Source organism: Lacerta agilis, chromosome 16 (assembly GCF_009819535.1).
Source record: "Lacerta agilis isolate rLacAgi1 chromosome 16, rLacAgi1.pri, whole genome shotgun sequence".
In the NCBI taxonomy this organism is placed as follows: Eukaryota; Metazoa; Chordata; class Lepidosauria; order Squamata; family Lacertidae; genus Lacerta; species Lacerta agilis.
Window position 1 is genome coordinate 36,183,159 of NC_046327.1, and position 104,857 is coordinate 36,288,015.

At 44.3% G+C, this 104,857-nt stretch overlaps 1 protein-coding gene across 13 annotated transcripts; it reads left to right on the forward strand.

Moving 5' to 3' along the window:
• The first annotated feature begins 2,109 nt into the window (after positions 1 to 2,109).
• On the forward strand, positions 2,110 to 97,527 carry HUWE1 (HECT, UBA and WWE domain containing E3 ubiquitin protein ligase 1). Of its 13 annotated transcripts, none has more exons than XM_033173649.1 (84): positions 2,110 to 2,131; positions 4,858 to 5,001; positions 20,468 to 20,541; positions 21,932 to 22,030; positions 22,482 to 22,688; positions 23,172 to 23,324; positions 25,210 to 25,272; positions 26,666 to 26,743; positions 27,715 to 27,762; positions 27,851 to 27,919; positions 28,622 to 28,721; positions 30,512 to 30,654; positions 30,886 to 31,036; positions 31,119 to 31,246; positions 33,257 to 33,397; positions 33,578 to 33,689; positions 34,427 to 34,579; positions 34,673 to 34,774; positions 36,035 to 36,115; positions 36,332 to 36,438; positions 37,462 to 37,639; positions 40,144 to 40,235; positions 40,439 to 40,650; positions 45,659 to 45,716; positions 46,732 to 46,944; positions 50,704 to 50,949; positions 51,061 to 51,194; positions 51,843 to 51,943; positions 53,289 to 53,483; positions 56,663 to 56,879; positions 57,054 to 57,176; positions 57,526 to 57,760; positions 58,217 to 58,447; positions 58,588 to 58,710; positions 58,983 to 59,078; positions 59,373 to 59,642; positions 60,967 to 61,119; positions 62,117 to 62,244; positions 62,625 to 62,706; positions 62,957 to 63,133; positions 63,229 to 63,388; positions 63,479 to 63,837; positions 64,063 to 64,258; positions 64,515 to 64,691; positions 65,033 to 65,178; positions 65,558 to 65,624; positions 65,948 to 66,162; positions 66,374 to 66,585; positions 67,295 to 67,477; positions 67,800 to 67,972; positions 68,189 to 68,337; positions 68,742 to 68,817; positions 69,334 to 69,432; positions 69,742 to 69,875; positions 70,234 to 70,405; positions 70,855 to 71,083; positions 71,286 to 71,464; positions 71,986 to 72,075; positions 72,165 to 72,316; positions 74,889 to 74,934; positions 75,724 to 76,002; positions 77,611 to 77,869; positions 77,960 to 78,093; positions 78,193 to 78,416; positions 79,159 to 79,447; positions 79,545 to 79,647; positions 80,641 to 81,181; positions 83,673 to 84,243; positions 85,816 to 85,934; positions 86,041 to 86,197; positions 87,245 to 87,377; positions 87,464 to 87,666; positions 87,916 to 88,043; positions 90,641 to 90,737; positions 90,893 to 91,048; positions 91,132 to 91,377; positions 91,639 to 91,756; positions 92,536 to 92,676; positions 92,910 to 93,197; positions 93,309 to 93,414; positions 94,117 to 94,234; positions 95,416 to 95,597; positions 96,052 to 96,242; positions 96,999 to 97,527. In XM_033173649.1, the coding sequence occupies exons 3-84, from the start codon at positions 20,497 to 20,499 to the stop codon at positions 97,099 to 97,101; spliced, it is 13,344 nt and encodes a 4,447-aa protein (XP_033029540.1). In that variant the 5' UTR covers positions 2,110 to 2,131; positions 4,858 to 5,001; positions 20,468 to 20,496; the 3' UTR covers positions 97,102 to 97,527. The 13 variants fall into 13 exon arrangements, with proteins under 13 accessions (XP_033029540.1, XP_033029538.1, XP_033029545.1 ...); XM_033173647.1 differs by lacking the exon at positions 2,110 to 2,131 and adding an exon at positions 2,602 to 2,765; XM_033173654.1 differs by lacking the exon at positions 2,110 to 2,131 and adding an exon at positions 2,602 to 2,765 and having other exon boundaries at positions 87,916 to 87,998.
• Positions 97,528 to 104,857: the final 7,330 nt, after the last annotated feature.

Consider the following 104,857-nt stretch of genomic DNA (forward strand, 5'->3'; position numbering starts at 1 on the left):
ATTTCAGCAGATGTAGCTTTTTTGTCGAAAATAGGTTGTGAGCCTGCAGATACAACCTGTCTTATCTTTTAACCTCTTTACAGTTCTTTGAACATTTTAGGTGCTTCTATTATGTTGCGCATGAGGCTGCAACCTTACGTGCACTTAATTGCAAGGAAGTGGAACTTACAATTATAATAAATGAAAGGAATTAAACATTGTGCTAAGTTGATTGCCCTCATGAACTTGAATTTCAGCTTGCCGGACAGAATGGAGGATGTGGGAATGCAAGGGGGGAATCCCTCTTCTGAGGAAGTGAAAATAATTGAATACCTTCTGCTGACAGGCCTCATCAGGTGAATCATGCCCTATATTCCACATTTCAGGATATAAAAATACTGAGGCTCACACTGAAAACAAAGAAGCCAAAGGAAAACACACACACTTGTGGCAGATACATTTCTGGATCAAGTCATTAAGCAACAGTATGAAGTGCATCCAAAGAATAATGATAATTAGATATTTATTTATTTATACCCTGCCCTTTTCCCTAATAAGCACTACAACTAAAAGAGGAACAACTAAAAGCATAGGAGGGGGTGATAATCAAAAGCAATTAAACACTATTAGAATTAAAACTATATATAAATATAAAAGATCTATTAAACCACAAAAGGAGTGAGGCCTTGTCAGAATGTAACATCTGTGCTCAGAGATCTGCTCCGGTTGCTGATTTGCTGCTGGGCCAAGTTCAAAGTGTTACTGTTAACATAAAGGTAAAGGTAAAGGGACCCCTGACCGTTAAGTCCTGGCACAGATTACTCTGGGGTTGTGGTGCTCATCTCACTTTACTGGCCGAGGGAGCCAACATTTGTCTGCAGTTTTTCCGGATCATGTGACAGCATGACTAAGCCGCTTCTGGCGAAAACAGAGCAGCCCACGGAAACACCGTTTACCTACCCACTGGAGCAGTACCTATTTATCTACTTGCACTCTGGCGTGCTTTCAAACTGCTAGGTTGGCAGGAGCTGTGACTGAGCAACAGGAGCTCGGGGATTCAAACCGCCAATCTTCTGATCAGCAATCCCTAGGCTCAGTGGTTTAGACCACAGCGCCACCCGCGTCCCTGTTGTTATATATGTTAGCATAGAAAGCCCTTAACAACTTGGAACGTACCCATGAGATCGTCTAACACCACATGCCCACTTTGACTGGCAGTATAGCCAGGTACACTTGCCCCAGGCCTTGGGAGGGCTAAGCTGGTTTGATTAGAGTTTGTAACATTTTTTTCTAACAAGACTCCCACCGTGGGCCTCAGAAGAGCTCTGCATGGGCTGGACTGCATTTGCCACACAACCCTGTTCCGCATTTGTATAAGAACACAGCCCTTTAGTGTGGCACCACCTACACTTCGGAACTCCCCGCCTATTTACATCAAGCAGGCACCTTCACTGTCCTCTTCTCGGTGCCTGCTAAAAACACATTCCTGCTTAGACAAGGCCACCCAAAGGCTTAGAAAGCTGAGATAATTTTAATCGGATTTTAATCTGTTTTATCATTTTAACTTTTGTACCTTGAGTTGCGTTTTTCGATTTTACTGTTTTATCTTTTTTAAGCCGCTTTGAGGGTTCTTTCTCATAATCAAGCGGTGTGTAAATTTTAAGAAACAGAAAAAATAAATATAGAACGAAAACAGCACGTAAAGGGCAAACCACCCACCTCCCCTACACTAACAACACTCGCAAAAACTTCCTTTCGCTGCAGCTTCAATAAGCAGAAGCAAACAGCGTAGAAGGCTCTCGCGAGAGTTCAGCACACTTCCCGCGTGATTACGCGAGCGGAAGAGACCCCGTCGCTCTTCCCTCGTGCGCAGAATTGCTGAACAATCTGTCACGTTCTTTTAGCTCCCTGTTCCCGCGAGATTTCGTGGCTGGAGCTGCGCGCGCCACTCAGCCACTTCCGCGGACTTCCGCGTGACGTCATTCTCGCATATCGTGATATTTCCCCTCAGCTGTCCCCATACGCTGAAGCTGGTAGGCAGATCTCGTGACCAGATCTGCGAGCTCTCGCGGGAGTTTCCGCGAGATGCCAGTCCCCTTCCCCAACTCCATATCCCTTTATGGCTCCACATCTCAACCATAACCGAAGACATGTATGTATCTTAGGAAATTCGTCATTAGAAGCAAAGGACGGCTACCCGCGTGATTTTATTCTCCAAACCTCGTGAGGTTTCCAATAAGCAAAAGTAGGAGGAGACATAGTCCGTCAGGAGAATTGCTCGAACTCTCGCGTGTCCGGTTTGTTCTCGCGTGGAATATTTTGCCTCAGTTCTTACGGCAAGTATCGCGATAAACGCTCTTGTTAACTAGCTCCTTTCCGACGTCATGGACCTGCGGCAGAATAGGAAAACAACTGTACTCTGTTTCCCGCCGTCTCATCCCTAGAAGTAACATCCTCCACCAGAGGGGGAACGTCACCGAAATCTCGCGTGATTTCAACTTCCTCTTTCGAGTTTCACGTCTCGCAGGAAGCTCCCTTCTCAGTCATTGTATCGCGAGATTGTACTTTCCGCCATAACTTGCTTCGCCCTCCTCCTGCTCCCGCAGTTCTCGTGGGCTCTTGTGTTTTCTCAGATATCGCGTCTCTTCCTTCCTCCCTCCCTACCCGGTGGCGAGTTCTCGCGCGACCTGGCTAGGGCTGAGGCTCAGGGGCTGCTGTTAAGATGGCGGCGGCGGGAGGCAACGGGGTACGGCATTGACACCCCCTCCATTTCTGTCCCGGAGCAGGTACCCGTGTTCTTGGGCGGGGAACGGGAGAGCGGCAGCTGCGGAGGAGGGGACCCGTTGGGGGAAAGGCCCGAGGCGGGAGACGCTCTAGCGTTACGGGAAGAGCGGTGTGCGCTGAGGCGGGACAATGGGGCCTGGCTTTTCCCCGTGGGTAAAGGGCGGCGGTGGTTGAAGTCAGGAGGGAGGCTGGGGGGGGGGGGCGGTTCTGCCTTGGCCTTTCCGTCAACTGGGACTTCGGTTCCAAGAAGGGAAGGAGTACATCTCTCTTCCTACTAGGAGGCACTTCTCAAATCTCAACACCCCCCCAACCCCCGCAGAAGCAGCTCTGTGAGCCCAAGAGAGTGGAGTGGGCCTTACCACCCTTCACGTCCTTCCTACTCGCCTCAAGTAGGGCTTCATCTCCTCCGCTCCTGGGTAGACATTTAATCTATAGTCGCATCTCGTGAGACAAGCCGGTATTTTCCGGTTTGAGACAGGGAGCTTCGTCGTTTATGCAAGAAAACAAGTCTGGTAAACATCCCGTTGAATTCATTAGGAAACATTGCAGAGGATGCTCATAATTGCAGCCTTGACCTGCAGCCTCCTTGGTTTCCTTTGGGTCTAATTTAATAACCTAAGGATAGATCCACACCATTGATTGAAAGCACATGACTTTTCCCAAAGAACTCTGGGTACAGTAGTTTCTCCCTCACAGAAATAGAATTCCCAGAACCATTAACGAAACCTTAGTTCCCAGGACTCTGGGGAAAGTCATGTGTTTTTAATGTACAATATGGTGTGGATCTGGCCTAACTGGCAGGTAATTTCTCTTGTTTCTTCTCTCCTCAAAGGTGTAGGGCTGCTTACACCTTTTGTCCTGGTACAGAGTGAGCTTTTGGCACCTATTCCATCTGTTCCTGTAAACTTCTTATGATAAAATCGCCCTTCCATTTTCTGGTGTAGGACAGTACTCAAAAATCTCTCTTTTGCCTGGGCTAGCTCATGTGGTATATTAGTTTATACTTGTAAGAAGTCTGGTAAAGATTGGGGTTCTTCCTTGCCTCTTTACCTGGTAGTTCCAAGCATCTTTGGAGTACCATTTATATGTGCTACATCAGTCTCCATTCCTATTTTCCTGAATAGGAAAATTATTGGGATATAAGAAAGATGTGTTCACACAGATGAGAAAAACTATTATCTGAGTCAGCACAAATGATCCAAATTGAATAGCACATTTTATTTGCATTAAGTAAGCCTTTTATTTTAACTGTATAGACTATGGTAGTTCTTATACCAGAGAGCCTAAAAATGCAAGCACAGATTTAACTCTTGCCCAGGCATTAGCTTATGTTGCTCCTAGCCTCTGAGGAGTATCAGTATAGTTCTAAGTTCTTTTTAAATATATTTTCCTATGATTCAGATGACTTAATCCATGACACTATGGTCCCATTATGGTTTCATAGGTGGAGTTTACTCATTTTTCAGTAGGAATAGATATTGCTGGCAAGCAGTTGGGCACCTTATGGCAGGATAAGAAAATCCATGTTCAGTTTCACAAATTGATTAATTTTAGTAGATATATTTGATATGGCCATATTTGTCTGTGAAAACTTGCTTCCTAAGGATGCACAAGCTGACCATTTAATCTGAAAAAAAGAAAAGAAAAGAAGCCTTTGGGGAAATAGTACACTATGTAGAGCAAAAGCTGGTCATTTTAAAATAATTTAAAACTGTTACTTTACCACAGTAGAAGTAAACACCCTGAAAGCTTGTTTCTGCTATTTAGGCCATCACTGTATGGAAAGATTGCTAGATGCACAAAATGACAAAGTAATGTGCTGAGTTTACAGCATTTCTTAGTTCTGCTTGGCCAGTTCACTTTGGTGTGATTAGGATGTCAAAATGTTCTTCCTGTCAGTGAACTGTGCACCTCCTTGCTTGTATTCTAAGTTGTTCTGCATTTAAGACAAATATCCTAGCCAAGGGGAGCTAGATTAGCAAAGTCCAAAGCTATCCAGAGCTACCAGCCTGAATGTCTTTTTAGAAAATACCTGCAATACTTTGAGCTCTGCCTGCTTGAAGCCCAGTACTAACTTGTGTGGTTTTGTTGCAGACCCTAAAATAGTCTGACATAAGTGGATTAGAGTGACTGTGAAACCAGAAGGTGTTACCCTTGGCTGACTAGGGTGAGGCAAAGGTGCCAGAACAGTGACTTGGATAGTAGACCAGGCCAAGTATGGATTGGCTGTGATTCCAGGTTAGTATTGAACTTTCTTTGTTTAATCCTGCTTCTCTTCAAATGGTAGCGATTCCCTGAAATTTCCTTTTTCCTAAAAGGTACCCTCTGATCTCAGAACAACTCTTGTTTAAGAAAGGCTTCAGCATCTAACCTTGGTTTGTATGGGGTTATGGCTGGTTGTTTATGTGAAGTGAATGTAATTCTTTAGTGGAGTGGTCACGCCCCTTCTTTTATCTTGTCCGAATGCAAATGGTAGCCTTATTTGCTGCATTAGAACTATTACTGTGTGCCAGTTATTCTTTCATTTAAATACTGTGGCAGAAACCCACAACCACATATGGTACAATTCTGCATCTGTTGTTGCTACTTAAGAGTGTAATCTGAGGCTGAAGAGGCAACTTGTCCCAAGCCATCAACAAATTGTTTGTTTGCATACCAAAATCCAAATTTGGGGATGGGAGTTGATATTGCTTTCTCTATTCTTTCTGTGTAGAGGGCTGCAAAACTAGGGCTTCAAAAAACTACTGATTTTTCAAAGCTTATTGAAAGGAGTGCTCAGTTGGTAGAGCATGAGACTCTTAATCTCAGATCCATGGGTTCAAGTCCTATGTTGGGCAAAATATTCCTGCATTGCAGTGGGTTGGACTAGACCCTTACGGTCTCTTTCAACTCTACAACTCTGTGATTCAACTAAGTAGGAGTGGTTAAACTTTTAAAGTTTGCTTTAGCTTCCTCTTGTTGCTTTATTTTTATGATCTTACTCATTACTTATGTCTACAAATATTTGACACTTTAGTGTAATTATTACAGCTTGACTTCCAAATCTCATATTTTCACTAACATTCTCATCAGTTTTAGATCTTAGTTCAATGTGGTTTTGTCAGAGGCCTGTGGAAACTTGCAAGCATTGTACAAAAGTGAGGACAATGTCTTATTTATCTCAACCTCCGTTGTTGGAATGTATATTGCTTCTATGTTGAGGTTCTGTTTAGCTGTTGTGGCAAATAATTTTCTTCCTTGACGCATCCTTTATTGATGTAATACAGAGATTACTTTCTCCCATTGCTGGATGATTTTCTAAATATTTCTATGTTGCAGTAATATGCATTTGTTACTGTGTAGCTGTGTGCATAGTTGATGATAAGCATTTGTACAAGGCTCTTGAGCGTTCAGAGCATTTCACATACTGATATCCTTGAAATAGGTAGATGTTTTTATCCCTTTATTGCTTGAGGCTGAGAATTCATAGCTTGCCTAAAGGTTCATTGGCAGAGGTGAGATTCTAAGCAGGGACTTAGGTCTGTCACTGAATGGCTGTACTTTGTTAATAAAATTTTTTTTTTGGTAAAGTGGATATTTGGTAGCATTTCTGTCCCCCACTGTGATTGTTGTATTGATTTTAAAGTAAGAAAGGCAAAATAGATTGGTTCTGCATGGCAGTTCACACAACTTGTGATCTCCAGTGGCATTTATAACATCTAATCTAACAGGTGCAAGGAAAGTTTAATTAAATGAGTACAAGTTAGGGTTATTGAGTGATGTATTTCATGCAGGAGAATATCCTAAAGTCCTTGGCTATCCCTAAGGAGTGTGAATAATAATAAATACATTAAGCCATAATTATCCTGCTGCATTGTGTGTGTATCTTCTGGAACATTTGATCCTTGTTTCTTTTTGTAGACAACGAACTAGGTTAGATATTTCATAATCACGCATGGTGTATTCTGCACTTGGGAATGTGAGTTTTTGTTTAATAGATTTCTTTGGGTCTTTGAAAGGCATTATGATTTGACACCTGGAGATCTAGTGTCCAACTTACCTTGGGCTATCTATCAAATCATTTAATTTTCTGTGTTTGTCAAATTCATCCTGAAACAATTCAACTGGATCTAGTGCCTCTAGACAGCACTTGGTGTTTACATATTACTCATTCATAAGCATGAGGGCAGACCAGTTTTTTTTCTTTCTGCAAGGTCCAGTAGTCCTGCTTTGATTCATCATATGTTGACAGACTGGATATATGACCTGAACGCTTTGTTTAAGGTTCTGGAAGGTAGATGTATGTCAGTTATCAGCTAGAAATAAGGTATTTGGAGATGTGTCCCAGGTGTTTTTGAGCATAATAAAATGTGCTATATTTATATATTATCCAGTGCTGTCTTGGGACTTAGGACTGATAATGTATTATAGCTATAAAAAGTTTCCTTTCCTGTATGTACACAGCATAAATTGCAGAACTAGTTGCTCCATTTGTTGATCAGATGGTTATCTCAAACGTAGAAATAAGTCCACAGATCTTTGCATCTTAAGATTTAACCATCCCGTCTCTAGCTGATACTTGCTTCTCAATGTAGTCCATTAGAGAAGGACCAAAGTATACATGTTGACCTTGCTGTTACCATGACTGAGGAAACTGACTTGAAGTTTTTTTTGTACCTGTATTAGTAATGGTTATTTTGTGCATGTTAGCTACTTTTATTCTGAGTTCTTGCATACTGTATAAATGGCTTCTTGGCTTAATAGCTACAATATCACTGTCAGAGCCGGTTTTGCCCTCTGTCTCAGAGACTCTTAATTTGATGTGTCATAATAGCAGAGTTGCTAAAACCTGATATACTTGTTGACCAGCTTAACACATCTGGCTGTTGGAGTGACTTGCAAACTTGCAAACAAATGTTCACAGTGAGGACATTAGCTCTGGCTTCTTTTTTGAAGTTCCCTCCTATTAAATCCCTCAGTTTCCATTGTTACTACATTATTCCAAGATTACCATTGGCCAAAATGCTCAAGATATGTGTGATTGTAGCAGGATAGAGGATGTGGTAAAGAGCATTAGCTTCTTAGTTTACTGCATGTAGAGAATGTCAAAAAGTGCCACTATGCTAAACTGTACAGCCATGTGAAACAGCTTAAAATATTTATTTCAGGCATCATTGTTTGCCCAGATCGGTGTGAATAGAGTGCAATTGTGAGGAAATAGACATTCTCTTAGATGGGCATGTCTATTTACTCTTTTTCTTTTTTGGTGATCACTCATAGCCGAGTAAGATTTCTATTATTGATACCTTTGTATACAGCACCCTGAAAAATGCTTTTGAAGGGCAATACATAAATTCCACATAGGGTTGCAACCATTGTCTCCTAAGAGAGACGTATGCCAACAACATGTATCCAGCATCACCTGTGCTCAAGCGGGACAGGCTTCCACTTGTGCAGTAGGACTTCCTCTTCCTCTCTTTGTCAGTCCTATAGATGGTTTTGCTGAATTGTATTGGATTTTAGAACTTCTGTCAAGGTTTTGTTAATATGCTGAAATACCGAAAATCATTGTATATTGTTAGTTATGGCTATGGTGGGATGTAAGATGGATTGTGGTGGCACTTTTCCATTCAAACTGTAGTGTAAACCTTTATTTCCTTAGCTGTGCCACTTACTGAATGTTTGGCCTTGGTTGAATTGTTCTGCCATGTATCAGCTCCATCTCCTGTCTTGTTTATACTACCGTACACAGTTCCAAAGTGAAGTGATTTGTTGACCTTCCCTCTAAAACGTAGTAGGGATGCAGAATTCTAAAACATATAAAGGCTTGATCAGGAGTGACAGATTTGTTTAATTGAAGAAACTAAGCTAGGAAGAAATCTCATTAAGAACCTAGTGAGGTGAACTTTTGGAGTACATGAAATCCAGAATACGGTCCTAAATTCACTAACAGAAAAAAAAGAATTGCAAGAGATGTTAATCTGAAAGTGATAATGAATGAATGAATGAATGAGTCTTTATTTGCATCGGCCTTAGCAATAAAACAACAATACAATATACAAAGAATAGATTTTAATCGAGTGGTAGAGACATGGAACCCTGTCTTTCTTTCACTTGATATTGGGCAGATTTGCTAACACTGGTAGTCATGGGTAGTTATACATTTTGAATCTGAAAGAAATCACTTCACACAACAGAGCATAGAAACTTCCTTTGTATCATCTGCAGAGGTTGAACCAGATAAGTGAATTATGCTCTTTAAAAAGAATTCTTACCTTTTCTCAAGAGACAAGTTTGCAGAGCAGTTCCACTTGTTATAAAACTTTGAATAAGAAAAGACCATGGACCATGTGTTTACTAAATACAGCACTTGTACTGCAGAGCAGCTATTTTCACCCACCCCCAATGTTTTGGGGAACCCTGTGCTTTCAGTTGGAGCTTATCAAGGATTAATGAGAAGATCACAATGTGCAGCCATAGTCTGGTGGTAAGTGTGTGTGCGTTCTAAGTCTTCTACTGTGCACTGAATTTCTATGATTGATGTTCAGGAGTTCCAATAAGGTTAGAACACTTTTGAAAACAGCAAGACTTCTTAATTCTTCGGATGAGGTTTTTTGAACTTCAGCAACTACAACTTGTACCACTGAGACTTGCTTGGTCTTTGAGTAAAATTTAATAAGCCAACCAAAAGCTTTTGACTGTTAGAAAAATCTATAACTTGAATCAGAAATGTCAATTGATTTGAAGAAATGTCTGTTTCAGCAGTCTTTTTGAAGGAACACATTGCATAAAGAGGAATTAACATGGAAGCTTATATCTTTGAAACTGCATCAAGTTTTCACTCCCACACAGCAGTCCAGTTGAGGGACATGCACTGTTTGATGTTAGCCTTCATTCTGATACTCTAATCCAGAGGTTTTCAACCTTTTTGAGTCCATGACTCTTGACCAACTGAATTCTTTCTGTGGCACCTCTGAGGCTCAGGAGCCCAGTTACATCACCCCTTGCCTGCAGAGCTGGCAACCCCTCACCCCTTTTTGAACACCCTCCCTTGTGGAGTGTTCCCTCAGCCTGCTCTCTTCTCCCTTCTCCTTGGGAGTCCTTTTGGGCAGCCGCTGCTGCTGTCCCTGGTCTCTGAGCTGCCCGCCCCCCCCCCGCCCAAAAGAGAGGTGCCTCCTCACACTGCCTCACGGGCCTGGGAAGAGGATGCCCCCAGCCTTAGTGGCCCAACAGAGACTGGCCAGAGTTGAATGTGAGGCCAGCACCTTACCTTGGGAGGCAGCAGCAAGCGCTGCCAGGCCTGCATGGCGGAAAGGCACTCAGCACCAGGCACTCAGCTTCCTGGCAGGCCTTGCACACAGCAAGCACAAGAAAGGCCAGCACACTGCCTGCCTCCCTGCCCAGCCTCCCACTTGTCTGTCCATTCCCAACAGCAAGGGCTGGTGGACTGGCTAGCCGGGCTCCCTAGTCTGCTTGCTTCCTTACTCCAAGGCCACCTCAGCTCCTGGCAACCAGCACCCTTTGGCCAGCCCCAGAGCCACCATTCACCTGGGGAGCTTATAGCCAGGACCGCTGCAACAAACAGCTGTGCAAGCCTTTGGGAGGCAGATACGTGAGGGCATCAGAGGAGAGGGAGGGAAGGAGGCCAGTGTTGCCTGTGGCACCCTTGACCATCATTCAAGGCACCCAAGGTGCCATGGCATACTGGTTGAAAACCACTGTTCTAATCTAACAATCCAACGCTTTCTGTGCTGGTTTGTTTTAAATGTCACTTACTGGGTTTTGGTTATCACCTGCAAGGTGATGGTGTTGAACCTTTACAGATCAGGTAGTTCCTGAAGCCATTTCAAGAAGAGTTAACAGTGCCTGGCTTCTGCTTATGTGGGGTTGCAGCACAGGATGTGTAAACTTAGCGTCTCCTTTGTAGCATGGTCCTGTCAGACCTCTATGTATGCTGTTGTTGCTTCAGTAGCTGAGGGCACAATGAGTCACAACAGACAAGATGCTTTTGGTGATGTGTTATGTTTCATAAATTAAACTTAAACTCTTAGGTTGTTGCAATGACTAAGCATGTGTATTACAGGTCTCATAGGAGTCTAAGAGGAAATCTGGCAAGACATGCTAATCTTTTGGGATTTTCAGAGTGTTTGCTGTAGTTGGCCTCTAGGGTTTCTCATCATTCTTATCCGAGTAATTTTGACCCTTCAAAGGCAAGTACATGGATCTAATTCTGTCTTCATCTAGACTGTGTTTTTTTTGAAGGCTGAAGATTTGAGGCAACAGCGAACAGAGAACTTGTGGTACTTTCTTTTTGGAACCGTATTGCTGCAAGCTGCAGGGCATCCATATCAGAATGATTCCATGGTCGCTCTATAATTACATATTTATACTTAGACCCCACCCTTCACCAAATGGTCCCAGGGTAGTAAGTACAATTGCAGTATAATAATAAAAGAAAACCACAGATTCAGCCACTATCAGAATAACAAGACAGCAGCATAGAACAGCACTGTGCAGCGGTATAAAAGGAAGGAATGCATCCACAATCAAAAACCTGGGTAAAGAGGTACATCTTTGCTCAGATCTTGCACATGGAAAGATAATGCATTGGGAAGAGAGAATGTCTTAGCCTAATGTTTCGTCTACAGTGAACTTTTGATATGGGAGAGCATTCAAAATCTCAAGCTTACATTCCCAGCTAGAATGTACCTCTCGCTTTTTCTTCTCCTTAGGCGGCCTTCATATAAACTCTGTAACAGGTTACAAGCTCATGGATGGATTATATATTTTATCCAGGAAATATAGTGGCTGCTTCAGTGTTCAGATAAGTCCTTTTTTTTAAACCACGAATCCTGTGGAAATGATAGCGTTGTTTCTGTTTTGTAAACTGTGGTTTGCTTGCAGAGAGTCCCTTGTTCAATCATCACCCAGGACAGCCTCTTAGACTTGAGAATCACCTACCTTACCAAGATGTCTGAACATTGTTAACAAGTTAAAATCCCTAAAATGGCAGTGGGGCAGGGAGAGAAGAAAAATGTTAATTGTGTGCTTCACAATAGAAGTAATTAACATTGCTACCTAAAGTTGAGGATCTAAAATTCCCTAAGTGTATCACTAACTGGAGCTCCAGCCACACAGCACAGAGTGAATCCACATGCCTCTGCTGCCTCCACTAGCTCCAGAGCTAGAGAAGGACAACAGAGGAGCTTCTGTTGGGTCCTGATCTTGTGCTAATGTTTACAGATGGATAAAGTTGAGGGCAAGATCCTGTCCTTTAAGGGAAAGTGCATGTCCTGGTGAATACAGTTTTTTAGCTGACTATCATTGCTGTCCAAAATTTGTTGACCATTATTTATCTCAATATTTATCGCAAATTCTTCATCAGTGCTATGCATTCCAATTTATTTCCTTTTAGCAGACAGGTTCATTTCCTCTCAGTTGCAGTGGACACTGGTTTCTCAAACTTGAACACTCCTTTAAACTAGGGTTTCTGTAGATAGAAAGTCTGGCATGGATAGAGGACAGTAAAATGTTCTTCAGTTATGACTTCCACAAAGAGCATGCCATATCTGACATGTGTAGCCTGCTTTTTCAAATTGTTACTTTTTAGGGCAGAAGGGAAAATGTTGCGCATGATTTATTCCTGTTAGTTTGAAAAAGCTAGTGAAAAGCGCTGTAGCTAGCAGATGTTGGTGTTTTCATCTGTGCTGAATTTCTCTTGTATCATGAAGAGAGATTGGGAGCCAACAGAAACCTTCATTAAGTTATATTGATGTGTGACAAAGTGCATTGGGTTATGGCTATGTTTTGTGTCTGGTCAGTATGCTTCAAGCATGAATGATATGTCTGGTCATGTAGATTTCTTAGCTGGGAATGCAGATGGAATGGAGAGGAGAGAAACAGGCAGTAGGCTGTTTCTAATGGCTGCTCTTGAAGTAGCAGAGTTCCCAATAATTCTATTTGCAAGATGATTTGTGGAAACAGCTTTTGTGTTTTTGTTGCTCTTTAGTGTTGAGCACACTTGATTAGAAATGTAGAAAGATTCTGGAACCTCTGTTTCTGCAAGAGTATGAAGTTCAATATTAGATGGATTGAGTGATACCCTTGATTCCCCAGAGAGGGTGCCATGTTTTTACTGCAAGAGACTAACAGTTTTGTGGCACCTTAAAGGCTAACAAATTTATGAAAGTTTACACTTCCATAGACACATGAAGAGTAACTTTTCTTCTGTATCCAGTGAATTGGATTGTAGTTTGCAAAGCTTATGCCGTAAGTTTGTTAACATTTAAAGTACTGTACCACAATATTTTGTTTCCCCTTCATTCTGGTATTCCTTCATTGCAGGGAGTTGGACTAGATGACTCACATGGTCTCTTACAACTCTGTGATTCTATGATTCTAAGACTAACCACTGAAATGACTTCATGAGTTCCATCTATTCAGTTTGGAGTATGTTTGGGTGTTTATGCAGCCCCATTCTTCCTACTTCAGACTGTAGCAAATTGTTTTGGTGCCAAGAATTGTTAGCATGCTGGCCCTATGTAGGCATAATTTCTAATTACTGTACTTCTGAATACACATGCCATGGTTAAGTTAAAACATGGGGTTGTATTCTTGTTAATCCTACTTAGAGTAGACTTACTGAAATCAAAAAGTGTGTCCAACTAAAGCAGTATGGTGTAATGATTAGAGTTTCAGACATCACCACTTGGCCATGAAACTCACTGGTTGACCTTTGGCAAGAAACTGCGTCTCAGTCTATGGGAGGACAGTCTATGTAGTAGCAGTGAAATAGCAGGTAGAACATAATAACAAAGTCCTGTTGTTAAAAGTAAGCCCTGTCACCTGTTATGCTCAATATAGTTTCCTTCCTTTGTGAGAAGAGCACTTGCCTTTTGTTTTGGAGTTTGCAGTGGCTCACTAATTAATGCAAGATTCAGGTAGGTAGCCGCGTTGGTCTGACTCAAGTCGAAATAAAAAAATAAAAAATTGTCCAGTAGCACCTTAGAGACCAACTAAGTTTGTTCTGGGTATAAACTTTTGTGTGCATGCACACAAAAGCTTATAACTAGAACAAACTTAGTTGGTCTGTAAGGTGCTACTGGACAATTTTTTAATTTTTAATTAATGCAAGTAACTATAACTGGACATACCTTTTCTCCATGCCTTCTTGATGTTCTAACTGTATAAACCTATCTGTGTTTGAACAGCAGTTCTGTTTGGAATAGGGAATATTGTTGAAGTGCACATCTATTGAAAGTGCTGTATGTTTGAGAGTACGTATTATAAACTGATCCTCACAACAGTTTTAGATATCTAGATATTGACTCTTGAAGGTGCTGTGTTCTGGACAATATCAGAACACAGCTGAAAGCTTTTTTGTTGGGACCAGTGAAGGGATCACATGATGCAGCATTTTTTCATTTACCATTTTTGGTCCATTTCAAACCTGCCAATCACAGATGGAATCTAAAGTTCTCCTTGAATGCGCCTACCACCATGCTGAGACAGGTGATGACTGGCTAGAGGACCATCGATTGTGGTACCATTATTTTTTATTTATGATCCACCTTTTTTCTTGACAGGGATTCAAGGCTGTTTACAGATAAAATAAAAGCAGCTTAAAATATGGGAGGGACTCATTAAAAAAGAAGTAAAGCATTAATATAAATAAATAATATTAGAATATTACAATAAAAATGTGTTGTTTTTTAAAAAGTATTTCTCTCCCTAAGGAAGCTTGCCTGATGTGTATACTGTCTTTTTGTCACCAGGCTTTTAATTTTTAATCTGTGATGAGACTTTGTAGCCAGTTCTGCTTTGTGAATGTAAGTTGCCTTGAGTATTTGTATTGAAGGGTGGTATGCATATTTAATAAATATTGACTCCCCAGTAAGTATGAAATCACCAGTGAGGATTTACATAATGAGTTAATGTCACCAAACCTAAAATCTTCCAGGATTTAATTATTCTTTTTGAGAGATGTTACCAGAATATGTGCGTTAAAGAAATAAATCTGCTTAGCGTTTTATGCATACTGTAAGTCTTCTCCATCAGAAGCTTAGCTGGCAACTTTTAATGAATATGCAATTATTCACCCTTATATCTTCACTTCCTATTCCTTTTATCAGTTTTCTTTCCCCTCATCCCTCTCGACAACACTCTTTCTTAAGACTGGGGTAGCTCAGTTGGGAGAGCATGAGACTTAATCCCAGGGTCATGGGTTTGAGCCCTATGTTGGGTGAAATATTCCTGCATTGCAGGGGATTGAACTAGAAGACCCTCATGGTCCCTTCCAACTCTACAATTCTATAATTCTGCTCTCCTTGGCCTGCTGCAGCCTTATGGATTAGCCCTGTGTCTGTCATGATGAAGCAAAACCAGAGAGATATAGAATTGGGAATCTTTGTTTCTCCAATAGCATTTTATTTCATTTTCATGTGTCTGAATAGCTTTCCCCTCATCTTAAAGCAAGGCTATTGCTTGCCCTCCTTGAAGAACATGGATTTCGGACATCAGGTACATGCACACAATCAAGCTCTATGATTTAGTAAATGCAGCTAACTCATGTACTTATTTCAGCCAAATAAATGGAGCTTTGCAGAATCACTCACTGTTGTAATGGGCAGGAGTTCTACTGTATTTCAGCTAGTAGATTTAAAATAGTAACTAATTTGATCTTGGGAGTGTTAAGTCTTTCAGCGTTTTTAGTTGAGGGTGGGGAAGTGAAATCTTTTAAGTAGTGCTTGAAAATTGTTTATTTTCTAACCATCACTTGGTTTTTGTGGCCTTTCTTTCTTTATTTCTTTCACACATTCATTGTTGAGGGGAGTAGCTGCCATATTCTGATCAGATGGCTTCAGAGCCAAGTGTCAATCTTAACTAGGTTGCATTCTGGGATTTGCAGTTCACTCTGCCTGCTAGGGCAGTGCCAAAGAATGCTCCAACTACCGCACAATTGCACTCATTTCACACGCTAGCAAGGTTATGCTTAAAATTCTACAAGGCAGGCTTAAGCAGTATGTGGACCGAGAACTCCCAGAAGTGCAAGCTGGATTTCGAAGGGGCAGAGGAACCAGAGACCAAATTGCAAACATGCGCTGGATTATGGAGAAAGCCAGAGAGTTCCAGAAAAACATCTACTTCTGCTTCATTGATTATGCAAAAGCATTTGACTGTGTCGACCACAGCAAACTATGGCAAGTTCTTAAAGAAATGGGAGTGCCGGATCACCTCATTTGCCTCCTGAGAAATCTCTATGTGGGACAAGAAGCTACAGTTAGAACTGGATATGGAACAACTGATTGGTTCAAAATTGGGAAAGGAGTACGACAAGGCTGTATATTGTCTCCCTGCTTATTTAACTTATATGCAGAATACATCATGCGAAAGGCTGGACTGGATGAATCCCCAACCGGAATTAAGATTGCCGGAAAAAATATCAACAACCTCAGATATGCTGATGATACTACCTTGATGGCAGAAAGTGAGGAAGAATTGAAGAACCTTTTAATGAGGGTGAAAGAAGAGAGCGCAAAATATGGTCTGAAGCTCAACATCAAAAAAACTAAGATCATGGCCACTGGTCCCATCACCTCCTGGCAAATAGAAGGGGAAGAAATGGAGGCAGTGAGAGATTTCACTTTCTTGGGTTCCATGATCACTGCAGATGGTGACAGCAGTCACGAAATCAGAAGACGCCTGCTTCTTGGGAGAAAAGCAATGACAAACCTAGACAGCATCTTAAAAAGCAAAGACATCACCTTGCCGACAAAAGTCCGTATAGTTAAAGCTATGGTTTTCCCAGTAGTAATGTACGGAAGTGAGAGCTGGACCATAAAGAAGGCTGATCGCCGTAGAATTGATGCTTTTGAATTATGGTGCTGGAGGAGACTCTTGAGAGTCCCGTGGACTGCAAGAAGATCAAACCTATCCATTCTCAAAGAAATCAGCCCTGAGTACTCACTAGAAGGACAGATCCTGAAGTTGAGGCTCCAGTACTTTGGCCACCTCATGAGAAGAGAAGAATCCCTAGAAAAGACCCTGATGTTGGGAAAGATGGAGGGCACAAGGAGAAGGGGACGACAGAGGATGAGATGGTTGGACAGTGTTCTTGAAGCTACTAACATGAGTTTGGCCAAACTGCGAGAGGCAGTGAAGGATAGGCGTGCCTGGCGTACTCTGGTCCATGGGGTCACGAAGAGTCGGACACGACTGAACGACTGAACAACAACAACAACAACTGCCTGCTAGTGTCTGTACTAGTGTCTGTCTAAAGGCAGACATTTATCCAGAGAAAGCTGTGCTTAAATTTTGACCCAGATGTATTAAGATAAAAACAGAAAACTGGAATGAAGCGCTACTAGGTTAGCAGATGGAACAAATTGTGATTTATGGACAAATACAGTCACTATTAAATGCTGTGGTAACTAATTTTATAGCTGATCTTTCCACAAGTTTGACTTGGCATGTGAATAAAAAATGCTCATCATCTATCTGGCTCACCGAATTAAGCAGTTGACTGTGTGAAGGGTCAATACATTGTGGAGATTTGCTGAGTCTGTGCCAAGGAAGTATAGGAGCCAACGCCTAGGGGTCGTGGGGGCTTCGACCCTGACAATAAAATATTGTCTAGTGTGTAGTGTCTGTAGTTCTACAAAGAAGAGTTAATGCTGTGGCAGCAGGGACACTAAGATCACAGTCCTTTGCACACTTAATAGATAGGAAGGCTCATTGAACACAATGAATTTTCCTTCCAAGTAAGCATGCATAGTAACAGTGCAGTCTTTTGCATGCAAGTCACACTGTTCAATAGGAATTACTCTCCAGTAAGTGTGCAGAGTATTGCAGCTTACATTCCTTTTAGCCAAAGAGAAGTAAGCACTGAGGATTCCTTCTTGTTAAAGAACTGCAGTATATAATTTTACCACTTGATGGTGCCATACTGCTGACAGTTGTGCAAAGCATGGAAGGAACTGGGAATATGTAAATGCTTCTTAAGACTACATATGGTGTGATGACAAGGACTAGTGTAAACTTGTACTCAAGCACCACTACGCTTCTCACACCAAGACAGGCAGCGTACTTGCCTGTTTTCCTTCTGGCATTTCAAGCATCTGTCTCTTCTCATTCTGCTGGTTGCTAATATGAAACAAGTGTAGAGCTTTTCTGCCTGCTACTTTACTATTTCTGGAAATGGGGACAGGCTGCTGTCTCCCAGGTGAAAGGAGGCTCCTGTTGGTCTGGAGCTACTCAGAGCAACAAATAGGAAAGCTAGAAAGATAGCAGGAAGTGATATTTCCAAGGATTGGACAGATAGTTGCATCAAAAGATGGCTAAGAGAACAGGGCACTGGGCAAGATAATGAATGGGGCAAAGTGTTGAGCCCCCTGTGTAGCTATGGCCACACATTGAGCCCCTCCTATGAATCCTCCTATGGTCTGCCTTTCTCCCTTCTGCAGTGGCAGGTCAGCTGGCATCCTACATCAGCTGGGGCAATAACTGAATTAGGACTGGTATAGTCAAGGAAGTATGACAGTCTTTTTTGACCTTTTCGTGTTGTGTGTAATTTTGCCAACTTGTTTGAGAGGTAGACTAGTATGTGACTGCTGTCAGCTAAATGAAGATCCAGAAATCAGCCTATAATACTAAAAGACACATGCACAACAACAAAATAGACCTTCCAATATAAGGATATAGTACCTTGAGAAGGGGAGCACATCAACCATGAAGTTGTTGGTTCAGAACTAGCAGATGTGAAGCTAAGTAGAAGCTGAAAAGTTGGTCTGTTAGACTCCAATATAGTCATTGGGGGGGGGATCCACGCACTTGGGTGTGTAGGTTTCTGTAGTTTTGATGTAGGTCATAAATGTTTCTATTGTTGCAGCATTTTTTATAAATATGCTATGTATCTAACAAATATCATAGTGGCAGGTTTCTATCACCAGGACCTTCCAGTTTTAAAAACAAAAGCTTTTGACTGTATGACAACCCAACCAGAAGTAAAATGTAGCCAGAAATGACAGGGTTGCATAGCCAATCCCAACACCAATTTGCTACCCATAATGTGGAGAGACTGGGTTGCTTGAGAGGTTGAATGGTGTGGAAAATGTATTTTTATTTTTATTTTATTTATATATATATTTCTCAGCTCTAGGTAACCTGACAGCGTTCAGTGTTTTAGTGGGGTCTGGCTGTTTCACAGAGAAGATTTCTATGCATGAGTTATTTGGTGCCAGAGAAATTCCTCCCAGGCCAGGGAGAGAGTAGAGCTAAAAGTTGTCTCCTGAACAATAGTCTTACAGTTCTAGAGAAAGTAAAAGAGAGGCATCTAATAAACAGTGCTAGTGGAGAATGCAGCACCCCCCTGTATTCTTTGGCCAGGCTAGAAGGAACATGCAACACACCTTTTAAGCTGTACTGATTGGTCAGTTTTTGGTCTTGCTGCATCACTTCCGGGCATGTTCTGCTGAGGCCGAAGCCTGTGGTAGTGAGTTCCTTAATATTTTCACCTGTTGATTTGCTATTGTTTTTAGACCATTGAACACAGTCTCTTATAAGCTTTGGGATTTTTTGTGGTAACTGAACTGATTCTCCACCAGAAGGTCTTTTAAAAAAATTATTAAAGTTTTAAATAAAATACAAAAGAATGTGCAACATCTGTCTTTATGTTCATATTATAAGTCTTTTGGTTATGTTCAGTGTAAGACAATATGGTCTCGAGAGGGGAGAGGGTGGGTGATAAACTTGCACACTATTATTTCATTTTTCCAGCTTGGTATATGTGTGAGGTTTTTATGTCAGCATCATTTGAGTAGGTTCTCTTTCTATATATTTGTCAGCGAGGTCTTTCTTAATTTGATCTGGCTTGCCAGTGAAATGAGAATGTATTCATATTTTTGTGGCATAGGTACTCTATATACTATTAAATACAGTTAGATATGTTTTTCAGCATTTCTTTCTCTTTTTGGCAGTTTAAGATATTAATGCTGACACCTAAATAAATTCCAATGGAATCAAACTGAGCAGGCTCTGATTAGTCCCTACTTGAACTTGTGCATAACCCTTGGGGTCCCTTCCAATTTTACAATGCTATGGTTCTTTGTTCAACCCTGTGCCTTACTGTCCTTCTCTATTGGAATAGATTTTCCTCTGCAACAACCTTTCGATTTTTTGTTTCTTGGTAGCTTTTCTGGTTTCCCTCAATTTGTGTCTTACTGCTGTCCCACAACCGGTATGCAATATTTAGGGTAACTGGGGACAGTGTCTTGGTCTAAGGATTAATTGTGTTAAGAGAATAGAAGCCTTTTCCTTTTGGGGTGTGTGGAAAGTAAATGTCAGTAGTCCGCAGCTCTTATCCTAATTTCCAAAATGTGGCTACAAACCTGTTTGTATGATTCCAGCATGAATCTGTAGTAGTAGCAAATGTGTATAACAAAGAATAGGTGCCTAGAATGAAATCAGAATAAAGCAGGAAGTCTTTTGGTATCCTTGTGGGCTAATGAAGTGTTCATGTGAGCAGTGGAAGCTTAGTACAGTATGGAGATCTTTGGTGTACATGCAACATCAGAAATTGCTTTTGATTCCTTATGTTTATCTAAGACTGCCCCATTCTATGTAGTTTGAGCTTTTTAGGCCACCTTTGTTCTTTTGCAGTGTCACTTGTTTGTTAACTGATTAAAATATGTCCTGTTGACAGTCAACTCTGTTATTTTGTTTTACCAAGCAGGACCAGGAAGCGGAAAACTAATAAAAATGAAAGTGGACCGAACTAAGCTGAAGAAAACACCTACAGAGGCTGTAAGTATCACCTCTTGTTACCTTGAGCTTGTCATAGGAACAGTGTGAGAATATACTGCAATGGGATCAAGGAGATTACAGATTTGACTGTATCTACAGCAGTGCATTTCTGACATTTCTGTTTTGAATATATTTTGGGTTGTGTGATAGTTTATTGCTGGGATAGTCAATCCGTTGTAGGTTGCATTCCCTCAAGGGTAAACTTTTGGGAAGGGGTGCATGCTTTTAGTGGGCAGAGCCATACACAATGATGGGCAAAGAAAGGAAAAACCTGCGTTGCATTAACTAAACTGAAATAAAGACTGCCCTGCCTGGTTCAATTTTTACATGGCCACCTCACATGAGAATTCCTAATCCTATGCAAATCTACTCATAAGTAAGCATCACTACCTTTGGTGAGGTTACTCTCAGATAAGGATTCAAGAGTTTTATTTCCAATACAACAGATCAATATAGCTACTGTTCTGGAAAGCAAATAAAGTAAAAGCAGTTCCTTTCTGCCTTTTTGTGCTATGGACACACATACTCCAGAAACCTACCACTTTGTTTTCAGACAGTTCGGGAGAAACTTATTTTCTGTAAGCCATACAAAAAGTTGTTTTAAACAATCAATTTGTTTTTATCAAATAAAACACCACCCAATGGTTCTGAAACTACATAGAGGAAAAGAGGGAAGGGGAGTTTAAAGCCCGGAAAAATTAGGAAGTAAACAGGATTCTCGGATTTCAAGAGTGAGGTAGCTTTTGGAAGCATGAGTGTGTGTGCATAAAATGAGCTTGGGTGCTGCATGCCTCTTCCAAACAGCAAGTTCCCCATCTGTGTTTTACTGAGTGCATGTTCCTTAGCAGCAAACTTGGAGATAAATGGGAGAAACTGGGAGATCACTGTGTGCTAGAAATAAACTGACATTCCACTTGGTAGGTTATGATTGCCAGTAACTCAGAAGCTATAGAAATTGGTTTCTAATATAGATCATTACTCCTACAAAAATGGATTCCAAAAGAAATGGAATGAAGGCTGCTTTCTTTGATCAGTATCCTGTAGTAGATTGCAACTCAGCGTACCCCTTAATTGAGTTTAGTAATTCATTTAGTGCGGACAGTGAAGTCCTTTTTCTGATATTACATATCTGACTGTTTAAGTGTCACACAGTGGGAAAAGGTAGAAATTTGGTGGCATTTTGTTTTCTATAAATATAAACACAGAGACACCCAGGTTGTTGTTGGTAGGATCACATGTCTGTTTGTGCACATTAGGGTGAGGAGAGAAGTAAATGATTTTTTAAATTTAAAACAACACAACTCATTGCTTACCAGCATTTTCTTTTATGAAGAAGCATCCGTCGATGTGTAGCAATTAGTGTTCCTTATGCAGTTTCTTCACCTTTCAGCCTGCAGATTGCAGAGCCTTGATTGACAAACTCAAGGTTTGCAATGATGAGCAGCTGCTGCTGGAACTTCAACAGATCAAAACATGGAATATTGGGAAGGTATGTGGTAGCAGCAGATCATGTAGTAAAAAAGCAACTTGAGAAAATGCAATGCCTCTTGTCTTTTAATTTATATTCATTTTGATCTTGAGCTTTGTTCAGTATCTTTTCATCATTTAAGATCTTTTCATTCATTCTCATATTTATTTTCCTGTTGCCCCTTAATTCTAACATGATGGAGTTGTAAAAGTTATAGCTTTATCCTATTCGGGCTTACTTGTTGTGCCAGCCGGACTTCCAAATAAGCATGCATGGGGGTTGGAGCTAATGTTTTACTCTCCAGTTACTTAGTCAGCTCTTGAGTCCACTGTATTTGGCTGATGAATATGGGGACAGCTTGGTTTCCTCCCCCGCCCCCCCGGGAGGTATAGCAAACCCTTTCCCAAGAAGTCCAGTTATATCTCCTTGTCACTGTCATTCTTTGCTGAATGTGCTTTTCCCCTTCTTTAAGTGCGAACTTTACCACTGGGTGGACCTGCTAGACAGATTCGATGGGATCCTAGCAGATGCTGGGCAGACAGTGGAGAACATGTTATGGATGCTGGTTTGCGACAGGCCGGAGAGGGAACAGCTGAAATCCTTACTGCTGTCAGTGTTGAACTTCACTGCCCTGCTAATAGAATACAGTTTTTCTCGCCACCTGTACAGCTCTATCGAGGTAAAGAACTCTAAAGTAGCAGGGTTGGGATTTAGATGGGCTGAAGAGCCTCTCATCTGAAACATGTTTTAGAAGCAGATGATGGCTTTAATAGTGTGAAGCTGCTTTTCTGTTGGGACAAGAATGACAGCACCACTATATTGTTGATTGTGGGAGGCAGATGGACTCAAATATTTAATACTTAAATACTTAGCAATTTTATATAATGCTTTAAAGCATTCAAGCATTACATAGCATCCATTTAATCTTTAAATTTTAAAGCCAGTAGGCAGGCTAGTATTCCGCTCCCCATATTGTAGGTTGAGGATTATAGCTGCCCTAAGGCTGCATATGGAGTACATAGCAAAAGCAAAGTTTGAATTATGGACTTCTGGCAAGGAAGACCAGAGTATTTATTTTCTGTAACAGAAAAACATTAATCTCTTTGGAAATTAAGATTGTGGTAGTTTCAGGAATGTTTCAAATACTTTGCTCTTCATTTAGCACTTGACAACATTGTTGGCATCCTCGGATATGCAAGTGGTGCTTGCAGTGCTCAACCTCCTGTATGTGTTTAGCAAACGCTCCAATTACATCACGCGCCTGGGCTCTGACAAGAGGATGCCTCTTCTGTCCCGGCTACAGCATTTGGCAGAGGTAAGCAGCTGTAAAGAGACCTGCAAGAAAGTTGAAGTTCATTGTCTTAATGGCTTCTTTAGATAATGCACCTTTAGAAGCCATATTGATGGATCAAAATGTAATGTCTCTACTAAAGAATTATTCTAATCTGTTTGTCTCACATGTGACACACTTGGAGCATTGACAGTCATAGTATAAATGGATTTGCTCAAAGCAATAGAAAATGGAAGATCTCTGACACATTTTCTACCTAAATTTAAGGCTTTAGGCCTAACATCTTAAATCTAAGGCTTTAGGCCTAATATCTTAAATCTAGTTTGTCCTTTTGGGCTGTTTGCATTAGCCCATCTTACTTAGTGTTTTAATATGTACTCAGGTTTCCAGACAGTTATGTAGTTATTTGTAATATTCCCGTTGTCAGAGTATTAAGACTTAAAGGCCTGAATTGTCTAATTTTATTTGCTTTGGGGTCTCCTTCATATAGCCAGTTTTTTACTCGTTGTGGGAGCAGTTCCTTTTGAAAGGTTGTGTATTGTTAAACAGACTTTTGAGCCTAATGATGAAGCTAATTATCCAGAAGATCATTGTGCTACAGTTTAGCCTGCTCTTGTGGCCTTCTGTCACATTGCAGGTGTGGTGCAATCTTAGAGAGAGAGAGAGCAGGCATCAGATTCCTTGAGCGCTGCCTTTTCACCTGCTATGTGATAAAAGCAGCATGCAGCCATGTCTGTGACTAGCTTCAGAGGTGCTATATTTTTGGCCGATCAGACCTCTAAGCATGCTGAGAGGTACAGTCCTGTAACTGATTGTGTGATGGACTGTTTCACATGATGTGTTTTCCCACCAATCCTTCTGCACAGTACAGTGTAAAAATGTATGGTACAAAAGGTCTGAAGGCAGATGAAGAAAAATCGAGAGGTTAAAAAAGTGGGTGGTGGGGACAGACACACAGCTAAAACAAAGCACTTTGAGAGAATTGTGTACTTTCAGGGGGGAAACAGGAATGGCTCTGTAAAACTTTGCTTTGAAAACAATATTTAAATACTATTTTTGTTCTCTGTCTACTCTATTTTATGTTCTTGATTTATTTTCTGTATTTTATTGGTGGTATTTCTGCTTTGTTTATAACTGGAAATTATAATAAAGTAAAATATAAGCCAATGCATAGGTGGCTCCACTCATCTTTCTCTGGATCCAACCTACTAAGTTTTAATCTGTTTGTGGCTTGATTACACATCCAGATTACAAAACAAAGGTGACCCTATTCCTTCTCTCATTTTCAAAGCAGTTGAAATTTACTCTCTGGTGTCATTTGTAATGACAGTTATCACAGGAAGCAATGATGTACATGGCACTGCAGTGTGCAGCTGGTTGCTTTCTTAAAAGGTCCAGTTTAGGTGTGCCTGTGGCAAAGACTACTATCATCACAGGTACAAACTATGATTCAGTGAGTCATTTCAAGCAGCTCTGAAGGCAGCTGAGCACTGGCACTCTTTATCATAGCCTGTGACAGTTACTTAACTCTCAAGCTTCTGTTTTACCAGTCAACATTGTTGTATTGGGTCATGTTGGATGGTATCTTGGCAGTTTCTCAGTGGTATGTTGGCTTTCATTTTGGGTAGCCTTCATTTCCACAAAGCAGAACTTGTCAATTGCTTTTGGAAATAATCATGAAGACTGTTTATATAAAAGTAGGATTTTGGAGTCATGGGGTAAAGGGGGAGGCACTTAGTGAGATTTTAAATGCAGCTGTGAATAGAACATGCATGCCAGAACTTCACATAGCCAATTTTCTATTGATCAAGTCCAACTGAAGTGTACAGTTGAGTTTTCCTTCTGGATTGTTTTTTGTAGGGTTTTGGGGTTCATTCATCCTTTATGTTCTCCTCCTTCTGTCCTGCAGAGTTGGGGTGGCAAGGAGAATGGCTTTGGTCTGGCAGAATGTTGTAGAGATTTGCACATGCTGGTAAGTATTCCATTTTGAATCTTAACTTTTCTGCTACTTTGCGGTTGTAGCTTGACTCATGGTGTATAGAACTAATTCCCAGTTGCTTTTCTGATTTACATGAATACATTGATAGTCCTTTCCCAAGTGTATCTTTTATAGTGCCTCTCACACTGTTCGTATTTAATAGCAAATTGGCAAATAGTTGGTACTCTGCTCTTGTAGGAAGAAATTTTGGTCTTCCTAATGGGCAAAAGTCCATTAAAACACAGTAGGATTCTGCAATATATTTGAAATAAAAGCCACTATGCATTGCCTGGCATAGGCTTTGGAAAAGTTTGACTTCAAACAATGTTTTAGGGTTAGGGATTCTGACACCAAGATTTGGACACTGAAACTGTCATATTTTGCTGGTATATATAATCTTCATTCTTGAGGGTAAGCACTGTGTGATTTGGAAGAATATTGGGTATTGGGGGGTGGGAGTTCTTGGGTGCCCTTTCCTTGCTCACTTTCCAGTGCCTGCTTTGCTGATTTTTGCTATGTTTTGAAATGGCTACACTCTGGAGAGAAGCAGCATCATTGTGGGCAGGATCATACATAGGGTATTTTCAAGATGTATTGTTTTTGAGAATGATCAGAGTAACAGTCATCTACAACATACACATTCTGGGTGTTGATCCTGGTGGAGATCACTTTTTTGCCCCAGTTGGGTTAGCATGATCAGCACAGATGGTACAGCTGCTATCATACCAAAACAGTGGCAGTTACTGTAAACTTCTGGAAATAGGAAGCAAATCATTTTTAAGGTGCTTCCTGGTTTGCCGCTACCGTCACTGCTGACAGCGATGTCAGGAAGTGCACCAACTGTAGGGCTCATATGAGTTGTGAGGCCCATAATGTCTGATGGCATGTTCTGAAATACTGTCCTTGACCTGGGGCCAGTGAAATTCTCCCCCTCGGCTGCTTCAACTTTTACATTAAGCTTGCATGACCTGAGTGATGCAAGGCTGAGTAGTCTTATATGCATTGCTACTGTGGGGCTGCTGGAGGCACAGGTCTAGGCCATTGTTCCATGTCTGTGCATCTTCTTGGATATTGCTATTGTGTTCCTAGATATCAGCAGGGCTCCCTCTGCATCACCATGTCTTCATACCTAATCCTAACTTCTTACATCTTAACTCTCCTCCTCCCCCCACATGCACAAAAAGATGTAAGGAGAGTTGGGGTGGTGGTTATACTCACTCTTCTGCAAGTGGGTGCTCTTAGCACCAGGGTGCATTGTCCTTTGTTACGCTAACGCCCCTCCCTTAACCTCCCCCTAGTCCAGGGTGAGAGTGGTTTGATTTTTTTTTTTGGGAGGGAGTGTTTGCCATCTGGTTTGTTCTGATTCCATACTGTGATCTGTACACAGAAATACCCTCCCAGTGCAACTACACTACACTTTGAATTCTATGCAGAGCCAGGGGCCGAGGTCAAAGTGGACAAAAGGGTGAGTCTCCTACAGACTTGTTCTTGTAGGGTTCTGAGGGAAGTGGGTGGGAGCAAGATTTGGCAAATAAGCCCACATTGGATTGAAAAAGGCTATAGCACGTTGCTCCCTATTCAGTTTCTAAGAGAAGTGGGGTTCTCTACTCCCAGTGAGTGAATACTAAGATGGAGGAAGTTACTTTAGGTATGAGAAGATGCTGGCAGCCAGTCTTCCTATTCTCAGATGCTTTCAGTAGCTTGATCAACTCATTTTGGAGGTTGTCATGGTCCACCCAGTGTCCTACCTCTGCTGTAGCTGCTGTGCCCTGCAATCAAATATGCTGCTTTTAACTCTTGGAGGTGGTGGTGATGGTGGTAGGGATTCAGTGGTGTTGAAGGCCCACTTTGTTGCCCTCATATCTCAGGGAGAGCTTGTTTTCCTATGTCTTGAGAAACACTCTATGAAAGGTCTCTTGTCAGGTGCAAACAGTTCAAACTTTGTCCTCCCCAAATTCCACCCTAGGGCCCTGTGAGGACCCTTACATAGTATCTCCAGTTCCCTGAGTATTTGGGTGTAAAGTAGATGGCACACCTTGACCGTGTTCCCAAATTAAATGGGGACACTTCAGTGCCAGGTACATGCACCATTGACACTTCCAAGGTAACACCTCTGTCCACCTGAGAAGAGACTTCTCCATTTTGCTTCTCTAAATGCTTGTTTTTTCTAGGTATGGATTTATGGGGCAGATGTGGATTTATGGGGCAGCAGCTCTTTTTCAAATAGGGGTTGCCAGCACAGTAATCCATATTGGGATATGATTAAAACACCCCACGAAAGCCAGGTCTGATTGTTGGCCAAAGGCACAACTCATTGTTGAGCTGTAGCTCTTGGTGGCTGCCCTTAAGCAGTTCTGTGGCACAGTTGTGACTTTGCCATGGCTTCCGAATGAGAGATCGGAAATGAATTCAAGAACCTTTTTGTTTCCTTTTCAGACTACCAGCAACACACTACATTATATTCACATAGAACAACTTGACAAGGTAAGCTAACTCCCTCTGCTTAATTGAATGATATTTTTAATTTTGCCTTCGCATTGGCTTCTAAGCCTCTCTTATTTACCCAATGCAGATTTCAGAAAGTCCCTCTGAAATTATGGAATCCCTCACCAAAATGTACAGCATCCCAAAGGATAAACAGGTACATTGACAGGAAAGACCAATGTGGTGTTCTGGGTGCATTACAGAATGAGGCTTCTGGTTTAGTTTCAAGGAAAACAAATTTGCTGTGCTTCGGAGATTTTCAGTAGCTAAACTGAGTTAAGAATAATGAATCTTCTTGGTACTTGAAATTGATTTTTTTCCGGGCTTGGTGGGGCGCTTAATGAGCTGAGAGCTCTAGTTTCCAATATTGCTAACTTTGGTGTGGTTTCCATATTGTGTTCTCAAAATGGGGAGAGTGTGATGAGATAGAGAAATGGAAACCCATTGAGAATGACATGGTTACACAAGGTAGCAGCAGATACTGCCCTGGATTGCATCAGGTTGAGTGTATTAGGGCCACCTTTACACAGATGGCTAAACGAGATAATAGAATAAATTGTATCATCTGGGACTTCAGAATAGGAATTGCATTTTGAATGTGTGCTCTGTAGACAAAACTAGGGCATTGGGGAGACTGGTTCATGCCCAGCCCTTGTTCTAGATTTCTGCTTGCAATATTTACACATCTGACTGTGTCATACACATATGACTGAAGTGATAAAATTTGTTGCATCTCATTCTGCTGCATATGTAGATCCTGCCAGGTGACTGGTGTCAGTTACAACCCTGTGAGAGATGCATTGTCACGGTGGGTGCTTGGGCCTTTATTGCAACACTGCTAACTGTTTTCTTCTTGCAGATGCTGCTGTTTACACACATTCGCCTGGCCCATGGCTTTTCCAATCATAAAAAGCGGTTGCAAGCTGTTCAGGCCAGACTGCATGCCATTTCTATATTAGGTGAGCATGGTGGCAGATGGATTATTATCTGTGGCACTGCCACAGTAAGGGGAAGAATATGAGTTTATACAAGTGGACATTGGGATAGCTTTAAAGTGATACTTTTTTATTTTGTTGCATGTGACTGTATTTTCGTGTAAATAAATAAATTGGCCCTCTCCCTCCATGGCCAGCTGCCCGCCAGTGCATGCACTGGCTCACCTCGGGCAGGCAGGCTCAGGACAGGACAGGCAGTGGCCCCAAGCAATTTCCAGGCTGAGAGTCTGTCTCTGTCTGTGTCTCTCTCTCCTCATGTGCCCTCCCTGTTAAAGTGGAGAGCTCTTCACTTAATTTCACATACGTGTGCGGGGTCCTGGAACGTAAGCCCTGTGTAAAGGTGGGGGAATGTCTGTATTATGCCTTTCTGGGGACTCTTGAGTCACATACTTTACTTAAGTGTTCAAGCTGCTTTTTAGCTGATAGATGTAGTGGCTCACAACAAAAGAAGTGGGTCATACCAGGAACAAACTCAGTTGGTCTCTAAGGTGCTACTGGAAAGAATTTTCGATTTTGTTTCAAAAGAAGTGAGCAAGTCTGTGTATCAAGGAAATCCTGCAGTGTAGCTACCATTGCTGAAAAAAGACTTGGCCCTGGCAAATGTCAGCCTGTCCTCTCTATCAGAATTTAGACCCAGATGAGTTAGTGCTATCAAGTCTTGACTTATTTCCCAGAGACTAACTGGTAACCAGCTGAGATCTTTTGGTACCAAGGAGATGATTCCAATAGTCCAGGCATAGGCAAACTTGGCCCTCCAGATGTTTTGGGACTACAACTCCCATCATCCCTGACAACTGGTCCTGCTAGCTAGGGATGATGGGAGTTGTAGTCCCAAAACATCTGGAGGGTTGAGTTTGCCTATGCCTGCAATAGTCAGTCCCAGCCAATAGCTTGGCTGCTGCACTAACTGAAGTTTATAAACAGCTTTCAAGGGTAGCCCCAAACTGAATATATTACAGTAATATAATACGGAAATTACCGTAGCGCAGATCTCTGCTGCTCCTACAGAGAAGGTATAACTGGTTGTACCTGGTAAAAAGGTACTATTTTCCATAGTGCCACCTTTATATATAAAAGCAGCAGTATCTTAAGATGCAGTCCTAATCTGTGATCTCTCCCCACCCCCAAATCTAGATAAGATCTATTCCCAGTTCCCAAGATTAATAGCATTAATTGTTGCCCATATATTGATGATACCACTATTCAAATTCTGTGATGACATCTCCCAACAGTTTCATAAACACATTAAAAACATAGAAGAGAAGCTCAAGCCGAGATGGTTTTTAAGTAGTCTGAGAAAAATAAAGAACTTTACACTAAATTGCCATGTTTCAAAGCTGTAGTCTGTTCCTGCCCTGCCCCCATATTTTTTAACAGGCCAGGGAACAAATGTGGTTGTGCTTATTTGTGATGTTGCTTCATAGAGGCCTGGTTGACTTAAATGCTTGTTCCTTCATGGCCAGTTGGTGGGGTTGTGGTTATGTTCATAGCAATGAGAATTTTAGGTTGTGGACTAACAAATGCAGGGACCAGAAGGAAGCCAAACCAAGCCATATAGAACCATGTTTGCTTTCTTCCTCTGATCTGGAGCACCTGGACATAGCTTGTACTGTAGAAACTTGTGCTTCTGGATCAGAGACCATATTTGTATTAACCAGTTATGTGTCACTTGAAATAATAGATAGTTTTGGCCCCCCCCCCCATGTCTGTCACCTGCCGGAAATTCTTAACAAAGCCTCTTTTTCTTTCCACAGTGTATTCAAATGCCTTGCAGGAATCCGCCAACAGCATACTATACAATGGGTTGATAGAGGAGCTAGTGGATGTACTGCAGATAACAGATAAACAGTTAATGGTACGTCATCTATCGACCTGCTTCTCCTGCCCAGACTTGTTGGTAAGGAAAGCTAGCTCACTGCTGCTCACCTTAGTTCCTTCCCAAGGTATTGGCATTGGGTTGGGCTGTAAAGATTCTGGAGTTTTTTTTCTGCCATGTTTCCTGGAGCTTGTCACTAGCCTATTCAGCTTCCTTTGATACTGACTGAATATGTGGATATTTATAAATCATAATATAGCACACGATTCTCCTCATAGCTAAATCCCTAATCTCCCCATTTCTCTTTAACAGGACATCAAAGCCGCCTCACTGAGGACGTTAACTTCCATTGTGCACTTGGAGAGGACTCCAAAACTCAGTAGTATTATTGATTGCACTGGAACTGCCTCCTACCATGGATTTTTGCCAGTCCTAGTCCGGAATTGTATACAGGCCATGATCGGCAAGTATTTGTAGATCTCACATGTACTTCGGTTGTATTCTGCTTGTTTGTATTCTAATGCTGCTTCCTTCCCTCTTCCCAGATCCCTCCATGGAGCCATATCCACATCAGTTTGCCACAGCACTCTTCTCCTTCTTGTATCACCTGGCAAGCTATGATGCAGGAGGTGAAGCTCTAGTCTCCTGTGGCATGATGGAGGCCTTACTGAAGGTAATGTATGCTCAGAAGAATGATTAAGGCAGCCCGTTCCAAAAAATTAGAGAACCGTTTGCTGGACTCCTGTCAGACAAAAATTGGGCATGCAGTTCTTTTGACTGTTGTCCAGAAAACAGAGATACCCTTCTTTGTCCTCGCCTCCACATCTTGCTGCTGCTGTTCCTGTTAGACTACAGATGTTTGCCAATTTGTTTCTATTGAATTGAAACTGGTAAATCTTGAATGCCAGCCATAGGGAAGCCCTGTTTCTGGGTTGGTGAGGCCGAGAAACTAAGAGTAGAAAAGATTGGCTCATAAGTATTGGACCCTAAAGCATGCATGCATATGTGCACCTGGTTTGTCTCAACTAAAATGGCTGTTCTGTCAAGCCAAGCTCTGATTTAATAGCATTCGAGATTAGGCATAGTAGCTGCCCTTTGAGAAATCTAACTGCTTGGTGGCATTCCAGAGCATATAACCATAGCCTAACTTTGCTGTTGTGACTTTTAGTTGTTGTGTCCTGGTCCTCAGACCTTAAGAAGGGCCTTACAGAACTAGAAAAGGGCAGTCAAAATTATCAGGAGGCACTGGAGACACCCCTCCCCTTTCAGGAAAAGTTACAACCTTGGGGTCTTTATTTTGAGGGGGCAAGGGGGAATATTATTGATTGAAAGATATAAAATTAAGTATGGTGCAGAGCAGGGATGTCCAACCAGTCAACCGCGATCGACAGGTTGATCCCTGAGTGATAGTGGTAGATCGCGTGCTCATTTTCCTCCGCGGGGGAAAAACAGCACCCACGCTTTGCCACCGCCACCACCCTGCCACACAGGTGTTTTGGAAGCCACTGCCAGCAGGCTGCGGCAAGTTAACTCTGGCAGGATTGCGGATCCCAGCCGTGCCCTGGTCTACCCATGCGATCGGGCTGCTGTAGACTGTTCCTGGCACTCGTCCACTGCTTTCCCACAACGGCACAACTGGAGGGGAGCGGTTATGGGGACGAAGGCCTGCCTAAGTGCCGTGTCGGAGGAGAGGGGACAGCGGTGTAGTGCTTAATGGTTTTTAAGCGATTTATGACGTGCCCCCCCAAAAGCAGCAGAAGTGTTGTGCCCCCTAAAATAAAAAGCTCAACAAATTTGGCTTGGCCCCCCTAAAAAAGCTCAACAACTTGGTCCCCCCCCCCCCGGTCACTGCCAGTTTTTTATTCCGAGAGTAGATCACAGTCTCTTGGGAGTTGGATGTCCCTGGTGTAGAGAAAGTAGATAAGTCTGTAATCCAGGGTCACTGAACAAATCTGAATAATGGGAGACTGAGGATAGGCAAAAAAGGTACTTCTTACAGTGCATACCGTAGTTAAACTGTAGAATTCACCCCAGAAGATGCATTGATCGCAACCATGATCACAGCCAACTTGAATAATTTTAAAAGGGGATTGAACCCATTCATAGTTGAAAAGGCTGTTAATGGTTACTTAGGGTTACCATATTTCAAGAAGTGGAAATCTGGACACAAAAGTTGTTGAGCTCCCTCCCCCCCCCGCCCCCCCAAACACTTCTGATATGGGCTGCCATACACCTGGGTTTTCATTGACATCTTAACCAACTTTTGAAAATTGCGCCTGGACGCCCTTTTCAACGGATGAATCCCGGCTTTGTCTGGGAAATTCCAGACGTATGGCAGCCCTGTGGTTACTAGTCAAGATGGCCATATGTTAACCTCCAGTATGGAGGCAGCATGCCTCTGAATACCAGTTGTTAGGGAACCTGAGAGGGGAATAGTTATATTGTGCCTCAGTCCTGCTTGTGTGCTTCACATTGAGGCATCTGGTTGGCCACTGTAAGAACTGAATGCTGGACTAGATGAACCATTTATCTGATGCAACAGACTTCTTAGGTGTTTTCTTTCGAAATTCTGGATTCTCCCCAGTGTCAGTTGAAAATGGTGGGTTATTGTACCCATGGGTTTATAACTTTTGTGGCTCCCGCATTCACACATTCTTGTCTGCTTTTACATCTTTCTTCCCAGGTGATCAAGTTCTTAGGAGATGAACAGGACCAGATCACTTTTGTGACCAGAGCAGTCCGTGTGGTGGATTTAATCACAAACCTAGACATGGCAGCTTTCCAGTCTCATAGCGGCCTCTCTATCTTCATCTATAGACTAGAGGTAGATGTGCTTTATTCTTGTGTCAACTGCTATTCATTGCATACTCTTCATGTAGGCCTGACTTCCCAGCCATTGTTTATTTTTATTGCAGAGTTCGCAATCATTGATACCAGTAATTCAGTTAACTCTGCTCAAGTTGTTTTAAAGCTCTTTTTACATATAGGTTCCTTTGTGTTTTAGCATGAGGCAGACCTGTGCCGGAGGGAGTGTCCCTTTGTAATAAAGCCAAAGATCCAGAGACCTGCTACTACCACTACACAGGAGGGTGAAGAGATGGAGACAGACATAGAAGGTATCTCATAAGAGCTATTGGTCACTTTTACAGAAATGTTTATAGCTTACTCAACTAATGAACGTAGAGAGGAAAATCTACAGAAACTGTATCTGTTGATAGTATTGAATTTTATTTTAATTGCAGCGATGTATTTCTGTTAGCTTTTATTACATTTTAAAGGGATTTAATAATCCTTTGTTTTATAGAGCTATAGCTAAAATGTTACATGTTAGATACAGTTGGTATGCTTCTGCAGCCTTTCAAGAACAGGATTTTGAAATAAAATGAATTAAGTAGAATTGTGAGATGAAAGGTAAACTTCATGCTTTCTCCATAGATTTGACATGCTTAGCCAGTCTTGCTGGGGTGTGTGGTTTGGCAGAGTTGTCTCAGCATTTTTTGAGTGTTGGGGGATCCTCTGGGATTTTTACTTAGAAAATGGGTGAGGTAGGGTGAGGCAAGATAGAATTATACATGGTGTAGAGAGAATAATATTAGTCTGTTGCTCTGGGGCAGGTTAAGTTGTTGAGTTTTGAAAAATGATATTAAGTCATGCCTACTGTCATCTTGTGTCGGCAAAGAGAAAATACAGCTTCTAAATGAAAAATAGGGTATTCCAACAGCTATAGCTTTGCAGACATAGGGTGGAACTTGTGACGGGCCTCTGCTAATTTTTCTTATGCTGAGTATATCTCCCCCTCCCCCGCATAATTGAGTCCAATTATTTCCTGTAAAATATCTTTCCATGTCTTTAGTTTCTGATGTAGCCATGGAGAGCAGCCCTGGGCCTTCCACCTCTGGAGAACATCGACAAGAAGTTGTGGTTGAAACAAGGGCCCCAAGTGCCATCACTCCTAGCAGTAGCAGCAGCAGCAGCAGCACAAACATGGTAGTCTCACCCCGAAGTGGTATGTATTGACTTCTGTAAAAGAGCTTTGGTTGTACCACTGGAGTGTTTGCCATTGTCTGATTTCATTTTCTGGATTCCTTCTTTATTCCAGGAGTTCAGTGTATCCCTCAGCGAGCAGCACTTCTCAAGTCCATGTTGAACTTCTTGAAAAAGGCCATCCAGGACCCAGCTTTTTCAGATGGCATACGGCATGGTGAGAGACTGCCTTAGCATTTGGGCTAAGCCTGCAGTTTTTGAACCAGCTTTCCATTGACCAACTTGTCATAACGACAAGCTGCTTATCTCTTTGTGGTGTATAGTAGCCTGTAAATGCTGGTGGCTACATAACTAAAGGCAGGAGTCTCTTGGGATGCTTCCATCCTCCTCCAGTTTGGTTCTACTTGGGCAACAGATCTCTATGAATTCATTAGCTTTCTTTTCCTTTTTTTGTAAATATTTTTTATTAAATTTTAGATCTCAGGTGGTGAACATTATGTTTGAATGGAAATCTGAGAATTCATTAGCTTTCTTTGGTGACTTTTGTATTTCTATCCTACACAGATGTAAAAGTGTGAAATGTCACACTAGACCTCTTTTTGGAAGTTGCTCTTGTTCTGGGGAATGAACTTCCCAGCAATAGTCACCAGTGTCTTAATCTTGTGCAAAGCAAATCACAAAATGTGGAACTGGGGGTGGAATGTGACTTCCTTAGAATCCCAGTTTCATTGTTTAAACCCAGAGAAATTTGCTAGCCCATTATTGTAAAGATATGATTGGAACCATGCAGAGAATAGTTACTGACATCCTTGGAAGCCAAATGAGTTGCTGAATAATAGTTCTGGTGGTTTGGGGGTAGGGATTTAATTGCCTTATGGAGCTCCTTGTCCTTCACCATTACTAGTAAAACCAGAATAAATTATACAGAGTGACAAAATATTTTGTACATGTCTGCATATTGTATAGGTCAGTGTTTTTCAATGTTTTTGGGCAAAGGCACACTTGTTTCATGAAAAAAATCACGAGGCACACCACCATTAGAAAATGTTAAAAAATTTAACTCTGTGCCTATATTGACTATATATAAAGTAATTCTCTTGAATTTTTCAATTTTTCCCACGGCACACCAGGCAACATCTCGCGGCACACTAGTGCAGTGTTTTTCAACCTTTTTTGGGCAAAGGCACACTTGTTTCATGAAAAAAATCACGAGGCACACCACCATTAGAAAATGTTAAAAAAATTAACTCTGTGCCTATATTGACTATATATAAAGTAATTTTTCAATTTTTCCCACGGCACACCAGGCAACATCTCGCGGCACACTAGTGTGCCGCGGAACAGTGGTTGAAAAACACTGGTATAGGTGATAAAGTAAAATTTAATGGTGCAGCATTTTTAGTGGGAACTTTAGAGAAAGTGCTTTATGTAGTTACCACATTATCCGTGCCTTATTCATTATGTCTCCTCCTTGCAGTGATGGATGGCTCTCTGCCTACCTCTCTGAAGCACATCATCAGCAATGCAGAATACTATGGGCCATCACTCTTCTTGCTTGGTAAGTGTGTCTTTCATGCATAATAAATAATACGTTTCTTAGCTGGTTTCCCTGGACCACATCCCTCTTGATTTGTTTCCCAGGAGTGACAGCATACTCTGGGAATGGGCCATTGTAATGGGAGGTGTCATCTCTCGGCCTAGCTGTGAAGTTGTCCTGCCTAGGAAGACCTGTGCTGATCAGTGACTCACTTCATTCTCTCTTCTCTTCTGACAGCCACTGAGGTGGTAACGGTCTTTGTATTCCAAGAGCCTTCGCTGCTATCCTCGCTACAGGACAATGGCCTAACTGATGTCATGCTGCATGCTCTCCTTATAAAAGACGTGAGTTTTATTATTTTTGTTACCTGTGTTCCTATAACAGCCTCACGTTGGTTATTTTTTATCTGGGAGCTGAAAGAGTCTTAGTAATTTTTACACTTCCCATTTTGCATTCCAGCAGTTGCTAATTTCTGGCACTGCAATCTAAATCATTTTGTAAATGAATATACTTGATAAAAGCATTTCATATAGTTCATGTTAAGTCTACTGTGCTGGCCCATTTAGGGGTTCATGGCACAGTTGGAATTGTACTTGCACTACTTTTTCAACATATCTCCTCAGCTACTCTTTTATTCTGCTCAAACGGAGGATGAATGCGATGACGTGGAAATATGTGGATTTACTTCCCATTTTGTCTTTCCACTTTATTTGCAATCCCGCTCAGTCAGTTCACTCTACCATTTCTTTCCAATTTCCACCTTTGAATCTCTGCCTTCATGTTTATATTATTTTCTCTCAACATAGTCCCTTGAAGCTACTATTTTTCTTTCAAGTCATTCATCTCAGTTAAGAGAGTTCTCTGGCTCCTATACATAAGAACGGGTTCCCCATTCCACATAAAAATTCCTCTTTTCCCACATTGCTTTTATGCCATATCTCACTACATTTTGTAACGTTAGGCCAAAGGTGAGCAGAAGGTTGATCAGGATCTGCTGGCAGATTTGTGTGATAGGAAGCAGATTGGAAAAAGGGTTCTGACTCCCACTTCATTAACAATAGCAGCAACAAATTGTCTTTTCCATGTAAATCAGGTACTGGGGAAAAATTCCTAGGCTCAGAATGTGCTTGAAGGCAAACTTCTTTTCAGAATTTCAAGATCTTCCATGGAGTAGCCAGGTGCAAAGGACATGTAGCTAGAATTAAGAAAGCAAAGTAGATCTGACAAGCCTGAAGTCTAACCACCCTTGTGTTAGGTTGTTAGGCCTCATTTGCATCAAATAAACGTTTATAAAGAAATGTTACTTTTATAGCTCAGGTGCAACTTTGTGACCCTTTTGGCCTTGCGGTGCACGTCTCTCCTGACAGGTCCCAGCCACACGGGAAGTTCTGGGCTCCCTTCCTAATGTCTTCAGTGCCCTGTGCCTGAATGCTCGGGGCCTCCAATCCTTTGTTCAGTGTCAGCCTTTTGAACGCCTCTTCAAAGTGTTGCTCTCACCAGACTACCTCCCAGCAATGAGGAGGCGTCGCAGCTCAGACCCACTTGGTGAGTACATTCTGGGGTCCATTTGTGTTGGGCATTTCTCCCTACTTGTCACCACCCTGTGGTCCAGACATTAGATAGCCATCTTTAAATATATTAAGGGGTGTCACATGGAAGAGGGAAAAGTTGGTTTTATCCTGCTCCCTGGAGACAACTGGAGCCCCCCCCCCTTAACTTTTGGAAATCATTTTGAATTTGACTATTACCCAATCTAATTTACAAAGTAATCCTAGTGTTTTCTGGCTCATATATAGGCTCTGTTCCTAGGTGAAATTCTTATGAAGTGGAATCTTAACCTGTGATGAGGAATTTCCCTTTTGAAAACAAGCTTCTGTTGCTTACCATTTCTAATGATTAAGTTGAATGGAAGTGCGGTTTTTCTGCCTCAGAATTCTACTTTCCTGATGACTTAACACAGCACCCAGTGTTGTGCAGCTTGTGGTGTTTTAACATGTGAATGTGCAGCTTTCCACCTGGTATCTTTGTCTTCACAATGGGTGATCTTGTAATCACAGCCAAAAATTGTACTGATGGTAAACAAAATGAGATGGCTATGAATCTGAAAGGTTTCATTCCATCATTGACGGTGCTTAGAAATGTAACTTATTTGGCATGCTTTTATCAGTTGCATACAGCAAGAGTTGCCAATCCTTACTATTATTATTATTTTTTGGAATAAAATTTTATTAGTTTTCAATTAAAGTCCAATAATAGCCTTGTTATAGCAATGCCAATTTATAATACAATTATTAATACCAATCATTCAAGTACAGTCATACCTCGGGTTACAAACATTGCGGGTTGCGCGTTTTCGGGTTGTGGACCGCGCCGAACCCGGAAGTACTGGAATGGGTTACTTCTGGGTTTCGGTGCATGCACAGAAGCGCAAAATGACATCATGTGCTGAATCGCGTCACGCGTGTGCATAGACGTGGCACTTCAGACTTCGAATGCTCCGGGTTGTGAACGTGCCTCCCGCACAAATCGCGTTCGCAACCCGAGGTATGACTGTACTGAATTATATAATTTAGTTAAAGTGGCCCCCTGCATGCTTGATTTGATGATTTTCTTTAATTATGCGTTCCAAAATCTTATTAGTGTCAATTGCATTCCGGTCATAATAATAATCCCCTATACAACATCTGCAATGTTAATAACTTCTAATCGTGTTGACACATTAAATGATTTATAAAATTTCAAGTGAGGAAAGCCAACCATATCCTTGTTCTTCTTGTGTGTGGCAATGTTCTGTCCATGGTGTTTCTTCCTGTCCTTTGTAAAATGTTACATCTTTCTTTCCCCCTATTGTTGCTGTTATCCATTGTGCTTGGGGCGGAGGTAATATCCCATTGTTGTTCCAGAAATTTCTCCATTGCTCCATCCTGTGCTTCGTTGTTTTGCACCGTGAACTTTAACAACAGCTGCAAAAGTCACTCTGTCCCAGTTGTCACCATTTCCCCCCTCGTCCTGGGAAGAAGAGCAGTCTGTTGAACTGCAGATGAGTTCCTTGGCAGCTCACAGACTCCTTTCATCCTTCCTTCCAGCTGATTATTCTTCCAATTAAATTAAATTCCTAGTCCTCTTAGCGTTATTCAGTTCACTTCGTAGATAATAAAGGATGGGGAAGAGCCAGCTCTAAGTTTCCATCTTAAACGTTTTGCAAAATAGAGCTTCCCCCTCCCCCCCTTTGCACACACAGTTCCGTTTGTTTGGGCAACTTGTTTACTCACATTCAGTTCATCCCAGACCTTAGACAGCAGTTAGGAACCTTAGTTAACTCACTGAAAGCAGATGAAAAGGAGAGATAGCATTGAGTGTCCAAAATCTTCAGCCAAAATCTCCAGACAGTTTTGTGTAGATTGAACCTTGTGGCATTCTACGTGTGAAAGGCCTTTGGATGGAACAGTAACTCCAGGTGCCACCTTTGTAGACCCAACTTGCAAGAAGGAGAGACCACAGCATGGCTCTTCTTTGCTCCAAACACAAGAGGCAATCCAGAAGAATATCATGGGATCTTGGAGAATAAACAAGATCTTATTCTCACTTTCCATCTCCTATCTATGCTCACCCACAGTTTATAATAAAGATATTTGTGCCTGAAGATTAAACACCCACGTAGACATTGGTATTCTTGAAAATATCATGCTAGCTTTTTACGAAAGCAAGGTCCTGGCTTATGGATTTGGAGATTAATAGGTGGAAAACTCACACAGTGTCTGCAAGAGACTCGTGCCTAGAAATTAGCTGTTACTCCCATCTGGTCTTCTGTTATTTTCTCTTATACCTTGTTTCCCTTATCTTTCATGCAACACTGAACATTTTTTTTTAAAAAAAGTTTCATTAGAATATTGAGTTATGTAAATTAAGAGGACAAAAATAAATTGTTACTTACTTGACTGGGCTGGTTTATGCCAAGTACCACAGTCCTTTATAGCTTATATCTAATTTCCTCTCCTTTGCCTATAGCTTATATCTAATTTACTCCCCTTTCCCGGTGTTCATTCTAGGGGACACTGCTTCCAATCTTGGAAGTGCTGTGGATGAGCTCATGAGGCACCAGCCCACACTCAAGACAGATGCTACTACAGCCATAATTAAGGTAGGGAGCAGAACAAAATGGTCCCTATGTTGTTTGTATCTCTTATCTTGCCAACCTCCCACGTTGTGCACCTAGATGTTGTCTCTTTTACACTGTTTTTTCCTGAATGCAGTCTTATTTGGAGAATAACATCCCAGACTGGTATTCTGGAAGTCCTAACAAGAACCTGTTCCATGCCAACATGCTTGTTCACTGTTCTGCAGTTACTAGAAGAAATCTGCAATCTGGGCCGAGACCCTAAATACATCTGCCAGAAGCCCTCCATTCAAAAGGCTGATGGAACAGCTACTGCTCCGCCACCTCGCTCAACTCATGCAGCAGAGGAGGCCTCCAGTGAGGATGAAGAAGAAGAAGAGGTGCAAGCTATGCAGAGTTTCAATGCCACGCAGCAGAGTGAGGCAGAATCCAGCCAGCAGTGAGTAGCCGAGGCTAAAAATAACATACAGCAATCCTGTGAATGGTGGGTTGCTGCAAAGTCTAGCCTGCACTTGCTTTCTGATCAGTTTTTAAAGCTGCTTGAAAACATCCTGTATTTGAGGGCAGGGTGGGTGGGTGGGTGGGGGGCTTGGCAAAACAACTGGGCTACCCTTCATGTTTAGGAAGAGCATGGTGATGGTTCAAAGAACCCATGAAGTTAATTCCATGAATCCAATGGGGTCTTGTTTTTCTTCAGTGGCAATCCAACATGCCACATGGCAATTAGTTTTGAAATGGAGAGTTTCAGAGCAGCTGGTGCTAGCACAGGGTGTGTTGAGACGGGTAAACTATACAAAAGTTACATCCCACTGGATTAGCAGAGGCTTTCTGAGTAAGCCTAAGCAACTCTCTGGATCCTGGTCAACGTGCTTCACATAACTCAAGGTTGCTGCATATAGCATAAAATGTACTTGGGCAGCTGTTAACCCATGTTGACTAGCAAGTACATTGTACACAGCAGAAAATGCATTTGCATAGCTCTTCGTGTGTTAGCAAAGCATGGATTTTCCTGTGTGGCGCTGTGGTCTAAACCACTGAGCCTAGGGCTTGCCGATCAGAAGGTCGGCGGTTCGAATCCCCACGACGGGGTGAGCTCCCGTTGTTCAGTTCCAGCTTCTGCCCACCTAGCAGTTTGAAAGCACGTCAAAGTGCAAGTAGATAAATAGGTACCGCTCCGGCGGGAAGGTAAACGGCATTTCCATGTGCCGCTCTGGTTCGCCAGAAGCGGCTTAGTCATGCTGGCCACATGACCCGGAAGCTGTACACCGGCTTCCTCGGCCAGTAAAGCGAGATGAGCGCCGCAACCCCAGAGTCGTCCGCGACTGGACCTAATGGTCAGGGGTCCCTTTACCTTTACCTGTACTGTTGCAAAAAAGAAAAAAAGCCCTTCATAAGAGTAAAGTTTGATTCCTTTGAACCATTTTTGGTAGAGACTTGTTTGAGAAATGGTGCATTTGTTTGAGTGTATGTTGATTTGTCTTGTTATTCATGCTTGCCTCGTGGTTTTGAATCAAGACAGGATAAGACCATGGTCATTTCACTGTTTAGCATTATTGTGATATTGACCCTTCAATACAAGGTTGCTGACATTTAATACCAGTTTGGTATTGAAGCAGGCCACAGATTCACAAATAACTCCTTAGATTCATGGTTTGCATTTGTTTATTTACCCTGTTTCTCCTAAAATAAGACACAGCCATAAAATAAGCCATAGCAGGATTTCTATGCATTTGCGAAATATAAGCCGTTCCCCAAAAATAAGCCATACCCCGAAAATAAGCCATAGTGACATGGTACCTCCCATTAAAACAGCCTGGAGAGGCGTGGCTATGCAGCGTACCGATGCGACACGATTAAAATAAGACATCCCCTGAAAATAAGCCATACTGTGTTTTGTTGGGCGAAAAAAAATATAAGACGGTGTCTTATTTTAGGAGAAACACGGTAGTAGGTTTACAATGCCACACAATGAACAGAGTATCTAGGGAGTGAACATAATACAGCCAGTGATGGGTAGAGTGGGCTCTGCTGGATTTATAGCCCTGAGTTGTGATTGAAGTGATATATTATACAAAGAGGGTGGTTGAAGCTGTTATAAAGATCACTTGGACCACAGCAGAACCCAGAGGTGGGTTTCAGTCAAAGTGGTACTGTTGGCTTTTCTTTCTTGTTTCTGCAAGCTGATTCTTCACTTACCTATTTTCTGACTTGCATACATTTTACTCGGAAGTAAGCACCACTGGCTTTCAGAGGAATTCACTTGCAAGTGAGAGTGGGTGGGAATATTTAATTTCCTCCTCTCAGTTCCATTCTATGCTGTGCATGTGTAATCTTACTGCTCTCCTGGCAGGCTTAATTTTTCTCTGGGGAATGTGCTCATTATTCTATTGGCTTGTGACTAGGAGAAATTGGCTTTTGTGAGCTTATGGGTAGGGTTGGCATGCCAGTCAATTGACAGATCAGACATTATAAATTTGCTATCTGTTATCATTTGACCATAATCACATACCTCATGAAGCCACAATGGTTGAACTTATTTGCTATCTAATTTCGCACAACTGCATTTAAAACCTACTTTTTAGTTGGCTGCTGTTGCTGTACTTTATTTGGGGTTTTATTTCATTATGTAGCCATAGACTGGCCCTGGTGTTTGGGATAAAAGCTAGAGAACAGTTCATTGAATTCACATTTCAAATGATGGAAATGTTATAATTCACTACAGTTCTTTTTGTTTTAAATATGGTAGTAACTTTATTATTTCATTAACAGATAATTTTGTTTTTGTAATTAGTATAAATATCAAACATGTTTATCTTTCTGTTTTTGTTCTAATTAAAGTTAATACTTTTAAAGTTAACCACTATTTGGTCAGCTGACCAAATCTTTTTTTGATTGGTCAGATGCCCAAACTTAGCTGCAAGTGCTTTCTAAAAAATGCATCAAAACAAGAGTACTCATTGCTTTGGAGAAACTCCCAAATTATAACTTACCAAGGATGACGTGGCTGGATCTTTTCAAACCTTGATAAACCTGCTCAATCCCACCACTGGGCTTTCAGATTGGCCATGTTCTCATGTAAGACTAAAACATGACAGGAAGGAGCTGCCGTGAGCCTTGGGCTTGTGTTCCTCCTCACACCTCAGAGGACACCTACAGGGTTTAGTTTCACTTCCGCAAAACCTGACTTATTACATATAAATCAGAGATTGTGATTTTAAAAAACCTGTTCTGTGTAAACCAGCCAACCTCAAACCATGGACTATGAAACTGGCTTATTTACCTAGCTCAGGGGGTGGGAAACCTGTGGCCCTCCAGATGTTGCTGGACTCTGTCAACCTCAGCTAGCATGGCCCAGTGGTCAGGTATGATAGGGGTTGGAGTGCAGCAACATGTAGAGAGCCACAGGTTCCTCATTCCTGTTTTAAACCATGATACCTGGTTCGTAGGACATGATAAGCCAGGTTTTGTGGAAAGTGAAACTAAATTCTCCCAGCCATGTGGTAGGTGGTGTGAATTGTGTTTACCCTTGTAAGTGTGGCAGAACCCTAGAAACATGATGCATCCAGGTAGCTTCTGTTTTTACTTGAGTTTTATGTTTGATTGTTTTACTGAGAAGAGACTTGGGCTGTGGTCTTTTGCAGACTTAAAAGGGAGTGAGAACAATTTTACTCAGTAGGACATACTCTATAAGTAAACATTCATAGGATCAGGCTGCTTTCTTTAGCTCTGCCTCATGATTGTATAGATGCTGGGGAATAATTTTTATCACTAAAATGTGTTTCTGGAGACCAGTATTCTGTACTTAATGTGCTTTGTTGTGAGTATGACATAGATTGAGGCAAGTCTGTAGCTGAGCTTGTGAAATCTAGTCTGCTTACTGTTTACAGGTAGAATGCTGAGATCTTGGCAAAACCGGTTATAGAGAAGGTCCCTGCACCAATACATATTTAATCGAACTGGTTTTGAGCAATGATTGCAGTAGTTCTTGGGACAAGGAGCCCCTATTGCACTAGCAAAGGGCAAGATTACATTTGGGGTGGATGGAGGGTCGCTGTGAGCATTTTTGGCATAGTTTTGCTTGCTCCCTGGCACCCTGATCCCAGCTGCGCTGAAGGCCTTGCTCAGAGACTCTCTTGGCTCTGCATTGCTTTGGCAAGCTTTGCAGCAGCTTCTGAGTGCCTGCCAGCTGTTTCTTTGTAAACTTCTGAACTCTGAAGTTTCCTGTCTATGGGGTTTCTTAACCCCATAAACTCCTGGCTATGTGGTACTTTGTATGTGTGCCATATGCTGGATAATGCCGAGGGGGAAATGAGAGAGGAGTAGTTGCTGTCCTGCATTGAGAGCCCGCTGGCCCCGAGATGGCATGATGCTTTGCAGAGTGGGTGGGTGGAGGAGGAATGTTCGGGCACTGGGGAAAAGTTTGCCCTGGCAGTTCTGGTTTATAGGCAGTTTTCTGACCTGAGGAGCTCTGGATCCAGTTGTTTGTTGGCTTGAGGACCCTTGTTTAGAGTAGACTGTTTTGAATTAAGCATTTGTTTCTTTGTATTGCCTTAGTTGAGAACAGACCTGTGTGCGTGGGGGTTTAGAAACAGTTAAACTTCCTTCTAGTTTCAGGGAGGCAGCCATGTTTCTTCTGGCCAAACTTGCAGGGCCGGATTTCCTTTTGGCTTGCTTGCTGCCATGTGGCAGGTGCCTGGTGCAGACTGGAGAGGTCCCAGTATCCTCCACTTTTCTTTCCCCCGCCCATCCACCCCAAGCATTTTGCCTGGCCCCTCCTTGCCTGTGTCAGACTTCTCTTTCTTCTCCGACCAAACCTTGCACCGAGCATGCTCTTTACGTCATTGCCCAACTGTTCCCTTCCCCTCCTCCTTCTCCTCCCCAGCTCCATTTTGCTGCAGAACTCCATGGCGCCTGGCAGTCGACCATTCATGGCCCCTGCCACATTCCCATCTTTAATCCAATTTGAGGCCAGCAGCCAAGATGGGCAGCACAGTTTCCCCCCTCCTTTTGCCTTTCTCTGGTGTCTCCTCAATGCTGGTATCTTTTGTCACCATGATGCATTCTGGACTGCTTCAGGCGCGGTTTTGCCGCAGTCCTGGCGCAGGGCTGCCCTCTGGAATTTTTGTTGTTGTTGGAAGAGAACGATGGTACTTCTATTCTCCCAGTTTATCTTTTTGGGAAACCTTAATAGGAAACAGCTTTGCATAAAACCTGGGATGTGGGAGCTGGATATTGCGTGTCTAAGACTAACAAAGGTGAGCAAAGATTTTGATAGTGTCTTTCATGTGGTTGCCCTCTGATAAATTTGACTGGGAGCTGGGGGAGAATACTGTAAAGTGACCACCATCTGAGCAGCTAGCTCACATATCTACAATCCAAAATCGAGTGTCTGGAGGCCTGTATTGAACAATATGGTTGCGGTAATGGGCTTTTTCCCTCCCCTCTAGGGTGGTCGGGACAGAAGAACGGATACCAATCCCACTCATGGACTACATCCTTAATGTGGTAAGTTCTCTATTAGTGGGTGGTCCTTGAGGGATACCTTGGCAGGATTGGCTTCAGTGTGTCTAGGGCAGGGGTCAGCAAGGTTTATCTTGCCTGGGCCAGATAAGTCCTGCGGAGGTCCCTCCGTGGGCCAGATTGCTCGCCTGAGTGAGCGCCCCCCCCCCATGATTTTCAGCGTCTGCATCTACTCATGTGCAGACACGATTTTCAGTGCCACGGAAGCGAGTCGTCGCACCGCGCCGGTTTAGCGCAGCGTGTGAGTGGGCAGCTCAGTTCAGGGGCAGCTCGTGGGCCGGTCAAATGACCTCTGTGGGCCACTTCTGGCTCATTGGCCTTAGGTTGCTGATCCCTGGTCTAGGGAGATATTCAGGCATCCCCAGCTCTTTTGGCTGACACCCTTTTCCTCTCCAGCCTCCCATGCCATCATGTTAGGATGAATTTGTATGGCTCTTGTAGCCACAGTCTTATCACTCAGTAATGCTTCCTGAACTTGCTTGTTGTTGGTCTTATTTATAGCCATAAATACATGTTCAAAAGCAGCAATGTTTTATTGTTTTTTCCAGCTATAGAATTATTTTAAGAGGTGGGAGTTCGAGTGTGTAATAATCACTTTCTTAACATATCAGTTAAATAAAAAAAGATATTGCAGGTTTGCTGATTATCTGCAGAGAGAGTGTGGTGTCCTTTTAATTAAACCTGGAATGTCAAGGTAAACTTTGCTTTACTGGTTGCTTTTTTTGGAGCAGCTAGCCTTGGAACCCATCTGTCATAGGGTTGTGAGGATATTACACCAAGAAAACACTCCTTCTTTGGCTTTACTGTAGTTGCCTCTTGAAAGATGGATGAATTTGGATTTAGGGAGTGTGTCATAGAATCTAAGAAACTATGGAGTTGAGAGCTCTCCATGCTTCACTCTCCATTTGGGCTTGGTCTGGGTGTAGGCTACCCAACCTTTTGTTTTTGTATGAAGTATTGATTATTTTCTTCCCTACCCTCATTCTTCTGTCTCTCCCAGATGAAATTTGTGGAGTCCATCCTCAGCAACAATACAACAGATGACCATTGTCAAGAGTTTGTGAATCAGAAGGGCCTGCTGCCCCTAGTCACCATCTTGGGCCTGCCCAACCTGCCTATAGACTTCCCCACCTCAGCAGCCTGCCAAGCTGTGGCTGGAGTCTGCAAATCCATATTGGTAAGGAGGAGAATACAACATTTCCCTTTCCAGAAGGTAATTATCACTGCCATCAAGTTGGAAGTACACACAAGCTTCTGGAAATCCTACTTTTTAACTCCTACTCCCACCCCAAAATGCATCTGCTAGATGTTTCTGTTGACTGTGTCTTTACAGCTAACAGGTCTTATTTTTGAAGGGCTAAGAAGCCCTTTAATTGGAGATAGAGCTTTTTGAGAAATGTAGTTTGGCAGAGGACCTCTGCACCTCTCCCAGCATTTGTTGTGGTCATGTGCATAATTTTAGTGTATTGCCAGAGAAGGGCCAGTGTCTCCAGACTCTGTCACCTGGGTAGAGTTGCAGAACTATATGACTTTTAATAAATCCAAAGTAAAAAAGTAAGAAGCAATAAATCATATCTATAGAACAGGCATACTATCATAGTTCATGTTGGGACTATCACTCTATAGCATGATTGCCACTTGCTGCAATTTTGTGGGAGCATGGGAAACCTGCAGAATACGGTACCAGCTGAAGAATTCTGTTTCCTAAGAATCTCAGCTTTTTATTTGATTTCACTGACTGGGGTGGAGTTGGGAGAGCAGCAACAATTTTATGGTTTAAAGATACGTTTTGAGGGTAAAACCTCAAGTCAGAAGGGATAGGATAAGATTTCTGGGGAACAGAGCTTTAATATTCTGTTTTAGCTCTTGGCTATTCCATACGATTTTCAGAAGCACAGAAGCAGAATAATTTATGCTTCAACAGTTTAAACTGCATGATTATGCAAAACAAACCCTGCTGATTTGCTTGGGTTCCAGAATTTATACCAATTGCAAAGTTCAGCTTTTGGGGTTGTGGAACTTGGGCTATGTTGTTACAGAATGTTTAGTTTCTTTTTAGGACAGAGGCCACTCGGCCTTAACTGGTTTTTCTGATGAAACATTTTACTTTAGTTAAAAAGAGCAGGCTGTTCTCTGGAAGAAGCCGGGAATTAGTTGAAGCAATCAAAAGATGTCAGACGTTGACAGTGGTTCCATGTGGTGACAGCTCCACATTTTGGCATGTGCAGTAGTATTCATAAACTGGTCATCATGTGGATCTCAATTGCATGAAGTCTCTGTCGGGGCTTAATTTGTGCCAGAGCTCACTAAGCTGCAGCCTCATTGTCTGTTGGTTTAGAGTTCATTTCCTTCAGACACTGCACACATCAAGAATATAAGGAAGTGGCCCTAGATCAGAAATGACTGGAAACAGACTTGAGGCCTAGCATTTCCCCTTAGAAATTAAGACTGGTCTTTTATGCAGCTCCTGCTCTGGTTAAGCTGATCAAGGAATCATAAACTTTAGGTCAGTGTTTTTCAACCACTGTTCCGCGGCACACTAGTGTGCCGCGAGATGTTGCCTGGTGTGCCGTGGGGAAAAGTTGTTTATTTGATTCCTATTCAAGAGAATTACTTTATATATAGTCAATATAGGCACAAAGTTAAATTTTTTAACATTTTCTAATGGTGGTGTGCCTCGTGATTTTTTTCATGAAACAAGTGTGCCTTTGCCCAAAAAAGGTTGAAAAACACTGCTTTAGGTGACCAGAACCACTACTTGATCAAAAGCAATTTTAGAGCCCCTTTGCTGAAATTGCTCCTCAGGCAAATGCCCTAATGTTGCATCACCACACAATATAGATGCAATGATCAAGGAAGTAAAAAATTAACAAACCAGTTACTGTAGTTTATGTAGCAGTGCCAAAAATCTTCTTAATCCTCAAAGCAATACAAACCAAAGACAGTTTCTCCTAGATAAGCACTGTCAAATTGGTTCCATATATAGACTTCTTACTTTCAGCAAAATAACCAACATTTTTTCATTTTCCAGCTTTGCATATAGAAGCGTAAAATAACAAAAAGCATTGAGTGAATGTTCTTGGCTGATGCTGATTAGCTGTTAATTCAAGTTCATTCTTTTATAGCGTCTCTCCAGGTGACATAGTCTGTCTGTCAAGGCTTCCCTGTTTAACTCTGAGCAATGATGCAGGGCCACCACATATAAAAGTTCAGTAGTAATATACACATGCTGGCAAGACTCTGCCTATTCCCTCCTATCAAACAATGTTTGGTGAAGGTTGCAGGGAAATCAAACAGCACCCTTACCATCCTATTTGTTTGCTGTGATCTATTGCTTACAAGTCTTTGTAGTCTCAAATAGGCTGTGGACCCCACTGCATTGAAACCCAGTTCTTCACTTTAACATTCAACATTTGCTTGCAGTGGCTGTCGATACATTCATAAGTGTTGCTTGTCTCCAAAAGACCTGGCAAGTGACATGGTACTTGATTACTGGATCTCAAGCCATATTAGAACATAAGAGAAATCCTTGTGGCCCAGAGTCCAGCACTCTGTTCTCACAGTGGCCAACCAGATGCCATCCAGTTTGGGTTAGTTGTAGAGCATGTGTCACTGCATGAAACCAAGGTGTATTCTTGGATGTGTGCTGGAGAAAGGGGCTTTGTGCATTCATAGAAACAAGACAAAGCTAAATCAATCAGTACTTTAAATGCTGACTGGTGAATAAGCTGTGGCAGCACCTTATACAGCCTTCTGGTGTTCAGCTATCCATGGTTGCAACACTTCCTTGAAGCTCTGGGTATAATGTCATGCTCGGCTTCTGAATGTTGGAAGGCCTTTTTATGCAGAAGGTGTGCATTTATAATAGCGCTTACTGACATGCAGTTGTGTCGGGTCATTCTCAGCACTTGCTGTTTTGTTCTGGGAATATGGGTGCCCATTTGTATACCCTTATCATTCCACATGCCCACAATCTCCCACCATCCTTGCTTGATTCAGTGTGCCATATTACAGGCTTTCTTAGCTTTGCAACCTGTTTCTAGATCCATGATTAGCCCAATCATCACATTCATTTCCCTTCAGGAAGGCCAGTTTAACTTTGACAGTTGAGGAGTGGTAATAATTAAACTTGGAAATCCACAGAGTTTACTTGGAGCAGTGAATTTTAGGGGTTTTGTTTTTCTCATTCAGTGTACCTGACTTGCTATAACTTTTTGTAGACACCTGAAGGCAGTCCTGTTTGGGGAAGCGTTTAATGTTTGGTGTTTTGTTGTGCTCCTTTATATTTTGCTGGAAGCCGCCCAGCGTGGTTGGGGCAACCCAGTCAGATGGGTATAAGAAATAAGTTAACGTTGTTGTTGTTGTCATTGTTGTTGTTATTATCCACGTAGCACCACTTTTCTTACCAGTTCCACTCCTGCCAATCTAAGCAATACCTAAACAGATATCAAGGGACTGAAAAGGTCATGTATCAAGGATGGACTAAACCACATAATCTTGACTACCATGTTCTTTGCAAGAGCTCAACATCTCTTATTAGTTTGAGCAGGCATTGGGGAAACCACATCCGAACTGTAATATGATCAGCCGCTGCTCTTCTAATTCTGTCATGGTAGCTTAGCGGGTGGGTTTGGAGTGCGAGTCTGCGCACTAGTTGCTTAGCCTTCTTGTGTGGGCTAGTGAGTAAGCTGATGATACTAGCTTGATTAGTGGGGAAACATTATCTATATTTAGCCTTAAGTCACTAAATGTTAACAATGTGGCCTTAACAGCTAGAAAAGCTTCCAATATTTCCCTGAGAGAAAGTGATGGATACCTTCTGAGTGCTGCTAGGTATTCAGTAATCCACAGGCCACTATTGTAAAATGAACATCCTGAACCAGAGATTGGTATAGTGGGTGGTTTTGAGGCAGAGATCTGCACTTACTGAGCCTTGTTTAATGGATGTCACTATTTATCTTTTCTACCTTAGACGCTATCTCATGAACCGAAGGTCCTGCAGGAAGGCCTGCTCCAGCTGGACTCCATCCTGTCTTCCCTGGAGCCTCTACACCGGCCCATTGAGGCGCCTGGTGGCTCGGTCCTGCTGCGGGAGTTGGCATGTGCTGGCAATGTAGCTGATGCCACCCTCTCAGCCCAGGCCACACCCTTACTTCATGCCCTGACAGCTGCCCATGCTTACATCATGATGTTCGTACATACCTGCCGGGTAGGACAGGTAAGAGCAACCCCCACAACCTTGTTAATGACCCACCTGGTCTGGCTGCTGGTTTCAGTTGGCAGAATGTAAGTCCAGGCACTTAGCAGCATGCAACCTCTTCTATTACAGAGTGAGATCAGAGCCATCTCGGTAAACCAGTGGGGTTCCCAGTTGGGCCTGAGTGTGCTGAGCAAGTTGAGCCAACTCTACTGTTCCCTGGTATGGGAAAGCACGGTGCTGCTGTCACTATGTACACCAAACAGGTATGGAGCATTTGGTGGTTGAGAGGCTTGGGCTTGGCAGTGGTGGACAGTTTTATCATTTACTCCCAGAATTTGAAATCAGTAGCAGCCAGGTTAATGTCTTAGACTTGTTCAATTGCATGTCCTCCTTGGGTCCCTTAAGGAGTTTATGTGTAACATAATATGGTAAAGTAGAAGTCATTAGTACATGCTCCCATGGCAAGCAAAGGCTACAAGGAGTTTTCTCTTGTCCATCATACCTAGCGTAAGTTTCTTGGGGGAAACTCATCTGTAGATTAAGTGACCTTTGACCCATTTACTGATTCCATTTAGCAGCTTTGAAGCACACTCAGCAGTTTCAGTTCTTATTTAGCTAGACTTGTTCAATCATTCTGAAAGCTGATGTGGCTAAAATGATCAAAAGCATGGGAGGATAAGGCAAGAGTTCAGATGGAAATGTGGAGAGGGCTTCATCTAGCCCAAGGAGCATAAACAGCTCAGCACTGACTAGAGTGATGTCTATGATCCTTCATTTCTGTGCCCCGTGCTTGAAGAGTAGTGCACCCCCTTGCTCCATATTGCTGAATGTTTTTCTACGGTGCTGTAGGCTAACGTGCCCTGCCAGATGAGTGCCACCTGTAGCTGTGTCTTACCTTTCCATGCTTGCAGTTTGCCTTCAGGTTGCGAATTTGGCCAGGCTGATATGCAGAAGCTGGTGCCGAAGGAAGAGAAAGCAGCCCCCAATTCCACCCAGGGAGCCAAAAAAGCAGGTACGGGTGGGAAGCAGGTGTTCTGCATCTTCCAGATGGATCCTTATCCTGGACATATTGAATACTGTGGCATCTCTAGAGGAATTTTGATTTCATGGTACCTATGCAGTGCAACATGAGCATGGTTGTAGAAGATACGTTTTGTAGTCCAGTCCATACTGCATGTCAAAATATAAACATCCTCTAAGGCATACTCTGTGTGGTCATAAAACGCCTATGACATTTTACACATTATGGAACCATATTCAGGGCTACAAAACAGATGTCTTTAGCGGGGTGAGCAAAATTGACCGAACGAAGGGTATTGCATGCTGTAGCATCAGCATACTACTAATATTTCTGTGATTTCAAACTTCACTGTCTGAGGTGCAGTCAAAACTTTGGTGTATCAATTCAGGTTGCCCTGAAGGTTTTTGGTGGAAAACTACTAATTCAGGTGGCACCAGGGGGCTTTTAAGTTGTGTATGGGGTATGTGTGTGGGTAAATAAATAATAAAACTAGTGTGGCCCCTGGGGGAGTATGACCCTAACAACCCATTTAAGTTTGACAACCCTGCCCTTCCATGTGCCCTTCGTGGTCCAGTCCAGTTCCTGATTCTCTTGGCTCTAAAATACTTCACTTGGAATGACAATGTTGTAAGATGGGGGTTGCTGCCCTTTTTGAACCAGTGGGCACATTTGGAATTTGGAGGGTGCTGTGGATGCCAGTCACAAGATAGTTGCCATGGGTGTACGGTATAACACAAAATGTTTGCCACATCTGAAGGAGTAGGAGGGAAATATATAGATAAAAAAGACAGGACCACAGAATGACGTGAGCATGCCCCTCTCCAGTCAGTGTGGGAGGGAAGGCATCTAGATCCATCATTGGTGTCCTCGGTCACAGAAGCTCTTTGCATCTTTCCTCTGGTATCCAGTGACATGCACATGCTTAAGGGGGCATGTTCAGTGTTGGAGAGGCTGAATCAGTCACGGCAAACAGCCGCTCATAAGGAAGAGCAAGCCGTGTCTCGTGCATCGTGAATGTTTAAGGATTATTTACTGAGACCTTTTGTGGGTACCATAGGAGGTACCAGTGGACACACTGACATCTGCTGGCACCACATTGGTGGCCCCAATGTAAAAAAATAAATCCCTTTCCAAACTCCTAAACTTGACTAATAGAGCTACATTCTTCAGTGATTGCTTTACCCAGGACCTTTTGTCTGCACATTTGAATTTATGGACTCTCGGTACCTCCTAAGTTGAATTGTGGAAAATAGGCCGGCAGAACCAGGTTTCCAAGTGATCTTGACTTAGAACTGGAAGAATACAAGACTAGTAATTTAACATATTCTTCTTGCAGATGGTGAATCGGAAGCAGTGGCAGCTGGGAGCATGGAAGCCTCTGCTCAAGGCCTGCTAGAAGGAATTGGCCTGGATGGTGACACACTGGCACCAATGGAAACAGATGAGCCCAGTTCCTCTGATCCCAAGGGGAAGTCAAAGATCACTCCAGCCATGGCAGCTAGGATCAAACAGATCAAGCCCCTCTTGTCAGGTGAGAGCAGGAGAATATTGGGGGTGGTTAAGAAAAGAGACAAGAGCTTAAGCAGAATATAGCAGCTGGGAGTCAAAAATTCTTTGTACAGTGGTACCTCAGATTACATACATGATCCGTTCCGGGGTGCCATTTGCACCCCGAAAAGTCCATAACCCAAGTGTCCATTTTGCACATGCGCAGAAGCATGATATCACGCTTCTGCGCATGCGCGAACTGCACAGAATACTTCTGCGCATGCGCAGACCGCACGGACATGTGCAGCAGCGTCCACACAGTGAAATTCACTTCCGGGTTTGCAGGGTTCGTAACCCAAAAAAACACAACCTGAAGTGGACGTAACCCGAGGTACCACTGTATGCTATTTTGGTCCTTGTTTTCCTTTTCATACTGAATTACAAAGAGAAGCACCAGAATATGACATGTCCCTTCCCGTACTGAAGTTATAAGATGTGTTAGGTTTTGGGTACCCTTTTTAAGAAATAAATAAAAGTATGTCTCTGGAGCTACAAAATTGATTTCATGCTCTCACTGTGGACACTGATTCTCAGCCAGAGGAGCAAGAACAACTGTCGCAGACCTCCACACTGAGGTGGCAGTGGAAGCTACAGTGTACAAAACGATTCATGCTGCTCCTCAGAGAAGGAAGAGTGGGGTGGCGGTGATGGGGGACAGAGGCAGCAGTGTGCAGAAGAATGACTCAAGGCTTCAGTTGCCTCTACATGAATGCAGTTGTCTCTGGGAAACGAGAAATAAGAACTTGAGCTCTTAATGCAGGATAGCAAACATGACCTGACAGGCATTACTGAAACCTGGTGGGATGAGTCTCATGACTGAAATGTAGAAATTGAGGGGTACAACCTGCTCAAAAACAATAGATCAAACCGGATGTGGGGAGAGGCAGCATTATATGTAAGGGATGTGTACACTTGTGAAGAAATTCAGGACTTGGAGCATGGAAGGCAGGTTGAGAGTACATGGGTAAAAATTGTAGGGGAGGAAAACAACAGTGACCTTACTATGGGTGTCTTCTATAGACCTCTAAGCCGGACTGAGGACTTGGATAATGCATTCCTTGAGCAGGTTACCAAACATTCATAAAGGAGAGATACAGGGTACTTTGGAAGGAAGTGATCGTGTCCTCTTGGGTTTTATTATACACAGGCAAGGGAAAGCTGAGTGTAGTCAGACATGCACTCTGGACTTTAAGAAGGCTGATTTCAAAAAGCTTAAGGAACTACTGGGTGTCCAAGAGAAGGGAGTCCAAGATGGATGGCAGTTTTTTAAAGGTGAAATATTGAAGGCACAAAAGTATACAATTCCGGCAAGAAAGAAAAGTGGGAGGCACTTGAAGAAACCAGTGTGACTGCATAAGGAGTTTACAGATGAGCTGAGATGTAAGAATTAAACGTAAAAGTAATCAAAGAAAGGAGAAATCACAAAGGAGACGTATACACGAGTTGCTTGTAAAAGAGGTTAAAAATAATAGATTTCATTGGCTGTGTTTGAAGCAAGAGGAAGAACAAGCAAGTAGTATGTCTCTTGCGTGGAGAAGATGGAGAAATGCTATTGGATGACAGAGAGAAGGTGGAACTGTTCAACACCTACTGTGCCTCTGCACTCAAAAGGAAAGTAGTGCCCAACCAGGTGATAACAGAAGAAACAATGCAAGGAGGGAGCTGAAGCGCAAGATAGGAAAAAAAGGTAGTAAGGGAACACCTTGCTACCTTAAATGAATTCAGTTCTCCAGGACCTGATGAGCTGCACCCATCTTGTTGCCCTCCAGCTGTTGCTGGACTCCAGCTGCTATCACCCCTGACTATGCAAATGAGCTTGGAGGTGTACTCTCAGAGCTTTTGTCTATAATCTTTGAGAATTCTTGGACAACAGGTGAGGTCCCTGTGGACTGGTGGTGGGCAAATGTTCCCATCTTCTAAAAGCAGAAAAAAGAATACCCAAGTATCTACCGACAACTGAGCTTGATATTAGTAGCAGGAGAAGTCCTAGAACATGTGATTAAATAGTTGGTCTGTGAGCTCTTAAGAAAAGGATGCTGTGATTACTAAGACCCAGCATGGGTTTCTCAAAAACAAGTCCTGCCAGACGAATCTCAGAGAGAGTGAGAGAGAATGTTACAAGGTTGGTTGGTGGATCAGGGGAATGCGCAGGACATAGTGTATCTTGATTTCAGTGAGGCTTTTGATGTTTGCCATGGTATTCTTGCAGAAAAGCTGGTAAAATGTGGGCTGGATGAGGTAACTCTTAGGTGGGTTTGTAGCTGGTAACAGCTCCTCACCATCCTGGAAAAAAGCGGCATGCCACAGGGTTCTGTTTTGGGCCTGTGCTTCAACATCTTTATAAACAACTTGAATGAAGGAATTGGGGGGCTGCTCATCCAATTTGCAGATGACACCAAACTGAGAGGGGTAGCTAATGCTACGGAAGATAGAATCAGGATTCAAGATGATTAAGGGAAGTAATAGTCCTGCTCAATTCTGGCTTGGTCAGACCACACCTGGAATACTCTGTCCAGTTCTGGGCATCAAAATTTAATAAGGATATTGACAAGTTGAAACGTGTGCAGAGGAGGACAACCAGGAGATGATCAAGGGTCTGGAAACAAAGCCTTATGAGGAACGGTTGAGGGAGTTATGTATGTTTAGCTTAGAAAAGAGGAGATTGAGAGAAGATATAATAGCCATCTTCAAGTATCTAAAGGGCTGTCACATGAAAGATGGAGCAAGCTTGTTTTCTCCTGCTCTGGAGGGTGCAACCTAAACCAATGGCTCTCAGTTACAATAAATGAGATTCCTACTAAACATCAGGAAGAACTTTCTGACAGTAAGAGCTGTTCAACAGTGGAACAAACTCCTACAAGAGGTGGTGGACTGTTCTTCCTTTGAGGTTTTTAAGCAGAGGTTGGATACTCATCTCATTTATGATCTAGCTGAGATTCCTGCATTGTAGGGGGCTGGACTAGTTGAACCTCAGCATCCCATCCAGCTCTCCAGTTCTATGTTTTTATGACTTTATGGTTATCAGTAAAGCAGGAAATTGGAGATTATGCCAACACCAGGTGGAAAGTCCTCCGGTTCTAACACTACTTGCCGCTTCTTTATTTTGTTCTTTACCAAGTTCCTGCAAGAAAATTAGTTCTTCATTCTCTCTCTGTATCTCAGCTTCATCTAGGTTAGGCCGTGCCTTGGCTGAACTGTTTGGGTTGCTGGTCAAGCTGTGTGTGGGTTCTCCAGTAAGACAGCGCCGGAGCCACCATGCTGCTAGCACCACTACTGCTCCCACACCTGCTGCTCGCTCGACAGCATCAGCACTGACCAAACTACTCACAAAGGGGCTTTCCTGGCAGCCCCCACCATACACGCCCACCCCCCGCTTCCGGTGAGTCCTGTCTAATATAAGTTGATCTCAGGCTCCACAGTGTTTGCAGGAAGGAAGGAAATTTCAGTCTTGGATGCTTGTAGATACTCTTCCCGAGGTGCTGGGACTCAAAGAATACAGTATTTAATCTTACAGAATCATCAGCCTAACTATCTAAATCTATTTTTCTTCTAGGTTGACTTTTTTCATCTGTTCTGTGGGTTTCACCTCGCCAATGTTGTTTGATGAGCGGAAGTATCCCTACCACCTAATGCTGCAGAAATTTTTGTGCTCAGGGGGCCACAACGCACTCTTTGAGTAAGCATTTATCTACTGCACACCACTTTGTCTAGTGTAGAAGACTGAAAATTGGGTTTGAAAGTTTTGTAGTTTTATGTGCTGTAGTCAAAAAATGAGATTGAAAAACCTCTGTCATCCATTGTTTGCTCAATTACTTAACATAACATACATTGCTAATGACACTAATTGTGTGGCTGATGGAGGTGGTACAAGGAATATGTGAAAAGTAGTTTTCAAGTCAGTGGGAAGATCAATAAATGAGGCCCAAATGCTGGTGCATAACTTTGTGGGATCCTGTAGGAGAAACATTCAGGTCCAAATCCTTAGAGGTTGTGACACTATTTGTGTTCATCCCTTTTTCCTTTAGAACATTCAACTGGGCCCTTTCCATGGGTGGCAAAGTTCCTGTCGCTGAGGGCCTGGAACACCCAGACCTACCTGATGGCACAGGAGAGTTTCTGGATGCCTGGCTTATGCTGGTGGAGAAAATGGTGAATCCCACCACAGTGCTGGAATCTCCCCATTCATTGCCTGCCAAGCTGCCAGGTGGGCAGAACTACCTGCAGTTCAGTGCCCTGCGCTTCCTCGTGGTAACACAGAAGGTGAGCAGCCTCTCCAATCTAACTTATACTATTAGGTCTATAGGCACCATTATACCAGTATCTTGTGCAATGTGACTTGACTGTGGCAAGGACTCTCAAATCATTTATTTCATTTTATTGTTACAGTCTAATAAAGCTGACCTGTGTGGTGCTCTCGGTAGTCCTTACAGCAAACCTGTTCATCAAACGCTTTATAGAGTTCAAAATGCTATATAAATGCTAAATTATAAACATTTAATTCTGTTAAAACCCCTAGCCAGGGTTTTGTGTTGCACAATTCGCTGCAAACACAGAATTTGCTACTTAGTGCAGAATGCACCATACTGAAAAATCTCTTGCTCTTTTCTTTTTAAATGATTGCCCCCCTCCACACAGACACATATTTTGCCACCTTCTGCTCCAATAAATGTAACCTAAGCAGGACTAAGTTTTGCTATTTCTTTCTCCGTGGTGCAGGCAGCCTTCACTTGCATCAAGAACTTATGGAACCGGAAGCCACTGAAGGTGTATGGAGGACGCATGGCAGAGTCCATGTTGGCCATCCTGTGCCACATTCTGCGTGGAGAGCCTGTCATCCGTGAGCGCCTTGGGAAGGAGAAAGAAGGAGCACGCAGTGAGGAGGAGGCAGGGCAAGAGGAAGGTGGTGCCCGAAGGGAGCCCCAGGTCAACCAACAGCAGCTGCAGCAGGTAGAAGTTAACTTATTATTCCAACTTTCCACAAAATAGCACCCTCCCATCCAGAGATACTCCATCCAAACTGTGTCTTCCAAGACCGTCTCTTCAGTCTGCATTTCTGATCTTTTAAAAACCTGTGTCTCTCTCTTCAGTTGATGGATATGGGCTTTACACGGGAGCATGCCATGGAAGCTCTGCTGAATACCAGCACCATGGAACAAGCTACAGAGTATCTGCTGACCCATCCTCCTCCACTTATGGGTGGTGTTGTTAGGGTAAGGCCACTTAGCAGCTAAGACTAAGTAGCAGGGGAAGGGCATATTCCTGGGCTGCCACTCCCTCCAGCTTGATACTTCTGAAGGAAAATGTGTACTGCAAGCTAATTTAATGTAGTTGTGGTGGCCTTAGCCAGGAGGATTGTGTAAGCAGTGTACCCAAAGGGTAGGTCTCTTCCTAATTGAATTCTGTAATTTAGGCCTTGTAGACTGTTTGGAGAACTCTTTAGTTTCCCTTGCATTCATGGGGTTATTTCTGTGTTGTATGACAGGATCTGAGTATGTCTGAAGAAGATCAAATGATGAGGGCCATTGCTATGTCACTGGGACAAGACATCCCCATGGACCAAAGAGCTGAATCACCAGAGGTAAAGGCATCATAAGGGGATTCCATAAAGTGCTGGGGTGAAGGAATACTGGTGAAGTTCTTGGAAAGAAGTTGGGAGTGGGCTGGCATATGCATCCTGGAATTCAAAGGTTGCAGAAATGTGGTGAGAACCTGTGGTCGTGACAATGTAAATATCACAGACTCAGTTTTCTTTGATAATAATAGGACAGCTGCAAATAGCAGAGGAACCGTGCCTTATCCTTGAGGGAGGGAGGCAGGTGAGTCTGTGGTACTGTGAAAGCAATATTTATAACCAGCCGTTACTGCTTTCTAGGAAGCTGCTTGCCGAAAAGAGGAGGAAGAACGTAAGGCTAGGGAGAAGCAAGAGGAGGAGGAGGCAAAGTGTCTAGAGAAGTTCCAGGATGCCGAACCTCTGGAGCAAGAAGAGCTGCACAGCTTTACAGACACCATGCTTCCTGGCTGCTTCCACCTGTTGGATGAGCTGCCAGACACGGTGTACCGTGTCTGCGACCTCATCATGACTGCCATCAAACGCAATGGGGCTGACTACAGAGACATGATCCTCAAGCAAGTGGTGAATCAGGTGAGCGTATCTACCAAGACCACACAATCTCTTTACATTGGGAGGCATTCTTAACAATCCCCAGTCCATTTTATGCTATTCTTGCCCTGAACAAGACTGCATTATCCCAGTGCTCTGTTAGCCTAGGTGATTATCCAAGATCCTCTAGAACAGGAAAAGGCTTCTATAGGTACTTAAGTTCACCTGGATTCCAGGGACAATCTGGAAGACAGGCTGCAGGCATTGAGTTCAGTTAGACTAGAGCTTGGATTTGAGATCCTGGAAGATAATGATATCTGAATTGGGCCGCACGATGTGTGCTGGATGACAGGACTCCCAAGGACTGCTTAATGTATGATACACTAGGAAAAATTAAGAACCCAATTGAAAACTGCATGTTTTCCTCTTTGTGTACAAAGCAGGAAGCTCAGTTGGCCACAGAGGCTTTGAGGCAGATGTGTACACACATGTGTAACTCAGGTGTAATGGTACAGGCGACTCCCCATTTATGTAGCGGTTACGTTCCGAATCCCTGCACGTGTCACTGAAATTGCATAAAATGGGGAGTTGCCTGTCAGCTCAACAAAGCCCCGCTGATGTGTGTGGAAGAAGCTTCTTCCCTGTGCGTCAGCTGAGCATGTCAAGAAAACCCGCTGCCACTTTGGCTCATGTGAGCCAGAGGCACAGCGGGGCTTTCTGCCTGATGCTCAGGAAGGCACAGCAGCAGCCGCTTTCCCACACGTCATCTGTTAGCCAGGAGCCTCAGCAAAGCCCTGTTGCGCCTCTGGCTCACAAAGAGATCACCCCCAGAGTCCAAAAGACGTCCCCTTTGGGGAGGGTCTCCTCATGAGCTAGAGGCGCAGCAGGGCTTTGCTGAGGTTCATTAGGTATCTACCCCCACTTCCAGGTTTCTGGAGCCATGCATATGCACAGTCGCAAGTGAATTAAACACACGTAAATTGGGGGGGGGGGGGGAGAGATACCTGAATATACATGCTATACATCTTGAAACATAAGCATTTATCTCAGTGTGGAAAACTCTGTTTAAAGTGGCTGGGGGGGGCAGCGGGGAGATAATGTGGAACCCAAGGTATAACAAATTAACAAGAGCATGTCTCCAGGTAGAATTCATAGAGGTCAGTGTTTGATATGCTTAGGTCTAAATTTTAGAACAGTTAACTTCCTGTTGCCACCAGATGCCTGTAGGGCCTAGCATCATAGCATCTGAGCAAATACCTTAGTGCCATTGTGTTCTGGATGTTCTGTAATGGATTAAGACTACTGTCCAAGAAAGGCTATATTGCTGATAATCCACTCCATTCATAACATGCCCTTTCTTTGGCAGGTGTGGGAAGCCGCTGATGTCCTCATAAAAGCAGCTCTGCCCCTTACCACTAGCGACACCAAGACTGTCTCGGAGTGGATCAGCCAGATGGCTACTCTGCCACAGGCCTCCAACCTGGCCACACGCATCCTGCTGTTAACTTTACTCTTTGAGGTGAGTCCAAGGAAAGGGGAAGGAGATGTACCCACCCCCCACCAGTTACCCCATGTCTTTGTTCAACTGTTACCTGGGATGGGGTTGGAGGGTCAGGACTGGATTTTCAAGCCTTTGAGGTGATGGTTATCATGTTTTCCTATAGAATTTGGATTGCTCTTTACATATAACATTTATCTCATAGACCTCTCTTGCTGTTTCATTGCTTTAATCACTAGATGTTTCTCACTTCCCAAAGTCCAGGATATAGAGCATAAGGAATGTAATTATTTGATAGAGAGAGTGGACCTGATCACTCTAGTTCATGATACTTTGTCATTTAGGGTTTTCCATTGTAACTGCTTAGACATCTATATGTTAAGCAGTGTCTGTATGTGTTATATAACATTAACATTTATAAATTCATATTATTTCGTATTTGACGCTGAAATACTCCTTTTTTCAAGGATACAGAACTCTTTATATATATATATTTTAAAAAACAGCAACCACAAAATGCTCAACTTCAAATAACTTTGGTGAACACAGCTACAGATTGCATTCTACTAGGCCAGCCTTCCCCAACCTGATGCCTTCCAAATTCTCGCTGGTACTGATGGGAGCTGTTGCTAACATCTGGAGGGCACTTGGTTGAGGAATGCTGTATTACAGCATACAGTTGTGTGGGGTGGGGTAAATTTTACAGGACAATTGTGCTTTTCATTCATCATCATCATCAACTATTACTACTACTACCCTGCCCATCTGGCTGGGGTTCCCCAGCCACTGGGCGGCTTACAGTATATAAAAAAACAGTTTATTAAACTTTGGATAAAGAGGTTGATGTATGCTGTTAGATGTGAACTACGCTGAGGGCCTGTACACTTGAAAAGAAAATGCCTCACACTCCCCCTTCACTTGGCTCTAAAGTGAACTTTGAATGTAATGGTCAGTTTGTGCTCTGATCAGTCCCATCTGCTGCATGGTTGCCAACCTCTTTACCTTTGTATCCCTGCAGGAGCTTAAGTTGCCATGTGCTCGTGTTGTAGAATCTAGTGGCATCCTCAACGTTCTGATCAAACTGCTAGAAGTGGTGCAGCCCTGCCTGCAAGCTGCCAAGGAGCAAAAGGAAGTGCAGACACCAAAGTAAGCAACAAAACAGGATATAGGGTGGAGCTGGAAAGCCCCAAGCCAGGCTTCCCCACACTTTGATATACAGCACCTGGGTTTTGCTTCTGGACTTACTTGTCGGGAGAAGCTACCAGTTTTGTATTTGTACCTAATGAAATACATAATGGTTTAATAATGCTGGATGCAGTTATTAACCTGGAAAGAAATTGGGTATGCCTCGCTCGTTGAGTACAATGTGTTTTTTAAAGCTAGCTTTCCTGGTGGCCAGAAGGTCTTGCTACTGTTTTCTTGGCAGGGTTTTAGTCCTGAAAATGGCTGCAGTATCTTGGCTTAGGAACCCATGCAATATATTTTGTTGGATGCCTTAGCTGATGTAATTAACTTGCCTCCTGCAGGTGGATCACCCCAGTGCTGTTGCTGATTGACTTCTATGAGAAGACAGCTATCTCCTCCAAGAGGAGGGCCCAGATGAACAAGGTATGAGCTCAGGGTGGTGGTGTGGGAAATGCAAGCTATTATGAAGGGAACTGGAAGAAAGGATCCTGGCCACTGTGGAATTGTGAGTGTGCAAGGCAAATAAGCTGTGGCATTTGCAATACACACTGATACAGCCAGGCTGCAGTCTTTTATTAGAACTGGGAGCAAGTTCCATTGAACTTTATGGATCTCACTTCTGAATAGACATGGAGGTCTGCAAATGCTAAGAATCTGTATTCTTTCTCTCCAGTACCTCCAAGCCAATGGCAACAACTGGCGCTGGTTTGACGATCGCTCAGGCCGTTGGTGTAGCTATAGTGCAAGCAACAACAGCACCATCGACACAGCGTGGAAAGCAGGAGAGACTAGTGTTCGTTTCACTGCTGGCCGTCGACGCTATACTGTGCAATTCACTACAATGGTGCAGGTATAGGCGTTGGGAATGTCGTCATGGGTGTTCCCTGAGGTCATTGGGCACATGGGGTATGGTGGTCTTAACCTCCCTCTTGTTTCCTTAATCAGGTGAATGAGGAAACTGGGAACAGGCGTCCAGTAATGTTGACTTTGCTCAGGGTGCCCCGGCTCAGTAAGAGTATGAAAGAAGGCAATGGACAAGAGCTGGAGAGAACCTTGGAGGAAGGCAAGGAGGTCGAAAGCAAGCCAAAGGAGGAGAAAGCAAATGGTACTGAATAAGTAGTCTCATCCCTGGGTTACCTATAGAGTAGGAGACTGGAACTTGTAACCTCAGACCTATTTTATCTTCCCTCATCAGATAGCCCTGCTTCTACTGAGAGTCTCACCCTGGAGAAGGAAGCACCTTCAGAAGAGGCTAAACCATCAGAGATCCTCATCCAGGGCCTGACAGAGGAAATGGTTACTGTGTTGATCCGTGCCTGTGTCAGCATGTTGGGTGTTCCTGTGGAACCGGACACACTACACGCCACGTTGCGCCTCTGTCTGCGCCTCACCCGCCACCACAAATACGCCATGATGTTTGCAGAGCTCAAGAGTACACGCATGATCCTGGGTCTCACGCAGAGCTCTGGCTTCAACGGCTTCACGCCTCTTGTCACCCTTCTTTTCCGACACATAATCGAGGATCCCTGCACACTCCATCACACCATGGAGAAGGTATGGCTTGCTTCTGCTGACTTCACCATAGAGAAGGTAGAGCCTTAGAAGCTTTCTTCTGTATAGGTCTTGCACACTAAAGAGGAGCATATGCACACAGCACATGGAGAGTGTTGCTGCTTCAGTAATTGCTTGGGCTTCCTGAAATCTCCATTGACTTGTCCAGTAGAACTGGCTTTTTCAATTGCCGGTATGAATACACATTTATGTTTTTGTCCGTTTCAGGTTGTGCGCTCAGCAGCCACCAGTGGAGCAGGCAGCACAACTTCAGGTGTCGTGTCAGGCAGTTTGGGCTCTCGGGAGATCAACTACATTTTGCGAGTGCTGGGCCCAGCTGCTTGCCGCAATCCAGAGATCTTCACTGAGGTGGCCAATGGCTGCATTCGCATTGCCCTACCTGCTCCCCGTGGCTCTGGAACTGGTAAGTAATTCAGACCCCTGCTGGTTTTCCTACAGTGTCTGCGCTAATGCTTTGTGCCCATTTGCACAAGGATCTTCATCATAATTTGAGGTAGGAGGAGGTCTGGGTCAGGGATAGAAGAGAAGTATGAATCGTATAGTAATCTTGTGCCAAAATAAAAAGCAGCTGTAAAAATTGCAAAGCCCCTTCCCTCCTTAAGTTCCGGGTTCCTTTACCAGTGTTGGCTGCTCTAGTTTTTTTATTATTTCTCCTTTTGCTCCCCAAGCCTCTGATGACGAATTCGAGAACCTGCGGATCAAGGGCCCCAACGCTGTGCAGCTGGTAAAAACCACTCCAGTAAAGCCCTCACCGCTGCCTGTCATACCCGACACTATCAAGGACGTGATCTATGACATGCTGAATGCTCTGGCTGCCTACCATGCCCCTGACGAAGGTACATGACAGCCTGGGACAGGATGGATGGGAATTCTATGCATGGGGCAACCAAGGGCCTCTTTCTATTGAGGAGGACTTTATGTTGCCTGACGGAGCTCCCTTCTGATCAGTCCTTTTTATTAAAGCTGGAACCCAGTATTAACCATTTCACTTCCCATCCCCAAAAGAATAAAGAAATGCTTTTCTTTCAGCAAGTCTTCAGATCATGGAATTGGGTATAAGATAAACACCACACTAGCTTCTTGAAATAAACACTTTGAATGTGCCATGTATATATGTATAATAGTTCTCCGAAGAGACAGTGCCAATGGTGGTCATGGTTTCATTTTCCCTCTCCAGCAGACAAATCTGAACCCAAAGCAAGCAGTACTAACCAGGAGATGAGCCAGATCCTGCAAGAAATTGGAGATGATATGTACCAGCAGTATCGCTCTCTAACCCGTCAGGGCAGTGACTTTGACTCTCAGACCGGCTTTGGCATCAATGTGAGTCTGCCAGAAGCAAAAACCCAAACTCCACAGTAACATCAATTAACTGTCAAAATCATTGAGCCATTTTTTCTGCAGCAGTATCATAAATCCCATAGTATCTCATTTTGGGCTTTTTTTTTTTTTTTTTTGCTTTTGCTTTTTGAGGTTTTCAGTTGTTGGGGGTTGTGGACTTGTATCTGAAGAATTGTTTAGATGTTGACTGCTTCTCTGGTTTCTTATGGTTTGAGACCTCTGTGTATTCCACCTCTCTGTTGCTCCAAAGTTGCAAATGGCAGTGAAAACTGTAGTGCCTTGTCATGTGTGGAACTCTGTTGGTGGATTTTAGGCCATTCAGCACCATTTTGTTCATTGCCTTTGTTCTTCTCCTCTCTAGGCTCAGGTTTTTGCTGCTGATAGTGCAGCTGCTGAGACTCCCCAGTCTGGAACTCCCCAAGGAGATGGTAAGTCTCATCTTTGTTGATTAGACACAACAGTGTCTTAATGCCTCTCCGGGGGATCTCCCCTGAAGCTGTCCTGCGATTGGAAATACTAGTCTCTGATTAAAACAGACCCAAAATGACATTCCCCTGCTCAATCACTTCAAGTGTTGGGACGCCAGTCTCATTTCTCTTAGTTGTAAAGATGGGGCCCCTCAGTCTTTTTCCTGAAAGTGAGATCAAACCCCATCTGCCATACTGGAACCATGTGTCTCCTGAAACTTTGTTGGGGGGAGAGGCAGGGAGCAGTTATTTCACTGGTTCTCCTTTTCCCTTGTGTCCTACAGCCTCCACTCCTGAAGAATCAAGAGAAAACAAGAAGGATAAGGAGGGTGATAAAGCAGCAGAGGAGAACAAGCAGAAGGCTAAGGGAAGCAAGCCACTTATGCCTACATCCACCATCTTGAGGCTGCTGGCAGAGCTTGTGCGCTCATATGTTGGCATTGCCACCTTAATTGCCAACTACAACTATACTGTGGGCCAGTCTGAGCTGATAAAGGAGGTGAGAAGCCCTGGAAGAACAAAACAAACCTAAGGAACTGTGGATTAGGAGTGGGGTAAATGCAGAATAAGACTTGCGGCCAGCACTGATAGGTTCCAGAGAAGAGGAGTGAGTTTGGGTAGACTGCTTGGGAGGAGGGGTTGCTGATGAAAGAAGATGACTAGGCCATCCTGGCCTGCTCTCGCTACTATCTTTCATTTTGTCTTTTCAGGAATGTAGCGTGTTGGCCTTTGTGCTGGACCATTTGCTCCCTCACACCCAGAATGCAGAAGACAAAGATACACCAGCCTTGGCGCGCCTCTTCCTAGCCAGCTTGGCTGCAGCAGGTAGTGGCACAGATGCCCAGGTGGCCCTGGTGAATGAGGTGAAGGCAGCCCTGGGTCGGGCACTGGCCATGACAGAGAGTACTGAAAAGCATGCCAGGTGAGCTGGAAGATGTTGGGGATTGATTAGCACTTGAGAAGAGGATGTTGTATTACAACTCTCCTGCAATAGGTTCTTGTAGCTTTTCAGCCCAGGTGTTCGTGGTTTTCAGTAGGTCCCCAGCAAAGGTCTTGACTAAACCATGTTTCTTTTTAGTAGTACAGTCGTACCTTGGAAGTTGAACGGAATCCATTCTGGAAGTCCGTTCGACTTCCAAAATGTTTGGAAACCAAAGCACAGCTTCTGATTGACTGCAGGAAGCTCCTGCAGCCAATTAGAAGCCCCGTTGGGTGTTCGGGTTCCAAAGAAGGCTCGCAAACCGGAACACTCACTTCCGGGTTTATGGTGTTCGGGAACCAAAACTTCTGAGTACCAAGGAGTTTGGGATCCAAGGTACAACTCTATAAAATTTTCAGGTGCAGTATTTCGTAAATCAGGAATGGGGAACTTCTGGCCTGCCAGAAGTTGTTGGACACTAGCTCCCATCAGTCCCAGCCAGCATCACTAATGGCAGGGAAGATGGGAGCTATAGGCCAAGAATATCTGGAGGGTCACAGGTTCTCCGTCACTTTACTAAATTAGAATACTTGCTGCAGGAAAACAGATTCTTCCTGTTACAGGGATTGGGGGGCAGGGTATTGCAGGATTTGCTAACCATGACACTGTTCTGGAAGTAAAAAATTTCACTTTCCGCTTTGACACTCTCTAGGCTGCAAGCTGTCATGTGCATCATCAGCACCATTATGGAATCATGCCCATCCACCTCTAGCTTCTACAGCAATGCCACAGCAAAGACCCAGCATAATGGCATGAACAACATCATCCGCCTCTTCCTCAAGAAGGGGTTGGTCAATGACCTGGCCAGGGTGCCTCACAGTCTTGATCTGTCCAGGTATGTGGCTTACTTAACCGCAAGGAGATGGAGCGGAGCCTCCTTCATGATCAGGGATGATGTTGAACAGTTGGTGTAGGGGACAAGTACAAGACCAAATGTAGAAGACAGATACAATCCCTTCCACTAAGATTTGGCCTTAGAAAGTTTTTTTCCCTATCTCTAGAACATAATTGAATTGCCATATTGAGAGAGCAGGCAGAATCATGACATCTTCCTACTAGAGGTTTCTCTTCGTTCTACCCCAGCTAAGGTTAGCTTTGCTATTAAGACCTTTGTTCACAGTCTGGGAACTCATATTGGCACGTGTTTTTCCTCCAAGTCCCAACATGGCCAACACAGTAAATGCAGCCCTGAAACCCTTGGAAACCTTATCACGAATTGTCAATCAGCCTAGCAGTCTCTTCGGTAGCAAAAGTGCCTCGAGCAAGAGCAAGGCGGAGCAGGATGCTCAGGGAGCAGCACAAGATGCCAACAGTGGCCAACAAGATGCAGGTATGCCATCCTCAGCATCCATTGTTTATGGGTCACGTACCTCTTCTCTGTGATTTTTCATCAACCTGTTCCACAATAAGATCCACATCTGCCATCCCCTCCTTTCCTTGGCCTGGAATTTTTCTGGCTTCCATTATGAGTCTCCATTAGTCTGGCTGCCACTTAAGCTAATTCAAGGATGACTTGAGAGGGTAATATTGAGACCTTGACTTACAGGGGAGAGCGGGGAAGCAGAGGCCCCGGAGGAGGACCATGATGTTGCCCAAGCAGAAGTGGCAGATGGTGACATCATGGATGGTGAAACGGAGAGCGATGCTGTGGTGATTGCTGGACAGCCTGAGGTGCTGAGTACACAGGAGATGCAGGTATTGATGCTGGCTTGTGGGGACCCTGCCTGTATTGCATGCAGGAAGTGGCCACAGGTTTTAAGGCATGGGATGTTGGTGACATATAGCTGCTTGTGTTGCTTAAAGTTACAATTTATTTAGGGCTGTATGCAGAGGAATGTGCAAATGAAGACTTTTGTTGACCACAGCTTTGCTCTGAGATTACAGTCTGGATAGCTGCACAAACTGAAATGACCCTTTGCTTGCTTAATTTAGATTGTGATAACGAGGCTGGGGTGCCTGTCATATATAGCATTTGACTTGGGTAGAGCACAAATCAGACCTGTTTCAGAAGTCAGGGTGATGCAGCTTGTTTTACGGTTTTGAGACTTGATTGTAAAGAACTGGAGATCACCAGTGTGTTTGTCTGTACCATCTTCTAGGTGGAAAATGAGCTTGAGGACCTGATTGATGAGCTTTTAGAGCAGGATGGTGGCTCAGGGAATAGTACAATAATAGGTGAGTACAAAGCCCCAACACTTTGCCTCAGAACTTTCCTTCAGGATCTCTGAAATCTCTGCCTTTCCCCCCTCCTTGTGGCTCTGAGGGAACCAAACACATTTTTTTTGCTTTGCTGTAGAGAATCCTACCTCATATGAAGTGACCACTCCAGGTAGAGATCATCTACTGTTCTCTGTTCCTCCTCCCTGCAGCTCTTCTTTACCACACAGCATGAGTGCTGTATCAGACATATGCCCGTGTTGCTTTTTCTCCCATTAGAGAGATAATCTATTCCTATACAATTCTTGGTGGGTGGGGTGACTTCTGAGAGGCAAGAGGCTTGTCATGGTAGCTTCATAACTGCCAAGAAAATCGCCATCTGTATGTGGAAAGCAGCATCACATCAGGACCATAACGGGCACTCAAAGATAAATGGCCATCAAGTTTAGGGACTGCCCAGAAGGTCCTCTAAAGGGAGAGGGTTGTTTGCTCATAACTTTGCTAAGCCCTATACACCTCCTTTATGTCCTTCAGTGGGCCGAAGTGGAGAGGATGAGTCTCAGGAGGATGTGTTGATGGATGAGGCACCTTCCAATCTCAGCCAGGCTTCCACATTACAGGCCAACAGGGAAGGTGAGGCATTGCCTAAGATGTTACATGGAGTCAGTAGAAGTGCCTATAGTCCCTGGAGGGGGAGGGGGAGGGGGAGGGTAAGTGCAAGAGAAGGGTGAACTAGCATGATGCAGAAGGATTGTTATAGGCTTGTGCTCTCGTAAAGAGAAGCGGGAGGAGGGGGAGGTTTCCGAGACCTGGCTTTGTGAGGTTTTGCCTGTCTGGCAAGAGGCGTTTGAAGATAGAACTTGCCAGAAAGGTAACTGGGAGAATCTTCGCTTAACCTGCAGGGGCCAACTCACCATAGCTACACTCTCTAACCTTCTCTAGATTCTATGAATATTCTGGATCCTGAAGATGAAGAGGAGCACACACAGGAGGAAGACAGCAGTGGCAGCAATGAGGATGAAGATGATAGTCAGGATGAAGAGGAAGAAGAGGAGGAGGAAGATGAAGATGACCAGGTAAGGGCATTGAAGGAAAGGCAATGCAGAAGTCTTCTCAGTGGGTGCTTTATGATCTTAACATAGGAGGCTGTGGGGCAGATGTCAAAAATAACAGGGAAAGGGTGGTCACAATTGAGGACAGCATGTGATAGGTTTTTATTGGGGAGCTAATGGGAGCTATGCACCAAGATGTTTGAGTTTTAGATCTAGAATAATTTGTAGCACGAGAGTCAAAATTTTCCTTGACTCAGTCTGTGGTTCTAGGTAAAGAGAGTGACCAAAGTTTGAGTGAGGAGGTATGAAGACTGGTTTTCAGGATGCCATATTCTAGGCGGCATTTGCTTAGCCTTGTGTTTGGTGATAACTTTCCCTCCAGGATGATGAAGAAGGTGAGGAAGGTGAAGAGGAGGAAGATGACGATGATGGCTCCGAGATGGAGTTAGATGAAGACTACCCTGATATGAATGCCTCCCCACTGGTGCGTTTTGAGCGCTTTGACCGTGAAGATGACCTCATCATTGAGTTTGACAACATGTTCTCCAGCGCCAGTAAGAACTCTAAAAACTGGAAAGCCACAGGACATGGCTGATTCTGGGGGGGCTGGGAGCCAGGATACTAAACTTTCCCCCACATCCTATGAACTTGGGAGCTGGGGTTTTATTTGAAATGGAATAGCATTCTCTGTCCGGTGGGACGGAAACATCCACATAATGGTTGTCTCCTTCCCACTGCCCAAAACAGGCAGGATCAGGCAACCAGGCTTTGGCCACATTCAGCTTCATCTCAGTTCCTTTTCCTGCCTTAGCCATGATCAGTGCTGTGTTCTAGCACATGATCTGTTTTCTAGCTCCAAAATGTTCCTCTGAAATTTGGGAGGCTTTGTAATTATGGCTTTGTTGACCCTATTTCAGGCTAGTTCTTGTCTCCAGAGAAATTATATTTGTATGCCTTCAAAGCCCCATCTTGGCTTGCTAACTTTGCCTGTTTCTATTCCCAGCGGATATTCCTCCGTCACCTGGCAATATTCCTGCCACTCATCCACTCATGGTACGGCATGCAGACCATAGCTCCTTGACTTTGGGTAGTGGCTCCTCCACTACGCGATTGGCACAAGGCATTGGCCGCAGCCAGAGGACCCTTCGGCAGCTGACAGCAAACACTGGCCATACCATCCATGTTCATTACCCTGGCACCCGCCAGCCCAACCCACCTCTGATCCTGCAGAGGTGAGACTTGAGGGAGTGGAGGAGTATCACATTTTGCCAAAAGCTGTAAAATACAGAACAGTGAATTGTTCTGGCAACATCCCAACCCAGTTTGGTTTGCCCCAGTGTTCCCCATAATCTTGTTCTTAGAACTGGGGCACTCTTTTAGAAGTCACTGCATCTCTGTGTAGGAAAACAAGTGTTCCCTTTATGTCTTCCTTAGGTTGTTGGGCCCTTCAGCAGCTGCAGATATTCTTCAACTAAGCAGTAGCCTCCCGCTCCAAAGCAGAGGTCGAGCTCGCCTTCTAGTAGGCAACGACGATGTGCACATAATCGCTCGCTCAGATGATGAGTTGTTGGATGACTTCTTCCATGACCAGAGCACAGCCACCAGCCAGGCAGGCAAGTCCTTAAGACTGCTTACTAGATTTTTAGGTAAAATCAAAAGGACCAATCCAATGGATTGAAACTCTACAGTGGGGATGGCTCACCTTTTGGGGGCCACATCAACCCCATGGTCAGCCCTCAGGGAGCCAAAGTGTAAATATGGGTGCAGTGAGAACTGCAGTTCTCAAGGCTACCTTCCAAAGCAGGACTTTTTGGGAGTGGTTGGTCAGTAACATTTTTTGCAATTTCAATTTTTCATTAAAAAAAATATAAATGGAAAATTTTGAGGGATGCTTAGGAGACTGCAAAAGAACATTTTGTGAATTAGCAGTCAGGTGCCTACAACATTTTGATACCACGGTGCATCAATTCAAACATCTTTATCAATGGAGTCAGTTCACATTTTCAGCTGTCAGGCAGATGTGGAGAAATGCAGAATGGCTGGCCAACGGCACAGCTGTGGGTCTTGAGAGTGTTGCTGAGCTGTTGTATGGATTGGCTTATCAGTAATATATCCTCCACTTTTCTTTCTATAGGAACCTTGTCAAGCATCCCTACTGCCCTGACACGCTGGACAGAAGAATGCAAAGTTCTAGATGCAGAAAGCATGCATGACTGTGTGTCAGGTGAGCTAACAAGTAACTTTCCTTGCTTCAGCCAATGCAGGCCCTTCTCTGTTTGGCGCTATTTAATCTGGTGCTTTTTCTCCATCCAGTGGTCAAAGTTCCCATTATCAACCACCTGGAGGCATTGAGAGATGAGGAACTAGAGGAGCGTAGAGAGAAGAGGCGCAAACAGCTGGCTGAGGAGGAGGCCAAAGTTGCAGACAAGGCCAAGGAGGCAGAAGACAAAGAGCAAAATGCCCAGGTTAGAAGCCCAACTTGAGAATCTGTGACCTTTTTTAAAAGCTTGTTAAATGGCAAACTTTCAGCAGGGCTGATTTCATCTGGTATGGTTTTCATTATGGAAGCTGCATTGTGACAGGGGTGTGGGGACAGGACTAAGAGTTGTATTCATTGTAGCACTAAGGCAATTGTTAAATTAGCACAAGGCTTTCTGCTTGCACAATGGAACACTCTCCTCCTGTGCATCCCTAAATCTGTTCTAGGGGTGTTTTCCCAAATCCTCCGGAGAAGTTTCAGGGAGGGCATGGGCTGCAAGCAGGGAACGTGGTAATGCTTCCACTAGTAGCACGAATCAGTTGACTATCACCTTGAATATATGCAGCTGGGTTGTAAATGAGAGAAGCATAGTACCTATAATTTGGAATGAAAATGCCAGCAGACGTATTTAGGTCTTGGTAGCTTGGTAAGACAGCAAATCTGTTTTGCTCCAGAGCAAGAATGTGATTTTTTTTTTGTAAACTTTAAATTATGGCAAGTGGGCCACCTTAAAAAAAAGTTGGGGGTGTTCATTCACTTAACTCCCGCTGTCATTTCAGTATGTAATTCCACATGTCTGTGTGCTCTTTTGCACATGGCAGACAGAGATGAAATCAGAGAATAAACCTCTGTTCCTTTCTTTCCTATCAGGAAGGCAAGCAGAAATTCAGACAGACTGAGAGCTGATCTTTCTTAGTAATTCTTTGTAAGAAGGAAAGTCACCACATTCCTTTCCCAGAGCCAGGTCTTACACCTGTTCTTTTTAAAAACACCCCACCCACACATTGTTACAGGAACAAAAGAAACTGTGTTATCAAGAATAGAGAAACCAGCAGTAAGTGGAATATGGTAACAGTCATACCTATAATAGTTAGCAGAGACAGGGATGGACACACTTTAATGTGTTAAAAATTGTAAACAACTTCATTTGTGTTTTACTAATTAAGTGGTTTCTTCATATCTCTACCTATCAAATGAGTGCTATGAGGACATTGTCATGAAGTTTACTCATTGATGTAATTGTATTGGATTGATATCTTTAGCCATTGTTCCAAACATTTGCAGAAGAGAAAGTGGTCATTCTCTTACTCTTTCAATAAAGAATTTAGCTGTTAAATCTCAAATAAGGTGAAGGAAATCGAAGACAGTTTAGCACACGGGTGTCAAACACAAGGCCCGTGGGCCGAATCCGGCCCGCCAGACCTCGTCATGTGGCCCGTGTAGCCGCCACCGGCCGCAGGGGCGGAGAGAGGCTCCGCGCCGCCTGGGGCGGCAGCGCGGAGGAGGCACCCCCTGGGGGCGGGGCACCGTGACGTTGCGTCATGATGTCACGACGCAACGTCAGGACTGAGTGCGCACGTGCAAAATGTTGCACATGCGCACTCTGTCGCTGGGCTCCCGCTTCTGCAGCGACTTTGCGAGCCCTCTGAGTGAAAAAGTGGCTGGGGGGGGGGGCTGCCGCGCGTGATCAGCAGCTGCCCCCAAGCCGCCTTTTCATCCGGCGGGCTCGCAGCATCGCTGCTGATAGCGGCAGCAGCGGCGGAGTGCGCACATGTGAGATGTCGCGTGTGCGCACTCCGTCGCTGGGCTCCCGCCGCTGCTGTCGCTCTGCTGCCGCTATCAGCGGCGATGCTGCGAGCCCGCTGGATGAAAAGGCGGCTTGGCGGCAGCTGCCGATCACGCGCGGCAGCCCCCCCAAGCTGCATTTTCACTCAGAGGGCTCGCAAAGTCGTTGCGGAAACGGCAGCAGCAGCGGGAGCCCAGCGATGGAGTGCGCACGCGCGACATTATTACTTACATTATTACAAAAAACAGTAATAATTGAATGCAGTGACAATAATTTATGATAATAAAGAGTGGACACATAGTCCTACAGATACAACCGGCCCTTTGAGGGTGACCAAACTGCTGATGTGGCCCCCGATGAATTTGAGTTTGACACCCCTTTAGCAAGATTGTTTTTTGATCTGAGGGAATAGAATATCTTGACATTTTTCTGTATATAATCTATACATGCCGGATATCTTTGTCAACCAGTTACAGAAAGGAAAACTTAACGACGCATTTTCCAGCAGTATTTAGAATGCTTGCTTCTCTGTAGAAGAGAACATTTTGATAGATGTGCCTCACTGGACTAGATGAAAATCGGGCAGAGCTGTTGTAGCAAAAGGCATACAGTGGAACCTCGGGTTACGTACTGTCCTCCTTACGAACACTTCGGGTAACGAGCTCCGCTAACCCAGAAGTAGGTCCCCTGGTAGCAAACTTTGCCCTGGGATGTGAGCAGAAGTCGCATGGCAGTGGTGCAGCAGCAGTGGAAGGCCCCATTAGCAAAAACGTGCCTCAGGTTGAAAACTGTTTTGGGTTAAGAATAGACCTCTGGAATGAATTAAGTTCATAACCAGAGGTACCACTGTAGAGGGAAGGTACAGCTGTGACCTGAGGCTTCTGCCTCCTTTCCTTGTCCTAGGTTTCAGAAGCTACATAGGCAGTTTCCTGCCCAGATGAGTTTTAATCAGATGAATCTTCACTTACTTTTTTTCCCTTCCCCTCTGCAGGGAGCCTTACCTCAGTCAAACAGCTCTGCTGAGCAGAACCTTCCAGGTAATTTGTTCCCTTACTCTGTGTCTGTATGGTGTCTTCTCCCCTCAGCTCAGCTGAAGCAGATGCTATTCCTGGGCCCCCTGGGATGAGGTAGTAGATTGTATAGTTTTAGGGTCACACCCGGTCTTGGAGATAACTATACAATCTACTGTCTTTCCTATGAGGACTCGCAACTCGCCGTGCCAGCATTGAAGAAGAGAGAAGCCACTGAGAAACCACGCCTAGCTCAGGAGGAAAGAACATGGGCTTAAGAATGAAATTTGGAATCAAAAGCCCCTGAGTTCCTTGGTTCCATCCCTAGATGTGGAAACAAATTTGGGGGTGGGGGTTATAGTGGGATAGTGTGTCATTAGATCTTGTAGGCTGGATTCCCTGGATCTTGCTGTGGCTTGAGGAGAGGATCATCTGCATGAGTGTTCTCAAATCTATGTGAAAGGATTTTGCAGGATTTTTTTTTTTTTAACTGGCTGTTCAGATAGCGGAAGAACCAGTTGCCTGACACTGAGGCTCTGTGACAGTGCTCTTGCTGGGGTGAGGTAGTAAGTTGTATTGTTGTGGGGTAGGGATTTGTGCCCCAAATCAGAGATAACTATACAACTTACTACTTTCCCTGGGAGGAGTGAAATACCCAGGACTGGGGTGGGTGTTTGATGTGCCCAGCTTTTGAACTAACCTTGAGGCTACAGTTCTACTTTGCTGAAAGAGTGATGCCAAGTCCCTGCTTGAAATCCTTCTGCTGCTCAGTGGTGTGGGTTTTAAGACAGCCTCCCTCCCTCTCTTGGCTCCCAGATGGTGCTGCCCATCCTGATGGCTATCCCGCAGTCCCAGCTGCAGCTGAAGACACCTCTGCTGGCCCCAAGCAGACTCTGGTCACGCTGGAAAGCCCCCAACAGCAACAGCAGCAGGTGACAGGGGCAGGCGAGCTTCCTTCAGAGCTGGCGGGGCAGTCCAATGCCCAGGGTTCTGGGCAGTTGCTGATGCCGGTGGAACAGGAGGACTCAGGCCCTGGGAGGCCAAACACTGATGCTGAGGCCACACAGATGGAGCTTTCACCTGCTCCCACCATCAGTAAGTGGCCCCAGGCTTCACCCTGCAGCAGGTGTTACCCCCTCTCTGGCTGTGTGTCACTTGTATGTGCATAAACATACTCTGATTCCTCCTACCATCTTCCACACGTTCAGGAGAAGGCAGCATATATTTTCATCAGCCACCTACACAGCAGCCAGGAGCATCATAACTAGACACTGGAGGGAACATGAACCAGTGATACCAAACCATATGGGAAACAGCCCAACTCGAGAAGCTAGCCAACAGACTGAAACTGACAGAGGGGCAAATAAAAGAGGACACCTTCACCCCAGTGTGGCTCCCCTTTGTTACATACACAGCCCAACAAGACAAGAACCCACCAGCAGCATACAAATCAATATGGCTAACTTGACCCTAACAACTCCTCCGCCTCATACACACAAACAAAACTCACTGCAGCCAACTGAAGGCAACCAACCATGCTCTGCCCCCAACCTCTCTCGCCACCAATGAAAACTAATAAATGAATAGAAAGAGAACCTGCCCACGTGACTGACACAAAAAGCTTGCACATATGCTCTCCCCACTTCTCTTCTCCCCCATTCTTATACTGTCTATAACATAAGTGTCTCACATCGAGTATAACTGATCTGTAGAAAGGGTCCTGTGAACGGAAAGCAGAAATGCTGTATGTACTTTTGTAACCCAAGAAAATCTTTAATAAAAACAATTTTTTAAAAGTGCATATATTGGCATATTAACTAAAATTTGTGAAGTGAAACAAAAAGCCTACCCACCCACCTAATGATTTGATCCTAGCTATCAAAATTTGTTTGTTTGTTTGTTTGTTTTATAAGTAGCTTTTTATTGAGGTTTTAGCTCAAACTTTGAATCTCTCTCATTTCTAAAAAATAAAAATGCCATGCTGGATCAGACCTGTCAATTCAGCTCAGTATTCTGCCTTGACAGTCTTCACATGCAATTTCTAAAGCCTGTTACTCTATAGTAGGTGGTAAAGGTAAAGGGACCCCTGACCATTAGGTCCAGTCGCAGACGACTCTGGGGTTGTGGCGCTCATCTCACTTTACTGGCCAAGGGAGCCGGCGTACAGCTTCCGGGTCCTGTGGCCAGCATGACTAAGCCGCTTCTGGCAAACCAGAGCAGCACACGGAAACGCCATTTACCTTCCTGCCGGAGTGGTACCTATTTATCTACTTGCACTTTGATGTGTTTTTGAACTGCTAGGTGGGCAGGAGCTGGGACCGAGCAACGGGAGCTCACCCCGTTGTGGGGATTCGAACCACTGACCTTCTGATCGGCAAGCCCTAGGCTCAGTGGTTTAACCCACAGCGCCACCCGCGTCCCTATAGTAGGTGGTAGTGAAGGGTATATCACAGTCAAAACAAGAAGTTTCCTTGCTGAACCAGAGCCCAGCTGTAATGGGCAGCAGAATTTGAATCCAGTGTGTCAGGTTTTCAGGCAGTTTTCTATCAATGCTTCTTAGGAAGGGTGTCTAAAAACCAGAAGGAGGTCAATGGGTAGGTCTCTGTCCTTTCCATGTTCTGGGCTGAATCTGATGAAAAGAGTTCAGGTTTGACAGACGTTTGTCAGATTTCTCTCTCAGTCTTTTATTTCCTTTCCCACCAGCTTCACTTTCTCCAGAGAGGGCTGAAGACTCTGATGCCTTGACAGCAGTCAGCAGCCAGCTGGAGGGCTCACCCATGGATACCAGCAGCCTGGCCTCTTGCAACCTTGAAGAAGGAGTTGGAGAGGCTGGTGGCCCTAGCAATGTGGACCAGGCAGGGGGAGCCACTGTTGTAGCAACGGCAGACACAGCCCAGCAGAGCTCCAATGCACAGGCCCTCAGGGAGGGCCAGCCAGATCCCAGCCAGCAGGTGGATGATGGGTAAGGAGCAGTGATGAGGTGCAATGGGGTGATATGTCAATTTTAGCATTAGCACTGCACTTGCTGATACTGTCATTTACTGCTCTTCAGCTCCCCACCTGCCTCATCCTCTGAGAGCTCCTCCACCAGAGATTCGGCGGTGGCCATTTCCGGTGCTGATTCTCGGGGCATCTTGGAAGAACCCCTTCCTTCTACCAGCAGTGAGGAGGAAGACCCCTTGGCAGGTAAATGCTAGAAGAGGACATAAAAAGAGGGAGTTCTGCTAAGTCGGTGCCATTTTTCTTTGTAGGGATAGCAGCTACCTCTAACATGCTTTTTCATAGGGATAAATCTTCCGGAAGGTGTAGACCCATCTTTTCTGGCCGCTCTGCCTGATGACATCCGGCGTGAAGTGCTACAGAACCAGTTGGGTATCCGGCCTCCTGCCCGTACTGCCCCGACCACCACAACTGCTGCTACCCCAGCACCGCCCGTGGTGGGAAACCCTAGTGTGACAGAAGTCAGTCCAGAGTTCCTGGCTGCACTGCCTCCAGCAATCCAAGAGGAGGTAAGGTGGCACTTTTAAAGATTATGAGGCAATACACAGTTTAGGAAAATATAATAGAACTGTGAAATCTGAAGGAAACTCATGTAGCCTGTGACCCTGCACTGTACAAAACAAAACTTTCTGAATTTAGGATTCCTGACCTCTTAGTTAAAATTTTTTTGAATTTTTCCATTGCTTGAATTGTATTGTTTAAAACACGTAACATACAAACAAAACATAAAAAGGGAAGTCAAAATAGGAAAGTAGGTGTAAATACAAATCTTCTGGACTGCCAACTACAAGTCACAAGAAAATCTGGGCAGTTGCATTTCTCTTCTTTGCGCTTAAGTTATAAATTGCAGACCATATAAGGACAAGAGATGCAAGCTGTTTATATGGATGTGTTTGTCTCACCTTATTGCTTGTGTGATCCATAGTTCATTTCCTTGTGGTAAATTCCACATAAGGGGGATGTAATTCAGTGAAATATGTATTTCTTTGAAATATAGTGAAATTTCCAGGACTAAATTAATAATTACCAAGACTTCACACCCTAAAAGGGGCTTCCAGCTGTGGAGTTCCACCCATCATGTGGTCGCGGAACCCAGTTTCTGTCCCACATCCCTCTCACCTCAGAAAGAGAGAGAACAATTTGTGGTTGAAGGAGGGGAGTCATTTTAGAGAGATTGGTTGGGTCTTTCATTTTTGCTCTGTTCTTGCTTAACGGTAGAAGTTGTTTTTCTCTTTTCCCCTCCCATCTCAGGTGCTGGCACAACAACGGGCAGAGCAGCAGCGCCGGGAGCTGGCCCAGAGCACAAGCTCAGACACTCCCATGGACCCTGTGACTTTCATTCAGACGTTGCCATCAGACCTGCGGCGCAGTGTGCTGGAGGATATGGAGGACAGTGTTTTGGCAGTCATGCCTCCTGACATTGCTGCTGAAGCACAGGCTCTGCGGCGTGAACAAGAAGCTCGCCAGCGCCAGCTCATGCACGAGCGTCTCTTTGGCCACTCCAGCACCTCTGCCTTGTCTGCCATTTTGCGTAGCCCAGGTAAAGCACATCTGTTTCTGACATACTACTGTTTTTAGTTCTGTATGTCTCGACTCCTGATCTGATTGCTTTGCTTATTTTCTTTCCCCTAACTCAGCCTTCACAAGCCGACTGAGTGGAAACAGAGGTGTCCAGTACACACGTTTGGCTGTACAAAGAGGAGGAACCTTCCAGATGGGTGGTAGCAGCAGCCACAGCAGGTACCGGATCAGTGTTCGAAACTCTCATAGTTCTAGGCACATTTTGCAACAGGGAATTTCATTAGAGCAAGCAGTTTCTGAGCTCTGGGCGCAGTACTGCACCTAAGATTTCAGATTAAAACTGCAGGGTGGAAGGAAAGGAGGACCCTTTTCTGCCTCCCCACTTCCAGCTACTCTCTGAAGACTATAGAAGAGACCCTCTTAAGAATATTAGGGTGGTGGCAGTGGAAGGACTAGACCATGTGAAAAATGAACACAATATTTTAGCTGCAGTTCATTCATTTTCAGCCTTGTATTCTTGTTATTTAAAAAAGTGTGCCTAGACATTCTGTTGTTGCGGCCATAAGCTAAGTTTAAGGTGCCATTTAGCTCCTAGCTTTCATATCTCAGTTTCTAACACTGTAGCAGATGTATGGGGTGGAGAGGGAGGGGGGAAGGTAATGCAGTTTCTTTGGAGGGAATAAGCTGAGGGTTAGGATTCCTAGAGAAAAACCAATGTAACTTATTGGTTAAGTTGGGTATGCTTGGGAAACTAGAAATATAAAAACTTTCCCAAATTGTACAGGACCTTAAAGTCTGGAAACCAGGGGTATTATCTTGCTTCTTCCAATTATCAATCCTACCCAATAACCCCTAGTCCTTGCAGGGCTGCCATGGATTCCTTTGGGAGGAAGGGTTGGAAAATGTTTAATAAATAATACTTGGGTTGAAAAAAATCACTCCCTGCCCCATTGTGTAAGCTGAAAGATGAGCTCAGTGATCACTGGATCAGTTCAGGGATCAACTTGAAAGCTAGTGGGCAGAGTTGCCAGGCCAGCAGGATGTGCTGGTTACAGGAACCAGCTGCAAGGCACGTCATGGTAAAAACTGTCTACCCTCACTTAGATGAGACACTGCTAGAGGAGAGCTGTTCACCTTGGATGTTGTAAAGAACTCTGCTATGCTTTCAGAGTCCATTGTAGACTCTTGGTTGATATTTGTCTTGTTTCCTAGGCCATCAGGCAGCAATGTGGACAGCCTGCTCCGCCTGCGTGGACGCCTTCTGTTGGACCATGAGGCCTTGTCCTGCCTGCTGGTACTGCTTTTTGTGGATGAGCCAAAGCTGAACACTAGCCGGCTACATCGGGTGCTGCGGAACCTTTGCTACCATGCGCAGACACGCAGCTGGGTGATTCGGAGCCTGCTCTCTATCCTGCAGCGCAGCAGTGAGAGTGAACTGTGTGTAGAGACACCTAAGGGGACTGCTGCACCAGATGACAAAGGCAAAAGAGCAGCCAAGGCCTGTGCCCCTGACAGCCGGCCACTTGACCTTCTGCACAAGATGGAATCCAAAAGCTCAGGGCAGCTTTCTTGGCTCTCCGTCTCTATGGATGCTGCTCTGGGTTGCCGAACCAACATATTCCAGATCCAGCGAGCAGGAGGGCGTAAGCACACAGAGAAGCATGCTGCTGCCGGTTCCACTGTTCATATTCACCCCCAGGCTGCTCCTGTGGTCTGCCGCCATGTACTTGACACCCTCATCCAACTTGCCAAGGTGAAGACAAGGGGTGTCTAGAGTGATGCTCTCTTTTATGCAGTGGGCATTCTGTCATTATGATGAAAGTCTGAAACTTCTTGGTCTCCGTAGCTTAAGAGAAAAAGTTAAGCATTTAGATTTAGATTACAAGGAGGTAGCGCTAGACTAAATATTACAGTGAGTTCCAAACTGAGAGCAAGCAGGCAGTTAAGCTCCCTGTAATTGTTGTTGTTATTTAGTAGATTTAGATCCTGTTTGTCCATCAGCATGTTCAAGGTGGCTAACAAAATCACCATTGCATAAAAACGCCTAAAACAAATAAGTGCAAATCTGCAGCAAAAGGTGTAGGGCTCATCATTTTAAAAATGGGCGAGCAGTGTTATTTTAGTATTTCTAGGCTGCTTTTCTACCCACAGACCTTCAGAACAGCTAACAAAAGTTTTTTAAAAGTTTTGAAATTGGTTCCTCTCTCCACTGCAGTTGCTGCCAGCTAATCAGCTGATCTCTTGCTGTGCAGGGATTAAGGAAAATAATGGGCAGGCATTGGTAGCATATTCTGTACCAGGAAACATCCAGTTGTGCTAGACAAGTTAACTTCTTGGTTCCTTTCCCATTCAGAATAAATGAGATTAGTAAATAATAGCCATGGAAACGTCTTCTCAGTGGGCTAGTTTTCACATTATGCTAAACCAATATCAGTGAGACTTGCAGCCCTGTTTAGGGAAGATTTTAATCTGTGATACTCTAATGTATTTTAATGTTTGTTGGAAGCCACCCAGAGTGGCCGGGGAGACCCAGCCAGATGGGCGGGGTACAAATATTATTATTATTATTATTATTATTATTATTATTATTATTATCATCATCATCATCCACACCAGGGATTATCACAACCTCTGGTTGGTTTCAAAACAACCTGTTTTGCTTGAACTAACCAGCATTTGGGACAAACAGTAGTCCCTGGTCTGGATTTAGGGAAACTGGTGTGAGGGTAAGAACTGATGGTCCTCTGGATAGTGGAGGAAACGAAGACAGGGAAGCACGCAAGCCCATGGTTTGCAGCATCCCCCTGCTCATGTGTGACTTGCTAAATCATGTGAACGCAGCATGGGCCCTACTTTTGTTAGCATGAAGCAGCCTGAAAATAATTCTGTGAATTTAAAAGTGCAAGTTTTTTAAAATAATAACAAGAACAACAATTTTTTTGAATTTAAAACAATTTAATATCTTGTCAACAAATGGTTCCAGAGTAGTTTTTAATAGCCTATCCAATTCTTCAGTGATGATGGTTATTCAGGAGTGGGTACTCCTTACACTTTCCTCAGGGGCAGTGCTAATGTAACTAAATTTTGTGCTTGGTCCCTCCCTACTTCTAGTCCTGCCATTTTCAGGGTAGCAGAACTTTGTCAGAGCTCCATCTCGTGTTATTTTTTTCCATTGTGATGATATGGTGGGATCAGCATTTGTAAATCTGGAAGATTTTCTGACCCATGGAAGAGGGAAGCTGCTTCTGATTTTCTGCTGTATGTCACATGAAGCAAAGGACCAGAACTGGCCACAAAGAGGAGCATAGCTCTCAACTTCTTTCTGGCAAAGGGGGCCAGCTTGTTTCCCAGCCAAGGTTCACCCTGCTTTGGTTGACAGAGGGGCCATCTCCTCCTATATGAAGACTAATACCTTGTTACTATCTTACTAGCTCTGAATATGCTATTTAATATAGCTGTTAATAGTTCTGTCTTGCAGCAACCCTGAGGAATAAGTAATTACTTGGGTCCTGAGGTTATGTGCATGAGTTGCCCCCAAACCATCCAGTGAGTCCCTCACTTGTACCCGGAGTAAGGGCAAACATACATGGGGAGAGAATTGAACTTTGTGCTCTGTAGATTGTTGCCACTCAGCCAAAAACTGACTGGGAACCTGAAGAGCCAGGCACACACGTGCTGCTCTGCATGGTCCCCTTTCTCACTCTTTGCTAATTTGAAGGAAGCTCTATAGAGATTCCAAATACTGGCTTTGGTGGAAAACTGTTGTTGGAGGCCCGTGCTAATTCTGCCTCAAAGGCATAGTTGTACTATTTATGGACCACAAGGTAGATAATTCCATGTGGGACACCTTCCAATTACAGAGTTGAGACTGTCTTCCTGGAGCAAGGCTCTAGGGGTCGTTGCTTTGTGATTTAAGCTTATTCTCCCAGGACATAACTGGTGCTGAACAATTTGTTCTTTACTGCGACTGGCAGTGCGGTATATATGTACTCTAGGCATTTTCTAGAGAGCATCTACTTGGAACTGTTCAGGTTTATCTAGAGCCAGGTGTGCCAGTAGACTTGGAAGGTGAGGGGTGTGTGGTTGGGTTTTTTGAGGGATGCTGGTCGGAGAGGGTGCTGTTGTTGAACCTTGATTTGGTGGGCAGAGTGATAAATAATCCTATAGAACTGCAAGCCACATTTTTCAGTGAGGGATTCCAGAACATGATTTGACTTGCTTCTCTCCTCCGTGCCCCCTTCTAGGTGTTCCCCAGCCACTTCACACAGCAGCGGACCAAAGAGACTACCTGTGAAAGTGAACGGGAGAGGGGCACCAAGCAGTCGGGCAGCCCTTGCCCAGGTCAAATGGGCACCAGCGGCATCTCCACTGACTTCTGGGACTTGTTGGTCAAACTGGATAATATGAACGTAAGCCGCAAGGGCAAGAACTCCATCAAATCTGTGCCTGTGAGTGCTGGCTCTGAGGGAGAGAGCTCCCCCTACAGTCTAGAAGCCTCTCCTTTGGGTCAGCTCATGAACATGCTGTCCCATCCGGTGATCAGACGGAGCTCCCTGCTGACTGAGAAGCTGCTGCGCCTGCTGTCACTCATCTCCATTGCTCTGCCTGAGAACAAGACCACGGCTGAGGGGGTAGCCAACCATGCTGCTGCTGCTGCTACTACTGCAACCACCACCCCAGCACCTGCTCCCGCCCCTGCCCTGGCTGCTGCTGCCGCCGTAGCTGCTGCAGCTGCCGCCGCAACTGCTGCTTCTATCGCCACCTCTGGTGCTGCCACAGTAACTGCATCATCTACTCTCCCCACCACTGTGTCCAGTAAGTATTCTATTGATTGGGTTTTTTGTGGGGAGGGGTGCTTGGAGACAAGAAGAGGAAAGGGTTTTTTTCTTCTCCTTGTCCCACATTCCAATTTCTTTCTTCATTTGAGTTGTGGAGCAGGACATGCCTAAAGAGGAAAATATATGTAAATTTCAACATCCAGGGAGTCCAGACTCTGGCGTACCTTGGTTTTATTTCTCAAATATTTTGGCTCCCGGACGTCGCAGACCTGGAAGTGATTGTTCTGGTTTGTGAACTATTTTTGGAAGCTGAACGTCCAACAGGGCTTCTGATTGGCTTCAGGAGCTTCCTACAGCCGATCAGAAGCCGTGCTTTGGTTTCCGAACATTTTGGAAGTCAAATGGACTTCCGGAACGGATTCCGTTTGACTTTCAAGGTACGACTGTATGTTTATTTGCATTTTATTTTATTTTTCATAATTCTGGGTTTTGGTAGCCATGGAAATGAGAAGGGAGCTATGAAGGACACTGAATATTTGTCTCAGTTACTAGAAATCTTATTTAGCCATCTTTTAAGACTTCAGTAGGTATTGCTGCACACACTTTCAAGCCATCATTGCAGCCCTGAGGAAAAGATCTTTGAAACAAAATAGAGAGCTGGGATTCTCAACAAGGCAAGCTCTTAATACCATACACTGTTAAATCTGTGCCGTCGCTGAATTCATAGAATTGTAGAGTTAGAAGGGATCCCAAGAGTCATCTACTCCAAGCCCCTGCAATGCAGGAATCTTAATTAGATCATATATGACAGATGACCATCCAGTCTCTGCTTTAAAACCCCCAAGGAAAGAGTCCACCACCTCCTACAGGAGTCTGTTCCACTCTGTGCCAAACAGCTTTTACTGTCAGAAAGTTCTTCCTGATGTTTAGTCAGAATCTCCTTTCTTGTAACTTGAATCCATTGGTTTTGGTCCTACCCTCTGGAGCAGGAGAAAACAAGCTTGCTCCAATTTCCATTTACAAGTGTACATATCCCATACATATAATGCTGCTGCTCCTCCCTTCCTGACTGATCTATTCCTTTTGAGCAGGTTGTACCCCTCAATTTCTACATTCCAAATATGAGCCTCATCCCACCAGGTTTCAGTAACGCCTATTAGGTTATATTTGCCATTCTGTATTAAGAGCTCAATTTCTTCTTGCTTGTTTCCCATATTCTGTGCATTTGTGTAGAGACAACTGAAAGCATGAGTCATTCTTCTGCACACTGCTGCCTCTGTCCCCATCTGTAGGGAGTCTCCTGCCACCATGATATGTCTCTTCCTTCTCTGGGGACAGGCAGGAATGGTTCTGTACACTGTACCTTCCACTGCCACCTTGGTATTTGCAAACTTACCACATATATGCACACAGCCCTGATCAAGGAAAATATTGCCTCCCAATAGAAGCCTGATATAGAGAGGGTGTCTCTGTTTGAGTGACTTCTGTGTAGGGATGGAGGTAGATGGTAGGCAAGTGCTCAAAGCTGGTGGTTTGTTTGGTCATTCTCTCACTGGTTAATTGTCGAATCCCAAGTTGGTTCTAGCTTGTATCTTGTCGTTCTCTGCAGCTATCACAAAAAACAGCAAATCGCCAGCCAAGGTAGGCGAAGCGGGAGGCGGAGGTGGAACTGACAGCAAAATGGCTGCCTCAGGCCTAACGGAGAACCAGCTACAGCTGTCTGTGGAGGTGAGTTGTGGTGGGTGTGGCCAACACACAATATGGGGAGGGAAGAGGAAGGGATTAACATTTTGAGCTGTCAGCTGCACAGTGACTTTCTCATCTTCCATTCCAGGTGCTGACATCTCACTCATGCTCTGAAGAAGGTCTGGAAGATGCTGCCAACGTTCTTTTGCAACTGTCACGGGGTGACTCAGCCACGCGTGACACTGTGCTCAAGCTTCTGCTTAATGGGGCCCGGCAACTAGGCTACACTCTTTGCAAGCAGATAGGTAAGGAGAGATGAGACTGGAGAAGTGCCTTTGTGAGGAGCTGGCATGGTTAATGGTCCTGCCCTGCCTCAATCACTGAGTACCACAGTGAATAGTCAGAAATGTGAAGATAGGAATATTAGCTAGTAGCTCATAGAAACAATGTGCTTCAGTGATCTTCTCATGTACCAGTGTGATAGTCTGGGGATTTACATGTGGAAGCGTGGGTAACATTTAAAGGCACACCTCCTCACAGAGGATAGTAACTCATAAGACTGTTTTCCTTGCTGTCAGGTTTGAATGAGCTATAGTCTCTTTTGGAACTGTCTCTGCTAGAAAGAGTCACACCATAGCATAGCAGAACTGCTTCTGGTGGTAGGGCAGGGTGATTCAACCAGATATGGGATTTCAGTCAGTTCTGAACAAGGTAGCAAGCATGGCAGGGGAGTCTCCCTTGTGCTAGTGGAAGCTCTTGAACTGACTTCCACTAGCGCACCAGATAAGTTGAATCTGGGCCCTAAATTGCACTCTTACATAGCCACTCATGTTGATGCAGAATACAGCAGCTGTAGGATGCTCACAGGAACACAATTATGCAAGCATGTTACCTATTTTAGAACAGTTGCACTGGTTATCAGAAAGTTTGTGGGTGCCATTCAAAATGCCAACCAACTTGGCATCAGGCCCTAAATGGCTCACATCCAGGACCATTCATACCATCTACGATCTTCCCTCTGTGTCTCAGTGTGGGCTTATTCTAGGTTGGCTGGGATGTGTGAGAGCCCAGTAGCGGAATGCTCTCTCACTGGGACATTCAACTGGCCCTTTTAGTTTCTACTTCCTAGTGAACACAATTCCTTCTAGGCAGGGATTTTTTATTGCCTCGGGTTTTATGCTGACTGTTTTAAATTGTGAATGCATAATCTTTGTTTTCTGGATTTTAATGGTTTTACCATCATGTGTTTTGATACTGTTTGTCGTGTTGGGTATAGTTTTATAGTGGAGAGGTGGGATAGATTTTCTTAAACAGCACTCACTAATTCTCAACCCTCAACTCTCCCTTTCCAGGTACTCTCTTGGCGGAGCTGCGAGAATACAACTTGGACCAGCAGCGTCGAGCCCAGTGTGAGTCCCTGTCACCAGACGGGCTCCCTGAAGAACAGCCTCAGACCACCAAATTGAAAGGCAAGATGCAGAGCAGGTGAGTCTCCTTCAAGTTGGCCTTTCTCTTTGTCTTTTGAGTGGCCTTCTCTGACTTTCTTCCCCACCTTCTTCCTCAATTGTTAGGTTTGACATTGCTGAAAACGTGGTGATTGTGGCATCACAGAAGCGCCCTCTGGGTGGTCGCGAGCTCCAGCTACCCTCAATGTCCATGCTGACTTCTAAGACCTCCACACAGAAGTTTTTCCTAAGGGTGTTGCAGGTCATCATCCAGCTACGGGATGACACACGCCGTGCCAACAAAAAGGCAAAACAGACAGGCAGGCTAGGTATGTTAGGCAGGAGAGCAAGCTTTGTCTGCACAAGGCCTGTTTGTAGATGCTAGAGCATGGGTGGGAGATCTCCTGATACTGGTTCAGACTAGTCATACTTTACCTATAGAAGACCTGAGAGGCCCATAGGCCACTGCAGTTTTTTGGGGTCGATTCAAAGCTTGAGTAGGGGATTAAATTTTATAGGCTCAGCTGTAGGGGCCAGCCTTCATTCTCCTTTTTCTCTCCCTTCCCCTCTTTTTGCAGGTACTTCCGGTCTGGGCTCAGTTAGCAGCATCCAGGCCGCTGTTCGGCAGCTGGAGGCTGAGGCTGACGCCATTATACAAATGGTACGTGAGGGTCAGAGGGCCCGGAGGCAGCAGCAAGCAACAACGGTTAGCATGGTGCCTGTGGCGCTTGTAGGCCACTCATTTTGTTTATTTGAACTACCCTTTTTCATTATTTTACATTCCTTTCTCCATCTTTTCTCCTCCCCTTTTATGCCAATTGGTTTGTCATCAGAGGAGCCTCTTTGTTCAGGGAAGGAAGAAGCTTCAGCTCCTTGCTGCTGTTGGCTCTTGATCATAAAAAGCTGTTCTTCAGGGCAGGCTGAGGAAGAGCTTGTGAGGACAGTTTGTAATTTGGATTCTGGGTTCTGTGCAGTGCTTTTTTCTAAAAATATGTTTAGGAGTACTCTCATTTTGACTCAAGAAAATCACCATTTTATAGTTCAAATCAGGAAAAATAAAGTACAAAGATTCACAAAATGTTTAGGGGTATGCGTACCCCTGCATCACCCCCCAAAAAAGCACTGGTTCTATGTATTGGGTAGAGGGATGAGAAAACAGCCGGGTACAGCTGAAGTGTAAGAAATGCTGAAGACAAAAGAAGTCTTCCTTCTTTGTACCTGGCTTATGCATACTCCTTTGCTGTTCTCCCAACAACCTCAATATACTTCCATGGGCTCTGATGGTGGTTACCTTTTATGAAGTTTGCATATTGATTTGAAAAATCTGAGTTGGATATTTGCATAGTACCTTTTAACAAATTGTGGTCTTTGGACTTTTCACTCCTACGTAACCCCTTTGTTTTCTATTATTTTAGTTACTCTTCCAACGCTTAAAAAATGTGTTTAGCTTCTGTATGCCTTGGACACCTCTATGCCAAATAGCTCTAACCTTATTTGCTTCCTCTTCATACGATTTTGGGTTATCTGCTGAAGGCAGGTTGAATGGGGGAAGGGGTTTGTGGTAGGAGACAATGAGCTGGGTGAAGAATCCTCTGCAGCTTCAAGATACCTTCCCCATTTTGAAAGGTTGTCCACTTCCATGGTGGATACATTACTAACTCTGCTGCTTATGAATTGAGAACTGAGTTTGGGGTGGGGATTTCCTTTATTCATCTCCCCTTCCTTACTAATGGAAAGCCAAGGCCTGACCAGTTACAGAAGGAATAAATGGAAGGCTCTGCAGCTGTGTAAGCAGGGTAGGGATTGTTTTTCTGGTTTCAGCTGCCCTTTTCATACACTGTTTGGCTAGTATTGTCGGTTGAAAAGCTGAGCGTTAAAAGCTGAGAGCAAGCTAGCCATCTCTACAGTGGCAGATATTTAGCATTGGTAATCCACCCTGGATTCTTCAGTTGAAAAGCAAAATGCTGCCTGTAAGAAATAACCTTCCATTGCCTACAGACCAAATCAGTTTTGTGAAGTTTAGCATTATGATTGCTTAAGTTGTTGGAATTTTGACATTTTAAAAGGTGGGCATTGTGGCACTGGCAGCAGCAAGTATTATTAGTGGGGGGGAAAGACAAGTGGTCAGGGGACACTCTGCTGTGGTCTCAGCTGTTGACACTTGCTTAGTGCTTCAGATGTTCTGTGATTAAGAGTAAATCTTTTGGATTTCTTTGGAAGTTTCAAAAAGTGCAATCAACAAGGGAACTAGCCTAAAGCTGTACAAGTTGTGGACTGAACATGTGATCCATAGTTCTGGTCTGCTTCCCTCTGCCCTTCAGCCTTATTCTCTTCTCCTGGCTCAAAGCCACTCAAATTGGAAAACCAACTTGACATGGCTATGAGTGAGCTGATACCCATGGTTGCTCTAAGAGCAGACTTCCACTTGTTAGATCCAGCATGTATTCAGGGTACTTCCACTGTCCATGTGGCCCCAGGGCAGGACCAGCACAGCAACCACATAGCATGGCTTGAAGCCCAAATTCTTAGGGCTTGTACACACATTACTTTCCTATGAGAAGTAGCTAAGCAATAAAAAGTAACTGCTGCATTTACTTCTGGGTTGTAGTAGGTAGAAGGAATGCATTAGAGGTCAACGAGAAACAAGCTTGTTTGTAAGTACAAGTGACACAACTGAATCACGTTAGTGTACTTTTCAATCACAACTATTGTGGAGTGGATGTGACAATACAGTAATGTGTGTACAATCCTTGAGCCTACCTCTCTCCAGATTGTTGCATCTTAGAGGCCCCAGTCCTGTCCAGTTTCTCTAGAGAGATGTGAGCTGCCTTTGCCCCTGGCATGTGGGCCTTGTTAAATATGAGGTCATCCCTGCAGGAAGGTCCCTGATGACAACTTTCCTCTTCTCTCCACACCTGTTCTTTGCTTTCCAAGAACTTTCCCCACTCTGGTGCATGCACTTCACCATTGCTCCTGGCTGTAAGTGCTCCACCTTCAGATTCACGCATGTCATGCTTTCTGCTAGCTTCCCCCCACCCACCCCCCGCTCCCCTATTTCTCCTGTAGCTGTGTCATTCGGCTCATTCCCTCTGCAGATTTTAGCTTGTGTATAGCAGCATGTTTAACCTCTTTTGGTCTTTGTAAAGGATGGGGAAAGTGGTAGGGCCACCATGCACAGTTCTGTTGATGGTCCATTTTCTTCCCTTCCTTTTGGGAGTTATTGGGCTAATCTCCCAGCACCTGTTTCTTAAGTGCTCTTGGGAAGCTTCAGCCCTCACTAATGTGTGCGTCTCTTCTGTTCAGTCGGAGCCAAACCAGGCAGAGGGTTCTGTACGAAGAGACGAATCACCTATGGATGTGGATCAGCCATCACCCACCACACAAGACACTCAATCAGTTGGTTAGTATTTGCTTTTTGGAGTTGAGGGGTGGCTGTCTCTGAAGTAGAGAAGCTGTTTTACCTGCCATAGGCCCCCCTCCTACAGGTCCGAAGGAGTTGCCTATCCTGAAACTGTGAAGGCTAAAGTGTGAAGGACTGATCTCTTGTTCTTACAGTGTCAGAAGGCTCCCAGCAGGGTGAGAAGGAGAAAGAGGAGCGTCCTCCAGATCTGCCTCTGCTAAGTGAGCAACTCAGTCTGGATGAACTATGGGATATGCTGGGCGAGTGCCTGAAGGAGCTGGAAGAATCGCATGACCAACATGCTGTGCTTGGTAAGGTTCTGGGCTGCTGGAAGGTTGGGCTGCTTCAGGCCTCCCTGCCTCTTGGAACTTCACCTTCTGCTCTCTCCCTACAGTGCTGCAGCCTGCAGTGGAGGCCTTCTTTTTGGTGCATGCTACAGAGCGGGAAAGCAAGCCCCCAGTGCGTGACACCCGGGAGAGCCAGCTGTCTCACATCAAGGACGAGCCCCCACCCCTTTCACCCGCCCCACTGACCCCTGCAACACCCTCCTCCCTTGACCCCTTTTTCTCCCGTGAACCTTCTTCCATGCACATTTCCTCCAGTCTTCCCCCAGACACACAGAAGTTCCTCCGCTTTGCAGGTTAGTTCAAACTGTGACATATCTAGCTGTGTCCAGGGTATTGACTAATTCTTTCATGAGGGCTTCAAAGTGGGGGTTTCTCAGCTGTCTCTATCTCAGAAGGGCAGTTGGTTTGCTGAGGGAGGAGTGTGTGGATCAAGGTGTGACTAATTAGGGAATATACTCGTGGAGGAATTTCATTAACGGGTTTCTGCAGCTTGCCCGGAAGAAACATAATAAGGAGCATGCAGCCAAACCTTCACTTTTGTTCTCATCTTGCAGAAACACACCGTACTGTGCTAAACCAGATCCTGCGCCAGTCCACCACCCATTTAGCTGACGGCCCCTTTGCTGTCCTCGTGGATTACATACGTGTGCTGGATTTTGATGTCAAACGGAAGTAGGTTTCAGGGTGGGGTGTTAGTATTCCATTTCCTATTCATTTTAAATAATAATTAAAAAACAGCAAGGAGACGCCAGAGAGTATGAGGTCTCACTTTTGATCTCTAGGGCAAATTGCTTGAGTGATATTCTAGACTTGTGTGCTGACTTTTCTGTTGGCTGTGATGCCCTCTAGGTTGACTACCCAGACATTTCTCATTTCTTGGCATTGTTCAGCTCCTCCATTGGCAAAAAGATCTGTGTGGGGCAGGAGAAGTAGTGGTGACTGGATGGGTGGTCTTACTCAGTTTGATATGCTTCTTCCCCTAGAATGAAGTATAGTAAAAAGTGTCTCTCAGCCCCAATTCTGAAGCCACTTTGTAAGGGCTGGAGAGATGGCAAACCTACCCACTTTTCATCTACAGTGGTGCCTCGCAAGACAAAATTAATTCGTTCCGCGAGTGCTGTCGTATAGCGAAAATTTCGTCTTGCGGAGCATGGTCGGAGGAAGCGCGGCTTTACGGGGGGGGGGGGGGACCGCAAAAAGTTTTTGTTTTGCGAGTCGCGGCCATAGGGAAATTCGTCTTGCGAGTCACCCTTTCATTAGCGAATGCCTTTCGTCTAGAGAGTTTTTCGTCTAGCGAGGCATTCGTCTTGCGAGGTACCACTGTACATCTGTAGAATATGTCATCTCTTGCATTGTTAGTGCTTTGCTACTGTAACTGTGAATCGGCTTCAGGGAGTTCCATAGTAATAGCTGTGAGAGTTGATGGCTGCACACTTATTCTTCTTTCCAAGGTACTTCCGGCAAGAGTTGGAAAGACTTGATGAGGGGCTGCGGAAAGAAGATATGGCTGTGCATGTGCGTCGAGATCATGTCTTTGAAGACTCATACCGGGAATTGCATCGCAAGTCGCCCGAGGAAATGAAAAACAGATTGTAAGCAACTTCTTCAGCTACTAGAACTTTTAGCGTGCTGCTGTAACCAGAGTCTTCTTATATGCACTGTTTTCTTTTTTACCCTTGCCCACGTTTTGTCTAAATGTTGATTTTTCCTTATTTTGTAGATAGAACCTATAAACCAGACATTCAGTCCCTGCCAGCCTTTTTGTCCTAAACCCATGCTCCACTTCTGACATTTCCTAATTATTATACCCTCTTCTGTTTATCAGGTACATAGTATTTGAAGGGGAAGAGGGTCAGGATGCTGGAGGTCTCCTGCGCGAGTGGTACATGATCATCTCACGGGAGATGTTTAACCCCATGTATGCGCTCTTCCGCACATCGCCTGGCGATCGAGTCACCTACACCATCAATCCTTCCTCTCACTGTAACCCCAACCACCTGAGCTACTTCAAGTTTGTAGGGCGCATTGTGGCCAAAGCAGTATATGATAACCGGTTGCTGGAATGCTACTTCACCCGCTCCTTCTACAAGCATATCTTGGGCAAATCTGTCAGGTGAGTTGTGCCTTTGCTTTTAGGGTTTTTGTTGAACTAGTCCATCTAAAATGCTTTCCTATCTTTCCCAAAACATGTTCCTAACCCAGCCAGCTTCCTTCAACCCTACAGGTACACAGATATGGAGAGTGAGGATTACCACTTCTACCAGGGACTGGTGTATCTTCTGGAAAACGATGTCTCCACACTGGGCTATGACCTCACCTTCAGCACAGAGGTAACCTGCCCCCTTCTCATGGAAGTATTTTGGGGCAAATCTTTTGGAAGTTGAAGGATATTGAAGCTAAAGAGACAAAGGGCTATCACATAGAATAGGCAACCATTCAAATTGGACAGTTTTGAAGATGATGGATAAAAATCAATAAATTGGTAGAATTCCTCACCCAGAAGTTGTACACATCCTGCCATGTGTAATAATAGGTGAAGATGACTATATATTTGCAGGGATTTTCTAGCAGTGGATACAGCTCTTTCCTTTTGAATTCAGATTTCTTTTGAGCTTAAAAAAATTAAACTCTCTAAACAGTGTGAGAAACAATGAGAAGAATGGCATTCGGACACAGGATGTATTACTTGGTGATAACTGCCAAAGAGTCTTTCGTTGCCCCTGAATGATGGTGGCTGCTGTTCTGTTTTGGTTGTGTGTTTATATTTTACTATGCACAGGGGCTAAATCTGATTCTTGCAACTATATTATGGTGTTTTGTTAAGAGAAGCACCCATTGGATTGTAATTTGAGGCTGAGGGAGAATTTGTGAAACTGAGAAAGGATTGAATCAAGGCCAGTACTTAGTCATTCTGACCTCTGGTCCTTGTCAGGAAGAGCAAGGCAAGCCTTCTCTTTTCCCAAGAGATGTTGTTGTTAATCCAGTTTCTACTTACTTAGTACACTTCTGTCTTTCCTTCCCTACCCAAACAGGTTCAAGAGTTTGGTGTGTGTGAAGTACGTGACCTTAAGCCCAACGGAGCCAACATCCTTGTGACTGAGGAGAACAAGAAGGAATATGTACACCTGGTGTGTCAGATGCGAATGACAGGTACGTTGGGGCAGTACACCTGAGAACAGTGGAAAGAACTTGATGATCTAAACCCATCTCTGCTAGAAGATGGGATCCCTCTACTTATTAACTTGCATCTACCTTTTGAATTAACATTCCCTCCCTATCTCATAATTCATACCAAATTGTAAGCAAAGAACTAGTGTCATGCCAGAGCTGTCCATGAGTTGCTGTTTCACCAGATCAATAGCAATAGCCAGAAGAAGGAAGCCAAACTGTTTTTTTAAGGAAAAGTGTACAAACAACAGCAACAACAAAAACTTTAGTTGTCTAAACAAAATAAAAAAAATCCTTCCAGTAGCACCTTAGAGACCAACTAAGTTTGTTATTGGTATGAGCTTTCGTGTGCATGCACACTTCTTCAGATATACTGAAACAGAAGACACCAGACCCTTATATATAGTGAGAGGGTGGGGAGGGGTATTGCTCAGAAGGGTGGTGGGAATGGCTGGACATTCTATACAAGATCTCAAAGTAGCTGTCTTATTACAAAAGAATTTCAGAAATAGACTGGAAAGAGAAGTTGCTGAATTGCAACTTATTACCAAACTTAAAACCATGGAGAGACCTGGTCTGAATAGAGACATTGGATTCTTATCTCATTATATATGATAAAGCTATTTTTAGCCATCTCACCCCTTGCTTTTTCCTGTAAGACCAATTGCATTCATTAACAGTCGTCAACAGGTTTACCACACCTATCAGCCAATCACCCATTCCCACCACCCTTCTGAGTAATACCCCTCTCCACTCCCTCACTATATTTAAGGGTCTGGTGACTTCCTTTTCAGTGTATCTGAAGAAGTGTGTATGCACATGAAAGCTCATACCAATAACAAACTTAGTTGGTCTCTAAGGTGCTACTGGAATGATTTTTTAATTTTGTTTCAGCTATGGCAGACCAACATGACTACCTACCTGTAACTAGAACTTTAGTTGTCTAATTCGGTCTAAGGTCAAGGTGGTCATTACTTAGACTCTGTACTTGAGGCAGATTCGTCTACCAATCAGCTGTGAGAAGTTGTAAATTTTACATAAGTGTGCACATTTCAGTGTTTAGATTTTATTCCCTGCTGAGCTATAGTTTTCCCTCTTCCTGGGCTGCTTAGAACTTCCATTGCCTTCCCCACCCAGTGATAATCCATATTCCCTTCTGGCAGGAGCAATCCGCAAGCAGCTGGCTGCCTTCTTGGAGGGCTTCTATGAGATTATCCCCAAGCGCCTCATCTCCATCTTCACGGAGCAGGAGCTGGAGCTGCTAATCTCGGGGCTACCCACCATTGACATAGATGACCTGAAGTCCAACACAGAGTACCACAAGTACCAGGCAAACTCTATCCAGGTTAGCCTTTCCTTTCTAGCAAGTTACCTTTCACCAACTCTCTATTCTCCAGCGTGGAAGTGTCAAGGCCTAATGGAGAGGAATCCTCTTGATTTTTCTTGGCATGTTAACAATCAATTTCCTTAGTTTGTTGAGTTCAATGGGACTTGGGGTAAATTTGTATAGTATTGCAGCTTTGATATGTTTGACTGCAAGTTTGATCTTGGAACTCTGTTTGCCACTAAGCACACAATGAGGTGGCTCTTCTCTTGATGGGCAGATATCACCGCTACCTCCTGCTTGGAAGGCAGGAAATGTGTGACCCCATCCCTTCTGCTATCCTCTCCCCCTGTTGGCTCCTCTTTGTGTTGGTCCTTCTGGGCCCTTCACTTCTGGAGGCCTGCAAATTTCTCGTGTTCTCAGAAATGCCAGCATCTCTGACCCCGGTCTCGACTCCTTTTGTCCTTCTGCACAGATTCAGTGGTTCTGGCGAGCCCTGCGCTCCTTTGACCAGGCAGACAGAGCAAAGTTCCTGCAGTTCGTCACAGGCACATCCAAGGTGCCCTTGCAGGGGTTTGCTGCCCTAGAGGGCATGAACGGCATCCAGAAATTCCAGATCCACAGAGACGACCGCTCAACAGATAGACTGCCTTCTGCTCACACGTGGTAAGAGACAAATGGATAAGCCCATTGTTAGTGTTCAAACTACTCCCAGTGTTCAATTATGCAGGAAATATTTTTATGTGAATGGAAGTGTGTCATATAATGTAAATGAAAGTGTGTTAATTAAACACCCTAACTCCAGGAGGCCCTCCAAGCTTCTGTGAGTGCTAGAATTCACTGGTTATCATCTTGAGCCATAACACTTATACCATGACACTGCTGAAGGGCCTAGCTATTTTACAGGAGCTTCCCTTCTACAGCAGTATCTGTTGCTCCTCTACCTGGAAACACAGTTGGGGATTTTGTGAGCCGGGAGGGGTCAAAGGGAATGAGTGTGTTTCTGAAACAGAAGCTATCTATAACTTCAGTCATGAGTCAGTAGTCAAGTCCTAAAGAAAGAGGTGCCAGAACTCCAGCTTTGTGCCTTGCAAAGCCAAATCCCAGATGGAGAGTTGGATGGGGTGACAATTGTTTTGGGGCAGACATTCTGCACATGCACAGAGGATTGTTCATCACTTCCAAGGGCTAAATTTGGACCTTCAGAATAGGTTCTTGCTAAGAATCAAATGTGAGCAGGCTGTAGATATGTAGGTTTTTGTCAGTAAAGTGAGCACGGCCTACAGATTAAGATTTCTGGCCAGTTTGGGGGAGGGTGAAGGTACTGTATTTTGCTCTCATTTTGAAAGGAAAAAAAGGCATTGGCTTTGCAATCAAGCTGGTTGTCCCCCACCCCCTTACATTGATGCTTTCTTCCTCCAGTTTCAACCAGCTGGACCTCCCTGCCTATGAGAGTTATGAGAAATTGCGTCACATGCTGCTACTGGCCATCCAGGAGTGCTCGGAGGGCTTTGGCCTGGCGTAAGGGTGGCTCCAGCTGCCATATTTTTCTACTGTCAGACTTGGGGAGCAACAGGAGGGAGTGGAACTGAGCGATGCTGCTCCCCCTTTTCCAACCACCTGTGTGTGTGTGTGCGTGCCCTGCTGCCCCCTTACTGAAGAGAGCCAGAGACCCCCAGCCAATCAGCCGTCTTCGGAGGTGGGGCCGGGGTGCAACCCGGAGAGAAAAAGACAAATTATATATATAAATATATATATATTTTTTGGTTTAGTTTGCATTTCTTAATTTGTGCTTGGAATGTGTTGATGAGGCGGCGGGAGGGAGCGTTTGGATTCTTTTGTTGGTCTCTTTCCTTGGCACCCATTTGCTGCTGGAAGGGAACCTAAGGTTTAAAAAATTCCAAAAAAAGGAAAAAAAATTAAAAAAATAAAAGCGCACTCTTGATAAGAATGTACTGTGCCTGTGTGTTCATTTTGGTAAGAGTGGAGAGTTCACCTGGCTTTGGGAAGATCTTCTGGAGGTGAAGAAGGAGTCAGTAAGGCCATAGCTGAATGGTAAGATACATGCTTTGCATACAAAATGTTCCAGGTTCTATCCAAGGCATCTCCATGTACAGCCAGTTAACACTTGTGACTGAAATTCTAGCAAGACAAAGATTACTCAAGTAGGATGGGAAGTCTCTTGACAACATGCCCACCCCAAATAATGGTCCTCCATGTAGTTATTTCCTGTCTGCATAGTGTTCTGGCAAGCTGGGGTAGATCTTGCTTCTAGCACCTATGACTGTAGTTCAGTGGTAGAGCATCTGCTTTCCATGCAGAAGGTCCCAGGTTCAATCCCCAGCATCTCCAGGTAAGGCTGGGAATGTCGTCAATCTCAATATCTGGAGAGCCTCTGCCAGTCAGTGTAGGCAGTACTGAGCTAGATAGACTAGTGGTCTGACTTGGTATAAGGCAGCTTCTTGTGCCAGTTTTCACCACTTTTTTTTTTTTTTTTTTTTTTGCTGGAAACGGGATGCGTATATTCAACGTGAGGGAAGCAGCTCTCTTGATTTTGGCAGTTTGGGGAAGGCAGGGTGGCATCTCTAGTTATGTGTCAGAGGTAGCCAACAAGGTCTGCTCAGGGGAGCCAGGCCAAATGAGCACAACAATTCTTGGTAGGTATTGCCCCTTAGGAATAGAACCGCACCTTTCCACAGCTGCCTAAATCTCGTCCTTTCCAAACAATCTGAGACTATGCCAACACACCTGTCTCTGCTCCTCTCCCTTCATCCCTCCTCTGGTCCTGGGCAACCAGTGGGATAGGTAGCTTGTTGCAGCAGGCAGGGGAGACATCCTGGCTTCTTCACCAGCCTGTCTCATCTCTGCCTCTTGGACTCCCTCCTCTCCTGCTTCATCTTCTGATTCTGGACATCTCTCTGACACAGACCCTCCCTGCTCACTAAACCCTGTTACCTTTTCAGCTTCTGACGCCTCCTCTTTCCAGGCTTCACCCTCTGACCACTCATCATCATCCCACAACCATTCCCTGGGCTCTGAGCCTTCTTCCCTTGGGGGTTCACCAACCGGTGCCTCCAACCATTCCTCTGTGTCCAGCCAGTGCATGGCATGCTTGTATTTTATGAGATCACTAAGCCAGCATGCCATTTTGCATCCTGAGCAATCAAACCTCACTTCCTTTAACCAGGTTTGTACCACACATCGCTTTGGCAAAAATATCTTGGGGTTATGTCTGAAAAGGCAAGATGCTAAGAAGCTGGCAATGCTTCTCATTTAACAGGTTGGGGGTTGAGTGTCCAACACAAGCTCCCTATCTTCCACCCCACAATGCAATTTCCTGTCATCCTATTTCTATCCCTTCTGCCACGAGTCCTTGCCAGAAATTCCTCTGCGAACAATCTCGGAAGACCAGAATAACTTCTGAATCATTTATTCTGGGCACTGAATCTCAAAGTGGAGTGTTTTGTTATTTCCGAATACCTAATATTAATACATATTGCATCGCTACCTATTGTTTGTTGCTTTGGTAGAGGATTAAGACTCCCAGATTTTGAAATGGGTGGTCTGTTAGTAAGAGGGAAATGGGGAAACTGTGGCTCTCCAGATCTTGTTGAACTGCATCTCCCATCATCTGTGACCATTGACCGTGCTGGTCCCAACATCACCTAGAGGGTCACTAACCCCAGCACTCCACCTGGAGAAACATCACTTGGAGGCAGTTAACGAGCCAGCAGAATGCTGATGAAACCTCTTGAATGGTTTTCTTATGTGAGAGGCAATGGCTTCTTGCCCACTCTTCCTTTCTGTCCTCTGAAAGTCTCTTTAAAATCTCCATGTCTATTCCTTTCTGTGCCCTACTGCTTCATTTAGGGCAAAATTGAATGACGCTACTACTTCCATGCTTGTGATCAGGAGGGAGGAAACAGTTTGTCCAGTTTCTGTCTCCCCAGCAATAACAGCTGGGCCTAATGTACAGATTTCTCCTAAGAAAGGTAAAACTATCATTCAGAGGAAAGGAAGGTGAGCACTTTTTGGCAATCTGCTTGAACTTTTCAAAATGAAGTTACAGAGATCTGCACTAGGGAGGCAGCAGTCAATTTGCTGACTTTTTAACTAGTAGTGAAGCAACAGTTGGGCTTAACAACATGGTGCCGATAAGACATCATGGACACCATTGTATCCTTAGGTTTTGTGAGTGGCAGGGGAAATGCTATTGTCCTCTGTCCCCTTTGCCATAAGTTGGCAATGGGGATTATTGTTTCGTCCTCGAAAAATGACAGAAGAAAGCAAGTGGGAAGAGTGACTCTCCCACTTCCTCTTTTAGCTCTCTGTGCTTCTCAAGGCTCAGCTGAAATGAGGCATAGACAGTAGAAAAAATGGCTTTTTGAGGCATTTTCAGGTTGACTCTCAGTTCATCCTTATCTCCAGTGATTTAACAGTCTATCTGGAGATAGTCTGAAGGGGCATCCTTTTTGAAAAATCAAATTTCTATTGGTTTTTAAACCAATAGAAAAACCATTAAGCAGTACATCTAATGGTGTTTGTTCTATCCATTGACTCTAGACATAAACTTTCACATTCAACGTTCAAACATATTACTTAACATAACCTCTCCAACTGAAAATATTGAACTGTTTGTATAACAAGGTTTTGATATTTGTCATTAACAAGGTTTAAAAAGGGGGTCCATATCTCTATTCGTTACGCCTTTAATTGCTCTCCTGTGTCTGATGACATGCTCAGACATTGCTGTATCTGGAGGGGCCTCCTTGGTGTCTCCATAGGTGGATTCTCATGTGTTTAACCAGATTCAAATCCTTATTCAGCTATGTTATTCACAGGGTGACCTTTATCAAATTGCTATTTTTGAGTCCAACCTACCACCCAGGTCTGTTGTGAGGTTAAAATTAGAGAATCCTACGTATGTTGCCTGGAGTTCCTTCCAGGAAGGGTGGGAAGCAAATGCTATAAAGGATGTCCGAGACACGGCACATCCTGCTTAGTTTTCTTGGGCTGGCTTTTGAGAACCCTTGGGGAAGTTAGTACCTCATTACTGAGAAACATTCATTATTTTTAAGTTGAGCTCAAGTCAAAACAAGTAATGCTTGGATGCAGAACGGAGTGTGGCTGTAACTAGCCATTTATGATACATGAGAGTGAGAAAGCCTGTGTATAAGCCTGCCTTGTAATTTGCCACTTGGATGAGAAGCACTTGCTCATAGCATAGCCAAACCACCTACATGCTAAGCATAGCAAAGCCCTCTTTAATTGAGGAGGGGGAGCAACTAGGTAAGCTTCATATATGACTTTAATTTGTTCTCTCTCTGCCTCAAAGGCATATTGTACCTTTATGGTTATAGGCTAACACTGCAGCACCAAAAGCAGCTGTAATAGAGGAAATCACATCTTTAGCACCACCAGAGGTGCTCACAACCTCTAAGGCAGGGGTAGGCAACCTAAGGCCTTGGGGGCCGGAAGTGGCCCAATCGCCTTCTCAATCCGGCCCGCAGATGGTCCAGGAATCAGCGTGTTTTTACATGAGCAGAATGTGTCCTTTTATTTAAAACTAGTAGATCCGGCCATGCGTTGCTGTGGCTCATTTTGTGGAAACAGCCCTGAGACTCCCCCGTCACCTGTTGTTTTTTCCTCTCCTGTTCTCCACTCCCTGTCCTCTCTGTCGTGGACTCTCTCTTTTTAGTTTGTGCATGGCTTCCCTCTGACGACCCCCCTGCCTCCCTCTCCTCTCTCCTCCTGGGCTGCCTGACACACACACCCCACTGGAAGGAGACCCCGTTTTCGCTTCCCTCCCCACAGTTTCTGCATTTGAAATGCTGCCTGCCTCTGTTAAAAATGCTAGCTCCGTCCCCCGTGCACACGACCCCGCTGTCGGCTACCAAACTTGGGTTGGTTCTCCAGAACCAGCAATGGTGTCCAGCATGCTTTCAGCTTTGCTACGTTCCCCTCCCAGTTTCTGGGCTGTTAGCAGAGCAATTTTAGCTATTTCAGAGTCACTCACATAGCAGGAAGATGGTCTGTGTGTAAAGGAGCTGCAGCAATAAATTGCTCAGGAGCCGGTTTCTTCCTTATGTAGAAGTTTTATTATTTACAGCACAAACGACCCAGCATGTCTAACTCCCAGCACAGCAGAACAGAAAGAGAAAGCGTCCCAAATGCTGACTCAGAAAAACAGCACGTCATGTGATCAGAGCAGTTTTAACCCTGTAAGCTCTGAAATATATCACAGCCTGTGGTCTTTGACGTCCACTGGAGGGCGCTGGTTTGTTTTGCACAAATTCATTAATTTACCTGGGAAAGGTGTGATATTTTTGCAATCTAGGTACCTAAGAACCTTCCCATATGGCCAAGGAATGTTGTGTCCAAATTTGAAGGCCATCGGTCAAGCGGTTACGGAGCATTGCGGCTATATCAAACGACCCATCTTGAACGTTTTTATATATATAGATGCATCTCTGGGTTATTTGTGGGGCATAGAAATTCATTCATTTTTTTCCCTTCAAAATATAGTCCGGCCCACCACATGGCCTGAGGGACGGTGGACTGGCCCACAGCTGAAGAAGGGGTTGCTGACCCCTGCTCTAAGGAATGAAGCAGCAGCAAGCAGGCCTACATTGGGGGCATACTTTTGTGGCTGTTTTTGGAGAGCCACCTAATGTGGTTCAGCGCAGCATTCTTAAAAAAAAGTTTTTATTGAAGACTTTGTGTTACAACATAAACAAATAAGGGAAAATACATATAGCATCTCCACTTTCGATTCATAGTCTTTTGCACAACTTAATGTTCAGTATGAGGCACTAATGTCATGGACATATTACGGCTGGGGAGAAGAAAGGGGGGGGAGAGGTGGGGGTTATCGTTCTGTAGCTTAGTGCTAGACAGCTAGACTGCATCTGTTTGCATTTCCCCCTCTGAGCAGCTCTTAAGTTGGTCCAGTGGCCCTTTTGTGGAGGCAGAGTACCCAGGAATTTGGGGGTGGGTGGGTGAGAAGTGGCACAACAGGATAAAACACATTTAAAGATGGAATCCTGCATCTTTGGCATAGGGTCACATTGAATTGACTGGGACTTACTTAGGAGACATGTATAGGATTGTACTGTTTGCATCCAGTGCAGCTCTGTCCTGAGCATCCAGTGACACTTCTAAACAAGTCTCACATGCTGGATGTGAAGGGTAGAAAGAAGAATGTGTGTGTGTGTGTGGCTTCCTACTACCGGTATGTCCTCCTGTTGCCCTTTTGGAAGTCCATGATGAAGAATCATCATCCTCCACCCCATGAGATCTTTCAGCAATCTTTGCTCCGGAGTCACGTTTCCCTTTTGCCACAGAAGCAATGTGAGGGTGGAAGCAGATCTAGCTAGACTGAGCACCCTCGTGAGATTTAAGCAGCCAAGGAATGCGATTATTTTGTCGCTGGAATTCAAAAGTATATTGGAATTTGAAGGGCAGCGCTTCCCCATGTTCATGCACGTCCCCCACTCCAGTCTGCTGGCCGAGGACAGAAACGCGAACATGTCTGCATCTTCTGGAGAATCCATCTCGAAAGTTCCTAGTTGCTGTATCTCACAGTGTCATTTGTGTGTGGAAACTAGGCTCTATGTTCACGATTTGTTTTGTTTTCTTTTGTTTTGTTTTGCCTTCCCTTGCAAGATAGCCGCAGCCGTTGCCCCTAACTGGTCTTATTATTCTGTTCCCAGTGAAGCAGCCATTCCTACGTCCTCAGACGGTTCTGCTTGGGAAAACCTACGTCGCTTCTTCCTGAACCGCGAAAAACGCGAGGAGAGTTGGGGCGGGCAAAGTCTTCAAGTGCCAGTTCCTTCATAGCCATCTTGAGGGCGGCGGGGTGTAAAGGCACCGTTGAGGAGAACCACTTCACAGGGCCGACGCCATCTTTAAAACGGGCAAGGGGACAGATCCCCAGGCGGCTATGGGAGGTGTTTGCTTCGCCCACTCATGGGAGGCTAAGTGGGAATGGCAGCTGTGGGGATGGTCGCCAGGGAAAGTACGCTGCACTGTTGACTCAGGGCCCTGCACCCCTCTTTTGAACATTTTGGGTGGCCTGAGGGCAAGTTGAAGCGTGAGGGGAAAGCTGGCTACTTTCTTTATCTACTTGCACTTTGACGTGCTTTCGAACTGCTAGGTTGGCAAGAGCAAGGACCGAGCAACGGAAGCTCACCTCGTGGGGATTCAAACCGCCAACCTTCTAATCGGCAAGCCCTAGGCCAGAGGTCCCCAAACTAAGGTCCGCGGACTGGATAAGGCCCGAGGGACTTGTTTATCCGGCCCGCGGCAACCCCCGCTACCGCCCCCCGCTCTTACCAGTGCTGTGCTGCGTGGCTGCCCACTTCCAGGTTGGAGGAGCACCAGAAATAGCTTGTGTGCATGCGTAAGCATTAGTTCCGGTGCACATCCGGGTAGAGGAGGCCTGTGCATATGCCCACAAGCTATTTCCGGTGCTCCTCTGACCCGGAAGTGCATTTGGAATAGCGTGGGCGCACGCTCCCCCGGCCCTCCGACCCACCGCGCGATCGGCGCTGGAGACCCAAGGCATGGTAAGTTTGCTGACCCCTGCCCTAGGCTCAGTGGTTTAGACCACAGTGCCACCCGCGTCCCTAAAATGTTTAACATACACACAAACCCAAGCCCTTTGAATGCGTTGAGTTGGCAACTGAAAAAAAATAAGTTCAATTGTACCAGCACCCTAAAACCAGGTGACTGTAAAATGATTTGTCTGAATTTTCTCTTAATAAATCCTTCTGACCCTCCACTATTTATTCCATTCAAGGTATGAATACAGGTATTTCTTTATCGATACATGCACACCTAGAAAAAGATTGACAGGAATTGCGCAAGAGCAGATATTATAAACATGTTTCACAGTGCAGGGAAACGAGTATTGTGCTTTGGGTGGAGGAGGACAAGGAAACATCAAATCCTGCCCATCTATGGGTTCCAGATATAATAAAGGACCAGAACTTCCTGACAGTGAGAGCTGTTCGGCAGTGGAATTTGCTACCAAGGAGTGTGGTGGAGTCTCCTTCTTTGGAGGTCTTTAAGCAGAGGCTTGACAGCCATCTGTCAGGAATGCTTTGATGGTGTTTCCTGCTTGGCAGGGGGTTGGACTGGATGGCCCTTGTGGTCTCTTCCAACTCTATGATTCTATGAATACAGCAGCTGTATTTAACTTTATGAAGATCACCAGAGTACTCAAAGCTTAAGCCCAGCTGAGCTAACTGGCTGTTTTCCTTCAATGTTACTCCTGTTGC

Excerpts from the sequence above, each read along its gene's own strand:
- HUWE1 (XM_033173649.1), top strand. The coding sequence starts at position 20,497 with ATGAAAGTGGACCGAACTAAGCTGAAGAAAACACCTACAGAGGCT. Across the intron at positions 22,689-23,171 it reads ACCTGTACAGCTCTATCGAG|CACTTGACAACATTGTTGGC; the intron begins GTAAAGAACTCT and ends CTCTTCATTTAG. Across the intron at positions 65,625-65,947 it reads TGGAACTCCCCAAGGAGATG|CCTCCACTCCTGAAGAATCA; the intron begins GTAAGTCTCATC and ends TGTGTCCTACAG.